Genomic DNA, 131,931 nt, shown 5'->3' on the forward strand with positions numbered 1-131,931 from the left:
ACGCTTGGGTTCCAAAAAACAGTTAAAGAAGGCTAAATGAACAGCCCGTCTAAAGTGAAATTCCGAAGAGAATAAATGGGTAAGGACTCATCCATCGAGTCGGCTGGGCAATGGTTTTCTTAGAAATTGAAACGGTCCACAAATAAACAACGTGGTAAACAACATCAACAAAATGGTAAAACAAATCTATTGAGCTGGTCTCTCAAATCTCACCCCGCAAAATATTTTTAAACGTAAACAAGTCAACAACATAGTAAATACCATCAATAGAATAGGATAATAACATCGGCTAGAAGGGGAAAAACCTGTCAGAGAAGCAAAAACACAAAAGAGTGGAAGAAAATACGTTAACATACCTTCACAGAAGCTTTTTCCAGGAGAGATAGAAGCGTGTATCCAAGTTGAGTGCCCCGCACAGACTGATTGGAAGCTGAAACACGAGTGGTTTAAATAGCTAAGTGAGAGTTCTTTCTAGAAACAATTTGGAAGTCTTATTTTGATCATCGAGTGGACTGGGAAAAAATTCTCAGAGGTAAGAAAAAAAAAATTCTGAGATGTAAAAAAAAAAAAAAAAAAAAAAACTTTTTGTTAATTTTTATCATGTCTTCTAGACATGATAAACTCCCTTCTCTTTTTGTCTGGGAATGTTGTCTCCCACTTTCTAAAAATAGACCATGACTCATCCTTTCTTAAGATTACAATTCCAAGAAAAGAATGGGTTGGGATCTATTTTTTGAAACGGTGAGACAACATTCCCAGACAAAAAGAGAAGGGATTTAATTTTTATCATGTCTAGAAGACATGATAAAAATTAACAAAATTTTTTTTTTTTTTTTTTACATCTCAGAATTTTTTTTTCTCAGCTCTGAGAATTTTTTCCCAGTCCACTCGATGATCAAAATAAGAATTCCAAATTGTTTGTAGAAAGAACTCTCACTTAGGTATTTAAACCACTCCAGTTTCAGTTTCAGATCAGTCTGTGCTGGGCAGTTCACCTGGATATAGGCTTTTGGATTACAAGAATGGTTTTTCTCAACTCGCAGAAATTTGTTTCCAGCCGACTCGTTTTCACTTTCCCATTCAACTCGTCTCTGATCTATAAAAACATTCCGAGTTTCAGTTCAGTTCGGAACGGGCTGTTGGACACGCAATACAACAAGATGCTTCTCCTCCAGACCTGGAAAATACTTCCCTATTGGGAAGATAGAGATACGTAAAAGAATAAGCTGTTACGTTATTATTGATTCCATCTCCTTTTTAGCTTCTTCTCGTATGTGTTTACGATACTTTGTAATTTTCATAGAACGTTTAATGATGGTATAGGAAGGATTAAAAGATCGATACGGGAAATACTTTCGAAAGAATCGTTTTAACCTTCTCGAGCAACTATCTAATCTTTGAGGGAAAAGGGGGCCGGCAATAACCCAAGCAAGAAATTCATACAAAAATCGATTACGTTGATCCCATATATTAGACGAAGCCAATTTCTTTTCTGCATAATGTCGTCGAAGATCTGTTTCGTTCAGAAGTTTTAAAATTTCAGTTGCTTTTAAGTCAGTTTCAAGAATGATAAGAATAAATAAAGCCATCTCTTCATATTCATAGCGATCTATAACTATTTTTCTAAGTTTTTTGAGGTCATCTAATTTAAGCAGAGGACCTTGACATCTTTTAATATTGGTTTGTTTTGGATATTCCCATTTCTCACTTAACAAGCGATACAAAAACCAGAGTTTATTCTTCACTTGATTGCGCGATTTCTTCTTTACTTCAGTCAGATACTTTTCATATTCCTCTAATGCTCTCTTATAATGATATTTAATGCCATCACCATGTTTTCGATACCAGTCATAGAATTCATTAAAATAAAATTCATAGTTAGTTCTTGTTGCTTCCGAAATATTCATACGTTTAATAATAATTTGACATTCCTCCATTGTCGGATTTGGTATGAATACTGTACTGTCATGCTTGTGTCTATGTTTAGGAAGAGAGTTTTCCAAACATTTCCACCGTCTCATTCGTTGGTATTCCCTCTCTTTGAATCGAACATTTGGATCTCTTCTCCTTTCTCGTAATCTCCATCGATTTGCTTCTTTTACTCTTTCCAATGACCAATAATGTTTCATGTAGGCCTTCTTTTTCCTTTTCCTTTCAGATAAAATTGTGGATTCCTCATTATTCATCTTGATTCGAACCCTTCATTATTTATTATTATCTATGTTATTTTTGATTCCGTCTTATATTTTTTTTAATCTAGTCCTTTTTTGGTACCTAAAAATTAAATTGATTAAAAAAATATAGGGTTTCTATAAACCTTTTGAATATCCTTTAACCGTAAAATAGAAAAGAGAATAAAAACCTAACCCCTTTCATATTACCCCATTTCTCGCTCAAGGCACCTTGATCAAGTAATGGGATAATGATAGAAGGGTTAGGACTTTAGGATCCTTTTTATTTCACTATAAATTGATAAAAAAGATTTATACTAAAGGATTTCAAAATTTTATTAATAATATTAAATTATTATTAATGATTTTTTGAATGGGTGTCAGGATCTGACGATATTGAAAAAGAAATAACTTTATCAATAATATATATGTTTGAAAAATGAATATCATGAAGGGAGGAAAAAAAACATAATTTTTCCTAATATCTAGCTTGTTGTGTTTGATAAATCATGTAAATGGTCAAACAAATCACTAATGTAATGACAAATAAACAGTAAAGCTGGACAGTATGAATGAAAGACATAAACTTACCCCTTTTCAATTTGAAGATTTGAAAAGGATAGAATATGTTATCTTCTTTAAGTGGAAGAGATTCCGGCTATTATATTTCACCTTGAACTGTAGCTTGGAAATCTCACTGTTTTTTTTTGAAAAAAAGAACTAGTAGTGACACACGTCGGCTGGAAACATTTAACCTTCTCCATATAAACTCCTTACATGTTTAGAAGTGATTTTTCTTTCTCCCATTTCAATAGCAAAACAAAATTGTTGATGATAACGTTCTCCTTTTTCCAATATCACTTTAAAGAATATTTTTGAGATCTTTTATGTATCTCTATCTTCCTAATAGGGAAGTATTTTCCAGGTCTGGAGGAGAAGCATCTTGTTGTATTGCGTGTCCAACAGCCCGTTCCGAACTGAACTGAAACTCGGAATGTTTTTATAGATCAGAGACGAGTTGAATGGGAAAGTGAAAACGAGTCGGCTGGAAACAAATTTCTGCGAGTTGAGAAAAACCATTCTTGTAATCCAAAAGCCTATATCCAGGTGAACTGCCCAGCACAGACTGATCTGAAACTGAAACTGGAGTGGTTTAAATAGCTAAGTGAGAGTTCTTTCTACAAACAATTTGGAATTCTTATTTTGATCATCGAGTGGACTGGGAAAAAATTCTCAGAGCTGAGAAAAAAAAATTCTAAGATGTAAAAAAAAAAAAAAAAAAAAAAAAAAAACTATTATCATGTCTTCTAGACATGATAAAAATTAACTCCTTTCTCTTTTTGTCTGGGAATGTTGCCTCACCGTTTCTAAAAATAGATCCCAACCCATTCTTTTCTTGGAATTGTATTCTTAAGAAAGGATGAGTCATGGTCTATTTTTAGAAAGTGGGAGACAACATTCCCAGACAAAAAGAGAAGGGAGTTTATCATGTCTAGAAGACATGATAAAAATTAACAAAAAGTTTTTTTTTTTTTTTTTTTTACATCTCAGAATTTTTTTTTTCTTAGCTCTGAGAATTTTTTCCCAGTCCACTCGATGATCAAAATAAGACTTCCAAATTGTTTCTAGAAAGAACTCTCACTTAGCTATTTAAACCACTCGTGTTTCAGCTTCCAATCAGTCTGTGCGGGGCACTCAACGTGGATACACGCTTCTATCTCTCCTGGAAAAAGCTTCTGTGAAGGTATGTTAACGTTTTTTCTTCCACTCTTTTGTGTTTTTGCTTCTCTGACAGGTTTTTCCCCTTCTAGCCGATGTTATTATCCTATTCTATTGATGGTATTTACTATGTTGTTGACTTGTTTACGTTTAAAAATATTTTGCGGGGTGAGATTTGAGAGACCAGCTCAATAGATTTGCTTTACCATTTTGTTGATATTGTTTACCACGTTGTTTATTTTTGGACCGTTTCAATTTCTAAGAAAACCATTGCCCAGCCGACTCGATGGATGAGTCCTTACCCATTTATTCTCTTCGGAATTTCACTTTAGACGGGCTGTTCATTTAGCCTTCTTTAACTGTTTTTTGGAACCCAAGCGTATGTTGTTGTTTTCCCGAATTTTGAAGAAGAAAATAGTTTCCAACCTATTTTAAAATCCTTTCTAACTTTTTGAAAGAAGATGCGTTTGTAGGTTGTGAGACTAGATACCCTTTTCCATGTTGGAAGAAAAGCGGAACGGCTCTTCTTTTTAACCCGAAACCGAACCTAGTCGAATCTGTCTGCCTTATCAACCTCTCTAGGGTCCGCTCGACAGGTTGTGGGATTGGATGCCCCTTTCCCTCTTGAAAGAAAAGCAGTACAAATATTGTTTCCATCCCGAAAGAAGAATAATCTCCCTCCCATCGAATCCATCTTCTTTTCCAATCTCTCTAGGGTCAGCTCGATTGGTTTCGGGACTCGATGTCAATTGTAAATCCTATCATTTTTGAGATTGTGGGGTTGTAATAGTATCTTCAGAATTCCTAGGAGGAGCTAGGGATGACAGGTCTCCCTGCGTCTTACCGTAGTCAACTGTAAAACCCATCTATTTCGAGATTTCGTGGTTGTAACAGTATAATCAGACAGTCGGTCACAAAAGTATTCGAACACCGGTACCCATTCAGAAAATTTACTTTTCCGTTGAGAAACAAAATTGTCTCCAGAGTCCATCTTGGTTCGATAGAAAAAAAAACGAAAGGATGGCTCATGTCCAAAATTGGCTAGGTGCATGAAACAAAATAACGTGACCTATCTGGGTGAGATGGGAAACAAAATGGCTGCTCACGTGATCCATTATTGCGCTCAGAGAAAACGCAAAGTGTCGCTGCGGCTCGTCTCGGTTCGCGAAGAGTGAAAACCCAAAACGGTCTGCAGTGTCTATCTTTGTTGGATGAGAAAACAAAAGGATGGCTCATGTCCAATTTATTTAGGTGTAGGAAAAAATATAACGTGACCTATCTGGATGAGATGTCTCCAGCGATCCAGTATAGACTTTTTCCCCATCTGCAATAGGTGACATCTATAAACAATTTCATTGAAATCTCCTCGAAATATAAGAAACAGCTAGCTCGTGAAATTGTAAGGTATTCCCAAAAAATTCCACTTCTTGAAGAAGGAAAAACATCCTAGATGCAGATGAGGTAGAGAGAGAGAAAAAGCATGTTGCACTATGGAAAGCCCGCACGGTTCTCAACAGAAAACGTGGAATGCTTTTATAGAAAAGAGTTGAAAGTGAAAGTAAAAGCCGATTGGAAATTTTTCACTTGGTTGCCGACTGGGAAAAAATTTTCAGAGCTTAGAAAAAAAATTCTGAGATTAAAAAAAAAAAAAAAAAACTTTTTGTTAATTTTTATCATGTCTTCTAGACATGATAAAAATTAACCCTACCCCCCTTTTGTGTGGGTGTGTGGGAATGTTGTCTCACTGTTTCTAAAAATAGACCATGACTCATTCTAGGAATTATATGTTTTAGAAAGAATGAGTCATAGTCTTTGGGTTTCTCCATTCCAAAGTAAACAAAGTGAAGACATCAAATTAATAGAAAAAAAAGGATTTTTTTTTTTTTTTTTTAGCTCTGGAAATATTTTTCCCATTCAACAGCCAAGAAATATTTCCAGCCAATACAATTTCATTTTTACTTTCACTTTCAATTCATTTCTTATATCTATAAGAACATTTCATTTTTCTGTTCAGATCAGTGTGGGTTGTTCAAGATGCAGCAACTCTACTCCATCCCACAACCAGGAAAAAAAGATGTTCTTTCATGAGATGTTCTTTTGGCTTTCGAAAACAATGATGACATGATGATTGTAATACATTTCGGTTCTCATGTCCCATGCTTGAACTCAGAATTATTTCCAGAACTCTGAGAATTTTTCCTAGTCAGCTCGATAACCCAACTTTCGTATATTTATTTTTTAAGCCACTCGAGTTTCGACTTCCCATCCGTGTGTGCTGTGCATTCAACCTGGAGACACATTCCCTGAGCTCTAAGAAAATGTTTCCCAGTAGACTCAATCCCTGAAATGGATTAAAAAAATTCTTTCATACATTTTTAAAGCTCAAGAGTGTTAGGTGTCATGGAAAGAACCTTTTTTTTCCCTGAGCTCTAAGAAAATGTTTCCCAGCAGACTCAATCGCTGAAATGGATTAAAAATAAATTTGTTCCTATATTTTTAAAGCTCAAGAGTGTTAGCTGTCATGGAAAGAGCCTTTTTTTTCCCTGAGCTCTAAGAAAATGTTTCCCAATAGACTCAATCGCTGAAATGGATTAAAAATAAATTCTTTCATACATTTTTAAAGCTCAAGAGTGTTAGCTGTCATGGAAAGAGCCTTTTTTTTACCTGAGCTCTAAGAAAATGTTTCCCAGTAGACTCAATCGCTGAAATGGATTAAAAATAAATTCTTTCATACATTTTTAAACCTCAAGAGTGTTAGCTGTCATGGAAAGAGCCTTTTTTTTCCCTGAGTTCTGAGAAAATATTTCCCAGTAGACTCAATCGCTGAAATGGATTAAAAACAAATTTTTTCATACATTTTTAAAGCTCAAGCGTGTTAGGCGTCATGGAAAGGGCCTTTTTTCCCCCAGCAGACTCAATCGCTGAAATGGATTAAAAATAACTTCTTTTATACATTTTTAAAGCTCAAGCGTGTTAGCTGTCATAGAAAGGGCCTTTTTTTTCCCAGCCCACTCAGTCGCTGAAATGGATTAAAAATAACTTCTTTCATACATTTTTAAAGCTCAAGCGTGTTAGCTGTCGTGGAAAGAACCTTTTTTTCCCCAGCCCACTCAATCGCTGAAATGGATTTAAAATAAATTGTTTCATACATTTTTAAAGCTCAAGCGTGTTAGCTGTCATGGATGAAATGGATTTAAAATAAATTGTTTCATACATTTTTAAAGCTCAAGCGTGTTAGCTGTCATGGAAAGAACCTTTTTTTCCCCAGCCCACTCAATCGCTGAAATGGATTAAAAATAAATTCTTTCATACATGTTTAAAGCTCAAGCGTGTTAGCTGTCATGGAAAGAGCCTTTTTTTCCCAGCCCACTCAATCGCTGAAACGGATCAAAAATAAATTCTTTCATACATTTGTTTAAACCTCAAGACTGTTAGCTGTCATGAAAACTGAAATTTATGTCACGGTTTGTGTGTCACACGTCGTGAACGGTATGATTTGAGGTGAAAATTGAAAACCCGGTATGAAAAATCTCTTTAACTTCACTTTAGAAGAAGGTGTGGGATAGAGAGATTTCGTCATGGGAAAATGTTTTTCAATGTCTTTCAATGTCCGTCATGGGAAAATGTCATCTCCTTTCAAATAGGATTGAAGGATTTTTCTTAAACTATGTTGAAATCTTGATGCATAAAAACCACGGATGGGAAATTGGATGATCCATGGATGGATCATCCAATTTCGCTAGACCCTGATAAACGGTTGCTGATGAAATCCAAACGAGGGGTCCTAGCTTTTCAAATGGGAAACATTTTCCCCTAAACGGAGGAATGATTTCTATTCTCTGAGAAGTCAAAAATTGGAAAAAAGCTTGTGTTCACAGAAGCTCTTTCTAGAAGAGTGGTCCTGGGTCCAGATGAGGTAGAGAGAGAAAAAGCATGCTGCACCTTGGACAGCCCGCACAGTTCTGAACAGAAAACGTAGAATACTTTTATAGAAAAGTGTTGAAAGTGAAAGTAAAAGGCCAATCGTCTTGGCTGGAGAATTTTCACTTGGTTGCCGACTGGGAAAAATTTTTCAAAGCTCAGAAAAAAAAATTTGAGATGTAAAAAAAAAAAAAAAAAAAATTGTTAATTTTTATCATGTCTTCTAGACATGATAAAAATTAACCCTACCCCCCCTTTTGTGTGGGAATGTTGTCCCACTGTTTCTAAAAATAGACCATGTATACCAATATACTACAAACGGACTTGAACGCCTGTTCTCAGTATGTAGCTATATAAATTTGAAGGTAAAATTAAAAAAAAAACATCTTTTTGGGGAAAAGGGAGTAAATTTGTATAGGAATATACTACAAACGGAATTTAAGGCCTCTTTTCAGTATATAGCTATACAAATTTGAAGGTAAAAAAAATAAAAAAGACATCTTTTTTTTCGGGGGGAAGGCAGTGAATTTGTATAGGAATATACTACAAACGGACTTTAAAGCCTGTTTTCAACATATAGCTGTACAAATTGGAAGGTAAAAAAAAATAAAAAAAAACACATCTTTTTTTTTAGGGAAATTAAGTGAATTTGTATAGGAATATACTACAAACTGACTTTAATGCCTGTTTTCAGTATATAGCTATACAAATTGGAAGGTAAAAAAAAATAAAAAAAAGATATCTTTTTTGGGGAAAAGGAGTGAATTTGTATAAAAATATACTACAAGAACATCAAGAAAAGAACATCATGGGTCCAAGAATTGAAAGTGAAAGTCCAAAAACGAAATATTAACGACTGGGAAGAAAATTTTCAAAGCTGAAAAAAGATTTAAAAAAAAAAAAAAAATACTTCCTTTTTCTTTCTTAATTTGATGTCTTCATTCTTTTGACCTTGTAGAAATCAAAAAAAGTGAAGACATCAAATTAAGAAAGAAAAAAGGAAGGTTTTTTTTTTTTTTTTTTTTTTTTTTAATGTGTTAAAATTTTTCCACAGCTCTAAGAATTTTTCCCAGTGGTTTCTAGAAGCAACTCGTTAATGTATTTAAGCCACTCGCGTTTCAGTTTCAGATCAGTCTGTGCTGTGCACTCAACGTGGATACACGCTTCTCACTCTCCTGGAAAGAGCTTCTGTGAAGGTATGTGAACACTTTTTTCTTACTCTTTTGTATTTCATAGACTACAAATATTTATTCAGTCACCCATTTTATTGAAATGTATTCTTATTTCCTTTCAATACTTTGAGGTAGGGTAATATTTTCCCCCCTGCTACTGTTTTTGTTTTTCAAGGCTAGAAATGTTTTACTCAATAGCTGTTTTTATAGAAAACATGCTATTATTTCCTATACTGATATATTTTGTGAAACTTTCAAGAAGCCAAGATCTCGTGATCCACAGCTGGCTAGACCCGTCAGTGTAATCGGATCACGATTGTTCCATCATATACTGATATATTTTGTGAAACTTTAACAAATTCCTTTCAAGAAGCCAAGATCTCGTGATCCACAGCTGGCTAGACCCGTCAGTGTAATCGGATCACGATTGTTCCATCATATACTGATATATTTTGTGAAACTTTAACAAATTTCTTTCAAGAAGCCAAGATCTCGTGATCCACAGCTGGCTAGACCCGTCAGTGTAATCGGATCACGATTGTTCCATCATATACTGATATATTTTGTTAAACTTTAACAAATTTCTTTCAAGAAGCCAAGATCTCGTGATCCACAGCTGGCTAGACCCGTCAGTGTAATCGGATCACGATTGTTCCATCATATACTGATATATTTTGTGAAACTTTAACAAATTTCTTTCAAAAAGCCAAGATCTCGTGATCCACAGCTGGCTAGACCCGTCAGTATAATCGGATCACGACTGTTCCCTCGTATACTGATATATTTTGTGAAATTTTTAACAAATGACTTTCAAGAAGGCAAGATCTCGTGATCCAGAACTGACTCAATCAGTCAGGATTAACGGATCACGATTATTCCATTGTATACTGATATATTTTGTGAAACTTCTTTAACAAATGACTTTCAAGAAGGCAAGATCTCGTGATCCACAGCTGACTAGACTTGTCAGAATTAACGGATCACGATAGTTCCATTGTATACTGATATATTTTGTGGAACTTTAACAAATTGTTTTCAACAAGGCAAGATCTCGTGATCCACAGCTGACTCCATCAGTCAGGATAACGGATCATGATTTTTTTCAATCGTATACTGATATATATTTTGTATATTTTGTGAAACTTTAACAAATCCTTTTCAAAAAAGGCAAGGTCTTGTGATCCACAGCTGACTCCATCAGTCAGAATAACGGATCATGATGGTTCCATCGTATACTGATATATATTTTGTGAAACGTTAACAAATGACTTTCAAGATGGCAAGATCATGTGATTCAATAGAATTGTTCAATCGTATACCTGGCATATTCTGATAAAACAACAGAATGATCCAATTTTGAATACGATCCCAATATGTTTTTATAAAATCCATTTCATATTTTGTTAAACGTGAACGACTGACTTTCAAGCTGGCTGCATGGGTGTTTTTTTTTCGTGGTTTTTCCCCATGTGTAACGTAAATACGAGCCAGTTTCCCTTCCAAAGTCCTCCACGAAGGCATTTCTTAAGGCAAATAGCCCTCAAATGCTTTACCGTCCTCCAAATCGACTTGACCTCTCTCCAACTTCCACGGTGTCATTTGAACGATCGAGTCGGCTGTTGGAAAAAAATGTCTGACAGCTGAAAACAATATCTCCACACACCTTCACAAAACCTCTTTTCAGGAGGTAGAAGCGTGTATTCAGCTCCAGTGCACAGCACAGACTGATTTAAAGCTGAAACGCGACTGGTTTAAATAGATGAGAACCCTCTATAGAAATAATTTGAATATATCTTGTTTTGTGAATTAAGCCGACTGGGAAAAGAAATTCTCAGAGCTCAGAAAAAAATTCTGATATGAAAAAAAAAAAAAAAATCTTTTTGTTAATTTTTATCATGTCTTCTAGACATGATAAAATTAACTCCATTCTCTTTTTGTCTGGGAATGTTGTCTCACTCTTTCTAAAAATAGACAATGACTCATTCTTTCTAAAGAATAGAATTCCAAGAAAAGATTGGATGAGTCATGGTCTATTTTTAGAAAATGGGAGACAACATTCCCATACAAAAGGAGGGGTGAGTTAATTTTTATCATGTCTAGAAGACATGATAAAAAATAACAAAAAGGCTTTTTTTTTTTTTTTTTTTTTTTTTTTTTTACATCTCAGAATTTTTTTCTGAGCTCTGAAAATATTTTCCCAGCCGATCTCATTTCGTTTTTCGACTTTCACTTTCAAATCTTCTCTTTTCTATAAAAGTATTGCGCGTTTTTGTTCAGAACAGTGTGGGCTCTTGAAAAGGTAACACGTCTCCCTCTCTCTTTACCCAAATCTGGAACCCATGATGATCTTAAGAAGAATTCTTTAAGAATCTCTTACAATTCCTGAACCTTAGACAAGCTGAATGTTTCTTTTTCTTATTTCGAAGCTATTGATGGATCAAAGAAGAAGATTTCAATGGAATGACTTCATCGTTCTAGGATAGAATATTTTTTCGAAATCTCTTCCTACTTTCGTCTACACAGAAATGCTTTTCACGAAAGTTTGGTCCTCTTTTACATTTACTTTTTAAATAGTTGTTCAAAGGGATTTTCGTTCTGCTGATTCAGGTTTCCCGCGCTTCACGCTACCCATTCTCACCCATTTCTAAAGGATCTCAGAGAAAATTAAAAGGGAAAGAAATAGCCTCCAGTGAACACAACTCCAACAACGACAGTGGATAGTTTTTTTCTGTCCTTCCAGAGATATCACCGGTGACCGATAGGTTGTTCAGCCACACGGGTGTCGTGAAAAGGCACACCATGCCTGTTTCCCTCCCAAAAATGTTTCTTCGGAAAAGGGAAAGTTTTTTTCCCACCCTTTTGGAGATTCCTTTTCCGCATCGATACCCAAACCCATCGGCCAGAAAAATAAATTTTTTTAAGAACATTTCCATTCTTGAAACTCAATATAAGATACGTATTCAGTCTAATATTTTAATAAATCACGCATACATGTATTTTACGAGCTTATATATTATTTCTTACAATGCTTCGTCAATCTTACGTAAAGTAGCTTGGAAGAACCGTATTATTATTTCTTTCTTCTAACCTCATACAACTATATTGTTTAAAGTTTCTAAGGAATTTCTAATACATTGTATATACAATTTAGCTAAAACCTGTAACAAGATGAATTTAATTCCCCCCCTCAAAACAATTTATATACAGTCAGTTTGAGTTAGCTGGATCCGTGTAAATAGTTAGATAATATTTATGTCACGTAAATTATTTGCTAACATAACATATTTTTCCTTCTTATCACACTATTTCAACCATTTTGTTTAGCAATCATCCATCTCAAATAAAAAGGATTTGACGAGACATAATATACTTAAAAGATTGATGAAATAACACTAAAATCTCATGTTGTTGGAATCATTTAAGGAATTTAGAGTTTACAGACTATTTCATCCAATGAAGGTAAAATATTAAAATGAATACGTATGTTTGTAATATATTTCAGAAACCTAATGTTCTTAAAAAAAATTTATTTTTCTGGCCGATGGGTTTGGGTATCGATGCGGAAAAGGAATCTCCAAAAGGGTGGGAAAAAAACTTTCCCTTTTCCGAAGAAATATTTTTGGGAGGGAAACAGGCATGGTGTGCCCTTTCACGACACCCGTGTGGCTGAACAACCTATCGGTCACCGGTGATATCTCTGGAAGGACAGAAAAAACTATCCACTGTCGTTGTTGGAGTTGGGTTCACTGGAGGCTATTTCTTTCCCTTTTAATTTTCTCTGAGATCCTTTAGAAATGGGTGAGAATGGGTAGCGTGAAGCGCGGGAAACCTGAATCAGCAGAACGAAAATCCCTTTGAACAACTATTTAAAAAGTAAATGTAAAAGAGGACCAAACTTTCGTAAAAAGCATTTCTGTGTAGACGAAAGTAGGAAGAGATTTCGAAAAAATATTCTATCCTAGAACGATGAAGTCATTCCATTGAAATCTTCTTCTTTGATCCATCAATAGCTTCGAAATACGAAAAAGAAACATTCAGCTTGTCTAAGGTTCAGGAATTGTAAGAGATTCTTAAAGAATTCTTCTTAAGATCATCATGGGTTCCAGATTTGGGTAAAGAGAGAGGGAGACGTGTTACCTTTTCAAGAGCCCACACTGTTCTGAACAAAAACGCGCAATACTTTTATAGAAAAGAGAAGAATTGAAAGTGAAAGTCAAAAAACGAAATGGGATCGGCTGGGAAAAAATTTTTCAGAGCTCAGGAAAAATTCTGAGATAAAAAAACCTCTTCCTTTTTCTTTATTAATTTGATGTCTTCACTCTTTTGACCTTGTAGAATGTCAAAAAGTGAAGACATCAAATTAATAAAGAAAAAGGAAGAGGTTTTTTTTTCTTTTTTTTTCTTTTCTTTTTTTTTTTTTTTTTTTTGATTCAGAATTTTTTCTCGGCTCAGAAATTTTCCCAGCCGATGCGATTTCGTTTTTTTACTTTCACTTTCAATTCTTCTTTCATCTATAAAAGCATTCTACGTTTCTGTTCAGAACAGTGTGGAAAGGCAACACGTCAATGTTTTCCCCCTCGACTCGATGAGTCAAACGAGACCTATCTAAAGGGTTATTAGAACGAATTCATACTTGTGTATTGAAATCACTCCAGTTTCGACTTAACATCAGTCTGTGCTGTGTATTCTGCTTGGATACATACTTTTCCCTCCTAGAAAGAGCTTTTGTGAAGGTAGGCCATCCATTCTTCACAGCTCTTAGACATTTATTTACAGCTGATTTGATCGACGAGACATCACCTTATTTTTAAGCATCCACTCTCTGGGATGTATGAAAATTTTTATCGTTTTGTTTCTGTTGATTCTGTGCTGTAGAGCCCCCAAATGTCTACAAGGGTTCTTATTCTAGAACGTGTGCACTGTTTTGACGTTTCATTTCATAGCTGGGGTGATGGGTGGGTCACCTTCCTTTCAAACTGCACCGTGGAGGTAGAGATGTTTCGAGCCTACGTGTTTAATTCATGGGTGAACCACGGGTCGTGAACAAAAGAGGACCCTTTCGTGGATCGTCCCTAGGAAAAAGCATAGAACTGAAATGGTTAATCGTGTTTTGTCTATTCGACATTATTCAAAAGGATCTCTACCCTCTTTTTGGTTCGAAGTATGTCTCTACCTGTTGTCTTAGGTGTCTAAAGAAATTAACTTTTCAGGAAAAGAGTTGTCTTAGGTTTCTAAAGAAATTAGCTTTTCAGGAAAATAATGTTACTTGAGAAACAGGACGAGATAGGTTGAAAGAGGTTTCAAAGAAAAAAAGAGAGATGTCGTTCATTTTTATCATGTCTGAAGACATGATAAAAATGAACAAAAAGTATTTATAATATATATATTATATAATATATATATTTTTTATTTTTAAAATTTTTTTTTCAAATCTCTCAGAATATATTTTCCAGCTCATCTCAAAATGACCCTCCTACTCAGTTTCGAAAAAAGAGACTGTGTCTTACTACTCTCCATTTTTTCAACTTTCTAAGAAAAAAACTATTTTACCATCTCATCTCTCACCATGAACCACCTTCATGCTTTCTCAAAAACGATACGTTGGTATCGTCTTCACGGGTGTTTCTCTGAGGTCCTTTAAAAATGGTTTCATAATCCACTCGACAGGATTTGTCAAAGTATTCCTAGCTTCACTTCAGAGGGCGTGCACTGCTAAACATACCTGATTTCAGGGAAAAGAGTTCCACGAGTCGTTGGAGGAGATATCCAAAAAAATATAACGTGGTTGTGAGTCAAAATAAACGAACCCTTTTCACTTGAGCTATCACGAGATTTCAGCGACCACGGGAGGGTGGAGATGACTATCTCGTAAGAGAAGAAATCTAACCGTCCCACCACACCTATACAATCACACATGTTCTTTTAAAAGAATCATGCGTTTAGAAACTCATTTCAACTTTGAATAGGAAAATCATGTTTTTAAGAGAGGGTCTCATCTAAAACGTAGAGTAAAACATATGAATCATGTTGGGTATAGGTAGCCGTAAAACTAGGCATTGAAATTTTTTTAATAGATTCATGATCAACAGAAAATGATACAACGTCTTACTTGCAACTATTTAAAAGAATCCTTTGAACCCATACTTGAAAAAGAAATGAAGAAATATCCAGCTAGCTCTTCTAAAGTTCAGAAAGGTTAAGAGATTCTCAAATAATTCTTCTTTAGAACATCTTGGATTCCCCATTAATGTAGAGAGGGAGACGTGTTACCTTTTCAACAGCCCACAGTGTTTTGAACAGAAACTCGAAATACTTTTATAGAAAAGAGAAGATTTGAAAGTGAAATTCGAAAAACGAAATGAGATCGGTTGGGAAAATATTTTCAGACCTCAGAAAAAAATTCTGAGATGTAAAAAAAAAAAAAAAAAAATCTTTTTGTTAATTTTTATTATGTCTTCTAGACATGATAAAAATTAACTCACCCCCCCTTTTGTATGGGAATGTTGTCTCCCACTTTCTAAAAATAGACCATGACTCATCCAATCTTTTCTTGGAATTCTATTCTTTAGAAAGAATGAGTCATTGTCTATTTTTAGAAAGAGTGAGACAACATTCCCAGACAAAAAGAGAAGGGAGTGAATTTTATCATGTCTAGAAGACATGATAAAAATTAACAAAAAGATTTTTTTTTTCATCTCAGAATTTTTTTTTCTGAGCTCTGAGAAATTTTTCCTAGCCGATCCCATTTCATTTTTCGACTTTCACTATCAACTCTTCACTTTTCTATAAAAGCATTCCACGTTTCTGTTCAGAACAGTGCGGGCTGTTGATGAGGCAACATGTCTCTCTCTACCCAAATCTGGAACCCTAGTCACGAGAGAATATGAGACTAGAAAAATAGTTTAACTTATTGATTTAAAAATGTCCCATGCTAGAACTCAGAATTATAATCAGAGCGGGGCTTTCCAGTATCCACTTCCAAGATTTTAGATTTGCCATGGGTGACATGTTCCCAAATTCATAAATTCTTCAGTTATAGTCCCCTTCTTTGACAAATGGCTAAGAAATTCTTAAAGAATATCATGAGATTGGGTAAAGAGAGAGACTGGAGAAGATATCCAAAACACATCTCGTGGAGATGACTATCTCGTAAGAAAGAAAGCTAACCGTCCCACCACACCTACACAAACACACATGTTTTTTTTTTTAAAAAAAAGGATCAAGCTTTTGGAAACTCATTTCAACTTTGAATAGGAAAATCATGTTTTTAAGAGAGGGTCTCATCTAAAACGTAGAGTAAAACATATGAATCATGCCGGGTATAGGTAGCCCTAAAATTAGGCATTGAAATTTTTTAATAGATTCATGATCAACAGAAAATAATACAACGTCTTACTTGCAACTATTTAAAAGAATCCTTTGAACCCATACTTGAAAAAGAAATGAAGAAATATCCAGCTAGCTCGTCTAAAGTTCAGAAAGGTTAAGAGATTCTCAAAGAATTCTTTTTTACAACATCTTGGATTCCCCATTAATGTAGAGAGGGAGATGTGTTACCTTTTCAACAGCCCACAGTGTTTTGAACAGAAACTCGAAATACTTTTATAGAAATAAGAAGATTTGAAAGTGAAAGTCGAAAAACGAAATGAGATCGGCTGGGAAAATGTTTTCTAGACATGATAAAAATTAACTCACCCCTCCTTTTGTATGGGAATGTTGTCTCCCATTTTCTAAAAATAGACCATGACTCATCCAATCTTTTCTTGGAATTCTATTCTTTAGAAAGAATGAGTCATTGTCTATTTTTAGAAAGAGTGAGACAACATTCCCAGACAAAAAGAGAATGGAGTTAATTTTATCATGTCTAGAAGACATGATAAAAATTAACAAAAAGATTTTTTTTTTCATATCAGAATTTTTTTCTGAGCTCTGAGAATTTCTTTTCCCAGTCGGCTTAATTCACAAAACCAGATATATTCAAATTATTTCTATATAGGGTTCTCATCTATTTAAACCAGTCGCGTTTCAGCTTTAAATCAGTCTGTGCTGTGCACTGGAGCTGAATACACGCTTCTTCCTCCTGAAAAGAGGTTTTGTGAAGGTGTGTGGAGATATTGTTTTCAGCTGTCAGACATTTTTTTCCAACAAATCGTTCAAATGATCGTTCGATCGTTCAAATGACACCGTGGAAGTTGGAGAGAGGTCAAGTCGATTTGGAGGACGGTAAAGCATTTGAGGGCTATTTGCCTTAAGAAATGCCTTCGTGGAGGACTTTGGAAGGGAAACTGGCTCGTATTTACGTTACACATGGGGAAAAACCACGAAAAAAAAAACACCCATGCAGCCAGCTTGAAAGTCAGTCGTTCACGTTTAACAAAATATGAAATGGATTTTATAAAAACATATTGGGATCGTATTCAAAATTGGATCATTCTGTTGTTTTATCAGAATATGCCAGGTATACGATTGAACAATTCTATTGAATCACATGATCTTGCCATCTTGAAAGTCATTTGTTAACGTTTCACAAAATATATATCAGTATACGATGGAACCATCATGATCCGTTATTCTGACTGATGGAGTCAGCTGTGGATCACAAGACCTTGCCTTTTTTGAAAAGGATTTGTTAAAGTTTCACAAAATATACAAAATATATATCAGTATACGATTGAAAAAAATCATCATCCGTTATCCTGACTGATGGAGTCAGCTGTGGATCACAGGATCTTGCCTTGTTGAAAACAATTTGTTAAAGTTTCACAAAATATATCAGTATACAATGGAACTATCGTGATCCGTTAATTCTGACAAGTCTAGTCAGCTGTGGATCACGAGATCTTGCCTTCTTGAAAGTCATTTGTTAAAGAAGTTTCACAAAATATATCAGTATACAATGGAATAATCGTGATCCGTTAATCCTGACTGATTGAGTCAGCTCTGGATCACGAGATCTTGCCTTGTTGAAATCAATTTGTTAAAGTTCCACAAAATATATCAGTATACAATGGAACTATCGTGATCCGTTAATTCTGACAAGTCTAGTCAGCTGTGGATCACGAGATCTTGCCTTCTTGAAAGTCATTTGTTAAAGAAGTTTCACAAAATATATCAGTATACAATGGAACAATCGTGATCCGTTAATCCTGACTGATTGAGTCAGTTCTGGATCACGAGATCTTGCCTTCTTGAAAGTCATTTGTTAAAAATTTCACAAAATATATCAGTATACGAGGGAACAGTCGTGATCCGATTATACTGACGGGTCTAGCCAGCTGTGGATCACGAGATCTTGGCTTCTTGAAAGAAATTTGTTAAAGTTTCACAAAATATATCAGTATATGATGGAACAATCGTGATCCGATTACACTGACGGGTCTAGCCAGCTGTGGATCACGAGATCTTGGCTTCTTGAAAGAAATTTGTTAAAGTTTCACAAAATGTATCAGTATATGATGGAACAATCGTGATCCGATTACACTGACGTGTCTAGCCAGCTGTGGATCACGAGATCTTGGCTTCTTGAAAGAAATTTGTTAAAGTTTCACAAAATATATCAGTATATGATGGAACAATCGTGATCCGATTACACTGACGGGTCTAGCCAGCTGTGGATCACGAGATCTTGGCTTCTTGAAAGGAATTTGTTAAAGTTTCACAAAATATATCAGTATATGATTGAACAATCGTGATCCGATTACACTGACGTATCTAGCCAGCTGTGGATCACGAGATCTTGGCTTCTTGAAAGGAATTTGTTAAAGTTTCACAAAATATATCAGTATATGAAATAATAGCATGTTTTCTATAAAAACAGCTATTGAGTAAAACATTTCTAACCTTGAAAAACAAAAACAGTAGCAGGGGGGAAAATATTACCCTACCTCAAAGTATTGAAAGGAAATAAGAATACATTTCAATAAAATGGGTGACTCAATAAATATTTGTAGTCTATGAAATACAAAAGAGTAAGAAAAAAGTGTTCACATACCTTCACAGAAGCTCTTTCCAGGAGAGTGAGAAGCGTGTATCCACGTTGAGTGCAAAGCACAGACTGATCTGAAACTGAAACGCGAGTGGTTTAAATACATTAACGAGTTGCTTCTAGAAACCACTGGGAAAAATTCTCAGAGCTGTGGAAAAATTTTAACACATTAAAAAAAAAAAAAAAAAAAAAAAAAAAAAACCTTCCTTTTTTCTTTCTTAATTTGATGTCTTCACTTTTTTTATTTCTACAAGGTCAAAAGAATGAAGACATCAAATTAAGAAAGAAAAAGGAAGTATTTTTTTTTTTAAATCTTTTTTCAGCTTTGAAAATTTTCTTCCCAGTCGTTAACATTTCGTTTTTGGACTTTCACTTTCAATTCTTGGACCCATGATGTTCTTTTCTTGATGTTCTTGTAGTATATTTTTATACAAATTCACTCCTTTTCCCCAAAAAAGATATCTTTTTTTTATTTTTTTTACCTTCCAATTTGTATAGCTATATACTGAAAAGAGGCATTAAAGTCAGTTTGTAGTATATTCCTATACAAATTCACTTAATGTCCCGAAAAAAAAAAGATGTGTTTTTTTTTTATTTTATTTTTTTACCTTCCAATTTGTATAGCTATATGCTGAAAACAGGCTTTAAAGTCCGTTTGTAGTATATTCCTATACAAATTCACTGCCTCCCCCCCCCCCGAAAAAAATAGATGTCTTTTTTTTTATTTCTTTTACCTTCCAATTTGCATAGCTATATGCTGAAAACAGGCTTTAAAGTCCGTTTGTAGTATATTCCTATACAAATTCACTGCCTTCCCCCCCCGAAAAAAAAAGATGTCTTTTTTTTTATTTTTTTTTTACCTTCCAATTTGTATAGCTATATACTGAAAACAGGCCTTAAATTCCGTTTGTAGTATATTCCTATACAAATTTACTCCCTTTTCCCCAAAAAGATGTCTTTTTTTTAATTTTACCTTCAAATTTGTATAGTTACATACTGAGAAAAGGCGTTCAAGTCCGTTTGTAGTATATTGGTATACATGGTCTATTTTTAGAAACAGTGGGACAACATTCCCACACAAAAGGGGGGGTAGGGTTAATTTTTATCATGTCTAGAAGACATGATAAAAATTAACAATTTTTTTTTTTTTTTTTTACATCTCAAATTTTTTTTTCTGAGCTTTGAAAAATTTTTCCCAGTCGGCAACCAAGTGAAAATTCTCCAGCCAAGACGATTGGCCTTTTACTTTCACTTTCAACACTTTTCTATAAAAGTATTCTACGTTTTCTGTTCAGAACTGTGCGGGCTGTCCAAGGTGCAGCATGCTTTTTCTCTCTCTACCTCATCTGGACCCAGGACCACTCTTCTAGAAAGAGCTTCTGTGAACACAAGCTTTTTTCCAATTTTTGACTACTCAGAGAATAGAAATCATTCCTCCGTTTAGGGGAAAATGTTTCCCATTTGAAAAGCTAGGACCCCTCGTTTGGATTTCATCAGCAACCGTTTATCAGGGTCTAGCGAAATTGGATGATCCATCCATGGATCATCCAATTTCCCATCCGTGGTTTTTATGCATCAAGATTTCAACATAGTTTAAGAAAAATCCTTCAATCGTATTTGAAAGGAGATGACATTTTCCCATGACGGACATTGAAAGACATTGAAAGACATTTTCCCATGACGAAATCTCTCTATCCCACACCTTCTTCTAAAGTGAAGTTAAAGAGATTTTTTATACCGGGTTTTCAATTTTCACCTCAAATCATACCGTTGACGACGTGTGACACACAAACCGTGACATAAATTTCAGTTTTCATGACAGCTAACAGTCTTGAGGTTTAAACAAATGTATGAAAGAATTTATTTTTGATCCGTTTCAGCGATTGAGTGGGCTGGGAAAAAAAGGCTCTTTCCATGACAGCTAACACGCTTGAGCTTTAATCATGTATGAAAGAATTTATTTTTAATCCATTTCAGCGATTGAGTGGGCTGGAAAAAAAGGCCCTTTCCATGACAGCTAACACGCTTGAGCTTTAAAAATGTATGAAACAATTTATTTTAAATCCATTTCAGCGATTGAGTCTACTGGGAAACATTTTCTTAGAGCTCAGGGAAAAAAAAGGCTCTTTCCATGACAGCTAACACTCTTGAGCTTTAAAAATATAGGAACAAATTTATTTTTAATCCATTTCAGCGATTGAGTCTGCTGGGAAACATTTTCTTAGAGCTCAGGAAAAAAAAGGTTCTTTCCATGACACCTAACACTCTTGAGCTTTAAAAATGTATGAAAGAATTTTTTTAATCCATTTCAGGGATTGAGTCTACTGGGAAACATTTTCTTAGAGCTCAGGGAATGTGTCTCCAGGTTGAATGCACAGCACACACGGATGGGAAGTCGAAACTCGAGTGGCTTAAAAAATAAATATACGAAAGTTGGGTTATCGAGCTGACTAGGAAAAATTCTCAGAGTTCTGGATATAATTCTGAGTTAAAGCATGGGACATGAGAACCGAAATGTATTACAATCATCATGTCATCATTGTTTTCGAAAGCCAAAAGAACATCTCATGAAAGAACATCTTTTTTTCCTGGTTGTGGGATGGAGTAGAGTTGCTGCATCTTGAACAACCCACACTGATCTGAACAGAAAAATGAAATGTTCTTATAGATATAAGAAATGAATTGAAAGTGAAAGTAAAAATGAAATTGTATTGGCTGGAAATATTTCTTGGCTGTTGAATGGGAAAAATATTTCCAGAGCTAAAAAAAAAAAAAAAAAAAAAAAAAAAAAAAAAAAAAAAAAAATCTTCCTCTTTTTCTATTAATTTGATGTCTTCACTTTGTTTACTTTGGAATCGAGAAACCCAAAGACTATGACTCATTCTTTCTAAAACATATAATTCCTAGAATGAGTCATGGTCTATTTTTAGAAACAGTGAGACAACATTCCCACACAAAAGGGGGGTAGGGTTAATTTTTATCATGTCTAGAAAACATGATAAAAATTAACAAAAAGTTTTTTTTTTTTTAACATCTCAGAATTTTTTTTCTAAGCTCTGAAAATTTTTTCCCAGTCGGCAACCAAGTGAAAAATTTCCAATCGGCTTTTACTTTCACTTTCAACTCTTTTCTATAAAAGCATTCCACGTTTTCTGTTCAGAACCGTGCGGGCTTTCCATATTGCAACATGCTTTTTCTCTCTCTCTACCTCATCTGCATCTAGGATTTTTTTCCTTCTTCAAGAAGTGGAATTTTTTGGGAATACCTTACAATTTCACGAGCTAGCTGTTTCTTATATTTCGAGGAGATTTCAATGAAATTGTTTATAGATGTCACCTATTGCAGATGGGGAAAAAGTCTATACTGGATCGCTGGAGACATCTCATCCAGATAGGTCACGTTATATTTTTTCCTACACCTAAATAAATTGGACATGAGCCATCCTTTTGTTTTCTCATCCAACAAAGATAGACACTGCAGACCGTTTTGGGTTTTCACTCTTCGCGAACCGAGACGAGCCGCAGCGACACTTTGCGTTTTCTCTGAGCGGAATAATGGATCACGTGAGCAGCCATTTTGTTTCCCATCTCACCCAGATAGGTCATGTTGTATTTTGTTTCATGCACCTAGCCAATTTTGGACATGAGCCATCCTTTTGTTTTTTTTTTTCTATCGAACCAAGATGGACTCTGGAGACAATTTTGTTTCTCAACGGAAAAGTAAATTTTCTGAATGGGTACCGGTGTTCGAATACTTTTGTGACGGACTGTAGTATATCTGCTGAGGTCCAGAATAATCCTAACAGGATTTTGATCACTTGAAAGTTCGTCCAGTACGGAAATATCCAGTGGAGAACTGGTGTTCCGCAACAGGAAAAAATCAATAATTGCGGTGGACCCAGCAGCATACCGTGTTGGGGTACTTGGAACTGCCAATTTAAACCGTGCCGACGCGGCCAAGGAATAAATCAGTCTGCCTGTTGCATTAGAAGTGTAGCAGTTCGATGCGCGGTGTCTTGCGTTCAAGTCTCCACATAATAACATGTGTACCAAGTGTGAGTAGAATTTCAAGGTCTGCCTGAACGACAGCCACTGGTGTCATGGGAGGAATGTAGGTGGAGACAAAAGTTGGGACATCTGAAAAAAAGCGGCTACCTAATTTTCAAGGGCTATGGCGCCCAGGCACCCTGGTGGTTAAGCACCGCAGTTCAACTTTAAACTTAAACAGAGTTGAGCTGTAGCTGGTCTTACTGAAACACTATGTAACTTATTAATAATCTTTGGGAGGGGTGAATGTGGTATAATATTTAAAATTGTTGGCAGCCCTAAAATTAGATTACATTGAATGGCAACAATCATTCTTAGTTTAAATATTATTCTTACAATGTAACAATTGTTTTATGTGCAATTTTAGTTGATTAAAGCTTCATTTGAGCTTCTCTAGGAAAGGGATTTATTTAAGGCTCCTATAAACTTTAGATTACAGGAGCCTTAGATTTATTATATTATAACAATTGCATTCTAACCACCTTGCCTACAACGAAACACTCAAATTAAAATGACGTTGTTTCAATCTGGCAGCATTCCGCTAGTTCTTTTTCTCCACGTTATTTAATTTCTCTTTGACAGTTAGTAAATAAAGTTGTCGGTCGCTTAGTAGCATGTTACTTCGTAGTAGTATATTTACCAAATTCATTTAAGGAAATACTGATGTCAGGGGCTATCAATCAATGCCTGTTGCGTAGTAGAAACTATAAATTCCGTGATGTAATACTGCTGGATCAAGTTCCAGTATTAATTGGCCGCGGACCGCAAACAAAAATAAGGGAAAGGAAATGTTCAAAAACACAAGGTAAATTTTAATGAGTTCTCAAGCTGTGCTGTAATTTTGTTTAAAATAATTTAAATCCATAGATTTCTGGCGGATTTTTGTGCATTAAATGCCGTATTTTTTAAAATAAAATAATCATTTGCATTTTATCATAAATATCGTGCAATGATTGTCAGCGGGATATAATGATATCGTTATTGTATTTGTTCGTAAAATATATGTGATCTTATCGTTCAAAATATTATATTTTGTGCATAAATTATCATGAAGTTATATATTTGATATTGATGTTGTAAATTTTAGTAAGTGGGAACTATCGACCTTCACCGGACATTTTATATCGGTCATATTTTATTACTGTAACCATTTTATTGGTTAAACCGTTTTAAATCAGCATTCAGTATTATAGTCTTAATTTCGTAAATCTATGGCCAAATTTTAATTCATTTCTTGTTTTATATATATATATATATATATATATATATATGATTTGATTGTTGTAAATTTCTGCATTGAAAAATTAAATTTTACCTGTCATATTTGGAACTCTGTTTTAATGTCATTTAAATGATTTATCATTTTGTTATATTTAATACTTGAGTTACCAAAAAAAAAAAAAAGTAGGTGGTAATCAAAACAGCAAGATACAGTCACCAAAATTAAACGCAATTAAGGATTTTGTCCTTTTAGGGTAATACGTCTCCAGCAGGTTTTTGAAAAAAGATAGACCATTTTCAGAGCCATAAAAATCTAAAAAAAGAAATGAAGTATCATTAGACATAAGTAAACATTTTTTTAAAAACTCTTTTATAGTAATAGAATTGGATAAAATTTACTCTACAGTTCCCCTTGATGAATTGTCTCTTTTTATATCAAGATCAGTGCCAGTTTCAAGATGGTGCTGATCCTTCCGCACCACTACACAAAACCAAAAGAAGTCAAAGACTTAACACAAACTCGGTGTCCATGTGCACCTCGACCTATTTTAACTTAAAAAACATCAGAGAATTGTACAAACTAGGCATTGCACACTGCCTTAACTTTGTCTATGTATACATCAACCTATTTTAACTTAAACAAAATCAGGAAGCTAAAACAAAGTTAAAACTATCATGTTAACCAGAAAAACTTTGCCACTGTGTTAACACACAGAGATGAACGAATAACCAAAAATACATATTTCCTAACATAAAAACATTAAACAACAAATCTTTTAACAAAAATTAACACGCAGAGACAAATAAATAAATGAAACATCAATTTTTTAATATACCTTTTTTTTATGTTTATGTATTCATATTTCCCATCACCATCTCCTCCATCCTCCACGTAAGCAATTCAATTAAATTTTTGGTCACTGTCTGCTGTTAATCAACATTCATCCTCTTACCCACCTCAGACATATTCAAATGATGGTACCTACAGCAAAATAATAGCACGTTCAAAATCCAAGACCATGCCATGCATGTGCAAGCAAACACAGCAACCGAAAACCAAACCTGGGTCCATATGGAAGGGTTACTATTACAAAAAATTGCCAAAAATCTAAATTTATCACAACACGTTTGGTGGTATTTGCAGAAATAATCCCTTTTTAATGACAAAAAGCTAATCTTTGGAATATGGTAACAGGTAGTTTGGCAACATTTTGGTAGGCGATAAAGGTTACTACCTAGGACTTTGGGAATAATGTGAGAAGTACTCAGTTCCGATTACGCATTATTTTGTGTGAGGGAAATGAGAGATCATGAGATATGTCATGTGACATTAATGGACGAATTACAGTTCTTTAATCGGAAAAGGGGGGAAATCTGGAAATTTTGTATTTAGCTTCATTCTGTGTTGTGTGAAACAGTGTTGGTTAATTTTTGGATCCCATGGCCCTATCTAAAGTGAATTCGAAATGGGTATTCAGTGGGATTGAAAGGGGTAGTAATAAGTGTTTTTTTAAGGTTGTGCGAGATAGAAGTAAAGATTGCTTATTGAGTTTTATTAAGCAGTATATTCTACCTGGTATAATAATATCTGATTGCTGGAAGTCATATGTCTGTTTGGAGGATGAAGGTTTTGAACATCTTGCTGTGAGCCATAAGTATGATTTTAAAGATCCTGAAACAGGCGCACATACGATTGCTTTTTATTTAGCGGAGGAAATAAGAAAAGTTTATCCGCCACGCAATCAAGATTCGGCTGATCTTTGGAATATGGTAACTGGTAGTTTGGCGACATTTTGGAGGCGATAAAGGTTACTACCTAGGACTTTGGTAATAATGTGAGAAGTACTCAGTTCCGATTACACATTATTTTGTGTGAGGGAAATGAGAGATCATGAGATATGTCATGTGACATTAATGGACGAATTACAGTTCTTTAATCGGAAAAGGGGGGGGGGGTTTGGAAAACTGTAGTACTATATTATTTTGTATTAAGCTTCATTGTGTGTTGTGTGAAATAGTGGAAGTGTGCGTGCCACATAATGAAGATTAGGTAAGTTAGTATTTTTAATCATTTGAGGATATTATTTTTATGCATTGTTCTAAATGTAAGGAGTAAATAAATTAATATGATGTTATTGGAAAATTGTTATTAGCAATGATTTAGTTTAAAGTAATTAGGATTGTAATCTAATTTTTATTAATTTAATGTATGTGCTTATTTATATTTTAAGTAGTGTTTTTTAATTTAATTATATTTTAATTTAATGATCGTGATTTTGTGAGTTATATGTTTGTAGTATTTTGGAATACGTTGAGTATTTTCATGCATTTTTGTGAAATTTTTCTAATTTATGAGAAAAAAGCAGTGTACATGGATATAGTGAAGAGTGTGCGCAATGCCATTTTTGTGCAATTCTGGGATTTTTTTTTTAAGTAAAAATAAGTCGACGTGTACATGGTTTAGTGATATTTTAATTAAATGATAGTTATTTTGTGAATTTTATGTTTGTAGGAATTTGGTATACGTTTCAGTTAAAGTAAACGTACATAGAAGTAATTTAAATATTTGACACTAAGTATTTGTAACCATTTGTAATATTTGCGGTATGAATTCGTTGGTGATGTTTATAATATAATAGATAATTTAGAGGTAAAAGTTTTCGGATATTTTATTTATTTTATACGTGCAAATGTTCATCCTTGGAAAAGGTATATACTTTTCGTGATCAGGTAATTTCATATATGTCCTTTTTACTGAATTTAAAGATTCACAAAATTTTCATGCATTTTCGTGAAATTTTTCTAATTTATGAGAAAAAAGCAGTGTACATGGATATAGTGAAGAGTGTGAGCAATGCCATTTTTGTGCAATTCTGGGATTTTTTTTAAGTAAAAATAAGTCGACGTGTAAATGGTTTAATTACATTTTAATTAAAGGATAGTTATTTTGTGAATTATATGTTTGTAGCAATTTGGTATATGTTTCAGTGGAAGTAAACGTGCATGGAAATAATTTAAATATTTGACACTAAGTATTTGTAACCATTTTTAATGTTTGCGTAATAAATTCGTTGGTGACGTTTATAATAGATAATTTAGAAGTAAAAGTTTTCGGATATTTTATTTATGTTATACGTGGAAATGTTCATCCTTAGAAAGGGTATATACTTTTTCGCGATCAGGTAATTTCATATATGTCCTTTTTACCGAATTTAAAGATTCACAAAATTTTCATGCATTTTCGTGAAATTTTTCTAATTTATGAGAAAAAAGCAGTGTAGATGGATAAAGTAAAGAGTGTGTGCAATGGCATTTTTGTGCAATTCTGGGATTTTTTTTAAGTAAAAATAAGTCGACATGTACATGGTTATTGTGTATGTGCGATTCTGAAAAACACGGCAAGAAGTTTGCGATTCTGCACTTTTTCCCAATTTTGCAGTTGATATTTGTCCTGATTAATTCCATAAAACGAATTGTTCCATAAAACGTCTAGCATAAGTGTAATTCGGCTAGCAGATTGTTGGAAAAAGTGTTGAGTAAATAAAAAGAAAAGAAACATGTCTTTACTTCGTGAAGACAAAATGGCGGCGAAAAAAAAAATAGAGGTTTGCTGTAGCAGAGTTTGTCACCAAATTTTCGCCAAAAAATCGCCAAGTTACCATAATCCAAAGATTAATGGACAAAAATATGGAAACACCTTTAAAAAAAACATGTTTCTTTGCTTAATATGGTGTAGGAAACCCGTTGGCATCCAAAACAGCTTGCAGTCTTCTCGGAATGGATAAATACAGTTCCTGTATGTTTGCCAAGGGAATATTATACCATTCTTCCTGCAAAACGGTGGCAAGTTCAGATAATTATGTTGGCGGTGGATAACGAGAATGCACTTTCCATTCCAATGTAGACCACAAAGGTTCGATAATATTCAGGTCTGGTGACTGTGGTGGTCAGGGGAGATGGGACAACTCATCCTCGTGCTCAGAAAACCAGTCCTGGACAATGTGAGCTGTGTGAACAGGGGCTTTGTCGTCTTGGAAGACACCATCACCATCGGGGAACAAAGTTTGTACCATGGGATGAACTTGATCGGCCAAAATGTTCACATAAGTCTTGGCAGTCATGTGCCCTGACACAGTTATCATGGGGCTAGCAGAGAACCATGATATGGCTGCCCAAACCATAACAGAACGCCCGCCATGTTTCACTCTTGGCAACAAGCAGTCTGTATTATAGGCTTGAGATGGCGTTCTCCAGACGTAAACTCGCCCAGAAGTGGGAAACAATCTGAAAGAAGACTCGTCAGACCATATTACTCGCTTCCACTGCTCTATAGTCCAGGCTTTATGACTTAAACACCACCTTTTCCTGTTACGGGCTTTAGCATCACTGATGAGTGGCTTCTCAATTACAGCACGGCCAGCAATTCCCCGTTTCTGAAGCTCCCTTCTAATTGTTTTGGTACTCACAGGGTTCGGTAACACAACATTCATTTCCACAGTAACTTTTGCAGCTGTGGTCTTCTTATTTTTCGTCACAATTGCCCTTAATGATCGTCTGTCACGATCACTCAGGACACACTTTCGTCCGCGCTGTGATTTAGCAGATGATGTTTTTCCGCTTTTCAAATACGCGGAATAAATCTTTGATACAGTACCTCTTGAAACACTAAACACCTCGGCTACCTTGCTTACGGAAGCACCTACCATACGTGCTCCAACAATATGCCCACGTTCGAAGTCTGTTAACTCTGACATAATGCAATGACAACCTCACATAACAGTACTCCGACAACAACTGAACTGTTTAGCACATTTACGAAGTTGTATAGGTGGCGTTAGTAGTCAAAAACGCCAGCGCCACCTACATATTTCATTAAAATCAATCTTTCTTTTCAAACATGCATTTCACAAGGTGTTTCCATATTTTTGTCCATCCACTGTATATATATATAAAAAAAAATCAATTTTCCCCAAGGCTAGTTTCACCAACATTATCAATATTAGGGTTACCGAAAAATCTATTTCATGTATCAGGCTTCCAGATTTCATGATCAACTAATACCACTTGGTTATTTTTTTCAGACAGAAACGAAGGGGTACCGTACAGTAAAGATCAGCCGTAGAATTAATTAGAAACATATTTCAATATTAATAGCAACATTTTACTTTTTTATGCTAATCTTGACTTGCATATGCTTAACATCATGCTTTTCAACTAACCTGAATTTAATTGCATTAAATAGTATTTTTAATCACTATTTTTTTATTGTATATGCTTAATATCATGCTTTTCAAGTAAATGAATTTAATTGTACTAATTATTATGCAATTGACTTACATGGGATTCATATGTTTTTTTTTTTTTTTTTTTCCCGAATGGCGGGCAATTGCCCATAATGGCATTGGCCACTACTAAGGCCAGAAGTGGTGGCCATTTTATTATGGAGGCATCCAACAGGCAGTCACTGTTACCTTCTATGAAGGGACGGACAATTTTACATCCATGCCTTACCCCGGATTCGAACCCCGTCCCTTTGGTATCGCAATCAGGCTCCCCTAACCACTATACTGTCTGGGCAGCTGTACTTCATATGTTTAATCAGCTCATTTTTAGCTAATTTTTTTAATGTATATATCCTTAATCAGTGGCGTAGCTAGGGTGGGGCAAGGGGGGACATCTGTCCCCGGGCGCAGCATATAAGGGGCGCCAAACTGATGCTACGAAATTTTTTAATGAAACGTTTTCCATTCTTGTCACACAGAAAGGGGCGCAAATTCTTCCGTTGTGCCCTGGCGCTGGAAACTCTAGCTACGCCCCTGTCCTTAATAAAAGCAGTGCACTAAATATCATGTTCAAAATGATAAATTTGACTTTTACATGCTTTATATCAGGGTTTCTTAAAATGAATCATTAGACATAAGTCGCGACCCAGTCGACATAAATTGCGTTTTTCCAGTCGCAACCCCTTTTTATCACTGAGATTTTTTTCACAACCCCAGGACCCCATAATATTTACGAAAATTTTGGGGGACCCCATAAGCAATGCACAAATCTGATACACGCCTGAGTGAAACTGTCAATTTTTTCACTTGTACTGTAATATACTATGGCTGTTTCAGGTCATTAACATTATTTTCTAATTTTAAGACATAGAAGAATGTGAAAATTTTAAATAAGTAACAAATGAAATCGCAGCATCTCGGGCAAAGCAAGTAAAATGAACATTTGTATTATAAAAAGAATGCGTTGAAACATTTTTGTTTTTTTCTTTGTCCGTATTGTCTTATCTTTATCTATTTTCAGATACATTGTGTAAAAATATTTGATAATTTTAAAATTATTATAATAAGTTAAAGATATATCAAAACTCCTAAAATTTTTGTCGAACCCCAGCTGCAGTTCCCACTATGCCCATGGGGCTCATGACACACATTTTAAGAAACTCTGCTTTATATCATGTTTTATTTCGAAACTTAACCTTATAGAGTTAAAACCAGTGCCGGTGGCAAACTTGGCGACAAAAAAAGCACTGTCAATGGGTTCTTTCTGGAAGAAAACCCAATGAAAATGCTGCGTAGGTACAATTTTTCTGTTTAACTGCATTAAATGTAACATTAATCAGTGACCACTAACAAGTAACTTTTGCTCAAAATGATTAACAATAGTAAAAAGAATAATAAATGATATTAATGATTCATAATGCTAGAAATATTATTATGAATATAGAAGAGTGTAGAAATGCATTATGACTAGAATGTAGAAATATTATTTTGAATAAAAGCATGTAAAATTAGTACATAGTGTGTAAGTATTCTTAAATTGGAAGCCTGGGTAAAAATAAACAAAATCTTTCATTTTTACTTTAAGCAGATCTTTTTATTCTCTAAAAAAAAATTGCTTTTTTCTTAAAATAAGTGTAAGGTATGTAGCAGATATGAAACATTTAGTTTTAAGTTTCCTTAATCATAATGAAATCGACAACTGTAAAATTGGGTGTTCAAAATACTGCCATAATAGTAAAGTTTTTTTAATCACGCTATAAAAATATAATTAGAATTATTAAATGTAAGAGAAAAAATTAAACTGATGGCTGTCACATTTGGAATGACATTAAGGAATGTAATACTGTCAAAAGTCGTTAATCTGGACAGCACTATCCTTATCTTCAGGGCACTATCCTTATTTCAGGGCAGATGTTTTTATTTTATTTGGCTTATAATTCCTTACTAAATGTAGTATTTCATCTTGATGTACTCCGTCTTTGATATGATTTAAATCATATTCCTCGTCATTATAATTCGCTTCCGATAGTGAAGAAAGTGACACAGAGGTTATTGAAAACGAAAAAATTTCGATTGACAAATTAGTCGGTATTCTCGACACAACAATTATAGGACTTGAACAGCGGAACTTTGTAACTGAACAAGAAATTATGTCTGTTTATAGATTAAAGAGAAAGTATTATCACATAAAACGAAGCAACTTAAACAACTTACATTGAAAGAAATATTTAATAAAGTAAGCAAATAAATATTAAGTTTTTTTTTTTTTTTTTTTTTTTTTTTTTTTTGTAAATTTTGATACCTTTAGATCATAATTGCTCTTTATTTCATAAATTACGGTTTCATATTTTGAATTTTATAATTTCTGCATGCCATCTTACCAAATTTAAACTGATGATCTATAATCCGGAAAAATCGATAATCCAGAATCGCCAAAGTCCCCACGAATCTGGATTAACGACTTTTGACTGTATAATGTTACAGATTTAGTATTTAAATAGCTAATACAGTACAAAGTCCGAAATCCGGACATCCATTATCCGGAATGATCTAAAACCCGGACCTCAAAACCACCAACAGCGTTTCCTCGTAGGTTTTACGCATGTGCATTTTATTATCCCCTCTGCGCATAATAAAACATCTGGAGAGTCCTGATTCTTAATTTCACTTCATCGCAGACACTAAATAAAATACCTCGTTATTGAAGAAACAATCATTTTAGCATAAATTTGTACGATCAGTAATTTCGCTCCGCTGCTGCGTATCTGCTTGCCACACATCTCAAACCGAAATATTCCACATAGATAAAATGTTGATCTGACACCAACTTGACACATCATTATTTATTAGACTTTCCTTTCATCACTGCATGTTTATCAAAACATGACAACTTGAGTAATGAATCTTGTAGCGATGCCTAAACAATTTTGTTTTTGTGTTAGTAATTGAATAATAAAGGAGTATGGTAACCTTTTATGTTGCCATTACGCTTGACGATGATTACAAATTTAAGTTGAATGCTCTAAAAAATGTTGACGAGGAAAAATTTATCAAAAATTTCTGTTCGTATGCTAAAAATAGATTTTGTTGATGATACTCATAGACCTAAAGATTACATTTAGGGCTATTTGCATTAAGAATAACTGATTTGTTAGTCATATAAACCTAGAACCAGTGCCAGGGCTCGTACGGTCGCACCAAGTTGCAGAATTTAGGACCCACACAGACTGCATCATGCAATAAGCTATCTAGTGCCGTCCCTCAATAAGGCTCGTAAGTATATGTGGGAATTTACTTATTTAGAACTCTGATAAGCCTTAAGCTTGAGAAACAAATAGGCATAAGTGTTGCAAATATGGCTTATTGTAACCCCTTTTACATCATCTCTGCTCCATGAAATAATTCTAACTTTTACATGAGGTTTAATTTCTTATTTTGAGGGATATAGCATTTTTTTTTTTACTTTGATTTTTCTGCCACTGTTTGTATTACGGACAGACTGTTCCGGACTTATTAATTATGCAAAAGCAAAACTCGGGGTTACGTCATCTGGAAAGCAGGGTCTTGCTGACAGCAGATTGGCTGCCGTGCTATGACATCATATCTACTACATGTATAAATATCTCGCATCGCTCTGGCTTAGTCCTTAAGCTTTTGACCACGTCTGGCATGAGGGGCTCATGTAAAAGTTCATCAGTGTCGACTTTGACAGGGACGTGATTCTTTTCATTTATGCTTTCATAAAAAACAGGAAATTCTTCGTCAACATTGGAAATGACAACTGTGAGTCTAGACGCCTAAATGCAGGAGTTTCACAGGAATAGATTTTAGATACGTTACCTATTTTACGTGTTGGACCACCCCAGGTTTGAACTGATCATAATACACATCATGGATGCTATGCTGACGATACGGCTCTGGCCATTAAATCCATCAACCGAGAATTTACGATTAAACAGTTACAAGAGATGATACCTGCTATAAAACAGTGGTGTACCCAATGGTGGATTTCCATTAACGGACAGAAGTCCCAACTTATAGTAATGAAAAAGAAACAGTCAAGAACCCCACTCAATATCACTATAAAAATCTTCAACGATGACATTCCAATTGTCAGAAAGACTACCTATTTGGGGGTCACACTCAACACAAGATTCACCTGTAACGATCATATTAATAATACAAGAAGAAAAGCTTTTGCGGCAATTAACTGTCTTGTTCCTTTAATAGGCAGAACATCAAAGCTGAATCTCACTTGGAAAAGGCACATCTACATGGCAATAGTACGGCCAATATTCACGTACGCCTCCCCAGCTTGTGCAACTTGGACAAAAAAGGATTTAAAGCAACTGCAGGTCATCCAGAACAAGTTCTTGCGACTTATTGCCAACGTGCACTATTATGTTTCAAATGACACCCTGCATAGGGATTTAAAGATTGAAAATGTGGAGGAGTCACAAGACAAACAGTAGCTTCTATGATAAGGCTCTCAACTGCCCACACCTCCAAATATTCAAGGTATTTGATTATTTAATACTTCCTGAGGATTATAAATTCCGACCACTGGCGCCCCACCTCGTCCATGACTCAAATTTCTGTATGTAACTTTGCACTTTTCCTAGGCAACATCGCTGTACATATGTAAATAGTTTGCTTACTTCTGTATTTATCTCATATTAGTTTGTATTTAGTTCATGTTTTGTGTTGTAATGAATTGTATTTTAATATTTTTTATTCCTATGTACCGTATCCTGATCAAATAAATTTGTCATGTGTGTATTGTGATTTTTCCACCCACTCAGCATGATCATGCACATTCACATGCACCTCTCTCGTAACGCCTCTCCTGGTCTTTGAGGTAATATGAGTTCATGGCTGCCTGTGATGTCTTGAATCACACCCTTTTTTCTAAGTCTGAAACTTCTCCTACCACATTTTGTACATGCACTTTTATGCGCCCCTGCGGCATAACTATCATTGAGCTGGCTACGTCGCGTACCCACTGTGACACTCTGGCATAAAATGCATTAAATGATTGGCTTAGTCATTCTTGTTCCTGTTTCCATTGCTCTTTGGATGCTGTTCTGGCTTGCATTCGGAGAATTTCTTGTGATGCATGTCATTCAGTGTTAAGTGGCTCTTCAGTGCTGTGGTTCCGAGCCATGTTTGTTTTCCAGGATTCTGACATGTCTGCAGGAATCTCCCGTATAGTCCGTGATATGTTATCCTTCAACGTAGCCAGGTCCTGGACTACTCCTTGATAGACCTTGGACTTAAGGTAACCCCATAGCCAGAAGTCGCATAGGGTAAGATTAGACGACCGAGGTGGCCATGCAGTTGGAAAGTAGCGGCTAATGACTCTTCCTGTTGTGAATTTCTGTCGTAGCATCTGTTGCACCCGTACAGCAACGTGTGGAAGGGCTCCATCTTGCATGAAAATGATTTCCCCCAGGCATTCATTTTCTTTGCTGAAGTGCCGGAATACCAAAGCTGTTCAACATGTGGCGATATTTCTCTCTGGTAACAGAACAGGTTTCCGGTCCTGTCAGGGTAATGTTCTCATAGAAGAATGGACCTTCGATAAATTCCGCTATGAACCCACACTAAACAGTTACCTTTGGTGAATGTAAGAGAATTGCTGTGACTGCATGTGGTGATTTGTCATCCCAAGTTCGGCAGTTCTGGGTATTCACAGTTCCATTCAGGTAAAAGTAGGCTGTCTCCCCATAAGATCATCCATCACGGCCAAGCATCATCCACCTCTATTCTGGCAAGAAAGGTGAGAGCAAAAGTCAATCGCTTATCATGGGCAGGGTACAGTAACTCCTGTACACGGCTGATCTTGTACAGATAGAAGTTGATAATCTTTCATAAGATTTTTCATACCATACTGTAAGGCATATGGTACAACTCTAATATACGCCCTAATTTCACCAAATGTGGCGATATGTGTTCTGCGCTGGTTTTTGGCACGATTGCGTGTTCTATGGCAATCCTGTTGACGTTGAAAAATCTTTCGCTGGAGCTCATTGATTCGCCTCTGTGTCTGAGAAGATGGGAGGGAAAAATAAAATGGTAGTTGTTGAATTGAAGTTCAGCAAAAGGAAATATCATTGTGGATATCCTGTTGAGGGGTAGTGGGTATTTGGAAGTGTGGAAAGAGGGTCTGGGAGATTATTTTTAATGGCAGTGCATGATAGAAGTAGGGATTTGTGATTTTATTTATTTGTGAACCATAGTATAAATTTTCTGGATAGTGTGTCTGGCTGTCATGTAAATACGATAGTGATTACGTGGCAGTATGAAATTTATATTTCTGCTATTCGAAAACGCATTCATTCATGGTAAGTGCATTTTATTTTATCCTTGTTCTTATTTTGTAGAATGTTATGGTCATTGGTTCTTTAGTATGAATTTCTGTCGTTATTGTTGTTTTTTTAAATTGTTTGAAATTTATTTTGTTGTTTAGTGTCTAGACTGTGCAATTCGTAGATGTTTTTTAAAGTTGAAACAGAATGCTGTGTACATGGTATTATTTGAAATTTATTGTTGTTATGTTATTTTATTAAAGCCAGGAGTGCGTAGATCGTAGATTCCTTCCTTGCCTAAATTGTGCAATTCGTAGAATTTTTTTTAAAGTTTAAACAGGATGCTGTGTACATGGTATTCTTTGAAATTTATTGTTGTTATGCTAATTTATTAAAGTGAGGTGTGCGTAGTTTGTAGATTCGTTCGTTGCCTACATTGTGCCATTCGTAGATGTTTTATTAAGTTAAAACATGTTGCCGTGTACATGGATTCTTGTCAAATATTTTTGGTTAGAAACTTTACGTTTTTCCTATCTAAATTTTTTGTTTTTGTTTTGGATTTTTAGCTAAATTGTATGTTGAAAACGTAGTTTTTGCATGTGCGAAAACCGCGTTTTTGGAGACATTTTAGGCTAAAAGTTCGAAATGTAGACAAAAAATTTAGATAGTAATATGGCAGCATGAAGTTTCTTGCCAAAAATATTTGGTGACTTGAGGGCGCATATCAGAGTAGTTCCAGGCATATACATATTCCATAAGGCATATCCATAATAAAAGGTAATTTTATTCCATATTAATTTGCATTTGTTAACACTCTATTTTCTATTACACAGTGCCAAATATTGCCCTAGCGGTGACTTTTAAAACTTTTTTTTTCGCGGAATTCTTCGTCCCTCGTCTTGTTTAATCTTCCTGCAAGATGTGGCGTCATTCTCGCAAATAGATCACACTGCAGAACAGTGTAAGCACTGTCAGTTTAATTATGGCCACCCGGTATATTCAAGGTTTAATTTTTCAGGTGCCTTCTTAGCCAAAAGCATAGACCTATTTAGTCAAGTGAAATTCAATTGAATCATGTAGTTTTTGTTCTGTGTTATGTTTTTCACGAGTTTTTGAATGCCAGTATTCTAGAACAGGTAATATGTAATATGTTTGTTGTATCATTAATAGTGTAATATTCTTAAAAGGAAAACCCTTGATGATTAATGAATAGTTAACTAAGTGCAATTTTTGGCAATGATTATATTACAAACTTAAGTTTCTGGTATTCATCAAATTTATTTATTGTATTTTTATTTCTATATATATTGTTTAATAAATTGGTTAAGTTTAAAACTTTTGTCATCCATGTCTGCATAATACATAAACTTGGGGTGTTTCTACTGTGATATTTATTTCTGCTAAATGCCTTCTATAACTTTAAACTTTGTTTTTTGCATCAATAAGTATAATAAATAACTAAACTATTACAATTCAGGCTTAATTCTCAGTGCGGAATAGAAGCAAGAGAAAATTTTATTGTCTTTAGCTGCCAAGCTTATGATGCATAGCCAAATATGTATAGTGAAGGATAGCTAAATTTGCTGATGATAGCAGGTAATTTTAAATGTTTTCAGGTATCTCAAAACAAAGGTGAAATTTTCCAATTACCGGATTTTGAAAAGAAATGTGGGAGAATCGGTAATAAATGAAGATGATATAAAAGAAGTTTTTCTTTTTGATGACAATGCTTTTCAGTCATCAATCAATTAATGAATTGTGAAGTCTGTGGTATGGTCCAGAAAATACCGCTACTGATAGTGAAGAAAGTGACAGAGAAGTTTCTGAAAATGAAAAAAATTTCGATTGACAAGTTAGTCGGAATTCTCGAAACAGCAGTTACAGGACGTCAACAATGTTACAAGAGATTATGTCTGTCTACAGAATTAAAGAGAAAGTATTAGCACACAAAAAACGAAGCACCTTAAACAACTTACATTGAAAGAAATGTTTAATAAGGTAAACAAATAAATATTAAAATTTTTTTTTTTTGTAAATTTTGATACCCTTTAGATCATAAATACTTCATTATTTCATAAGTCACGATTTCATATTTTTAATTTTATAATTTCTACATGCCATCTTACTAGATTTAAACTGATGATCTAATATTTGAAAAAATTCCAAATCTGGAACCGCCAAAGTCCTGACAAGTCTGGATTTCGGACTTTGTTCTGTATTAGTAGAATTATAAATTAAACTGTTTTATTCCCCTGCAGTGCAGCGCATGATGAATATTAAGAGAAATTAAAAATACAAGAGCATGTGCATTTAACATTTAATATATGGTAAATATCTTTTTTTGATTTTGAGGAATTGCAAGAACAATCTCATGTGTGGTTTAAAAACCTCACAATTCAGTAGTTGTTTTATGAGTTTTGTTTAGAAAACTGCTGTTGATTACTGTAGCGAATTCAAGATGAAATCAGATTATCTTTTTCTACGTTTCTGTATTTTGAATTAGTTCTGTTGAACGTTTTTAGTAGTTTAAAAGATAACTACTGTGAGATATTAGGATATTGTACGAATATCTGAGGAAATTTAAGCATTTTGTTTTATTCACTGTGATAATAATAAATTTTATTATTTTTCATCGAACTTGTGCATTCAATTCATAACGAACATGTACGCATGCAACAATTTTTGGTGTCAGAAGTGGGATTTGAATGGCAATAACAAGAGCGATAGAAGAACAACTAAGGCAGTTGATATCAGCCTTTGCCTCTGTTAAAGAAGAAATGAAAAAAGAGATGAAAGTGGACCAGGAGTCTGTTAAAGAAGAGATCAAAGCAGTCAAATTAAAGATGGATGCTGGTCAAGAAGACATAAAATTGGGCCAAGAATCCATTAAGGAACAGATGAAAGCAGTTCAAGAAAGATTGAAGCAGGTCAAAAGGAAATGAAAAGAGAAATTACCTGCGTAATAGAAAATAAATTCGAGGCTATGGAAGACGGAATAGACACTGTCGAAAATAAAGTCGGACAAATTGAAGAAAAAGTTTCTTCTGTAAAATATCAAATTGCAGAAAGAGTTTCTTCGGTAAAAAAGTAATAGAAGAAAGTGTTTCTTCCATAAAAGGACATATAGAAGAGAGAGTTTCTGCTATGGATAACAAATTGATGACTGGGTTTTTGCGGTTGCCAAAGAAGTTGATACTTTAAAGAAATTTAAAGCAATTTGGATAGTTTTAAATTTTTATCAATGCCTGCTCGTCCATCTCTGAAGCTATCCACATGTAATGGGAAGACATCCTGGCAAGTGTTAAGACGAAATTTTCAATAGTTACAGAAGCAGATGGATGGGATTTCCAAGCTAAGATTACAGTAAAATTCATTTAAAATCCCACCAACAGAAGCCCACGGAAACACTTCAGGAACCCGCCACAGATGTTGAAAGGCTGTCCCATATTGCCTTTTTGAAGTGCTTGACAGAAACAAGGGAAATCCTGTCCCTGCAATATTTCATTGACAGTATGTGGGATCCTGAAATACAGAAAGCTCTGCAAATGGCAGATCTGAAGGATATAAAAAGCACTGTATTGTATGCCGTGAAATTCGAGGCAGCCCAGCAAACAACTCATAGAGATCACTACCCAGTCAGAGCTGTGTGAGTCCACGAACCAGTGGATCAATTGATGGCTCATTTAGATGATTTATCCAGACAAGTCAATTTTGATAGGGAGTAGGAGTGAGAACAAAGTAGCTCTAAGGTGTTGGAAATATGGTACTGAAGGGCACATTTGAGGGCATTGCAAAAAACCCCAGGGCACGGATAACAAAATGGATGATTTAACAAGACAAATGAATGCCTTGAGATGGAATATTGGTGAGAAGAAACCAACCCTAAAGTGCTGAAACTGCGGTGTTGAAGTCCAAATGAACTGCAGAACGCTCCAGAGCATGGAAAATAAGACAGAGGCGTTAAACATACTATTAAATGCCATGGGACAGAAAAGGAGTGGCAAGAAACCAAAGTGCTGGAACTGCGGAGCTAAAGGCCACATGCAAAGGAACTGCAAAATCCCCAGGGTACAGAAATTAAGACCATTGAATAGTACAAAACAGGAAACAAATTAATGATCATATTGTGGAGTGGAGTTTGAAGGATAGTGGAAAACCCTGTTTTAAAGCGCTCAAAATTTCTGCAGTAAGTAACAGACTGTCCATCAATGGGTATATCAATGGGGTTGCTTGCAATATGATGATTGACGCAGGAGCTAATGTCACCATCATTCGGAAAGATTTAACTCAACAGTTTAAAGATAAGCACGTTAGGACGCCATCCTGTGTTACCCTCCAGACTGTGTCTGGCGATGAAATCTCCATACCTGGGAAGTTAAACGTGAATATCGCGCTTGGAAGTGCTGCCTACCCTCACACGGCATATGGGGCAGATATTACAGATCCTTGTATACTCGGATTAAACTTTTTAAGGAAATACAATTTTTTCTTGGACTTCAAAATTCAATTTGCTATGAAATCGGATTAGCTTTCTCTACGTTTCTCTACCTTGAATTGGTTCTGTTGAACGTTTTTAGTAGTTTAAAAGATAACTACTGTAAGATATTGGGATACTGTACGAATATCTGAGGAAATTTAAGCATTTTGTTTTATTTGCTGTGATAATAATAAATTTTATTCATTTTTCATCGGACTTGTGCATTCAATTCTTAACGAACACGTAGGCTCGGAACAATAATGTAATTTATAGTCTGGGGAATACAATAGCCAAGGGTTTTGATTATAGCTATCATGAAGTATTGTAACTTTTGCCATGTAGTGTCCAGCATTATTCTATCTTAGAAATTTTGCATTCATTCTAGAGTATTTCTTGCAAAACTGTGAGAATTTTAAAAGAAATTTTGGGGTAAAAATATGTTTCAGGGTCCCCCTTGGTGAAAATTGGCAATTTTTTGGCGTCATTCCTGTTTATGTCCAACCTCCCTTCCCTGTAAAATGGTGTCCAAAACATAATGCATTAACACATAATTAAAACAAAGGCAAAAATATATTTATGGGTGCTCCCTAGCGATACACTGACACCGAATTTGTGCAATTCTTTGACTTATTGTTTAGGCTTTGTGAAGCAGCAAATTGCTGCTACACATAATAATAATCGCTGCATCCAAAAAATTAATTTACCAAATGATATGCTTAAAAATTTGACTGTTTCTTTAAATTGCAATTTGACTTAAAGTGGTGCTGCTTGACAAATTTCATCAGCTGAAAATGAAATGCAATGAAACAGTAGTGCAGTACATTGCAAAAATTGAAAATCTTGCTTAGCAAATAAAGGAGTCTGGTGAAAGTGATGCAACATTAATTACAAAAATTTTGTTTCATTCTTTTTATAATATAAATGTTAATTAACATTCTTTTTATAATATGAATGTTAATTAACATTCTTTTTATAATATAAACGTTAATTTTCCTTGCTTTTCATGTCACGCTGTCATTTCATCTGTTACTTATTTAAAATTTTCTTGTTGTTCTGTGTCTTAAAATTAGAAATTAAAGTTAATAACCTAAAACTGCAATAGTATATACAAGTGAAAAAATTGACAGTTTCACTCACGTGTGTGTCAGATTTGCACAATATTTATGAAGGGCCCCCAAAAAAATCTCAATGATAAAAAGAGGTCACGACTGAAAAAAGTTTAAGAAACCCTGAACTAGATAATCAACAAGTACCTATATATATATATATAGCATTTAAAGTTGACTTTCATCTAATTTTATACTTAATATTGTCATATATATGTATATAAATGTTTTTGTGTGTATACTGAGTACACAAAAGTGTGATCACTTTCACAGAATACCACAGTCACCTAGATGCGTTTGTCGGGAAGGTTTTACTATACGTTATTTAAAATGCACTTAAATCTTTCTCTCACTTCTGTTACTTGACTGAATTTGCATCTTATATTTTTTGTTTCTTTCTTTTATGTAATTACTTTTCCCCCCCTACATTTAGTTCAAGTAACTGCTGATTATAAACTTAAAAAGGCTGTAATATTACAACTGGGAGCAAATCCATCAGAAGTAGATAGTAAAATACTTGTTGCTGGAGAGCAAATTGAAGTGTCAAATGGCTGTAGTGTCAACCTAATTGAAAATGATCTGAAATATACATTAGAATTTTTAAACTCAGAACATGCTACAAGACCCAGACATCGTTCAAGATCTAATCCAAAGTCAATACATAAAAAACTAAAAGTTGAATCTCCTTCATCAAAGAATGAAAATGAAGAACAGGTTAATGGTTCAATTTCTTCTGAAGATAATGAAGAAGGATGCCTCAGTGAAGAAGCTACAGCAAGTAAGGAAGAGCAAGAAGGTAAATGCTTATTTCGTATTTACTATCAATAATGCTGTATCAATTGTAAGTACTTAATAAAATGTGAAATAAATTAAATCCCTAATAAATGCCAAACACTATTTTTATTTTATAGCACTATATTAATAAGCATAACTGCACTAAAATTTAATTGATAATTATAGGGTATTATGCATATCATAAAGTAATAATAAATCAAAAAGAAACTGGCACCAACCTAATTTTGGAAACTTGAATGAATTAAACCTGTTCTCGTGCCTTTCATATCTAGCTCCCTGTATAATGTCATACGTGAATTCAGAGTCTTAAATCATAGCAATGAGTTTGATACAAAACAAAGTAAAGGGATCAACTTGAAATATTTCAAATTTTTTAGACCAGAGAAGATAAGATAGCAATAAATGCAGTGCTGATAATTACATAAAGTATATTTTGCATTAAGCTTTCAGTCAGCATAGAATATCTGGGTGTGGATCTGCATTAAATTCACATTAAACACGAATTATGATAATTTTTCTTTGTAAAATTCACTTTTTGCTTCCCCTTCTTTGAAATTTGTTCAAAAATCTGATTTTTACTGTTATGAAATTGGCAGGTTGTGTTCATGTCATAAATATTAGATCATCTAAAGATAACGCAGCTAATCTGTAAGTCAGTGAAATAATTGATATTGATTGAGAGACATTTTCAACGTTCACAAAAGTCTCTTCTTTCACTTCATGTCTTAAAAATTCTTACCTTCTAATGGCAATATATATAATAGAATCTAGAAAAGTAAATATAACTTAATAGAAACATTAAACGTTTTGAAGCAAGAAAAATGGAAAGTTGACTATGACCTTGCTAGGATTCAAACCAGGGATTTGCATGCTGGAACCAGTGGCAAGCTGGATGAGCTCAACTATCACTTAACCTCAAGAGCATACCATATGGAAATGGGATAATCCCTCATACTCTCACTATTTTCACTATTTTACTCTGTATAAATGTTGATAAAGCAGAAAAGATGGTACTTCTAGTTTAAAAAAAAAAATTCCAGAAACAAAAATGATTCAGATATGTTAAAATTAACTCTCCACGTATGGCGCAATTTGGACACATTCTGGTTTTAAAATACGAAACTTTTTTTTTTAATTCTCTATCTTCGTATATTACTATTCACATCTTTATGAAAAAAATTAGTATAATGCAGAAGTCTTAATAGTTTTTCTTAATTTTAAAAAACATACTTGCGCACTCATGTTTTCACACGACCCGTATTACAAGAAGGATTTTGGATCCTGTGGAAATTGCGGAGCTGTACTCAGGGGGTTAATATGGTATTATTATGATTTGAATAAAAATGCATGGATAGTATAAATAAAAATATTTTTAAAATGCAGGGATGGCCTCTGATGTATTTGCAGAATATCTGGAAAAAATGGAGAAAACAATGGGATGGCAAGACTCCCACTCCCCAGTGTACTCTGCTCTTCCCCAACTGACTGACTGTTTAAAAAATGCAAAAGTTCAAATTGTATGAGGACGTTGCAATTTTTATACCTGGGCATAACCGAAAATTTCAGAAAGCCCTTTAGGAAGGTATTAATTCAAATCTGTTTTTAGAATATTAGTACAGGAAATTCCAGAGTAAAATAAACGTACTTGAGAGTAAGAGTATGATCTCTGTAGCTTGAATTCAAGTAAGATCAGAAATAGTTAAAATTGTTTCATCAAAGAAAGGTTTTCAAATCCAGAATCAGAAGAAACATTGACAGAAAAGTGTCTTGATAAAACTGCAATTATGTTGAAGAAATTGGAATCTCCTTCAAGAAGACATTACTTTCAAGAAGTATGGGAATTGTGATGCCAATCTAATAACTTCAGAAAAGATACACAGTTTAAGAACTGATTGAAATTAGATTGCCAGATGAACTTTAATGACAGGGGTAAAGCAAAAAGTGAACAAATAATGCTTCTTCACTCCTCCCAATATTTAACTCATTGTTTTGAAATATTAAAATTTCATTTACTAGTAACAAAGCTTAATTTGATTCATAGACTTGAACATTACATCAGATGACACTTGTAGACTTTAATAAAAATCTGCATCTGTTTTAAATTCTTGATGGTTAAAAGTTTTTTAAGATGGTCAAAGAATTAAAGTTATAGCCATTTTAATTTTTTTTACAAATGTTATGAATTTTGAATTCTTAGGATTTAAAAAAAAGTTTTTAAAAATGAAATTTTTATTTTAAGAGTTTAGATTGTATTTTAAATAAACTGTAAAATTAAGTGTATATAATAGCATTAGTATATCACTAGCATTAAAATTCTACAGTTAAAAATATTTGTATTAGATTAAAAATTAAGATTTTGATTTTATATTTGTGTGCTTCTCTTTGAATGCTTTCTTATTAAAGTCTTATTAACGGTGCTTTATTCTGGCAAGTTTGGAAGGAAATTCATTTTATTGCATAACAGTTTTATTCAATGGAAAAACAAGAGAGAACTTTTTTTGTTTGGTGATAATGCTTTATATTTCTGCCATTTTTAGTTAACTTCAGCATACTTCTCAGAGCCCTTTTTGCATGTATTTTATAAATAATTTTTTTTTCTCTTTCATTGTGTTATTTGTATATAGTATAGTGTTTGGACTTTCTGTACTGTGTAATTTTTTTAATGTGTATTCTTCTACAAAAGAAGTTAATAGAACTAAAGAAAAATAAAATTCTGTATTTTGAGTGAATTGATGTATTTTCATAACCAAGACTAAATTGTGTTAGATTTACTTCATGAAATGTAGCTAATGACCTTATTACAGTATACAATCTGAGATATGGAATTGTTGGGACTTTGGTGATTCTGGATTTTGGATCATAATTTTAAATATAGTAAAATGACATGTAGATATGGTAACATTTGGGCTTCATTTGTTGTTTAGGGCAGATGGAAGAATGGTAGCCTGCAATCTGGCTGGGGTCAGAGTTGGTGTGGCTGCACTGTTCAGCAATTTTTTTTTTTTTTTTTTTTTTAATTTAAAGGAGCGCAAGAAGCAGCAAAAATTAGGGATGACAGAGTTTTTAGAATTTAGGTGAAACACTGGGTTGCAATTTTTTTTTTTTTTTTTTATTTAGGACCCACAGAGGTTGCAACAGCGCCCCCCCCCCACCATACACACATTCTCTCAAGGGCCAACAAGGTCAATCAATATATTAACTATAATGTGACTTCTTAACCAACAGGTGTTTGAAAGTGGCATGCAGGTGTCTCAGATAATGGGGAGAAAAATTATATTTACTGTGCATCTGCTACTTTTTGTTTAGTACAGTCAAAAGTCGTTAATCCGGACTCGTCGGGACTTCGGCGATTCCGAATTATCGATTTTTCCGGATTATAGATCATCAGTTTAAATCGCGTAAGATGGCATGCAGAAATTCTAAAATTAAAAATATGAAACCGTAATTTATGAAATAAAGAACAATTATGATCTAAAGGGTATCAAAATTTACAAAAAAAAAAAAAAAAAAAGCTTAATATTTATTTGTTTACTTTATTAAACATTTCTTTCAATGTAAGTTGTTTAAGTTGCTTCGTTTTATGTGATAATAAATTCTCTTTAATTCTATAAACAGACATAATTTTTTGTTCACTTACAAAGTTCCGCTGTTCAAGTCCCGTTAATTGCTGTGCCGAGAATACCGACTAACTTGTCAATCGAAATTTTTTTGTTTTCACTAACCTCTCTGTCACATTCTTCATGTCTTTATCCATTTTTTGCAGAAATTCCACTTATTGTTTGATGGACATCGAAACATACTTTCGTTTTGTACGATCCTTTGGGAGCTCCAGAATCAAAAATTCTATTTGACATAATCGAAAGTTCAAGTTTACTTTTATAGTATTGCTCTTACAGGCTGCAAAAAATAATAAGCCGGATACAATTCGAAAATTAAGGAACAACGCAATCATCAACATTAACTGAAATAGATAATTAGATAATTTTAGCTTACACCGTCCGTTATACATAAAATGCGCACGCGAAAACGTATTCTCCGCTTGCGCACACGCAAATGCGCAGTCGTAAGAAGTCTTACGCGCACGCGTAAACGCCTATGCGCATGTGTCAACGCGGCGCATGCGCAGAACGTTTTTAGCTTTGAGGTCCGGATTATAGATCATTCCGAATTATGGGTGTCCGAATTAACGACTTTGACTGTATTTATTGTATTCTAGATTTCATGCAGTGCCAGTGCTATGCAATCACTTCGATTCCTAGAATCTCCCACCTAGTTATTCCCTAAATTTTACTGCCTTTAAATTCTGCTGCCCCGTGCATCTGCACCTGTTGCATATGCTCTGGCACTGGCTTTGATTTTATATGGTGGGGGGAATTTTATTATATTGATCTAATTATTTATTTTTTGACTGATGGTCTGAATGTTCCGATATTAGATCATTCCAAGTATTGGAATGTATCAGAGGTATTGGAATGTCTCACATTCCAGTATCTTGAATTTCAAAACCAGGAGTACCTTTGCACTGTATCACATTCAGTTCTCTATACGAATCTTTATATTTCGTCCTAAAATAAGTTTACCATCCATCGATACATTATTGTTGAATCTGATAATCCGACACCTGCTGAATATAAATTTCATGTACTCTTTTATTGTGTAGATGCAAAGTCATATTTTGTGACCGTCTAAAAATTATGTGGGAGGTGCTGAACTACTTTTGGTAAAACTTTAAAAAAATATTAAAATTTGTGAAAAAAAAATAAGAAAAAAATTTATTCTATCTTTCTCTTTTCTCCAGTGGAAGTTGTTTCAGATGATGAATTGAGAAGAAGGGAGATTGAATGTAAACTTGAAACTATGCGTAAAGCTGTTGTTGATGATTTCAATTCATTGACTACTGTGGATCGTTGGGAAGAATATGATCATAGCAAGATATTCATATTTACTCCTGCAGGGCTAAGAGGACAAACTAAAGTATGTATTTATATACAAGAAAAATTATTGATAGGATCAGTCAACCTAAAAATGAGATATTTTTTTTTTAAGTTTTACTGTATTTTAGGTAGGGACATTACAGTATGTGCCATCTGATAACAGAATTATCATATAATAAATATAGAATTATTATAGTAATACATGAATTATTATAGTAAAAATCAGTTGTACAATATCACAGTGTAATAAAAAGAATTATATTTAGAGAAAAATTCCCTAAATTTCAGGACCTCATATCCGTAAAAATGAGACGTTGCATTTGCATATTTTTTAATTCCTAAGAAATCATACATGAAGAAATCTGAATTAAATCATAAGAAATTATGAGAAATAATTGAGACTTGTTACCTTTTCGATACTTTTTTTTTTAAATTTTATTTTATTTTAGTGTGACTCCTTTTTTAGTCTAAATAGATCAACTGAAAAGTATGGTCTATCAAAATTGCAACAATGTGCTGCTTTTTTATTTCAATGCATGTTTCCTTATCATAAAAGTCATAAACTGGAAAGAGATTTTTGATTGTATACCTCTATTTTGGTTCCAAAATTTCAAATTTCATCAGACAGATTTAGTTATAAAATTAGTAACACAACAACCTTGAGTTTAGCATAGATTTATGTCAAGATCTCAATCAATTTTGAGGCGAAACATGTACAGGTCCATCTTTGTCAAAAGCAAAAAAATCTGAAAGACTGGAATGTATAGATTTAATTACGTAAAACAGTGATGCCTTATGTAACAAGCATTTGCATGGAATGGAAGTTTGCACGTAACAATTTGAGTCTCTTATTACAAACCGCTTGAATTTCATCGTACATTAAACAGTTAATTCATTTTTAATTTCTTTTCTGTTTTTGTAGTATTTAAGTACATGGATACATTTATACATAAACAAAGCAATGAGTAGAGGACCTTGCAAGCAACTCATTTCTTGATGTTAGTCATAAAAGGACTGCTAGCTTTCCTTAAGCAGGAGCACAGCAAAGACCAGGTAGGAAAATGTTTCATCAGGGGATGAGGAAAAGAATGTAAAAGATCCATGCCATTGCAACCATCAAGGATCTTCTGATCTACTTTCTGATGTAGAAAGAGGTCCAAGCTACAGCTGTGCAGCAATATTTCATTTGAATTGCAATGAACAGATTGGCTCATGATATCTTCAATGATGATGCCACATACTACTTCAGAACAATCTTGAAGAACATGGAGAAGCAAACCACTGACATCTGAACCTACCAGAAAGCAAAAAGATCAATGACATCTCAGTCTTCCACCTCCATGGAAAATTTCGAAGACTCTGGCTAACTGAACAATGATTGTTAAAATGCATTCATACTTTTAGTGTATGCAAACTTTTAGTGTCACTATATTGGAACAGATAGAAAATACATTAAAATTATTTCCATGTCAACATGTGAGAAGTATTAGAAAATGGTGCATGACATAGACTGCATTCATTATAAAAAGGGTCTCTATACAGAAGTTGTTGAATCAATAATGATTAGATATAGATGTATTTGTCTTGAACCAGCTAATATTTCCATTCATATCACCAAAGAAGACAATAACTTCCAGTATTTCCTTTCAGAGCTTAACTGCATTATGGGCTGCTGGGCGAATCAGTGTGCTGGGGCCCTATGACAATCATTCATAGACACAGACATGAAATGTGACTGATAGTATTAATGCATATTTATTGAGCTAGCGATACCTTATATTTTTACTACCTTTTAACATACCTTTTAACATACACAGAGTAATTTATTGTATATTACACAGAATTAATTTAAATCTCAAATACAGTACAAAGTCTAATCCGGACTCGTTGGGACTTCGGCGATTCCGGATTAGGGGTTTTTCCGGAATATAGATCATCAATTTAAATCTGGTAAGATGGCATGCAGAAATTATAAAATTAAAAATATGAAATTGTGATTTACGAAATAATGAAGTATTCATGATCTAAAGGGTATTAAAATTTACAAAAAAAAAAAGGTTTAATATTTATTTGTTTACCTTATTAAACATTTCTTTCAATGTAAGTTGTTGAAGTTGCTTCATTTTTTGTGCTAATACTTTCTCTTTAATTCTATAAACAGACATAATTTCTTGTTCAGTTACAAAGTTCCACTGTTCAAGTCTGTAATTGCTGTGTCGAGAATACCGACTAACTTGTCAATCGAAATTTTTTCGTTTTCAATAACCTCTCTGTCACTTTCTTCACTAACAGAAGCGGTATTTTCTGGATCTAGAACCATACTACAGATTTTTCCATCTCTTAATTGATTGATGATTGGGGCATTGTCATCGTAATGAAAAACTTCTGTTATATCAACTTCATTTATTACCGCTTCTCCACATTTCTTTACAAAATCTAATAACTGGAAAATTTCACCTTGAGTTTGCAATGTCCGAAAACCTTCAAATTTGTGGCTGTCATCTTCATCATCCTCACCATGAAATATCGTAGCTGGCTATAAATTATGCCAAGCATTTTTTAACTTATCTGGAGACACATCCTCCCATGATCTTGTGATGCTCCACGCAGCAGATTTTATGCTAAAAAATTTCAAAATGTCTTGAATAGTCTTTTCATTGTTCAAGAAATTTAACATAGATTTTTAAAATACTACTTTATATTTGCATTTCAGCACATGCACTATTCCCATATCCATAGGCTAAATGATAGACGCACAATTTGGAGGGAAGAATAATATGGAAACATTATCTTTCACTAAAACTAAGTGAAGTATGCGCTGAACAGTTGTCAACAATCAGGACTATTTTTGAGTCATCAGGTAAACCAACCGAATTCAAATGTCGCCGAGCCTTGGGTATAAAAGCCTAGCTTATACCGTCCGTTATACATTAAACGCGCATGCGTAAAGCATACAAAAAAAAAAAAGGTTGTGGCTTTGAGGTCTGGATTATAGATCATTCCATATTATGGACTTTATACTGTATATTTATATTAATGACAAGTGAATTGACATACACAAATTAACATGGAGGCTGCATGCTCATGAGGTCCCCAGGCAAGTGGCTGCTGGGCCCATATACTGAGATGGCCCTGCTTTCTTCTTTTTGAGTAGAAACATCCCTTAGCCATAATTTTCTAATTTGAATATGTACTTGAATGGGAATAAGATCCCTTTTATGTTTCTGGACTCCACTGAAGTTTCGCCATCATCGATTTTACATGACAAAATCTGTTGCCAAATTATATTTCTTAGCCATCTTTAAAATTGTATGTTCAGTGTTGCTTCTGTAACTGTAGGAAAAATATACTTCTGATGTGTGGATTTTCCTTTCTTTGTCTAGAGTTTTGCATTTCCCTTAGTCATTGGTTATGCTGTGTTTCAATGCATTGTTAGACAAGAGGATTTCTTACTGCATTACTGAGTCAAGCCATAACTGCACAGCTGATGGCTTGATTTAGTAAAAGCACAGCTGATTTAAGCAAAGCTGATGTTTTTGTGTGTGTGTTTAAGGAAACTTGCATTACAATGATTCTGATATAGTGAAAGCCTAATTGTACATCTAAAACTAGCTTTCTAGAAATTGGATTTAATTGTAAAATAATTAAGGTGAATTTCAAATAATTAAGTGGCTAGAATACCTGACTTAAAATTAAGTAGTGCAGTTTTGCAGGTTAGTAATTTTTGATGATATATGGTTGATATTTCCATTAATTGAGATGCAAACAAAGGAATGTTAGTAGCTGCATTCCTTTGGTTTACCGTTACAAAGATATCTCTTTTTTATGAAAGATTTTGACATATAATTTTTAGGTTAACTGATCCTATGTGTTTTGAAACTTTTCTTAAAATATTATTTTTATGTTGCTATTATATATATATAAACATAAATTATTAAAGTTTGTTTTATTTCAGCATGAATCGTTTCTAGAAAAATTAAAAATGTACTTATTTATCTTTTTCATGATAGTATTTAAATTGTGACAGTAAAGTAAGTAAATTTTAAAATCTAAAATATGGTATCATGCTTAGCTGTTCCTTTGTTTAGTGACTGTCATACTTCCCTCTTTTGTTTGTTTGTTTTCTGTTATTTAACCCTTGGAACTCCATAACTGTTTTTAACCTGGTCATGAGATTTGTTATCACTTAGCATGTAGTACATGTTACATAATTATTTAAAACATTCTGTTTTCTTATTTTCTTTAACAATCTAAATATCATCCTAAAAAAAAGGAAGGTTATGAAAACAAAGAGTAAAATAAATAATTATGGCAAATCTAGCTAATGAATATTTTTAAATATAGCTTTTGGTAAGCAGATCCAAGAAGCTGTGGTGCTCAGATGATTAGGAATATGCAGTTTTATTCTTACCATAATAAATAATTAATTTATTAAAATAAACTGTACTTTCTGATTATCTATGCCCCCATTCCAAAAAGTTGCCAACTGTCAGCAGCTAATTTTTCACTAAGCTGAGATGCAAAAAAAAAAAAAAAAAAAAATAACAGCTATTTTTAGAACTGGCACTGCATTAAGAATGACATAAAACAACAACTAGTTAACAAAATTAAAAATTCAAGAAACATCTTTAGTAAAACAATTAAGTTTTTTCGGAGAGCACTGTTCTCCACGTGTGCACATTGATCTGTATAGCTTCAAAAAACATCACAGAATTGCAGAAACTTAGCGTCACGTAAAACTTGAAAATGTGCACAACTGGCAGTTCTCCCCATGTACACAGCATTTTGTTTTTCTTAAAAAACATCATAGAGTTGGAAAAATTTTGATTCATAAAATTTGATTGCTTATAAAATACAATTTCATGGAATGTGAATTTTCCATCCTCTACTGTTAGGTAAAATGCAGTATTTTTGAAGAAATTCAAAGCTTTTTTTTTTTTTTTTTTCCATCAGCCAGTAAACACAGTCCCATTATAATTTTATGCTTCAAAAAAGTGTATTCAATGCAACAAAGACAAGCACTAATGATCATCAAATCTGAAGGTGGAAATGTGGTTGTTGATGGAAATTAGTGCTCATCTAATACATGTTCACATAACTAGAGAGCAAAGAAATACTTTGAAATGCATACTTTGCTGGTAGCACAAATAAAAACATAAGAACGTGTGTAAAAACAACAACTGATTTTTATTTCCACTCTTCTAAAACTAACTTTGAGTAAAACTAAAGCAAAAACAAAAGTGTATACAGACTTGACTGACTCAGTAATTTATGCGTTCTCAACATGTCATCAGCCAATCAACAGAACCCACTTCAATGTTTGGCTAATTAGCCTCTGAAAATTTGCATGAGGAAAAACCGTGGAGCCTTTAAAATGGTCGATGAGACCAGGAATAGATCCCTTTTTCTCATGCTAAGTCAAAATTTAACTTACTAGCATACACTTACAAAATTACGCATTTCATTTCTGTAACACAAACACAATACTTATTCTTCTTGAATATTGTAAACACTTGTCCAAAACTTCTTCAGATCCGTAGCATTTTGTTAAAATTTTGATTTTCTGAAGTATTTTCAACTTCACAAAAGCATTCATAGTGGCTTTGATGTAAACATGCTTTACTGGCCCTCTGTAGTAAGCACGCTTTACTTTTCTCTTCGATAGAGCTTTCCAAGGGTCATGTGTAATCTCTTATTCAGCTAGACATTTTTCACACATAATTGACAGTTAGTCCATCCATATAATTATAAAAAATATTTTTATGATTAAAAAATTAACTACAGGACTGTAAACATCATCAAAATCTTCTCCTCTTTTCTGTCTAAATCCCTGTATGACAAGATGTACTTTATATCTGACCACTTTATTCTTTTAATTTCTTTTTAGTGTATAGACCAATTTGTTTCTTAGTTACTTTTTTCTTAGTTACACGCTTTACTTTTCTCTTCGATAGAGCTTTCCAACTGGGTCATGTGTAATCTCTTATTCAGCTAGACATTTTTCACACATAATTGACAGTTAGTCCATCCATATAATTATAAAAAAATATTTTTATGATTAAAAAATTAACTACAGGACTGTAAACATCATCAAAATCTTCTCCTCTTTTCTGTCTAAATCCCTGTATGACAAGATGTACTTTATATCTGACCACTTTATTCTTTTAATTTCTTTTTAGTGTATAGACCAATTTGTTTCTTAGTTTTTTTTTTTTTTTTTTTTTTTTCTGGATTTTCAACTGATTCCCAAACTTTCTGTTTCTTTATTATGTCAGTTTCTTCTGTCATTGCCTTATCTCATTCTGCAGTATTTGCAATTTATGTGCTGCTTCAAAATTTTTGAGGATAAAAATTTCTACAAAATTTGCCTCCTCAAGTGTGGAACTATCCTCTTCTTCTACAGAATTATCTTTCCCAGAGTATTCATTTTTTCCACTAAAGTAAAACATCTCTTTCTCAAATTTAATGTTTCTATCCTCACAATGTTTTTCAGTGTCGTTATGGGATCCAAAATGGAGGTTCATTCCTTCTGAATAGTACTACATATATATCAATGTCTCATCTCACCTCTTAACTTCTTTTCTTTGCCAGTTTTTAGTCTGAAACTTCTTCGGGTATGGATTTGTCTTTTAATGACTCTATTCATTCTCTAGGAATTTTGTACTCTTTATCTGACTCTAATATTTCTGATTCTTTTCTTCATCGAACTTCACATTACAGGGATCTTTTGATAGCCATATCCTGTCTTCCCTAGTTTCTTTGTCATATCTTACCATGATTCCTTCGTTCATCTATCTCATTTGCAATTTATCTCTAGTCTGTTTTGTTATACTAACATATGGTTTATATCCAGATACTTTAAAATAAATAACAATGGGTTTTCTATTGAAGAACGTTTAAGGGTTCAGTTATTCTTATGATGCACTTTGTTTCCAAGTATGTATGAAACATCCAAGAGCTTCTACCCACCATTTCTTTACCCATTTTACTTTCATTAAGTATAGCTTTAACTGCAACTAATGCCTTTTGGTTAAAACATTTCATGTGCTCCATTCTCTTCTGGGGTATTAGTAGTTATATGTTTAACACAAACTCCATTTTCAACTAAGTACCTTTCAAATTACCTGTTACAGAATTTGCCACCATTATTGGTTAATTATGTTTGTATTTTTTAGATTTTCCATTTGTCAATGATAGTTTTTAGTTACTGAGTGAAACATTTTTGTTTTTAATATAGTTACTAATCTACTATAGTCATCAATGATAGCAAGGAAATTTATACTCCTACCATTAGATAGAACTGGCAGCAATCCACAAATGACTAAATAAACGAACTGCAGTGGTTTATTAGATCTCTTCAGAAGTGGTTTAAAAGATATTGTACTAAATTTTATAAAAGGACAAGGTACATGCTTCTCCTTTGGTTTTCAGATTCAGTTAATACTTTAATGCTTTGATTTTTGCTAGTGCTCTGAATGTAGTATGATGAAATCTTTGGCAAAACTTCACACTGTCTACTTTATTTAACTTTCTGGTTTCCATACTGTAAACAGCTTCCTCTTTTTTTCCTCCTGTTACATACTCAAGGGATTTTACATGATAGAGTCCAACATAATCTAACCCAATTATAGAAATATACTCTCATTTCACCATTTGAAGCTACAAAATGGACACCTACCTTTTCTGACCTACTCGCAATAGTAAATTTCTTCTCAGGTTTGCATTATACAACTCATTTTCTAATTCATTCTAATTTATTCTATTGTCTTATTTTACTGTAAATTTGTCAGTACCCTTTCCTAATACTCTACTTTCAAACTTGCCTGCAGCTAGAAAGATACATATATCATTTATTTCTTCAAAATTTATCATTAAATTTCTATCATTGGAGAAGTGAGTTGTAACAGCTGTATCTATAACCCAAATAAATTTATCTGCATTACTTCCTTTATTTATTTTTAACCCATAGTTTTCTACTAACATTAATTTTTTATCTTTAAACTGTCACTTTTGATCTTCTGTTTTAAACTTCTAGATTTTATTAATATTTCTTTACATAGTGCAATTAAGTGTCCAAATTTATGACATCTATCATAAGGTCCGATCTTCATATTTCTGCTCTTTTTTCTTTAGTTTTACTTTCAATTTTATTTTTCTCTGCATTTGTACTAATAGTATTAAATACACTTACCTTGCTGTCTTCTAAACTGCCATGTACGTGATAAAGTCGACGTTCTCCCTTCATGAATACCCCAGCATTTTTTTTTTTTTTTTTTTTTTTTTTTTTTTTTTTTTTTAAATGTGTAATTCTTTCTTTGCCACCTGTAAATCAGCTATGCTATTCCATAATAAAGGAACCACTGGATTACCTGAAATCCTTTTTAAAAAAAATCTGATGTGTACACCATAGGACTTCCTTGTACAGAATATTAAATTAGACTCATTTTTTCCTGCATTTCATTTAAACTTATTGAATTGAATTAAATCTACTTTGATAGCACATAAACTACAATAGAATAAGTTCACTTTTTAAAATTCACTATAATTATTTACCATAAGGATACTCTGGCGCTAGGTTCACTTAACAGTGTTACATCTCATTCATTTTATAACTCGGAATGAAAAAAAAAAAAAAATTATCATCTGAAGAATTATCTAATCAATGCCACATATTCTATTCAAAGACTTTAAAAAATCTAAAATGATGTATAAAAGAAATTAAATAAAAAATTAAGTTTTTCACAGACGATTGAGCGCTGTTTACCTAATGTGCATGCACTACTTGTGAACATTCTGCTCTGCCCAAAACAGACTGGCGACAGTATTTTCGGCTAATATGAAACACTTATTTCCTCGAATTTCATTAGAGATGTATTTCTCATTCAATTAAATCAGTTCTCACTTTGCGGTAAGGCAAAAATAATAAAAACATGAAAATATCTTCATTAAAAATTTAAAGATATAGAAAAACATAAAATGCCAAATACAGTTAAAAATTTTTTACAGTTGAAATTACAGTTTCTACGCAAAAACAAGCAATTCGGCCAGTGAGCTAGAAGACAGATTTTTCAGTGCACAAAACTAAAAGTTTACTTTTGGCCTTACTTGAAAAAAAGGCACTGAAGACATAGAAGCTGATTTAATTTGTTGTGGACGCTATGCTGAGTCAATATATGGGATAATTTAACACGCAGTAATAAAAGAAGACATTGCTTTGTTGTTGTGAAGCTTAGTTTATCTAGATCGGCAACAAATTGACTATTTTTCTAAGTTTCAAATGTAAACAAACGTGGCTGCTATGGTAAAAGAAGTTAGGCTTAGCTACACGTAAACAACTTTTAAACTGTTGATAATTATACAACTATAACATCCAGGTTAACTAAAAGTATAAAAACCTTAACCGGAAGATAAGAACAACATAATTAAATCATTTTTAAAGCAAAAAATGCACAATTTACAAACATATAAGAAGAAAGAAACTGAGCTCACTAAACCAAATAATAGAGTGAATATACATATTTATACACTTTTGGTGCGGTCGATTACAACCAAAAATTCACGTCAATGATACATGTTATAGCAGGTCCACATACAAAATTTCAATGTTCTGAGTTTTTTTTTTTTTTTTTTTTTTTTCTGAGTTATACGAGCTACGTACATACATATGTACAGATGCCACGAAAAAAGTTTCTTCTGAATCCATTTTAAATCAGTTTTATAATTCGTTTGGGGGGAAAGAGTCCTTTATTCTATCCTTACATACAGATGTCACCAGGGTTCGTACGGTCCTTAAGAGTCCTTAAAAGTCCTTAGATTTTTTGGAATCGATTTTTGGTCCTTAAAAGTCCTTAATTTTGGCCAAAATCAGCAGAAGGTCCTTAATTTTAATCTCTGAAATTTCTGCCTATTTTTACGACTGTCATTTTGAGTGTGAATTAGCATTTTGAGAAATATTTTTGGCGATTCACTGCCGTATATATGGTTATCTTTTGAATGGGTTCATGAGTTATAATTTGTTTCTATTTCTAATATAAATGATGGGATACTCGAGTTTCTAAGCAAGAAGTGAAACATAATCACTTTGAAATTCATTTTTTCTAGTAAAGAGCTCTTAAACAACTTTTCATTTTTGGGGATGTGAATTCTTTTATTCAAAGGTTCTAAATTTGGCGACTTTTTGACATTTTGGCGATTTTAAGATTAGTTTCTATAGAAACTTTTTAATTCCGAGATCTGAGAATTTTTCGACGATTTTTTTTTTTATAAAACATCGTAACATTAATAAATTTCATTAAAATAATAGTAATATATTGAAATTATATTTAAAAAATAACATTAAAATGAAACATTTTTATTTTTTGCTGTAATATTATAAAGTTTTATTTTGACAACTTATTATACAATATTTTTAATCTGAAAAATAAACAAGTTATAATGCTATAATGCACAATTTATGAAAAAGAGCTCTTAGCAAAAGCAAAATTAGCTATGTAATTAATTAAAAATGTCTTGTTTTTAATTTTTTCATAGTAAGAGTTTTCCCATGTAATTGTCTCAGAATATTCAAAATTCTCAGAATGTGCATCAGTTTTCTCTATAAAATTATTTTATACTTTTTCCCTCCTATTGTTTTCCAAAATATTTCTGGCTTTTTGCTGTTACAGAATTTGTAGGGATAATTTTCTTTAGGATTTTAGACATTGCAGCTTGGAAAGTTTAGAAGGATTTGAAGGCAAGATTTATAGACCCACGATTCTAGAAGATTCGAGAAATATATGACAAAGTGAAAAATGTCTCCATGGTATCAACATGTAATGGATGTATTTTATAGAAAGTTTACAATGAATTTCTTAATTTTTGGAGAACGTCTGGAAGAACAATGAAAACATATTTGAATTTATTACTTCTGATACTAGAATCTTAACATGTTTATCTTCTCTTTATTTTCTCTACTTTTCACTACACAGAAGCATGGAAAATATCAAAAATGCTTCTGATCTTATCACTTGGGCAGGCATTATAGAAAAGGATTTTTTTACTAATAAAGAAATTAAAAACAATTTAAAAGATTCATCTAATATTTCTTAATGCATCATACACATAGCTGGCACTAGGCATTTTCCCACCTGATGCAATCTCTGTGGATCCCAAATTCTACTGCCTAGTGCCTTTCTAAATTCTGCTTCCAATGCTTGCTCTAAATTCTAAAAGTTTTGCCATTTCTAGATTTTGTTGTTCGGTGTGTCACTAAATTCTAGAACTTCTGCCACATCAGCTCTAACTGAACTTTACTATATATATTTCATATTGCTTCTGAATGTTCCTATTACTAAAGAAATAAAATTAGCCACTTTTTCTGTACATTCTAATTGCATTTAGTGCTTTTTAGAATAACAGAAATCCTTAATTAAATCCAAAAATTCTAAAATGAAAAGAAAATGTGTTGAAGAAAGAAACTGAATACATAAAGGAAATTATTCTTCAAAGATATGTGCAGTTATTATTATGTAAATTACCCAATTGTTTATGATTTCAACCTTTACTATAATTCCCCATTTCTATTTCCTCATATGATAGAGTTATTGAGACAGAATAAATTAAAATTAAATAGTATAACCTTTGATCACTAGTCCACATTATTAGTTTGAATTTGACTGTTCTTGTTTAATTACGTCACCATGAGCTGTAATTGATTTTGTTAGCATCAGAACATGCCTTTATGTTCTAAGCTCTTTTTAAATAAGAGGCTTATTTAAACCTTTATCTGGTATTAGTTAATTTTTTTCAGACAGAGCGATAATATGCTTCACGCCTGTCGGGAGTTTGGGAATATTTAACTTTTACCAGATCAATTAAACCCTCATAGGTACATTGTGAAGAGGTTGACAAGTTAGGAGATAAGGACGCAGAAACTAGCGAGAGCATTGATTTGCATATTGAGACAAATCTCGAATTGTTAGAAAAGATGCTTAAAGAGAAGGAAATTGATATAAACTAGCCAAAATGTCTGGGAAGGTTCAAATTAAAATGACGGATAAATATTTGTTGATTGTTGTTGTTACAAAACATAAATGTTTCTGTAGCTTTTAATGCATAATTATCGTAATATCGTTTACAAATCTGTGTCATAAATTACATATACTTTAAACTGAAATTTTATTAGATTTTGATTTTAATAGGGCTTTTTTAACAAATATTGTTAAAAAATGAAATTTAATAGTGGTCATGTAAATCCATAACGACTAAGGTTATCAAACTACCTAATTCAGTTATTTATAACTAGTTGCGTACCCTTAAAAATTATCTCTACATATTAAAGCGAGTTATTGCCTTTCATTAACACTCACTGTGGTCACAAGATAAAATATAAAAATGTAAAAATTCAAGTAAAACATATTCTATGCATCTACTTAGACTTAAAATAATACAAAACACATTATTACCTCTGGTGCTTTAATGGCTTATTGGAAGCTTAAAGTATATTAACTGGGTTACAACCCCCGGAACTGTACACGAAGCTACAACAATAACTGCATCAAACAGAACCTGACTAACTTTCAACACTTGCCAACCTTGCCTACATCAGGCCTTTCAGGTTTGTTCTAATCAGCAGGTCTCTCTCTAGACAAGCAGCAGCGGTGACAACATTCAGTCTTTTGTTATGAATCATACTGATTATGATATTATTTCTCATTTTAACCTATGTAGTTTGACATAAAATCTACCTGCTTATTTACTAAACCTCCAGGCTGACCAAGTATGTGACAAAATGAGACAAAAAAAATCAACATAAAGCTAACTTTTAGTAAAACATAAATGTCACTTATCTACTTTCAAATATGACCAACAATTACAAGTGTAAAATATTTAACGCTACTTGATAAATTGCAGAGTTTATTTTATTCTCGAACTTATTAACAATTATGTTAATTAATTCTTGTTTATTAATAATGTGTACTACTTAGGGATCTATTTTAGTTTTAGGATGTATTACAAAAGGGAAATTCTGGCACAGATAATATCGTCAATTGAATTTATTCAATTCCCATTTGCTCATAGGTCCTTAATTTTTTTCATTAATGGTCCTTAAAAGTCCTTAAAAGTACTTAATTTCCTTGTGCAAAAATGTGTACGAACCCTGGTCACGCAAAAGCATCGTTAAATTGCGTTCGATAGCAGTCAAAATGATATTTTTGTTGAAATATGATACCCGAAATTTTTCACGATTACAATACTTCCTGTGTACAAGGAAGTAAAAACTGCTATTTAAAAAGATCCACTAAGTTTAGTCTAGTTTCAGCCAGCTTGTTTGTAGTCATCTTTATCCTCATGATAAATAACCTAATTTCTTCGTTTAGTGAATACCTAATACTGAAAAATTCATCCAATAGCTGAATTATTCTTACTTTTGTTTTCAATTCAAATTGCTTCTGCAAAACCTCTAGTGCTTCTTCTCTGCTCAAAAATTCTCATACAGTACAAAGTCTTTAATCCGGACTCATCAGGAATTTGGCGATTCCGAATTAGGTTTTTTTCCAGATTATAGATCATCAATTTAAATCTGGTAAGATGGCATGCAGAAATTATAAAATTAAAAATATGAAATCATGATTTATGAAATAAAGAACAACTATGATCTAAAGGTATCAAAATTTACAAAAAAAAAAAAGAGCTTAATATTTATTTGTTTACTTTATTAAACGTTTCTTTCAACGCGTGCATGCGTAAAGCATACATTACGCATAGTCGAAATTAGAAAATTGCAACCAGAAAATTATTTGATGTGTATTCGTGATATTTATAATGACGAGGAATTTGATTTAAATCATATCAGAGACAGAGTACATCGAGATGAAATACAACTTTTAGTAAGGAATTATAAGCCGAATAAAATAAAAACATCTGCCCTAAGATGAGGATAGTGCTGACAGATCAACTTCCAGCTTGTTGTGCGCCGCACCATGCCCTCGCCCACAGAGCAGCATGAAATAGATAAACAGATTTTGGAATTGTTAGAGAAACAAACGATATGCCTTTATCCATTTTTTGCAGCAATTCCACTTTCTGTTTGATGGACATCGAAACATGCTTTCGCTTTGTAGATCCTTTGGCAGCTGCAGAATCGGAAACTCTTTTTCACATAATCGAAAGTTCAGGCTGGCTTTTTATAAAATTGCTCTAACAGTCAGCAAAAAGTAATAAGTCTGCTCCAATTAGAAGATTAAGGAACAACACAATCTACAACATTAACTGAAATAGATAATTAGGTAATTTTAGCCTAGCTTATATCCATTATACATTAAATGTGCATGCGTAAATGTATTATGCACATGCGTAAACGTATTATGCGCATGCGTAAACACATTATGCGTTTACGCATAAGCAGAAAGTTTGTAGCTTTGAGGTCCAAATTATAGATCATTCCGGATTATGGACATCTGGATTAAGGACTTTGTACTGTATCAGTGACCTGAACTCTTAATTTAATTCCATAACATAATGAAGGCTGTATTTTCTTTCAAATTGGAATCCGGCTTTCCACATCTTGTTACACCTTGATCCAATAATTCTTATTTGCATTATGTGAAGCACCAGCAATTTCTTTCCAGTAGCACTGTCTTTATGTCAGCTTTTCATTGATCTCATTTGTCACGGTTTTAATAGTTCAAACCCTTCTGGTAGCAATGACATCTTCAGTTCACAACATGTAACCACAGCACTTTGAACTAGCATCTAAAGCATGTCAATACTCCTGTTTTCTTGCTTGCCATAAATAGTAGCTCACTGCATTCCTTTTATAATACTAATAGTCTAACTGGGCTGCCTGGGCCAATAACCTTTCAGTGGAGGAACTAAGAAGTACTTTGAAATGCATACTTAGTTAACAGAAATAAAAACACAGGAACATGACTAAAATCAATAATTAGAGTTTATTTTCAGTACTTATGTATTATCACAACCACATTAGTAGAAGTTCCCAGAGTTTCAGAATATGCCAAACTTTGTTAATCCCCACATAACAATTATTGAGGCAACCATACACTTGACAAATACTTAGTTTCCAACACTGCCATTTTCGTATGCATTCTTTTTGTTGTATGACAAGTTCTAGTGGCTTTTATAAAAAATTAGGATTATTTTTGCTACAAAATTTTCACCTCAACAAAAGCCTATTTGTAATTAGGTTTAATGACTGTTTTGGGGATAAATATATAGTTGAAACATAAAATATGTATATGAAAAACTTCTGTTATATCATTTTCATTTATTACCGCTTCTCCACATTTCTTTACAAAATCCATCAAGTAGAAAATTCCACCTTTGGTTTGTGATATCTGAAAACCTTCAAGTTCACGGCTATCATCTTTATCACCCCCCCTCATTAAACATGGTAGTTGGCCATAAATTACACCAAGCATTTTTTAAAGTATCTGGAGGCACATCTCCCACGATCCACACAGCAGATTTTATGCTAAAATGTTTAACAAATTCTTGAATAGTCATGCCATTACTCAAGAAATTTAATGTGGATTTAAAAAATTCTGCTTTATATTTCATTTCACCATGCATACTATTCCGATATGCACCAGCTGAATGATGGACTTACAATATTTAGGTGTGGTGTGGTGTATTTAATTATGGCAAAGCTCACTAGGGCTATCTGCCTAGGGGGAGGGATGCCTTCATAAAGGACTTTCTAAGGGAAACTGGCTCGTATACACGTTACACATGGGGAAAACCACGAAAACACCCATGCAGCCAGCCCGTTCGCGGGATTCGAACCTCGGACCGAACTACCAGTGTTCAGCGACTTTACCGCTCGGCCACTGGTGGGCCTTACAATATTTAGGAAAGAACGATGTGGATACATTATCTTTCATTAAAACTTCAATTGAAGTATGAGCCGAACAATTGTCTATAGTCAGGAAAATGTTTACTTTAGCAGGTAAACCAGCTGAATTCAAATGTTGCCGAGCCTCAGGTATGAAATGATTTTCAAACCAATCATTCATTAACGCTTGTGTCATCTATGCTATTTTATTTGCACATTATATAATGGGAAAATTTTTTACTCCTTTAAATGCACGAGGTTGCATATTTTCTCCGATTGAAAAAAGTTTACATTTGGGCGGTCTGCAGCAGTTGCTCAAGCTAAATTTGTTAGTCTCAATTTGGAATCTTTGACACCAGTTGGAGCCTTTTCTGTAGAAGTTGCCAAGGTATTTCGTGGTACACATTGCCATAAAAGACCAATTTCATCAGCATTGTAAACTTGTTCTGGAGATACCTTTTCACTATTAATGATTCCTGCCATTATCATCATAAAAAAGAAGTACTTTATCAGTGGTACAATTAAACAAGCTGGCATAACATTCAATAACCTCTTTTTCAGTTGCAGTTATCCATCATGATGCCATTGCCTAATACATGTAACTCAGTACATCTATGATGCTGCCTTGTACCTTCATTCTAATGCCGTCATTATGGTATTTTTTGTACTTTGTATGTGTTGGTATACCTTAACCCTTTCGTGCTAGATGAACTAACATCTGAAAGCTGAGTATGGACTGAGTTGAATCTCATTGGGAAACAAGACAGTGGTTAATTGCTTCATCACCCACTTTCAGTGATCTGACACTACTTCAAATGTCTTTTATGATGCACTGTTATAGTATTGTGCAGATGATCAATCTGTGAATAAAAATTCTTATAATTCAAAAATCAAGCCGCACTTTAGCAGGATGTTCTCATTTTTGAGATCCAATTATTGCCTGTCCATGGAGCCTAAACTATGTTTAGCTGTTACCTATTTCTTGTACAGTTGTTGAGAAAACTTCTGCAGAGCATATACATATTCCAATCTGGAGAAATGCTATCCAAAGTTTAGAGATAAAATTTTACACGATTCTACATTTTGTTGCAGCTTTAATGAGATCTTCTACCAAATTTCCTGTAATTCTTCAGTGAATAAAATCATTAAGATGTTTTGATGTAAGAAATTCCATGCTTATAGGTTTGTTCTTTCATATTTTCAATTTCTGATTAATATAGCTCATTGACTATACCAGTGGTTGGCAAACCATGTCTCACGAGCCAAATCTTGAAAATAGGAACACAAAGGCCATAAAATTTTACAGAAGCATAGAAACAACTGAAGACATATCCGCCACTGTTATTCCTAGAAAAAAATTTTTGTATAGATTTCGGCATTTTGATTGTACTGATTATACATCAAATTGTGCTATTGTAGTAATTGTTATATGCCAAATTTTAACTAATGAAATGCCTTGAATTAATATACCATTCAATGGCAGTTTTAGCTTGAATGAGAAACCAAATAACATAAAAATGTAGTTTAGTTTCAAAATATCAGGATGTTTAGCTTCTTAGACCTTTCAAATGTGAAGTTTTTCCGGTCTCTGTAACAAAACTTTCCTAACTGAATTTAGGCAGCCTAAAATACATAGACAATGTTTGGGATGCGTATAATATGAAAATAACTTCAAATTAGAAATGTCTAAAAACTAAAAACCCAGATATATTGATACGAAATTTCATTTTTACGTTATTTGGTGCATCAAGTTAAAATTCCCATTTATCAATCACAAGATACTTACTTACTCTTGTATCATTCATCGAGAAGCGTTTTATGCACAGACATTTCCAGAAGAAATTTGTAAAGTTATGGAATTGGTGATTAAGATTATCAACTCCATTATAGCTAAAGTTCTTAATCATCACCAGTTTAAAGAATTTTTAGTTGTAATGGAGAGTGAGTACGCAGATCTTCTGCTGCATAACAAAGTACATTGGTTATTAAGAGTAAACGTTTTGAAGCGCTTCATGTCCTTATTAACAGAAATTAAAGCATTTCTCCTTGGAAGGGGTGTTTTTTATCCAGAACTAGCCAACGATCAGTGGATCCAAAAATTTTATTTCATGGTAGATAGATATTACATCTAATCTAAATCAGCTTAATCAAAAACTACAGGGAAAAGGAAACATAATTTTTTCGTTGTTAGAAGAAGTCATTTCATTTGAAAACAAATTATCTCTTTTTCCTCAAGATTTTGAAAGAGAAACTTTCCGAGCCCATTGAAACATCACCAGGAAAATAATTCTGATATTGATATTTGCTATTTCAAAAACACAGTTTTAAATTTGAGAGAAGTTTTTCTCAGCAGGTTTCAGGAATTCAGAAACAACGAAGCGACATTAGCCTTTGTTGAAAAATCTCTTAATACATCTGTAACAGAATTAAATTTTACTCCCTTTAATATTGGCATTGGCAACTTTGAAATCCAATTGCTGGATTTAAAAAACAAACAATTATGCTACTCGAAATTTGAACATCTTAGGTCTGGTGTAGAAACACTGGAGAAAACCAGATATGAGTTTAGTTCACAGCACAAATGGTCTGCTTTGAAAAATCTGCAGAAGGAAGACATGTTGATTTTTAACACATGGAACAGTATACCTAACTCATAAAGTCAGCTGAAAAAACTAGCGTTTGTTGTTCTTTACTTATTCAGGTTACATATTCATGTGAATAATCATTTTCAAGCATGAACCATATCAAGACTAAATGGAGAAGTCGTGTTATTGATGAGAACTTGAAATCCCACATAAAATTAAAAACAACAACGTACAAACCTGAGTTAACAAACTGTGCAAGGAGATGCAAGGCCATTGTTCACATTACTGTTTGTTCATCGTTATCATGATTTAAGTTTTTAGATATTGTACAATTTTATTTTATCAATAAATAGTACAGTTGTTTAGTGTAATATTAAGTTTTATTCGACATACCTATATAGTTTAACTAAGACTTAAAAACTGAAGTAATTAATTTTAGAGAGAGGAATGAAAAAAGATGTCATGTTGAGAATTGAGAAAGGTATGTTAAGATGGTTTGGACGTATATAGAGAATCGACAGAAGCTACATGAAACGAGTATATAAGGTAAGTGTGGATGAAAGAGTTGGGATAGGATCGACCTCAGAGAACGAACGTTGATCAGATTGAGGATGTTCTTTCTAAAAGCCAGCATAAGAGTACTCTAATTAAGTGAATAACAGTATACTTATATAATTTAAGTTAAAAAAAATGTGTCTCTCAAAAGAGATTTCAATCGTTGAAGTGTTGATAATTGACTCTGTTGACTAATGAGTTTGCCTACCACTGGACTTTAGTAATTTTATAGTTATTTACTCTATATCTTTATTATTACTCTATATCTCTGTTGTTGTTGCTTGTTTGATTCAAACTAACAAATTATAATTTTAATAAGTGATAATATCTTTATATGCTATAGTTTTTATGTGCACCATCTTTCGTATTAAAGATAATTAATATATCATTTTCTTCTATCATATATCAAAAACTTCGTTATTTTATTTTGTACTAGATTGCTGCATTTGATATGGACCATACTATTATAACCACAAAATCTGGAAAAGTATTTCCTACTGATATGAGTGACTGGAAGTAAGTTAGTACTTACTTTTACAGTATGTTTATGAGAGCTATTATATTTTAAATTACAATTTCTCTGTATGTTGGTTGATCTCTGTTTATTAATTATATGCATGTATTATTATTTACTGTGACTGCTGTATAATGTAACTATTGAATAATATATAAAATTTCTCAAAAAACTTAAACTTCTGCAAAATTATTACAATTATAATTTTTCCATATTATTTGTATTTTTATTTCATTTATTAATGCTGTGTCTTTTAATTTTGTTTAATGTTATCTATTTAATTCAAAATTTAATAGATTTTTATAAATCTAGTATTCACTAACTTAGTTTTTCAGTTTATCATTGAAACTTGTATGCAAATTGGGTACTTACATATTATCTTGTCAGTCGCTGGTGGAAATTTCAACAACGATCGCCAGTTGCCACTGTGGAATTCTAAAGGACATGATGTCCATTTTTCTAATAAACAATCTTCATTCGCTTGTATTATCAACAGATATAAATTGAGCATACAAAAAAACATGTATTAATATTCATTCGAGATTTTAAATAAACTGATCAATCAATTTTTGAAAACCTATCGCAGTTATTCTGACAGGGGAAAATCCCTAATGGCCTTAAAAATAGCAACAAAATAGTCATATTCTTTATAAATATTATGCCATGTAAAATTACTTAAATAGGGATCTAAGTGCTGATGAACGGTACCACAGTGCTTTTTTGTTGTACCATTTTGCTGAACCCCAGAGTCTTTTGATATTTAAGTACGTGCACTATTTTCAGAATCTACAAAATTTTACTGAAGATTTACTTTCACATGTGAAAATGCTGCAGCTTCTAGTTCACTAGTTTTATATCCTTTCAAACAGTTGGAAATAACAGAGTTGTCAGCTATATTTTCTTTTATTGCCTTTTTTGTCAAAGTAGCAGCACTTCTATTACTGTTACAATTAATCAGTCTCTCTGCAAAATCCACCTAATAGCCACTGCTGCAAAAATATTCGACCCACTTTGTTTTTATTCTTCATAAAAAGGCTTTCGTAAATTTCTAATATTTTGCTAGGCCTTCGGATTTTACCAAAAGCACTGTTCAAAACTTTACAAGTATAAACTTCCTACATATAGTTATTCTAGTATATTACTCTTTTGTCAGCCATGTCAAACTGTTTTCTCCCCCGTTCAGCAGATATTAATTATCTCAAATCACATTGCTTCTTGAATGGATATTCTGTTGCCGCAATTTTTAATATTGCATCATCTCTGTTTATCCATTTTCAAGCAAAGCGCAATATCATGTCCATTAATACTCACTTTTTTAATGTTAAGATTCCATAAATTTGAAAATATTGACTTCTTGTTCTTCTGTAGAAGGCAGATCCCAAATTTTTATAATTTTTTTTTTTTTTTTTTTAACTTTAAGAAAAACTGAAGCAATAACACTTAAGTTCAGTCCTTGTTTATAAAAACCAAAAGTGGCTTATCAAGAATTGAGCTAAGTTACATGAAATAAAAATGCAAATGTGCAGTGACATCACACTCATCTGTAATTAGACTTGTAACTAAATTTCTGGATTTTGGGTGAATTTTTGAAAAATCATTCGATTTTTTTCAACAATTTGATGTTTATGATTTTAAAATTTTAACATCTAAAAATGTATTGGATGTGAAGTTTTGAAATTTTCACAGGTTACAAAACAAACTTTTTTCTCTCTTTTAAAATAAGAATGATTTAAAAAGAAAAAGATATTAATTGTGCAATTTTCTGTATTTGTATTTTAAAATGTGTTTGCTTCTGAAGCAGCCAGAGAAAAAAATGCATTTCTCATGGAAAAATTGCTTTCGAGTTTGCTGTTTGCTGTCTGGGTGTGCTTCATAATGAAGTTCGCCATTTTGGTTTGTTGAATGACGAATTTACAATATTCATTTTCTCATTTTAGCTTCAAGTAAAATGCTCATTGTAACATTGTTATTACATCCAGTTTCCAAAACTGAGTATTCAAAGTAATTTATGCATTCAGTAATTGATGTGCACTTATTTTTCTGTTTTTCATAAATGTCTTAGAATTTATTGCTGTGTTTTAATAATGACTAAAAATGTCATCATTGATAATGTGTAACTGAGACAAAAACAGAAAGTAAAACACAATTTAGAAAAAAATGTTTATACAATAAACTTTTTTTAAAAATAGGTCTGATAATTAATGCACTAAAAGAAGAAGCTTTATCATATATAGTTTAATGTAAATAATAGTTTAAATAATTATATTTACAGAATTTATCCACAATTTTGTATCATGAATAATAAAAGCCTGGGGTACCTAAATAACAAAATCTGTTAATTTAAGTACATTGTTGAACATATACCCATTAACTTTTTAATTTATCATGGGCACCCCATGCTTTTATTATACATGATATGAAACTAGATTAATTCTGTAAATAGAATTATTTAATATATTATTTCCATTAATTATATGATAAATTATTTTTTCTCTTTTTTTTCTCTCTCTCTTTTTTTTTTTTTTTTTTTTTTTTTTAGATGCATTAAATATTGTATCCATTTTAAATGAAAACTTTAAAAAAAAACTTTTTTTTATTAATAATTTATTTAACTACCATTTTAATTAGCTAGGCATATTTGGCATTGATAATGCTTTGCTCTTTGTATAATTATTATAAAATTTATGGCTTTAATTTTAGGTTTTGCATAAGTTGAAGAAATTATTTTTGCCTGAAGATTTCTGGCAAGTGCAATCAAAAATTTTCTTGGGGCAACTAATTGACAGAGATCAATGAAATCTGTTTTAATTAAAAAAATAAAACTGAACACTATTTTCAGCGTTTTTTTTTTTTTTTTTTTTTTTTTTTTTATGTCTTTACATTTGTATTACTTTATCATTTTTAACAAGATTTTATTAATAATGTTATTTTTACGAACTTTGTTTTTAAAATATTGTATCTCTACTTTGTTAAGGTTTCAGTGTTTTGGCCTTATATTTAAATAATAAAAAGATTAAACAAAAACTGGGATGCACTTCTGCTTTTTAAAATGTTAACTTTTTTTTTTTTTTTTTTTTTTTTCAGAATTTTATATGCTGAGGTACCTGGAAAGATGAAAAAATTATATGAAGAAGGTTATAAAATTGTTGTATTTACAAATCAGGTATTAGCAGTTAACCTTTCCAAAATTAAAAATAAATATATAATTTATGATCATTTGTCAGCAGTTATTTTACTTTTAATTTATTTTCAGTGTAAAAATTGCTTCTTGTGTAAAATGTTTAGATGTTACATTTATATTAGGCTTCATAATCATTTAGATATCATGTTATATGAAGAGATTAGCTACAGTGTACTTTGTGTAGAGCTTTATTACTCTGCACCCCCGCCTCCAAAGAAATGGCTGAAAATATTTAATTTTTAATTAACCAATTAAATAATAAAAATGTTATTCAAATTCAAAGATTTCATTAATGCATCTAAATGAAACTCTATACGTTCTCTAGTCTATGTTTATTTCTTATCATCTGAACTATGCTTTTCTTTATGCAGAGGCATTTGGAGAATATTTGTAACTTCAAGTGATAATAATGCAATAAAACTAATATGTACAGTACAAAATCTGTAATCCGGATGTCCATAATCCGGGCCTCAAAGCTACAAACTTTATGTGCATGCATAAACGCATAATGCGTTTACGCATGCGTGTTTAACGTATAACGGATGGTATAAGTTTGGCTAAAATTATCTAAGGCATTTAATTTAATGTTGCAGATTCCGCTGTTCCTTAATCTTCTTATTGGATCCAACTTATTATGTTTTGCAGACTGTTAGAACAATTTTATAAAAATTAAGCTTGAACTTTCGATTATGTCAAAAAGAGTTTCCAATTCTGGAGCTGCCAAAGGATCTACAAAGCAAAAGCATATTTCGATGTCCATTAAACAAAAAGTGGAATTGCTGCAAAAAAATGGATAAAGGCCTATCCATCTCAAAATTATGCGAGAAGTATGGCATTGGAAAGTCCATTATATATGACACAAGAAAAAGGAACTTTTTGAATTTTTTGTGGAAGCATCTTAAACAACTTACATTGAAAGAAATGTTTAATAAAGTAAACAAATAAATATTAAGCTATTTTCGTAAATTTTGATACCCTTTAGATCATAGTTGTTCTTTATTTCATAAATTATGATTTCATATTTTTAATTGTATAATTTCTGCATGCCATCTTACCAGATTTAAATTGATGATCTATAATCCGTGAAAAAACCTAATCCAGAATCGCCGAAGTCCCGACGAGTCCGGATTACGGACTTTGTACTGTATTACAGTTTTGAATTACACTCACAAAGTGAAAAAGATTTAATTATAAAGTAAAAATTTTATTTGTAAAATATCCCCCCCCTGAAAAAAATTCAGTGTACAAGAAAAAATTGTGATTTATTTATTCTCTGTCACTTTTTTTAATGTGTCCTATTCACTGGAAACATCTGTTTGCTATTTGATTTTACATTCCACAGTATACTATGGTACATTACACCTCCAAACCGCAATCAAGCAATCAGTCTAACTGATGCCAATTCAACAAGTTGTCATTTCTTGTTACATTTGCCCCATGCATGTTTCTATGCTGTAAGTGATTAGCAATTCAGTTAACGTTTGAAAGATCTGATGTTCAAATTTCTATAATTTTTTTTTTTTTTTTTTTCTTCCTAAAAGTAGTAGGTAGTGTTTTGGTAGTGTGTACAAAGTAAGCTATTTCATTAATGAGAGGAGTCATTGCCAATTACAATAAAAATGAGAGATGCACAACTAGATGTCAGCAGTTCCATATGCAAAATTTAAATGTTCTATAACTAGTCATTTTTGAGTTATGTAAAATGCACACATACTTACCTTTATACAGGCATCATGAAAAAAAAAGTCCCTTTTGAATCCTTTTACAATTTGTTTTGGAAGGGGGGGAACGCATTCCTTCATTGCAAAAAAATCATCTAAATGGATTCGTGATTGGTCAGTATGGATATTTCTTTTTAATTGTGATACTTGAAATCTTTTGCGATTGTAATACTTTCTTTACTTCATATGAGGAAGTAAAAAATGCTGTGCTTTTTAATATTATTTTAAAAACATTAAAGTTAATATAAGCATATATAAAATGTATATAAATATATCAACTACAAATATAATTTTGCTTGATGTAGAAGAAAGAGAAAACAATCGGGATAGTTGTAATTCCACTGTGCTTATGTAAATTGTAAGTCTTTTTTACTTGCATTATTATTCATTGATTCAGAAAGCTAAAAACTTATTTCCATCAAATCTTGACATAGAAAACTTCAAAATATCAATTTTAGTCACATATAAGTATCATATTCTCTTATGTAATAATTGTTGTAAAATGTATGTTTTATATTTCTTAGAAAGGCATATCAAGGGGTAGAACTTCTGCTCCAGAATTTAAGAAAAAAGTGGAAAGGATTGTTCAGAAACTTGGATTGCCAATTCAGGTTCTGGTATCTACAGGATCTGGAAGATACAGGAAGCCAAATACAGGAATGTGGGATTATTTTGTTCAAAAATGTAATCAGGGAATAACTGTGGATGTTCCTTCATGCTTATATGTTGGTGGTTAGTATATATAGTATATAAAGTATATATAGTATGTATATTATATATATATATATATATATATCATTAACATAATTCTTCATATTTTACTGTATATAATTAGCCATTTGTTGACTAAAAATGAAATTAATGTACAGTGTTATTTGAAATAAGTATGGTCTCAATTTTCTGTAGAAAGAGTGCTCAGTAATCTTTATTTTTCATAAAATTAATGCTTTATTACATCATGTTAATCAGATCTGTTTGTCTGTTTTCACTAATAAGTTGCAAAATATTTAAGTGATTTTATTTTACTTAATTTGTTGTTTTAGATCAATGCAGATTTTAATAAATTCTTAGATTTTAATTTTGCAACTTCTATCCAGGGCTTCATGTGAAAATCTTAAATACATTTAAGTAAAATATACCTTTGGTTTGAGCCAGTTTCCCTTAGAAAGTCCTCCACGAAGGCATCCCTCCCTTTAGGCAGATAGCCCTCGTGTGCTTTGCCATAATTAAATAATCCAAGCCAATCCAATCCAATCCTTAATTAAATATAATTGATTTGTAAATTCTACTAGAACTGACGTTAAGAATTGAAGTTCAAATAAATAATATCGTGTGCAATCTTGATTAATATAAAATTAAAAGTATTTGCACAGAAAAATATTTGCATTCAGACAGAAAGTTTTTTGGGTACTTTTCCGTTTTGCCAGCGCAAGCGATAAAGTCGCCAATAATGGTACAACCGATGCCAAACGGAATATTCTCGCTGGTAACCTTTTACGCCTCATTTTCAAAACAAGTCGCAGCTTTTTCTTATCAGGTTGATTGTTTCTTTCAATAGTGGCATATAATTACATAGAATTTTTATTAGATAGTTCAGTGTCTAAGGCCATTTTCGGTAATTAAGTCAATCAGGATGCAATCACAGCGCTTACCCGAAGCCGAAAATATAGAAAATGTAAGTCAAGGGTTAAATTCATCAATTTTAATGAGAATGCATTAGCGAAGTAAAGCACTGCAGCTTTACATAATTTCTGAGTAAGCTATTCGTACGAATTGAAATATTTCTTGCATTTAAACTTGTGTTCCAAATTAAGATTTAACTTGAAGTTAATGTAGATAATTACTGCGAGCATTAGATTTTTGTAGAGTAGTTTACGTGAGATGAGATCGCTTGGAGTCACGTGATATGAACCGGCGAATCAAGATGTTGAACCATGAAAGCATAGTAAATTTTTAAATTAATGTCTTTTTACAAATTTACTGTCTTTATTTATTGGCTTTTTATAAAATTTTAAGCGATATTAAAATGTTTATGCTTTCAAAAAAAAAAAAAAAAAAGAATTCTTAGAACTAACATTTTTTTTAATATTTTTTATGTGTATACTGTATGTTGTCGCCAATAAAGTCTGCTTGGCGAGATTTGCGCCGGCCAAACGGAAAAGTACCGTTTTTTGAAATATTTGCAATTACTTTATAAGAAGGATTTATTAATAACCGTGATAATTACTTATTATATTACTGATGATTAGGATTCAGTTCTTGACAATTACATTTTAAATTAGAATTTTAAGGATGTAATGAAAATACGCTACGCACAAAAATACATTTTAGGATAAAAAATGAGTTAATTTTTTATGTTTTAAAATTTCTTGAATTCATTTAATAAACATCGTATCCTCGTTGTTAATTGAATCCAGAATGTTGGGTGTCGTTTATATAATTATTCTTACTTGTCCACAGAATCTTCTGACTTATCCAGCCATTAAGTAGCTGCAGATCATTTCTACATAACCATTGAACTTCCATTAATTCAGTCTCTAGAGGGTTGTATGTTTATATCATAATTTGACTTTTATAAAAATGATTATTCTAAATCTGATGTTTCTATAAAAATATATTGTGCTCTAAAAATGTGGATGATAGTATCAGCCGCTCTTTGAGCCACTTCAAAAGCAACAGTTTGTTTAGAAATAAATTATGCAGTTAATGTCATAAAATTCAAATTAACATCAAACGAAAATTTTCAGTTTTAGGCAATTCGATTTAAACGAAGTAATGTAGCAGACGATAAAACGCCGAAGGTAAAAATTTACTCTTTTTTATTTATTTATTTATTTATTTTTGTTAAAAAAGATAGAGAGAAATAAAAAAAAATAGTTAAAAATTTGAATAAAATCATTGATAATTTAAAAAAAAATAGCTTTTCATTTAGTATTAATAAATATTTATTACGCATCATTGAGGGAAAAAAATGTCATATAATTAATTCTCCATAAAATTTTACTTGAAATTTAAGGTTAAAAATAGCTGTGGCAATTCAGTGTAACAAAAATCCATAGACCACATTTGGCATTATTATCGCTCAAAAAAAAGATGCCAAATTTCAAAACGCGAAAATATGTAAATTCGTGTATATCTCAGAAAATTTTGAATAAAAAAGTCTAATTTTTTGCAGATATGCTTAAAAATACACCTACTTTAAGATGATGGTAAAAGTTTTATAGGTTATAATTCAAAATTTTTTTCGAAAAATTTATAAAAATTATTTAAAAATAGAAATTTAAAAAATAAAACACAAAAAATGGGTAAATTTTATTTGGAATAAACCTAAATTTCGAAATGTGAGAGAAAAAATTAAAAAAGTTTAATAAAAAAAAGAGATATTAATGAATATTTGCCAAATTCAATTAACATTGAGGAGCTAAAATTTTGAGAGCTAATATTTTAAAAACTACTCGTACGATTTTTACAAAACTTGGTATTCTGGCATAATTTTAGACGTAGAATCGAAATATGGAAAAAAATTGGTATGTTATTTCAGAAAAAGTTCGATTTTGTGTCAAAATACCTATGTTAGAATAGTGCTATATATAGATCTAATATATATCCTAAGTCGCGCTTTCGAGACATGAAGAACGCAGTTTGAATTTTGCCAATCGCCCCAGTAGAACGGGAGATATAGCACTGCCCCTTTTTTTTTTTTTTTTTTTTTTTTTTTTTGAGCAGTGTACATTTTACAGCTGATATGCAAAATATGAAATCTTACTAAATGTAATGTATAGCAGCATACAGTTAAGGCAGTAGCGTCCAAGTTTGCATGAAATTATTTTCTGGACATTGCTAAGTTTATAAGCACTTTAATATGCAAGTAACTGAATAAAATGGGCATTTACAATCAGTGAAAGATCTTTTTAAAAATAAAAATTTTATTTACTATCGAACATTTCCAGAATGCAAGTACTATTAGTAACACTGAAAAGGTCAAAGGTAAATGAAATTGTTCCAAAAACTATTTCAGACTTTAAATTAATTATGTTTACTTAAATATAAGAAAGTAAAATATTTTTCTCTAATAAGATTTCAGTATAATTTATCTTTTTGTATCAGAAACTATATTATAAGCTTGGACAGTAATAGTTTATAGTTCCAGCTGAAAGTCAACACTCTGTAAGTAGTATATATTTCATCAATTGCATAAATACATATATTGTAATGTGATTTTCTTTTTCTCTTTAGGATGCAATACATTAAAAATAAATGAGATTTTTTTTTACCTTCTCAAATATTATAACAGTAGTGCAATTAATTTTTAAACGTTATTCAAAATTAAAGTTTCCATCTCAATTTTTTATTATTTATTTTAGATTTTCTTCCTAAAATTATTTAATCTAAACATCTTAAACAATGGTGCAAATATTTTAAAGTGATTATTAAAAATATAGATAAAATATTCAGGAAAAAAGGGGTTAAGTTATATCTAAAAATAATTGTAAAAAATTGAATAACCTAATTTGAGGTCGTTGTCTGCCGACTCCCAGCAGACGGAAATAAAACCTACCTGCCGTATCAAAAGCACGCCAAACTGGCAATGAACAGCCTAAGTTCTCACTCCCCAAGAGCGCCAAGACGTGGTATATGTTGGAGACAGCCTAGCAGACAAATTCTCTATGGGTGAGCCGTTTACCTGTTATATGAAGTCGTTGAGTCATACAGATTTAAATCTGAAAAAATCAATAAATTGGGTGCTCAGTGTTTTTGTCTTCAATTCAAATTTTTACTGTTACTCATATTGATTATTATTTGATTATTATCATATTGATTTACTCATATTGATCATTTTACTCATATTGATTAGCACATGCATTCTCACTGAAGAGCCAGATGATATGTTTTTGACTGTCATGACAATCAATCAATGTTAGCTCCTTTCATAATTTACCATTTCTCTGACATTTAAAAAATCTAAATTGTAAGTTCCATTATAAGCAGTTAGTCTACTGTAACTATAATAGTTACAATACTTAGCATGGAGTTAATCCACGAATGCCTGTAATGTGGGCTAATTTTTATATATAGTGTTTTAACTTAGCAGAAATTGTAGAATCACCATTCCCTGGATTGTGTGTTAATGCAAGAATAAAGATGATATGTCAGTTATTTCGTCCTTTATTTTAATTAGATTTGAAAAAAATACTGATTAGTATATATACAAAGTTAACAAAAATAAACATCAGATGTAAGTCGCTCGATACAGTCAAAGAAGAATCACTGGTGAGAATCCATGTTAGTGTAGTAGCAAGCATGCTAGTTGCAGGAAAGCTAGCCAGTATTGCATGAGATCAGTTTATTGCTTCACTAATGAACTATTGAGATTCTGTCATAAATTTTCTTTCCTACTGGAGGAGAGAGAAAAAGTTGGTAGCACTATCTTTTGGATCTAAATGCTACTTAAAAGTTCTGTACCGTATTTCCCCTCCTCCTCGAGTGCCTAATTTAAAAAAAAATGTCACTAATATCTGGTGTGTATGTGCACATGTCTTCCTGAGCATGTGGCGAGTGATGGAGTATTCGAGCAGAGGAGGAGGGTCTGTAGAAATAGGAGGATTTGAAGAAGCAAGGAGATCCAGAGAAGCAGGAGAATATTGATTGCAGGGATCAGAGAATTCGAAGCTTTGAAGAATGCAGGCTTCAGCCAATAAATTCCTAAAACAATTTTTTGGTCATGCATGTGAATGGTGAAATGTTGATTGCTGCATGCAGAGACTTAATGCAGGATGCACAAGCAATTTGTCATGGCATGATGTAGCAGTCAGAGAAAGCATTTTCATTGCTTCTTGGAAAATTAGGAAGAAGGATGATGGTTCAACTGAAGCAGAGAACTCGGATGTTGGTCGAAGCATCATACCATAAACAAGTTTGGCGGGTGTACCTTGGAGGTTGAAGGAAGAATGTAGACCAAGAAGAAGTGATGTAATCCAAGAAGAATTGTATGACATTTGAGGGCTGTTTTTAGCTCACATTGAAAATGTTCCACCCGGCCATTTGTGGAAGGATGGTATGGAAAAATGTTAATTCAATGTATTCCTAGCATATAGATGTCAGAGGAGAGAAAAGGTGTGACTGGAATTGTCATCTTGGATTAGTGATTATGATTGATGGCACACCAAATCGTGCAATCAAACTGGAGATGAATTATCAAGATACAAATTAAGCAGAGATGTGTAGGAAAGCTTCGGGCCATTGAGTAGATCTAGCAGTGAAGATGAGCAGATATTGCTATGCTTCAGATGAAGGTAGAGGACTGATGATGTCTATATGAATATGCTCGAATTGATCGGATGGCATATTGATTTTTTTAAAGGACTGTGAATGTGCCAGCTGTTTTTGAAATGTTGTGACATGAGTGGGAATGAATTCATTTGACAATGTGCTTTATTATGGACAGCCAGACAAATCTTTCTTGTATGAGCTTTTCAGAAACCCAAATCCTTGGGTGCAATAGATTATGGAAAGAGTCAAAAAATTTTCTAAAGTTATAGAGTCTTTGGGTTGACTCTACGTCGAAGATGAAGTAGCTAATTCTTGCTATGTCTTTAAGAATAAATACTGCAGAAGAAAGGTTTGAATAACCTTTTTATTTAAACTAAATTAAAACAGATGCTTACAAATCACCACCACTTGTGGCTACGTAAATTAACAGAAAATAAGAATGTAACAAATCGCTAGTAAATTAAAATACCTAATGGCTGGCTCCTTAGCTTAAACTAAGGCTAAATCAACTGCACATAGCAAAGCCGAACCAAGAAATATCAGTATAAACTTGCAGGTGTCGAACACTGAACTAGAGAGCCAATTTTAAACTCGCAGCATAAATATCAGAACTAAGTCTGCTACTACTCTTTTTGAACTCTTGAAACACAACCTAAATAATGCTTCTGAAACAGATTTAAATTTGAATACTACGTCATAACAAAATTTACATTCCGGAAGGAAACTGAAATCAGGAGGGAAAGGAAAGAAAATTAAAAATAATTGGTTAGAATAAAATAAATCCTTACAAAGTCAAGATGAATGTAAGATTGAAGTTTGTTATTGGAAGTGTAACACATTATTTGGAGGTCTGGACTAGGTTGTAATGATTGAAATTCCAGTTAGCAGTTTGAGTCTTCACTGCGATGTTCCAACCCTTCAACTATGTAGCTTGGGAGTGGCCAATTAAGATTGAAATCCAGTTGTGCATTCACATTGATGTTTTGAATGCGTGAGAGAGTACCTGCCTCAACATTAATGGAATATATGACAGATGTTGATGCTAAGCTGAGCTGTGTAATTAAAATGGCTAATTTGTTGTGAGGAAGCTGAATTTGAAGTTTGATGTGAATGCACCAGTTAGAGGTCAATAGTAATATAATAAGATATTGATCTTCAAGATGGATTCTCGGGCTGGGCAAGGTCGACTCAGCCTTTCATCCCTTAATTTCCATAACTTGGGTCAATAAAATGAGTACCAAGTTCGCTTGGGGACTAAATACTGGGTGTCCTGCGACAAGCTGGCCACTTGTTCAGGACATGTGCTTACACACCCTGGGGCCTATGGCCTGCCTTGGCCAATTAGGGCTGCTACACCGCTGAGTTTAGTTTAGTTTAGTTTAGTTTTTTTTTAAGTCTATTGATCTTCAAGATAATATCTGAAATATTTTCTAGCTGTGTAAATGGCGAGTAACTCTCCATCATATGAGCTGTATTTTTTGTTGAGAGAGAGAAAGAGCTTTTATGGAAAAAATTGCTACAGGCTGGTAGTTGTTAGTGTGTTGAACATGTAAAACATCTGCAATGGAGGTGTTAAAAGCACTGACCATAACACTGAGCTTTTAACTAGCAGAACGATGACTAATTCAACGTTAATAAGGTTGTGCTTACATTTTTTTAAATGCCTTTTTAAGTTGGTCATTTTAAACAGTGGAGCATTTATCATTTTTCTTTATAAATGGGTCAGCCAGAAAAATTCAATCAATGCAGTAGTTGTAGTGTTGGCTAGCGGGCATTTGCCAGTCTAGATTTTTCAACTTCAGGAAACTGCATGTAAAAACACATCATCGTGGAACCTATTTTTCATAGCGATCAAAGGACATGAAACAGCATTTTTTTCTTTTTCTTTTCAATAGGTCATTTTTTGGATATTTATTTTGTCTTTTTTAATAAAGTTTGAGTTAATGTGATTAAAATATGTAAACTATCTATTCATCTACCTCTTTTCAGACATTGGTTCCAGCATAGCATGTCTCAGCTAAGTTGTGTACGTTCCACACATTGAGCATGTTTAATTTCATCATTATAAGTGGAGATAGGTGTATGAAAATAGCATTTTTAGAGGTTTTTCTAGTATTAGAATTTGAATGCATATGCTTATGGAGAAACTGAATGCATAGACTTACAAGTTGAATACATAAAGGCTTACAAAACAATGAATTATTTTAATAAATCTACAATTTCAATTCTGTCACTTTTTATTAATCTGCTTGTAGTGTTAATGATTTTTTAGCATATCTGCAGAATGTAATGGCATTATTAGCATAAGGATTCGATTTAAGAGAAGCCATATGCACCCTTTGGGTTTTTTTAAACAGTTAACTTATTTATTTTAAATTTTGAGAGTGTAAAATTTACTTTAAAAGTAATTTTGTTAATGATCATCCACATTTATTTTACACTGCTCGACATTGAAAATGCAACACCAAGAAGGAGTGGTCAGAAAGTGATGAAATTTGGGAAAAAGACAGAGACAGCAAGCAGTAATAAGTGGTCTTTATTTCAGAATGATAGTCAGAATGCAGAGCAAGAACGGCATCGGCTCAGTAGGATGTGGGACCACTGCGGACAGCGATGCACGAAAAACACACCTAGGCATAGAGTCAGTAAGAGTGCGGATGGTGTCCTGAGCAATAGCTCTCTATTCCCTTTCAACCATTTGCCCTAGTTCGTCTTCTGAATGAGACAGGGGCAGAGTCTGCAAACAGCGTCCAATCACATCCCACACATGTTCGATTAGTGACAGGTAAGGAGAGTATGGTGGCCAGGGAAGCATCTGCATACCTTGCAGAGTGTGTTGGAAGATGCGAGCACTATGTGGTCGGGCATTATCCTGCTGAAAAATTGCATTAGGCAGGCCCTGAAGGTAGGGGATTGCCACCGGCCGCAGTACATTATCCAAGTATTGTTGGGCCGTCATAGTGCCCTGAATACGAACTAGAAGTGACCTGGAATCTTAGGCAGTAGCGCCCCAAACCATTATGCCCCGTTGTCCCGCAGTGAGGCATTCCACAGTTACTACCGGATTAGATCTGTCTCCACTTCGATGCCACACAGGTATGCGGAGAACATGACGTTTCGTCATTCTGTCATCCACATTTCTCAAGTCCGGCACCATTCTAAATGTTGGTATTTATGCTGTGGGGTCAGTGGCAGTCTCCTTAATGGACGCCGTAAGTGCAGGCCACGTTCAACCAATTGATGGGAAATGGTTCTGGTCGACATGGGAACATCCAGGGTATCTTGCACGTGCTGCAGAATCACAGTACAAGTGACTTGTGGGACCGTCACAGCTCATCGGCGAATGCGTCGATATACGCGTTCTGACGTCACTCTGGCTGCACCCCTCCTTCTTCCCACATTTCCTTGTTCGTTATAGCCGATGCACCATGCTTGCATCCATATGGATATCAGCTGTGATTTGACGTAAGGACCAACTCGCCCTTCTCAGTTCAATCACCATACCCCTCGTAAAATCGTCTATCTGCTGGAAGTGCCTTCATTGACGCCAGCCTGGCATTCTCTCCTATTACACGTATCTTCCAGGACAAAAACCAACTTTGTTCAATAATTCGTCTGGGAGAAAAAACAACACGAATATTGCCCATTCTGCATGTTCTTTCCTTTATATCTTATCTTACTTCACGTTCGTCGGAGAGCTGCGCATTTCACATCATTTGCATAACTCAGTGACGCGCGTCTACTCTAAAATTTGCATAAATTTCTGACCATTCCTTGGTGTTGCATTTTCAATGTCGAGCAGTGTATATAAAATATTTTAATCAGTTTTTATAAAAAAGTTCTTTATTTCAAAAAATTTCCATCATTTATTTCTTTTTCTCCACACTTCATATTCCCTTTCTAGTGTTATTATTTTCTTTGTATATAAATGATTTTTAAGACATATTGTAATTTAAGATATATTGTAATCAAAAATAAGACTGTCCCTTATTTTGCTATTTTTTGTTCTAAAATTTAGTGAAGTCCTATAATTGGGTATTTTGATAATGGAATTGCAGAATGAGAAGTTTAATTATTATAATATGGAGAATATTATAATAATTAAACTTCATGCCTTTTTAGGAAAGACACAGAAACACAAAAATTAAGTTTTCCTAACCTAGAACTCGCATTGCGTTGTGTTTTTTTTTTTTAACCGTAAATACCCTAATCTGTAGACTGGTGAATGTATGGAGAAAGATAAAATAAAAACATACACTTAAATAATTCAAAGAAACATGGTAATTTATTTAATAAATTGCATAGTTAGACTCAATAATGAACATAAGATATGAATTTAAATAAAATCAAAATAAAAATATGAATTTAAATATATTTTTTTTATAAATAAGCAGTATTGCATCCAATATGTCAAATATTTTACATTATGGTAAGGCTATTAATCAGTTAAAATAAAAGAAAGACATACCCTTTCCGAGGGGGGGGGAATTATAAAAACCAATTAACAATTTCCTAGACAAACAGTGTAACAATTTCTTTTTTTTTTAAAAAAAAAAAAAGCACTAGTTATTAAAAATTAGTATTAAAGAACACTTTCAGATTTCAAAACAAAATACTTAACTATTGCACATTTTTCAATTACCATAATAATGCTAGAATGACCACGTATAAGTTAGAGTACAGATTTTTTTTTTCCCTTACCTTAAGCAGAAATCATTCTAATGAAAATTAACGGAACAATTAATTGCACACAACCGGATTGGATGTAAGGTAATTAACTTTGTATTGCACAGCTTTAAATTATTCAATTTTTTTCCTTAACTATTATCTTCTCAACAAATTACTTAGTAAAACGCATTTAACTCAGCCTAACCCAACAGTGACCAAAATGCCAGAAAGCAGAGGTTGAACTAACATAAAAAAGATTAAATTAATGATTAATCAGCATAAGTAAAGAACACTGGATTTAACAGTTAAATGAAGACAGGAATTAAATATTGGATGTTAACTGAGCTTTAACTTATCTGAAAAGTATCCGGACTCCAACTGACGATTCTAAGGATGCCGGGGTAAACAGTTCTGGTAACAGATTGTAGACCGAAGTATACTCTTCTCCATATTACTTAGCTGGAACTTAATCGGAAGAATTGGACAACAGCAAGAGGCATTAACATTTAACAAGAAACAGGATGCAGGCGAGAACAGTTCTGGAAGGCGATGGTGACTGGAGGAAGCACATCCCTCAAAAGTGTAGAAGTAAAAGCAAGATCAGTTGAGTAGAACAATACTTCCATTAGGATGACTCTCAGATGATCCCTGAGGATATATTAGTGAAAATCGAAGCTGAAGTGAGTCTTAACCAACGTTTAAGATGAAAGTTCCTTCCAGAAGCAACGTTTAAGATGAAAAGTTCTTTGAACTCCGAGGAGCATGAAATTTATGGCACTACATGAGGATCTTCACATTATGCTGGGAACGGTATATTAGCCATTTTCTTGAAGGTGGTTAGACCAATGTTTGGAAGCACTTTGATGACATATTGAAAAATTAGTTGGATGGAAATTAAGCTAGTATCAAGGTTTAAGCAATTAAAAAAAAATCTCTTAATCTCATCACAAGGCTTCACCTGCGAACAGACGCAGAAAAAAAATCTCGGGCCAAAGGCAATGAGAATCCGCTACTTTGACAATCATTAGGTGAGCCTCAGGGAGCAGAGGCCAAGCAAAAAAAGCTCTTCCAAAAGTGGAAGTCACACAAAGGAGCAAGAGGCAAGAAGAACAAATTCCCTTAAAAACAACCCCTTTTAGATATGACAGGACAGCCACCTTGGCTAAACCCCCACTCGAAAAGGTGAAAAAATCAGTTGCCGAAAACTCCCGCCTTAAACCATGCAAAAATTTCTACTTCTTCTGAAGCGTTGAACTAAAGACAGAATTCGATTCTCGCCAAACACATGCCAAGCAAAGGCCACGCCTAAACACCTGCACTTCTAAAAATATGGCAACCATACCCACTCCCTCAAGAAGACTTGTTTCAAGTGCAAAAGAATGCATATTTTTACTTCCTTGTACGAAGTAAAAAGGAAGTATTGTAATCACGAAAAGCTTCAGGCAGCATATTTCAACGAAAATATCCACTTTGATCGCTTTCGAATGCAATTTAACGATGTTTCTGCGTGATATCTGTATGTAAGGACAGAATAAAAGACTCTTTTCCTCCAAAAAAACTAAAAAACTGCTTTAAAATGAATTCTTAAGAGAATTTTTCGTGGCATCTGTACGAACGTACGTATCTCGCATAACTCAAAAACAAGTAGCCTCAGAATGTTGAAATTTTGTATATAAGACTACTATAACATGTAGATGTGCACCTGGTATTTTGGTTCCAATCAGCCGCGCCAAACGTATATAAATATATTTATAAATATATCCACTTTGTTACCCGGCTCATTGATCTCAATTTCTTTACTCTTATATGTTTGTAAATTGTACATTTTTTGCTTTAAAAATGATTGAATTATGTTGTTTTTATCTTCTGGTTAAGGGTCTTATGCCTTTAGTAAATCTGTATGCAATATTTTTAGAATTGTCAGCAATTTTAAAATTGTTTAAGTGCCACATTTGATGGCGGCCATTGATGTTTACAGTTGAAACAGGAGACTAGTGGATTTGTTGCCAATCTAGAGAAACTTAGCTTCGCAAAAACAAAGATAACACATTCATTTATTATTGCCAATTAAATCATGCATAATCCTTTCTTGAATTTTTTTGAGTAAATAAGCGTTTAAGATTTACTTCGTAATTTTTAATACAGATATTTTGAGTTTTTATGTATTTTTGCCTTCTCGCAAAGTGAGAACTGAATTAATTAAATGAGAAATACTCAATCGTCTGTAAAAAACTGTTTCTTTTTTGTTTTGTTTGCTGAATTTCTTTTATACATAGTTCTAGCTTTATTATAGTATTTGAATAGCACATGTGGCAATGATTAGATAATTCTTTAAATGATATAAATTTTGTGCATTCAGAGTTTTAACATGAACGAAATATGATACTGTTAAGTAAACCTAGCGCCAGAGTGTCGCTATGGTAAACAAAGTGAATTTTAAAGAATGCATTTATTCTATTGTGGTTTATGTGCTCTCGGAGAAGTAGGTTTAAATCAATCTAATAAGTTTAAATAAAATGCAAGAAAAAATGTGTATAATTTAATATTCTGTACAAGGAAGTCATGTGGTGTACACATCAGATTTTTTTTCTTAAAAGTGAATTCCTCCCCCTCTTAAGCCAAACAATGGGTTTTGCAAGTTTTACATTAATTAAATGGCTATAACTTCAATTCTGTTGAAGGTAGAATTATAAAAGTAGTCTCAAATTAAAGTGCTAACTTTTCTGCATCTATTGATATTAAATTTTAAGGATTTAACTTAATTTAAGTCATGAAAATCCTAGTTTATTACGTGAAAATTTACCAAGATCCATTGTGTGAGTAATCGCGAATACAAGCAAGAATGAATGACACTAGCTAAAAATTTTTGTGCAAGTTCAGATAAATAATTGACCAAACAATACCAATAATTAATTGAACAAATACATGTTGTGTAGCATAAAATTTAGAATAATTAATACATTAAATTTTGATAGCTGAAATTAGATTAATTCCGTTACTTTGCTACACAACATTATATTGTTTAAATACTAAATAAACTATTCAGGTAATTAATTATAAATATAGTATATATATATATAAACTGCATATAACTACTTTTAATTATAACAACCGCATCTAGCCATGCAATTTTGATCTACGCGTATCTCCTCTATATTGGTTACTGTAGTGCCTGAAAACAAATAAATAACTATACACTGATTACACATATAATTAAATTAGGGAAAGCTGGTTTTATGGAAATTTCGAGCTGTGTGCAAGCCTGGGTGTGACTTGCAAATGACATAAGCAGCTATTTGATAAAATAAGGCATTTACTCACAGTATCAGTAATAGTTAAAAGCAAAACAGGTAAGAATACAGATTTGCATGCATTTGATCATGGCTGAATCGTCAAGGCTCGATGAATGGGTCTCTCTATTTCAGAATTAGTGCAGACACTAATATTTTCATGCATCACTGTGTCAAGGGTACACTGTGATTATGTTGATTCTGGTAAAACCATCCCTGCCAGAGTCAACTGCCATGGACAACACAGTGTGGATGACCGCGGTCGTTGCAGCTAGCCCGCATTGTAACAGTGAATAGACGGCCCACAGTTCAACAGATCACCCGTCAATTTAATGCAACATGTAAGCTGGTGCATAGCAACTTATAAGCTGCCACACTGTACAACATCATCTTCCCTAATTGGGGTACAGGAGTAATCGCCCTATGATAGTCCGTCTGCTGACTGTGGAGCTGGAACATCTCAATGAACTGTTAAGATATGGAAAATGTTGCCTGGAGTGATTAGTTGAGATTCACTATGGTACATGCTGATGGCAAAATACATGTATGGTCATGGGCGTAGCCAGCTCAAATTATGAGGGGGGGTGCCCGTTACGACTCCTATGGATATATTGTTTTACCTATTACAGCAGATATATATATGATTATTACGGGACAAATATATTATGTTAATGGCAGTTATCTTAATATAAGTAATAATTATATTATAAATTTTATTAATGATAAAATTATGTAACATAATTATGGATATATTGCATTTCATTATCGTATTATAATTATTACGTGCATTAATGCCAAAGAATTTCAGGACTCTTCCATTATAGTAGCTCTATTATAATTGCCTAACCTTTTCTTATTATAATTCTTTATTGCTTTTCAAAGCTCTTGCGGAACGTTCACATTTACAAGATGTTATTGACAGTGTAGCTGCTATGTGCAAAAGCACATCAATATTTGTAAAAAGATTTTATTTGATGCTTTTAAAGCCAAAATTGGTGTGTCTGGCAGCTTTGCTTAGGGAATAGACATTTGTGTAAATTAATCCATGTTTGGAAGATGTAATAAACCCAGGCGATTTATCATCTTCCATGCAAGTAATATGGCAACAGATTTGAAGATTGTAACATTAGCTGGCAACAGTACATTGAACCAAACTCTCAAGTAATTTTTTCTTCTTTTAGCTTGTTTTTAGTTTTGGGTAGTGATTTTTTTTATCATCTTTTTGAAGTTAAATGACATCTCTTTTTCCCCATTTGAAATGATAGAATCCTTTTGAGGTCACTGCTAAAGAACCTTTTGAGGTATGAACCTGATACCAATAGTGATTGCTGAAAGTCTGTAAAGAAAAATTGAGATAAATTGAACTTTTTAATAGTTAATATTTTCTATATCTTGAGCAATCGTAAAAAGAAAAGCATCAAAGGAACTGATGCTTAACACTACTTCTATTGTATAAACGCAGGCCATCATTAACTTTAATTAGTTAATATAATAATAATTTATTTCTATTAGTGTTTAATATTTTACATTTTATATTTAATATTAATACCTAGTTAATGTTTTAAAGCCTTAACTCCTATAATTCTGAAGTTTTTATTGTTATCAAAAATTGTATTTCATATTTTCATTTTTATTAATTTTTAAATTGCTTGAGTTACTTTTAATGCATTCTTTTTTAAGGAATAAATTTTCTCATTTTAAGCACTAAAATAATGAAATTATTACGATAACTTTTAACAGATGCTGCAGGAAGACCCCAGAATTGGGCACCAAAAAAGAAAAAAGATTTTTCTTGTGCTGATAGACTTGTGAGTGAAAGCTTGAATTTCTTATCTGGCTGAAGTAAATCGTCTTTTTCTTAACTGATATTAAAATTACTGTGTGTTATATTTTAAATGGCATTTACTTTTCTCTGAGTTGATTATCTATTTGAATAGTTTGTCTGTAAAACATTTTCAAATTTTCATATTAAAGATATTAGTGTTGTTCAAGCTACTCAAAAAATATTTTGTTTATAAGCAATAATTTTCCCTAAAAAAGTTATCATAAAGTAGTTATCATTTTTTAAAGTTTATAATTTTTTTTAACTTTTTGCTTTTTAAATTTATATTTGTATGGCAATTATTGAAATTATATCTGATTTAAATGTTTTAAATATTATTGTAGATTTGCAGTAGAGAAGTCTAATAATTCTTTATTGTAGTAGAATAACATTTGGATCTTTTCTATTGTAGAACAATACTTGTGGGACAATTTTCTCTTGAAAAATATGTACACCAACATTAACTATTGACCTGGACACTGTTAAATTATATATATTGTTCTTTTCTCTTATAATAGTGTTCTTATTTTAAAAGTAAGTATTGTCATTAAAATATTCACTATATTCAATACAAATGAAAATTTTTAAAGTGTCGTTCTTTGTTTATTGAAATAACTAACCTAAGAGTTTTATTTCTTATGTTTAAAAACATTTTACCATATCGAAAATAACAGTATGATGACAATGTATTTACTCACTGAAAATACTATCTTGGTGCATATATTTTCATAGAGAAAATTGTTTAACGTGTATTGTTGAATAACAGAAAAGGTCCTAATATTTTAATTGTAAGTGTGTTTCTCCTTCTCAGTAACATTCTTTATTTGTAGTTTGCATTAAATATTGGAATAAAATTTTATACTCCTGAGGAGTTTTTTCTGGGTCAACAGCCTGCTCCATACAACATGCCAGTATTTGATCCTGTAAGTATATAAATATACATTATAATGTTATTTTTAAAACTATATTTTATTTGCAATGCTTAGACGTATTTTTCAGCAGATTTTGATATCTAAAATATAGCTTCTCATTCAAACTAACTTTATTACTCTTACATAAATTCTGTTATTTTAATATAAATTAGTTATTAAACAGACTGCAGGAACTAAATAATGGTTCCGAAAAGATTGTTCTATCATAATTTCCTTATTCAAATAGCACATCCCTAAATTCAATAAATTTTGCATCCCAGTGCCTTCCCTAAATTCAAAAGATTTAGTTATCCCTTAGTTTTGTTGCTCAGCACCTCTCAAAATTCTAAAAATTTTGCCTCCTCTAAATTCTGCCACCCGGTGCAAACACTCCAGCTATGCCACAGGTCATCGCCCTATCTGAATAACAAATCAGTTATTCTCAATTCAAAGAACACTAAATATAATTTTTTGGCCTATGTATATCATTTATAAAAACTTTTTTTTTTTTTTCCTATGGGGAAAAATTTCTGTTAAATTTCTACTTTGATAATTATGTGGGGATTAAAGCGGTGGAAAAATATCCAATGCACAGTGGTAAAACATAAATAAATAAAATAAAAATAAAAAATGAAAAATTTCAGATTTTGATGATTGTCCAAAAGGGTTTGTTAAGATTTTTTATGCTTTCGCTGAGCTCGCATTCTACCTGTCTGCTCCACTCACAAACCTTTTTTTTCCCCTCTCTTTAGCCCTATTATTAAGCATTGTTTTATTCACTGTTATGGCGCATGTAGTTCAACAGAAAAATGACAAAATTTTTAACTGCATAGTAGCATATGTTTAGAATTCCTGATGCAGTGTTAAGGGTTGGCATGCATTTTTATTTTTGTTTTTTGTCTTCACTTTGTCATATCAGTGTCTTAACTTAGTTTATTTAATGCCATGTACCAATCAATTCAACAGCAAAGTCACAAAATATCTAAAAACTGCATATGGTAGTGTGTTAGAGGTTGCCATACATATTTTTTATATCCACTATATTATTTCTTTAAAAACTTGCTGCTGGTGTGACCAACCACCTAAAATAGTTATCATTAAAAAGCAAAAGTGTATAATGATTTTAATGAGTCCATCTAGTGTAATTTTATAAAAATATTGAGTATTTCTAATTAGACATCTCATGATTTTAATAAATGTGTATTTAAATCAATCACATTAAAAGGTAGAAAAAATAGTCTTAAGAACTATATTTATTGCTTAATTTATTACTCAGTAACCTTCCAGATTAAATTTGATAGTATCTTAAGCTTTAAACTGAATGGCAACATGCTGGCCCAGAGAAGATAAAAATATTTTATTTCTGGCCATGGTAACACATTGCTTTCATGGAGCTGAGTTTGTTAATTAAAATTGAAACATGTTACATTTCTCTTACGCTGGAGATAAAAACTTACTGCTTGCCTTCAAATAGTTGAGTATGTTAAATCAAAAATTCAGTAAACTTTTGCAAAAAATAAAATTCAAATTTAGGCTTCGGAGTACACATATTTCAGTTGAGGATACAGTATTCAAAATTTTATGGCTCTGGGTAATGTTGTTTTTTCACAATCAAGGAACATACATATATACATGCAGTTTCTTCATTATTTAATTTCTTCAAAAATAATAATGCAAGGCAATAATATTTGGTGGCAACAATTTGAAAAGTAATAGACTGTTTATAATGAACCATACAAAATCCTATTTCGAGATTAATAGCCCCTTTTGAGCTTTAAAAAAAATATCGGAGGAGAGGATAGTGACTAGAAGTCTGGTTTTAGATCATTTCAGATATTGGATGTCTGGATTTTAACTTTTTATTTTATGATATTTGTTTAATATTGCACAATGTCAGATTTCATGTGTATACATGTCTTAAGAACTATATTTATTGCTTAATTTATTACTCAGTAACCTTCCAGATTAAATTTGATAGTATCTTAAGCTTTAAACTGAATGGCAACATGCTGGCCCAGAGAAGATAAAAATATTTTATTTCTGGCCATGGTAACACATTGCTTTCATGGAGCTGAGTTTGTTAATTAAAATTGAAACATGTTACATTTCTCTTACGCTGGAGATAAAAACTTACTGCTTGCCTTCAAATAGTTGAGTATGTTAAATCAAAAATTCAATAAACTTTTGCAAAAAAATAAAATTCAAATTTAGGCTTCGGAGTACACATATTTCAGTTGAGGATACAGTATTCAAAATTTTATGGCTCTGGGTAATGTTGTTTTTTCACAATCAAGGAACATACATATATACATGCAGTTTCTTCATTATTTAATTTCTTCAAAAATAATAATGCAAGGCAATAATATTTGATGGCAACAATTTGAAAAGTAATAGACTGTTTATAATGAACCATACAAAATCCTATTTCGAGATTAATAGCCCCTTTTGAGCTTTAAAAAAAATATCGGAGGAGAGGATAGTGACTAGAAGTCTGGTTTTAGATCATTTCAGATATTGGATGTCTGGATTTTAACTTTTTATTTTATGATATTTGTTTAATATTGCACAATGTCAGATTTCACATGTATACAGTGATCAGTTTTCGCTTTAAAAAAAATCCGAAAATTGCACAAATTTGGCATTGTGCGCATTTGTGACATTTTGCACATTAAACACTGGGTAGCTATTCATGACCAATACAAGCAGGCAACTGGCAGCTCATTAACATAGTATCAAAGAAACTCTAAATCTAATATCTGTCTAAATTTCGTAAACTTTTTTTTTTTTTTTTTTTAATTCAATGTTTGTTTATTATCACAAATATTTTTGGTTCTGTGGTTCTTTAATCATTTTTTACCTTCTCAAATTCAGCTATCTTGAGAAATAAGAAAATGATGAAGTGATTTTTTTTTTTTTTTTTTTTTTTTTTTTTTCCCAGTTTGAGAGTTCTTTAAGTAAATTCTTCATTTTTCCTTCAAATCTGGTCAAGTGTTGCATTAGTAACTTTTTAAATTGCTGAGTAAATTAATTTTGCAAGTATTCAATGCATATATTGTTATTCCAGAGGAAATTAGCAGCTTCACCCTTAGCAGTAAAGTATCAGCCTCCACCACGGAAAGAATTAACAGCTGATACAATTGTATCATCTACTTCTGAGGTATTTATTGCTTGTATTTAATTTTCAATAATAATAATAATAATAATTTAGGTAAAACTTTTGCTTTTTTTATGTTAAGTTGTAGAACTGTGGTACCCAGCAAATTAAGGGCTACTTTCAGATGTCTACCATGCCTCATGGACATCTGGTGTTTCATGTTTGGAAAATAATGAGTTCATGAAAATATGTGATTTTACTGAATGATTTTGTGTTTCCAAATAATAAGGAAAATTAATATGAATCTAAAAAAAATTGAAGAAAATCCACTAACAAAATGCAAATTTAGTGCAAGTTCAAGCTATTTTATTGCAAATTAATTAATTGAGATTTGATTAATAATATTCACTGACAACTTATTACAATTTGGTATAAATTCTGATGCACAGCATGTGAGCACCATATTGTTTTTCACATATTGTGGAGTCAGCATATCTTTGTACTTGCTATTTATTGTTTTAAGTTTTGAAGAAGCCTGTTCACAGAACTATGTTTTTGTGTTTAATAAGGTCCATTAGTTTAAAAACTTCACCATTTTCATTTTCAGTGCTTTTGACAGTTATATCCGTAAGAAGAGTAGTAATCTCTCTAATTCAGTCTTTGTTTTGTTAATAAAACAATTTTTTTCCATTGACAAAGTTACTACTGGTATGTCTAATTCCAAGAAAGGATTTTTCATGATCTATAAAATGGGCTCTGTAGAAAACATGTCTTGGAATCTTCTTTTAAATTCTAAGTAAAAGAAAAATTTTCAGGATGCTTAGATGGATCATATTTCAGAATAAATTCTGGGTCTAGAAGGAGGGTAAATGATAGGAAATGTTGATAGTCTTTCTCCAATAAGTTGTTCTTTCACAAATCAATTTAAGCTACAAAAGAAGATATTGAGAGCACATCATTTCTGCTATCTAGCTCATCAAGCAAAGCTTGAAAAAAGTTGTGGACTCAAGAGTTATCCTTGGATAAATAAGCAGTAACTGTTATTAGGTGATTCAGTAGAGCTTTTTAGAGGATAGATTTTTCCTGACTAGTAACAAAGAGATATGAATTGAATTTGGAAAACATGACATCCTGTTAACAAAGCCCAATAAATGCACTATCCATCTCTTTCATACCTAACACACCATCAGTAGGGATTGCAATGAGGTTTTTTTTTTTTTTTTTTTTCCGTTTTCATTAATATAGTTTTAACTGTGCCATAATGCGTGTATTGCCCTTGAATGTGTTTTGCCAAAGTCAGCATAGACAGTAATGCTTCTTTGACAGAGAAATCAGGCAACACAATTAACATGAACATCAAATTTATTGTGAGTCAGTAACATCAGTGGATTCAACAAACTGCAAGGGAAAATATGTATATTTTTCCAAATAAGATCTCATTTTTATGTAGATTCATTCCCCATATCATCCACTCGTCACATCACTGTGTTTCATAACAGAGGCACATCTTTTATATCTGATGTTGTTTCACTTTTGTTTTTAAATTCATGAAATAAAGAATCTGACATTGCCAATATAATTTCCTTCACCATGACACCATCTGAATAAGCATTCTTTAATGTGATGCAAGAATGTAACTTTGAAGGATGTTTCTGTGTGTTTCTTTGCTTCATTTTTTAGGGTAAAAAGACTGCTTTGTTGAGGTCTTAGAGAAGATGTCAATGAATCAACTACATAAAGCAAGTCTTGAATGGGTATTTACAGTTGAAATCCTTATAAATGATTTTCTGATGATGTTCAATATTCGATCTCTTTGATACTGCAACTGAAGCATTGAGCAGTAAACAAACTGATCATTTGCCAATGTTTATAATGACAGCTCTTCCTTCCATTCATTTTTTTTAAAGTGGTAGGTTTTCTATCTCTTCAATGACCCTAGCATGTTATTGATGTCAACAAGCACACCACAAAATAATTAAAGTATTATTTTAAAATTTGTCAGAAACAGTGCATTTTAGTAGCTGCTGTTGCAAATTTTCATCAACTTATTTTGATTCAACTGATGACCACTGACCTGTGGCCAGATGGATGATTCATCATTTGTTCAGACATGCAGCAACACCAGAAGCAAACAGGGCTTGTGTAAAGCAGGAATTCTCATCTTAATCTGTCACGTAGATAAAAGTGCAGAAATGAGACAGTGATGAAGGGCATCACAAATGCAACACTGCTGCAGCGTGATTATAATTTTTTTTTACATTAGGAATAGAGAAAAAAATTTTTATCGTGGTAAAATTGTGATTATGGTCGGTAGTTGCCTAAAGATAGGTTTGCAGCCTCCAGGGGCCTGCAAACCACTGGTGTAGAATATAGAGAAAAATAACTTATTTATTAATTTGCCTTTAGAAAAAGAATTTTTTTATATGTTATGCAGTTATTATAAAATAATATATATAACAGATATTTTTCTTCTCAGTACAATTAAAATATCTTGGGGCTAAAAATTAAGGCAAAAAAGTTTGACGAACACCAATTTATTAGTGAAGTAACTCACACACAAGAATAAACGTGAAAGATTTTGTAAGCTACATTGCTTGCATGCATAGTTCAAGTCCTAATTAAAGTTTGTTTGGTCATATGATCTATCTGCAAAAAGGAAAACAATGTTTATCTTTTGGTGAATCATGGGACCTAGAGCAGGTGCTCCCTTTCAAGAATGACTCATGCCATCTATTGCAATATAAAAACAAAATTTAAATCTTGCATCTCAAGATATTAATTAGTGAATAGTTCAAAATTTTTTTTATGTTGTGGAAATAAAAAAATTGGGAAAACTTAATTGCTATTTATGTGCATTATCATATTAAAAGTAATTATTAATGTTAAAGATTTAAAGAATTTCTAAAATTCTTCTGACAGATTGTGATTTTAGACTAAAGTTGTGTGTATTTTGTAAGCAAATCTAACTCAGATTTTTCTACTGTAAGGGGAAAAGTATTCTATGCCGCAAAAACTTAATATTTTTGCTCTTTGAATATGCTGAATGTATATTTGATAAACTCACAAAATGCATAACATTTTTCCCCTTCTAAAATTAGTTTTATTATGTGGTTGAGATTTGCTTAAATGTCTAGTAAATGCATTTTTATTTCATCAAAAATCTGTGAAATTCATCTTTAGATTGACAGTAATTTTAGAGAAAAGTTGTGGACATTTTGAAATCAAATCTGTCTCAGGTTTTTCTTCTTTAAGGAGGAGAAATAATCTATGTAACAACAACTGATTATTTCTGCTCTTTGGAGAAGCAAACCCATATCTGACATGCTCACCAAAAAATAAGCCTCCCATTAAAATCAGCACTGTTCTAATATTTAATTTTGCTTAATTTTTAAGTTCCAACTGGTGCAATTTTATTGTACCTATTATATAATATTAAGGGTTTCACTTAATCTTTATGTAAAAATTGAAATCTGTTATTAATTTTGTTTTTTCTTCACACAGGTTGTAATTTTTGTTGGATATCCAGCTGGTTGGTATTTTTTATCCTTCTGAACTGATTTTTACAAAATAATTTATATAATTTAAAATTCAATTAAAAATATTCATTGTAGCAAGCACTTAATAAAATTGCACCTATGACTGTCAGGGGGAAAAAAGGCAGGGAATAATTATTACCAAGAAAAAGGATAATGAATGAATATATTTATTTAACAGGAAAACTGTTATGTGCAAATCTGAAAAGTAATTAGGTAGTAAATCAAATACAAAATAAAATACTAAAACCCCCACATGCCAAATTTACATTCTGAATCATCTCCGAAGGAAATATTCCTGTGTAGTGGAAGTGAGTATAAATAGAAAATTTATAAAAATGGGACATATATAAATTTTCGTATCTCTGTGTGCAGACATTCTATGTTTTTGTTTTTGTTTTTTTAAATCTGATAACAAATGCTAAAATATAATAATTTTAAATTGACATCTGAAGAATTATTTATTGCATTTAGTTTCATTACAAGGCATAGCAATACAGACGAGATTTTTTCTTTCATTTTACTTTTCTTTTAAGGAGTTGTAAAGCATTCAATGTTTTTAGAATAGAAAAGTGAAGTAACCGAATTCAAAAAGAGACTTAAGGAACTGTTACAAATTTAATTTAAAATTTTATCTTATATATATATGTGTGTGTACATGTGTGTTTGTAAATAAACCATAACTGTTAGTAGATTACTATTTTGTTTTATTTGTTCTGATTCAACATCATATTTACAAAAATGTATTTAGTAATTTAAATGTCATGTTTTATTAGAAAAGTTGATATTTCAAGGAAATTTTATTTGAAGATTTCTAATCATATTAACTTATTAAAATATTATTTAAATCTGCTCTGAGATTCTTTACAGGTATATTTTTTGAGTTTCAAATCTGTCAAATGTTTGCATGTTAATAGATTCTATACAAGTTTATTTTAAGTTTTATATTACGCAAATATTTTACATGCTAAATTCGTGTTACCTTGGCAGATATTACTAAATGAGGTAACTGTGACATTAATGCAAGATCTGTAAATTAAAGCATGGGAATATTAAATTCGGGAAACTGTCATATTAGTGTTCTTCGACTGCCAGCTTCAGATGTGAAACCAGTTGTTCCACTACTAAAGCTGGAGGAATACATTTTGGTGACAATACTTTTCCTTCATAGTTTTTTTTCCTTCATTTTTTGTGTTTGTATTAACATATAATATTCTAATACAGCAAATATTCAAGCATTAAACCTCACACTGGTATGGAGGAAAATAGCTGATTCTGTGCATTTAAACTGAATGATTCAGTTAAAATTAACTGCTAAATTCCTACTGATAGATTAAACATGAAGTTTTCAGTAACTAAGCACAAACTTTCTGACAATATATGACAGCATTTTGAAGTTTTGGAAAATCATAAAGTGTTGCTTTATAGTCAAATGCTTTCATTTTTTTAACTGCCTGGTTATACGGATTTGGCAGTTAAATTTTTAACATTATATACTTCTAAATAAACTGATTGGTTTACAGTGTGGAAAGAATATATGCCTTCTTTTCATAATGCAAACTAATGTGATCGTTAATATCAGTCTGATCACAAATTATTGGTAAAGTATGAGTAAAGTACTGACTAAAAACAAATGTATTGCTGTAACCACAAACAATAAATTAATATTAATAAATGAATAAATAATTATAATATGAAGCATATATGCCTGCATGATAGTATGATAAAAAATTAGTGTCTGTGATGTAAAGTATGTATTTTGTATTTACTGCCTTTTAATTAAGCTGAAAAATTTGAACATAAATGAAACTTGTATGTAGGAAAAAAAATTTTTTTGGAATAGAATTCATAAGTTTAGCTTCAGTCATTTTAATTTTTGTTTTATACGTATATAGAGTGATTATAATTAAAGTTTCAAAATGCTGTAAAAGAAAGAACTGATCAGAATGACATCAAATTTGAACAGAATATTATCGAAAAAGGGGGAACTATTTTTTTTTTAGGAGACAGGTGCTTTCGGTCCTGTTCACTGTACCATCTCTGGTAAGTGCTATGAGGATCTTTGGCACAACCACACCAACAACCAGCTCTTCAACAGCGAGGATGTGTTGATGGGATAATTTTTTTACAAGATGTTGCTTCTCCGTACATTACAAATCCAGTGAAGCAGCATTTCAGAAATGCTAGAATTATCAGCCGTAATTTCCCTACAGCTTGGTTGTCCCGATGACCTATCTTAATCCGTGGGATGTTGTGTTCATTGCTCTGATTGTAAACTGATCTAAATTGAAACACACTGTGCAACACATTCTGAACGTGATTCGGGAGATCAGTTGTGGAACTTGCTGTTTCTCGATTTCAACTTGTTGTGGAAAAGGGTGGACAGGATATATAATATGTTTTGTGCAAGTCTCACGAAAATTAACAACCTATTTGATTGATGCTTTTTACACGTTTTTTTTTTTTTTTTCCTCAAGACTTTTAAAAAACGATTTTTCCCATCCCGTGTGATACGACCTTGCCATGGTGGATGGGCTTATATAACTAATAGTATCACACCTGTACAGTAATGCACACTGAACAGTACAGTTGGTTTAACGTGTAACTTACTCGTTAGCCATTGTTTTACAATTCATTTGTCATATGCAGTTAAACACTTTTAAGTTATGATGCTTACAGCACCATCTATTGCTAAAATTTTAAACTATATCTTTTTTTCCCTGTCATACATTTTCTCTTTCTTTGATAATATTGCCTTCAGACTTGACATCATTCTGATCAGTGTTTTTTTTTTTTTTTTTTTTTTTTTTTTTTCAGTGTTTTGAAACTTTAATTATAATCACCCTGTGTGTGTGTATATATATATATATCAAAAACTTAAATTAATAATTTAGTAGATTAAATCATCCCAGGAAGATGGTAAAATTGTATAAAGAAACCTATTACATTTTAAAATTATATATGTATATTGTGTGTGTTTCTTACATATTGAAGCACTCCTAATTACCCACCCCTTCAAAGTGTTATGAAAATATAGTGATGAGTACTATGTCACCTAAAAATATTTATGTGGCAAACTACTGTAGCAAAAATTATTTATGTGCAAACCAGGGTATGTACATAGTACATGTGTTTGAGTGTATATGGGCTTGCACTTTTGAAATTAAATGGTAATTTTTCTGATTAATATTTCTTTTTGCTGAGTACAGTTATTTTGTCATAATGAATTGGAATGGTAATGATGCCATCCGATGAATAAGAAAAAACTACATTTCTTCATATATATGGCATTTAACCCAACGATAGAGGATGCTGCCTCTTCTTTAGCCAATGCCCATCTTTGGAAGGTCAACCGTTTGACATGGTGCAATCCAGTACCGTGCCCAGTCCAGTAGCGTGCCATTGTGTTTTCTTGGGTTTCTACCTCCGGAGCATTTGAAAGATGCATAGAGAATATAATGAGATGATAGAGACTGCAGATATTTGCGTTTTATGAAGTACTTCTTAAATGATTAAATTTTATGGAAATGCAGTGTGAGCAGTTGCAGGCAAAATGTTAGAATGGGGATCGGGACCTGGTTTGATGATAGCCATATCTCATTTACAACAGCTGTTCCCCTTATCTATTGTTCGAGTAAAGAATGTATGTCAGTGAAATTCAGTGGAAAACTGGGTTTATCCCCAAACATAAATATCAATTGGCATAATTACCTTCATGTTTGCTCTGGAAAAAAAATAATGTAAAAAAAATAGTGGCAGTGGAGGCATTGTTAAATAGATATCACCATATTCAAACAAATGTTTCTCTCCAAAATCACCAATAAGTTGCCAAATTGTCCCCAAATCATCAGCAAATTTGAAATTTTTCAGTGGAGGAGTAGATAATCAGACAGAACCCATATTCAGTTATTTAATACTGTTTTTATTTTATGTACTCTTTTACTCATTATTTTTCAACATTCTGTACTATATTTATATATATATATATATATATATATATATATATGTCTGGTTGTAACTAAAGTTTTCTGCCAAAAAACGTTTTTAATAAAGATAGAAAAAACATGAAAGCAGTACCTTTAGTGTGGGTGGTAATCACTACCCAAATCTATAATTTCCTGCCAACACTATGATAGTTTTTAAAAGCCTTCGGCCGAGAAACTTGGTGAACATGAGTCCAAAAAAAGATCAACCTCATTTCGGACGTCCTGTGCAGAATGGAAGATAGAACCTGCAGGTGTGAAAAAAGGTAGAAGTCCAAAGGAGTGGTATCAGGGCTATATTTGTTATGTGTGGCAAAAGATACAATTCGAGTCCATCCAGTGAATGCAGACACATGTAATCTTGCATTATCTTGATGGAGCATTACCTTTTTATGCCAGAACTCAGTTCAATGTTTTTCCTTAATAGCAGTATCAGCACATACTAGCATCTCACTGTACACCTTACTATCGAGGGTTTTACCTTTTTCGAGATGCTCTTTGTAGATGCATGCCAATCTCACCAGGTACAAAGCATGATCTTTTTCTTAGTCAAAGTGCACTTTGCAAACGCAGCCGACAAACTCACTGTGTGCAGACCAACCCCCTTTCTGGCTTGTGAAATAGATTCACTTTTCATTACAAGTGATGATCCAGTCCAGAATTATGTCCTTTCATTGATATTCGAGCAGTTTAGTGCAGGCCCGAATATGTCTGTCCTTATCTGCTTGCATCAGCTTATGCGGCACCCAGTGATTGAATTTTTACTTCAATTTTAAGCTGTGCATAGCGTGATTAATGTACACTGCTCAAAAAAAAAAAAATGGGACAGTGCTATATCTCCCGCTCTACTGGGCCGATTGACAAAATTCAAATTGCGTTCTTCATGTCTCGAAAGCGCGACTTAGGATATATATTAGATTTATATATAGCACTATTCTAACATAGGTATTTTGACACAAAATCGGACTTTTTCTGAAATAACATACCAATTTTTTTACATATTTCGATTCTACGACTCAAATTACGCCTAAATATGAAAATTTGGAAAATTTGGAGCGAAATTTACGGAGAAATTCACAAATTTATATTGGCACATTTTTTCCAGTTTGCGCCGAGAATAGTTCACTTGGCGAACTTCTTAATATATGGCAACCTAGTTTCCTTTCCCGTGAGAGGAAAAAAAGACACCATCATTCCTTTTTTCCAAATAATATTCTTTATATTATATTTTTAATTATAACTTATTATTTTAAGTAATTTTTTCTTTTTCAAATTTCATTTTAATTGTTTAAGTTGCTTCCCCCCCCCCGAATAACTGTTTTAAAAATTTCTATTTACCTATTCGAACTGCGTAAATAAAGGTGCAGAGTTTATTTTTTATCAAATAGTTTTCTTTATATATATTTTTTCATAGTTATTATTTTAGCTAATTTTATACTTTTATTTTAATTGTTTGTGTTGCATTGTTTCTTCAGATAATTGTTTTAAAATTTTCTATTTATTCCTTCGAGCTGAGCATTTTAAATATATTTATTAATATAAATTTTCCAGAATTTTATTTTATTTATTTGAATTGCGTTTCTTTCGGAAGAATACTTTGTAACCCAGACTACGATGCATTTAAAAATTAGCATATATTAAAAGAGAAAATACAGTAAAGCACAGTTAACACGCCTTTCAATGTTCTGTTCAGAAAAGATATATATAAATAAGAGAGATGTATAATCGACATTTTAACTTAGGATGACTTGCATACACTGCTTTAAACAGTTTTATCATTGTGCCCATTGCTTTACACAATGTTATCCTACATTTGGTTTCTTAAAATGTTATTCATATTTGAGACAAATATTTTATTTCTGAAGTCGCAAGAATCAAATATCATAAGATTAAAAGGTTTTAAATTTAAAAAAAAAAAAATACCAATACTAAATTTTGCGCAAAAATTTATTTTTTCTTCTCTTTTTCTTCAGGCATTCTACTTTATTCTTGGTCTTTTTGTTTAGGCATTCTGCAAGTATATTAAAAAGCATACAACTTTTAGAAATATTTTGATATTTCTGACAATCATTTTGAATAAAGTTATCGCCTTCCCTTTCATAAAGGCCCACAAACGGCCAAGCGGTAAAGTCGCTGAACACTGGTAGTTCACTCCGGGGTTTGAATCCCGGTAAACGGGCTGGTTGCATGGGCATTTTCGTGGTTTTCCCTATGTGTAATGTGTATGAGCCAGTTTCCCTTAGAAAGTCCTCCACAAAGGCATCCCTCCCTTTAGGCAGATAGCTCTCGTGTGCTTTGCCATAATTAAATAATCCACTCCAATCCAATCCTTAATTAAATATAATTGATTTATAACTTCTACTACAGCTGACGGTAAGAATTGAAGTGTAAATAAATAATATCGTGTGCAATCTTGATTAATATAAGATTAAAAATATTTGCATAGAAAAATATTTGCATTCAGATAGAAAGTTTTTTGAAATATTTGCAATTACTTTATAAGAAGGATTTATTAATAACCGTAATAATTACTTATTATATTACTGATGATTAGGATTCAGTTCTTGACAATTACATTCTAAATTAGAATTTTAAGGATGTAATGAAAATACGCTACGCACAAAATTACATTTTAGTAGAAAAAATGAGTTGATTTTTTATGTTTTAAAACTTCTTAAATTCATTTAATAAACATCGTATCCTCGTTGTTAATTGAATCCAGAATGTTGGGTGTCGTTTATATAATTATTCTTAACTTGTTCACAGAACCTGCTGACTTATCCTGCCATTAAGTAGCTGCAGATCATTTCTACATAACCATTGAACTTCCATTAATTCAGTCTCTAGAGGGTTGTATGTTTATATCATAATTTGACTTTTATAGAAATGATTATTCTAAATCTTATGTTTCTATAAAAATACACTGTGCTTTAAAAATGTGAATGATAGTATCAGCCACTCTTTCAGCCACTTCAAAAGCAAAAGTTTGTTTAGAAATAAATTATGAAGTTAATGTCATAAAATTCAAATAAATATCAAACGAAAATTCTCAGTTTTAGACAATTCGATTTAAACGAAGTAAAGTAGCAGACGATAAAATGCCGAAGGTAAAAATTTACTCTTATTTTTTTAAAAAGGAAAATAGAGAGAAATTTTAAAAAAATTGTTAAAAATTTGAATAATATCATCTATAATTTAAAAAAAAATAGCTTTTCATATAGTATTAATAAATATTTATTACACATCATTGAGGGAAAAAATGTCATATAATTAATTCTCCCTAAAATTTTACTTAAAATTTAAGGTTAAAAATAGCTCTGGCAATTCACTGTAACAAAATCCATAGACCACGTTTGGCGTTATTATCGCTCAAAAAAAAAAAAAAGATGCCAAATTTCAAAATGCGAAAATATGTAAATTTGTGTATATCTTAGAAAATTTTGAATAAAAAAGTCTTAATTTTTTGCAGATATGCTTAAAAACACACCTACTTTAAAATGATGTTAAAAATGTTATTTATAATTCAAAATTTTTTCGAAAAATTTATAAAAATTATTTGAAAATAGAAATTTAAAAAATAAAACACAAAAAATGGGTAAATTTTATTTGGAATGAACCTAAATTTCGAAATGTGAGAGAAAAAATCAAAAAAGTTTAATGAAAAAAGAGATATTAATAAATATTTGCCAAATTCAATTAACATTAAAGAGCTTAAATTTTGAGAGCTAATATTTTAAAATCTACTCAAACGATTTTTACAAAACTTGGTATTCTGGCATAATTTGAGTCGTAGAATCGAAATATAGAAAAAAATTGGTATGTTATTTCAGAAAAAGTCCGATTTCGTGTCAAAATATTTATGTTAGAATAGTGCTATATATAAATCTAATATATATCCTAAGTCGCGCTTTCGAGACATGAAAAACGCAGTTTGAATTTTGTCAATCGGCCCAGTAGAACGGGAGATATAGCACTGTCCCTTTTTTTTTTTTTTTTTTTTTTTTTTTGAGCAGTGTACATGGCACCAACATCTAACTCCTTAGCAAGCTCTCAAATGGTTGCATACTGATCTTCTTGCAGGCGGGCCTCTTCAGCATCAGTAGGCCGGCCAGAGTGCTCTGCTTCTTGAATGTCATAGTCCTTGTTTTTGAACTTTCAGTACCAAACCTTCACAGTGTCATATAATAAAACATTAGTACCTAAAGCTGCACACATGATTTGGTGACATTCTGTAGCTGACTTTTTGCAACAGAACTGGAAATAAATGATGATCCTAATCTGGTAGCATGATAGTTCCATTTTAGACATCTTGTACTTAATAATAACGGCATTTTTTTTACAAATTTCACAACACAATGTTCTAAAGCAAATCTTTTTTTCAAATGCCAAAAATCATTTGAAAAAATCTGATTAAACCCGCCAATACAAACTATTTGCACAGAGAATATTTGAAGTGGCAGGAAACTTCTATTAAACCTGATATATATATGTGTGTGATATATATAGAGAGAGAGAATTCTTATTCATTTCACTCTCATTACAGCGGGAAAAACTCATTTTGCTCTTACATATTTGGTACCTAAAGGATATATTCACATAAACAGGGTAAGATATATTATTGTTTCCATCCATAATTCATTTCATATATTGCAAAAATATTTGACATTACATGCTAATATACTTATACAAGTAAACTCTGTCTATGACAAAGACTTGTAAATTATATATCTGGGGTAAATCTAACTTTAGAATGCCAGATGTTCTGGAAAATGTAGCATCTTCCAAAGAATATAATTCCATCATTACTTCTGGTGGTATTTTGGAAATGATAAAATGAAATATGAATATTGTCAAGAAAAAGCAATTAAATTGAAAAAGAAACTTGAGAACAAAATTTGATTTCTGAATTTTTATTTAAAACTGTAAGAGTGTACATGTTAATCTTTTGGAAGCAACTGAGATGGATTCCATTTTCTGTATATTTCAAGACCCTAAAAATTGCAGTAACCGGTGGTACAACAGAAAAAGAAAATTTTGGTTGTTTGGTACACTATCATTTACAACACTCAAAGAAAGAAAATAGAAAGCGAAAAGGATTTTTTGAATAATGATAACTTTTTTCAGGGCTGGATTTATTATTAAACAATATAAACTCATGTTAAAAAGGCTCCTGGGTGAAAAATGAAAACAGAATTTTTTTTTGGCGAGAAAAATTCAGTAGTGAAAATTTAACCTTGCCCCCCCCCTTTGTTTGTTCACTTTAATAAAGTCAACAAAGTTTAAGGTGAGTGAAAAATGGGACCTTGGTTCAGGTCTGGAATAAAGCATCATAAGGTCTCAATGAAGCTTAGCTTTTTTGGAATAGACAAATAAAGGCACTTTTTTTTACAACAAAATCTGAAACTGATTACATTAGATGCATCCAAACAAACCTGCAATGGGCACGGGCAGCTACACCACATGCAGTTGCCTATGCAATAACAAGTGATAGTTTGGACTTACTACCAGTTATGCCAGAAGAGTAAGAACAGAATAATGGAACAATTCGTCATCACACTAGCCATTGTATTGGTGATAATATAGACATAAAATATGCCATATAAAATATAGGATTAAGAAAAAATATTTGACATATAGAACTAAGAAAAGAAGTTCTAGATTGGCGGAAAATTTACAAAAATTGTATTTAATGTTTTATTTTTTGCTAGCAATCAGGTAGCACAGTAGATAAACATACAAAAAGAAATTATGTTTGTTCAATACTTTGATGGTACATTGTTTTTACATGGCACAACAAAATATGTTTAGAAAATATGTCCTAACATGCATATGTCTATGGCAGAGAGTAAATGCTCATTCTGAGGTTCAAAAAGATATTTAATCTTCTGCATGAATATAATGAGATGCTCTGCAATACTTCCTGTGCATTGCATGCTGCATCATTACTTCCCTGCTACACTTTATAGTTACATGATTGTGAAAATGCTTGAAACTATTAATTATTTAATTACTTCCATTATCATTAAATGTAAACACATACATTAAAGTTTTGTGTGTTAAAATAGCTTTAATACTATGTAAATTATTCACAGTTTTGGTTAGACAATCCTATATTTATTTGCTAGTTTAAATTAAATTTCTGTATGTAGAAAGAAAATTAAATATGAAAAATTAATATCTTTAATATCTTTTTTATAGCTGTATTCATCAGTGAATAAAGTATTTATTTGCTTTCGCAGTTAATTTTTAAAATGATGCCCCACCAAAAAAAGTCTGTTGTGAGACATAAAAATTTAACTTCATCTTTTGATCAAATTTGATTCAAAGAAATAGGGCATTATTTTATTCCACAGGAAATAATGCCTTTTGTGTATAATTCTCTGATTTCTTTTGTAATCAATTAACATTACAGTTTTACTCAATTTAATAAGTCATCAACGATTTCTTTAACTGTAAATATTTTGTCTTTTTCCAAAAGAAGTATCTGATGCCACCATTATTTAGTTTTTTCTAAGCTGCACTGGAGTAATCACTAGGTCTGAATATGGAGTACAAGATAAATTTAATAATTTTCTTTATGTATCGAAAATCTAAATATAAGTAGAAAAGGCAACATGAATAAAATAAAATTAATAATTTTTATGAATAGTAAAAAAAATTTCAATTTGTATATTAAAAGCACATAAAATTATATTCAGGATATCTTAGGATCATGGCAAAACTGTGTATCTGAATGCTCTAAATCCCTGTCTAAACATCAGAAGGTTGTCATTGATAATACAAATCCTGATCCAGAGAGCAGAAGCAGGTACTTGTTTTGTTTTTTTAAAGTTCTGTTATTTCTTTTTACTTCATTTTTTTTTTTCTTTTTCATGTTGCTTTAATGGAATTAATAATTAAATTGATTGTATTTGACCAGTTCTGTGAATCAAAAGAACTTTTTTTTTTTTTCCCCTTTCCTTCAAGGTATATGGAGATTGCAAAAAAATTTGGAGTTCCTTGTAGATGTTTCTTTTTTGTATGTTCTTTGGAGCAAGCTAGACATAACAATGTGGTATGCTCATTTTTCATATTGGTCACTTGCAATTAGAAAAGTTCAGTTTGTTTTCTAATATGTGTTAGTTCCTAACCATTTGCTGTTCCTTGAAACTTTTTGTTGATAATTTTAGAACTACTGTGTTATTTTATCATTTTGCTGAAGTTGGATTTTGTATGTACATGTACTTTTAAACAAACTGGATTTTTTATCACTGAGTAATGTATTAAGTTAATAATAATGCTATATGCTTTTAAAATTAAAATTCAGGTGTTCAGACATTTAGCATGGGCATTTTATTTTCATGAATCACAGACTATATGTACTTGAAGGATTTCAACGTTCAAAATCCTCAACATTTTCTTGATCAAAAGCTTCATCGTATTCTTTTGATTTGTACATGATTATAGTTACACTAGCAATTTGAAATGAAAATATCATCAACCAACAGAAATCTTCCATACTAATTTGAAAATTCAACTGCAGAAGTCCACATAAGTTTCAGAGATTCTCTAAATATTGTTGTGAGCTATGGGATCATTGATATTCCTTTAAATAATGAATTCAGATAAGAGGAAGAAATTAGCAATTTATTGTCAGTATATATAAGTGCAACAAATAGTACACATAACACATAATGGCTGGAAAGAACTCAAGGATAATGTTAATATTTAGCGATTCCTCCTTAACACATGAAATATATCATCATATGTCAAATTACCAACAGATAAACATTAACTCATAATTCATCTAACTGCTAAATCTCACAGCTGATTTGCAACTGAACTTCCTAGCTATCTGACCCATATTTATACTTTGCAGTATGGACTGTGAAAACTTCTTGAAGAATTGGTTATAGGACTTTGAAAATATGTTTTCATTTTAATCTTCCAAAAACTTGTGAGGTTGGCAAGAAATCTCCAAATATCACTAAGTCCCATTAAGAACAAAGCTGCTTATATCTTAGTCTTCTAACTGAGCTATTTTTACAAGTACAAAGCTGTTGCACTCAAAATTAAAGGATCTATAATTCTATACAAGAAATAAACACTTAAGTACAAGGCATGTGGCCACAGATTAAACAAAAAATAAACCATAAAACTACTCTTCTAAAAACAACAGATAAATAAATAAATGAAGTAATGCAAACATACAGAAAAACCAAAATTTAATCCAAAAGGATTAAAATATTTACAAATATTCACAACAGTATCATCCAGGAGAAGACCATAACTGAATAATGAGTTTGGGGGGGGGGAATCCAAAATTATACTTTTTTTTTTTTTTTTTTTTTTTAGGAAAAAAAAAACTTATTTCTTTGAGATTTATCTTTTCCCTTCATGAAAGCTGTTTAAATCTTGAAGGAATTTTTCTGTAGCTGTGCTTTCCATAGCAAAAAAATATGTACAAAATCAAATATCCATTTATTAGTTTTTGACGTTTTTTCAGTCTTTAAACTGTGATTCAACTGAATGGGTTACTAAAGTAATTAACATTTTGATAGTTTCATCATCAGACTTTAAATTTAGTTAAATAATCTTAAAAACTGCATCCTTTAACACTATTTATGTTAAAAATTACCAAAATAGACTTGTTGTATAGAGACATCTTAGTTTTGCTTATAATCACTTCATTTTTGCATAAATAATAATTTTGTATATGATGTTTATTATGATGTCATAAAAGAACCAAAGTAAACAGATTTTGTACTAGAATGTGTATGTGTGTGAAAATTCCATATTGAGGTGGTGCAAGGCATTATTGAGCAGTAAATAAAAGCATACTGCTATATAAATCATTATTTCTCATGTAGATTTTGAGTGTTATACACCAATACATCAATGTGGAGCTAAGTAGCTTTCATTTTATCTGTGGACTTATGACCAAAAACTGGAGCATCTGCTCTAAAGAAGTCTTCTGGAATCATTCTATCTTCCTCTTTTAAATAGCTGTTCAGTTTTAGCCTCAGCCGCATACGTAAAGTTTACTGTCTGTCTACAGCAAGAAGAGCTCCCGCCACGATGTCTGGCAGGTGGCAGTCACTATAGCAAGAGTGCTAGTATATTTCAAATAGGGACAAACCAAGGGTTGCTTCATTGTTATTTTGTTTTTGGCGACTGTTGGCTGAATGGAAAAAGAGTTTGTCATTCGTCTTCTCAGTTTCATTCCAGCTGTACGCATCTTTTCTTAAGCCTTATATTATTACTATTAGCTATTTTTATTCTCGTGTTTATATCTTTTGTACTGGTATTTGTTCAACTTTGCTTCTATTTAGCTGGATTTTCGTAGTGCTTTGTTAATCGCAGTCTTTTAAAATGCCCTTCCAGTTTAAGAAAGATTAACCTTTAAAGTTTCAGGCACGTCAAATCGTGTACAATGTCGCACATTTTTTCAATTCTGAAGCTTCGGGGAACTCTTTAGTAGTTTCTCTTCCTCAAGTTTTGAAGAGCACATCGCAAGCTACTGGAGTATCGGAATATAGAATTAAAATAATTAAGCGCAAAGCATCAACAATGGGTGAAAATAAACTTCTAAATACACCTGGAAAGAAATGTAAAAGCCGTGCTAAACAAAAGTGCGAAATTGACGATTTTGACAAATGCGTTATACGACAGACAATACAAGACTTTTACATCAAAGAAAAGTGCCATCCATGCGGAAATTACTGCCTGTCTTGAGGCGAAAACTAGACTTTCCGTGACAAAAAGGCTTGTTGTGCAAAGTTTTGCTTTCAATGAATTTTCGCTGGAAGACATGCATTAATAAAAGAAAAAATCTTATCGAAAGACCTCACATTGTATTTCGGAGGAACAATTATTTACGCGAAATTAACTTGGACAAGTGAACGCCACATCGTTTACATCGAGGAAACATGGATTGACAACAATTTAACTTTTAAGAAATGTTGGCAGCATGATACGGTTTTGGGCGCACAGAGTTAAAAAAATTGATTATTGTCCATGCTGGCTCCCTCCTCTTAGGCATCTAACCCTGGAGGCTTTCCATAATCACATAAACTAACCTAAACCACTGGTAATTAAGGTAAAAGCAGTTTTGATTTTAATTCCCCTTCTCTTCCTTTCGCCATTAAATTGACCAGCTTTTAGTTTAGTTCGAAGGTATGGGAAAAGAAGAAATGTTTGCGAAAAGTATTTATTGAAAGCATGGGTATGTAAATAAACACTTTTACTTTTAGGTGATTCCATATACATTTAATGAAGAAATTTTTAGTCATTATTAAAGCACAAGCAATAAATTAACAGAAATTTTTTTAATAAAAACATAGCAGAACGTCATTTAAAGACTGAAGAAATTGCTTTGAATGTTCACAGTAGATTAGCTAGAGGGGAGAACTGTAAAAATTTAATTTATTTTATATTTATGAAGTGCCTCTATACTATATTACAGAGAATGGAGCAATCAAGTAGATTTCTAAGATGTCATCTATGATTTTGCAAGCAAACAAATAAACAAAAAAGAAGCAAAATAATAGCATGCTTTTTTTAAATGTAAAAATTACAATTTTTCTTCAAAAAAAAGCACGGATTTTTAAATTTATTTACCTACAAGTTATTTTGATATATTTTTACTCATTGTAAGTCTAGAGGGATGGAAAATTCAGTGACTTGTACCTCACACGGTAAAATCAAAGACCGTTTCTTGACTGCAAAATCTTTATCTATACCATCGAATTTTCATTTTCGGAAATTGGATGTTGGGGTCGATGCAAAGGGTCTATGAGCATTCTACTTGAAACAAAATGTGAATATTGCCAAATTACCTTTAAATGCACCAAGGTGGCAGACTGAGAAGTAAATCTTCAAGACACCCCTACGAAAAATGGGTCAGGGCTCATTTCTATGGCAACAGACAGCTGAAGACAAACTGGCGAGAGCTGTTCTTACCATAGACAAACAGTATGTTGATGCGTTCCGCATTCATATAGCAATGCATGGTGATCAAAATTCACCGCATGAGAAATGACATTTTAGCCAGTAGTGGGCTTTTAATTAACCCTTTCAAGACAGAACACCTTTAAGATGTTCCCTCGGGTTGGGTGGGAGTTCAAAGTAATCATCCCACATGATTGGGGGGTTTTGTTTTACTAAGTTTAACTTAAGGAAACATAAACCGCAAAAAAAAAGTTTGAGTCCTAATGTCATAATTTTTTTTTCCACTTTAGATTGTTATATAAGCTATCAACATTAAAATTAGCATGTTATATAAGCTATCAACATTAAAATTATAATTTATTAATCTTTGTCCTGTACTTTACATGGTTTAAAAAAAAATATCTTACTTTGAGAAATAATTTTTGGAAGACTATTCAAATTATTCTAAAGTTTGTTGACCACATACATCAATGAACTTTAATAAAAAATACAAGAAAGACTATTTACAAGAAGAAGTAACAAAATCTTTCGTGGAAAGTCAAAGGCAAGCATGCAGTGAACTCCAGTCTCTGACAAAATTTTTATATCAGAATCAATAGAAATATCACTGTTTAACTCTTTAAAAAATGAATTATCGTTGTCATTCATGTCACTAATTGGCTCATTTACCATGTATATCCTTCCTCTGATAAGTAACGCTTGCTCTCCATACTAAACTTTGGTCAAGGCTTTCCAAAATAAAAGGGAAGTAATGAAATATAAGCCATAAAAGTAACATGAAGCATAACAGAACCCCCACATAGTAACCCTAAAAGACCATACATAGTAGCGGAAAAAAAAATTTTTGTAAAGGTTTGGAAGATTATCAGACACATGAATGTTTATATCACTCTGTTTGCTTACATTATGCTTTCCTTCCTCCTACACCACTGCTTACACCAAAGTTAGGCAGAATATGATCAAACTGAAAGTCGGGATCCTAAAACTGTGTTCATTTCAAAAGTAATGGACATAAGCCACCATCTAGTCATCATTAAAAAATGGTTGAGCTTAAAATACACAAATTCATCACCCGTCCCTTAGGCTCGCTCTCCAGGAATGCTTGGGTGAGACCCCCAGCTGTGAGAGACTTTTGAGCAGATGCTCCAGTAGAGAATTCATATATGGGACACCTCTTAAGAAAGGGTTAAGGCTTAATACTGCCCTGTCATTCAGTGGATGTTTCTGTATACACATACCATTTCAAAATCTGCTTATGTAGGCCGCTCTTCCTACTTTTACATTTATGCCAGATATTTTTCCATATTTATTATTTTGGTAAGTATATATACATACATGCATGAAAAACAGAAAATTCTATTTGTGTCTAAACAGCTGTGGTGAACAGAATCAGCTACAGCTATGAAGGTTATGTCTAGCTGTAGTAACAGATCATGCCATACAAAATAAGACTAGTTGCATTAATCTCCTACCAGTGATATTCAGACATTAGCAATCCTATCTCAAAAACTATGAAAGATAGAGGGTAAAAAATCGGAGTCGTATGACATCATTAATTTAGTTTGGAAAAACTTATTGTGTATACAGATAAAATAAACTGTTATTTACATGCTCTAAAATGTCCATGTGGACAGCCTGAAAAATGTTCTGAATTTCACTTTCAGCGGGCAATACAGTTGCTTTTATTTTGAAGGTATGACTATCACCTATAGTTGGCCATAGCTGTAGCTGACTGAGAAAGGTTTTAGTAAGCATCAAGAACAAAAACGACTGCGATAGAATTTGCTATTGCAAATTATGTTTAGTTGGTTAAAATCAGGAAAATACTCATGTACAATATACTTTGTTTTTCTGTAGCATATTCCCCAGGATTTGCTACAGAATAATCTTTACAGTATAGAGGGGTGTGGGCATGATGGTGGGGCAAAACATTTTTCAAGTGCAGTGCCTAATCATTTCCATGCTATTTATCACAGAGATTGAACTGGAACAGTTGAACCCATTGCTTGGTCTCCATCCTCAATAGACTTCAGATCATTGAACTTTTTCTGGGAAACAATAAATCACTCATTTATCAAATATCAATTGAGACAACGGAGTATCTCAGGACAGCAGGGCTGGTGCCAGAGCTAATGCAACTGGCCCAGCTGCACTGGGCAATATAATTTAGGATGGCAAAAATTTTAGAATTTAGTTAAGCATCAAGGAGCACAATTTAGGGTTGACAAAATTTTTTAGAATTTAAGGAAAAGCAATGGGTAGTAGAATTTAGTTACTGCAAAATCTGCAATTTTAGGGACTGCAAAATCTTTAGAATTTAGGAGGGAACCTGGCAGCAGCATTTAAGAACAAGAGAGATTGCCCTGAGTGCCAAAATGCCTAGTACTGGCACTGTATAGCGCTAATAATTGTTGCTATGGCATGGATCCATAGCACACTCAGTGTCCGTAAATGTTCAACAATTGGTTTTTCGTCATTTTGGACTTTTTAGGTTATGTCTGCAACCATTAGAACAATTCCTGTGTTTGTTGTATACATATTGTCATATTGTCTTTTTTTTTTTTTTTTTTTTACTTAATTGTACTTTTTCTGTTCTCGCTAGAATGTCACGCCTTGCATTAGTACTTTCATGATTTTTGCCAATTAAGTGTACTTTATGATAACATGTTTCATGGGATTTTTCATTCCTTTGTCTACTGTCTTTGAGTTTATTGCTGTTTGAACAGAACATCTGTACACAAGTAGCAGCAATTTAATTTGCCTAATGGCTGCATGCTGTCATCTGTCATGCTATAGTACTAAAATGTTTGGACATATCTGAACTAATATGTCCATAAATTTCAAGCTAGTATAAATTATTAGAAAAGTAATGGATATCAAGATATGTACTTCATAATAAAAATGAGTAATCAAAGTTTAGAACAATATATTAACATCAAATTTTATGTGAAAATTATAAAAAGCATTGCTGATGTATTAGAACTGTTGAGAGTAATATATTATGAATAAGTACTTGGAAAAGTAAAATATGTTTGGCTAGCATAAGAGATTCAAAGATATGTGACAGTGGATTCAAAGGAAATGTGACAGATGACCTAAAATGTGATTAACCCAAACTAGAAGTGATAGGCATTAAAATTAATAGAATGCAAAATACATGACGATTTAACCCTTTGACGTGCACAATATTATTTTTATAATTTTTTTAACTAGAAACTCTAGAAAGTGAATATTACGATCCTAGAGACAAATAATATATGAATTAAATAAATCTACTCTTGCCCATTGTTCTGTGGGTGGTGGTCGCAGTGCGAAACCACCGCACCATTGTGACACAATGCTCTAGTGGCGCAGTAGTCGCACCCTGAAACCACAAAGCAAATGCCATACATATAGAGGGCTTTTTTATATATACAGTTTAATTATTTCTATTTTTTATTGTTTATGATCGAAATCATGATGTGCGATGATTAACTTTTGAAACTTACTGAGGTAGTAGGGGGAAAAACTTACCTTTCTCCATGCGCGTTACCAATAAATGACGAAATTTACGAATTTAAAAAAAATTTATGTAAGAATTGCTTTATATATATTTTTTTACATTATTTTATAAAGTAAATCGTCAGAAAAATTTTAAAAAATTAACATTTATGTAATTTTTCTATAGCAGTAAAAATATAAGTACCTACATAATAAGAATGTTTGGCTAAATGGATTAAAAAAAACTCAGTAAAATAAGGATTAAAAAAAAAGACTGTAGTGTTTTTTTTTTTTTTTTTTTTTAAATTTCAAAGAATAAATTTTTTTGTGACACTGTTCAAAGCATGTTTTGTCTTTTTGGTACATGCATAGACCCACATTGTACGTTTCACACATGTATCTTCTTCTATGAGGTTTCTTCCTTGTACTACAAAATGTACACTGCCTGGATCTAAATTTCACTGGTATATATATCCAGCGTTATTTAGTTTCTTTTCATCTGGCACATGAAATTTGTGATTTTTTATGTTAATGGGGGGGGGGCTTGGTCTTTTTGGCTTTGGTATGAATCATTCGTTTCCCATTCATACTTATTTTATTCGTATTTCGTCCCAAAATATTCAGAAAATATTTTTAATTTAAATAAAACTTTACCCGATTTCTATTTTTAATTATAGCAAAGTATATTTACATTAAATTTAAACCGCAGGAAATAATATATAAAATCACAATACTAGCTTGAGGAGCAAGTATTTTGAGGTTAGAGAAAAGTCTCTGGAAAAGAAGACCTTTTTACTGGGCAGGTGCATGTATTGTTTAGTAATAAAATACTGTGGTTTCAAAACCCCTTATCTATATCCGGGTAAAAATAAACATTCTTATTTGATAATTAAGCAAACGCCATTGTGAAGAGCAGTGGTTTCAAGGCGCGACCACCAAGTCTCTAGGTCGCGCCCTGAAACCACAAAGCAAATTTCATACATATAGATAGGTTTTTTTATATATGCAGTTTAATTATTGCTATCTCTTATTGTTTATGATAGAAATCATGATGTGTGATGAATAACTTTTGAAATTTAAAGTTGTTTATATTAATAAAAGGAAGTTGTCTCATTGAAAAAAAATTTTAAAAGGCATCCAATTTAAAATACCAAGACCTAAAACATGTATGATTCTGCAGTCATTTTGTGTTATTTAGAGGTAAAAGATAAGTAATCAATTGATTTTCACTCAAAAATTTCGGAAAAAAGAGGAGAAAAAAATTCGAAAATTGGTGGTTTCAAGCGCGACCACCGCGTGTCAGAGGGTTAACAAATAATTTATTGTTTATTGTGAGATTAATAATTATTAAATTAGAACATCCTGTTACTTTATATGAGTTGTGATTTTTATCTAGTTTAGTTTTGGTTTTCTTTATATGAGTTCTGGTTTTAAGTTAAAAGCTGTGCTGGTGGAATAAAGATTTTCTAATGAAACTGAATGTTTAACAGAATTGTGAGACAAGTTCTGAATAACATTTCAATAAATGACTCCAGGCCTATCTCCAGATGTCAAAACAGCATCTAAGTCTTACACTACAGGAGTATTTTTGAAATAGCGATATCATTTAATTACAGTTGCACATGTGTATTTTTAAATATATGTTATGGAAGTTACATTATTGCACTTTGTATGTGTGTAAGTGTGTGTATATGTATGTATAATTTAGAGTTACAAATTGCAACCATTATAGTTGCTTATATTATAATAGCTATTAACTGTTGTTATTAATATCTGTATGTATTATTATAAATTCTTTAAAATTTTTATAGTACAGAGAACTTCAGGGACCTGATGAAAAGCATGCAGGAGTTAATGATATGGTTTTGAACAGTTACAAGTATGTTTTAGTGATAGAATTTCCTTTTATAAATATCCATTAATTTTGAATCTATAAATTAAAATTAGGTCTTCTTTTAGAAAGTACATTGATGTGTGAGAGTAATCAGAAATAAAATATTTATTATTTCATTTAATGCTTAGTTAGTTTACAAATATTGAACAATTAACTTAACAAATAACATGCTGATCTTCATTAAATAAAAATGAAAAAACAAATTGCTAGTTAGCAATAGAAAAGTGAGCTCTCTTACTGCTAACCTGCAATTTATTTTTTCATTTAAAAATTTTCATTGCTAAAAATCGTAATATTTTCAGTTATAAAAACCATTTTTATATAGCATTAGAATTACATAGAAGCCTCAGATCACCATAATTTCCTCCAGCATGGAGAAAATTATGGCTAGATTTGGGTGCGGTGCAGGCACAGACTTTCAACACTTTGAAACTTTTTTTTTAATCTGCAATATTGTTTCTCTAGTACAGAACTGTGCATTAGGATGTTAACAGCAAAGGCATATAGAAGCTACTAGAGGATCGTAAAAATAAGCTTTACTTGTAAGAACACAGCCTCAATAGCAAAGAAATGTCATCAAACGAATAGGAAAGAAGAAAAATTACCCATATTTTTTTATCCACGAAATTTATGCAGAATGGAGTAATAAGATGCAAAGTTTTGCATAAATATTTCATCCTGATAAATTAATAAAACTACAGTGTTAGTATTAACATTGGCAACGCCATGTTTTACTTTAGTAACATTTTAAAACATAAGCAACAACAAATCACATTGAACAAATTTTGAGAAAAACAGAGTGAATCTCATGTAGAGTAGTGCTTAGAGGGGAAAAAGGAAATAGAAAAGACAAACCTGATGTTTATATGAAAGGGAATTTTGCAACTTAACAATCTCTTTAATACTGTATTATTGTAATATTTTAATATTGTATTTTATTTCTATTTAATATTGTATTATATTTAACTTTTTTGCTTTATACTTAATCATTTCCATTGATCTGAGGTTACAGACTTTCATAAAGTAGTGTTGTAAAATTTAAATAAACGATCATCTCTGATCCATGAGCAAATTAATCCATTTTACATTAATTCCTATGAGAAAAATTATTTTGATATACAAGCATTTCAGGTGACAAATGGCCTTCCCGAACAAATTTAATTTGTGAATCGAGGTTTCACTATACACAATTTTAGCGTGTTTCTTCTTTAGTGACTTGCTGATATTATATGCAGTTCCGACTGGAATTAATATTAGAATAATGTATTATGAAAAACTGGTACTTTTCCGTTTGGCACCTGCCATTTTAGCATGTGTGTGCATAATGGGAAAGTATTGTGTGTGTGTGTGTGCTGAACAGAAAAGTACCATGTGTGTGTTGTCTATAAACTATTCTTATAAGGAGAAATTATTTACAGTTAAAAAACTTTAAAAAAATGTGTGGCAGGTGCATAACAGAAAAGCGTTGAACAATTATTGTATTAACTTATGTTTCAGTACAGTTGCCCATATCATAGTATATAATCAGTAAATTTGCCAAGAAAATGGTAATCAAAAAGCAAAGTAAAGCTTTGTCTATCACTTCCTATTCATTTTTAACTATGCAATAAATGTTTAGCATTGTGTTTAAATAAAGCGTAAATTCTTTTGAGTCAGTGGCTCTTACTTTTAGTATCCTGTGTCATTTGTGTATTGCTCTGCTAGTACTCTGCTTAACCACTATAATCATGGAAGTTTTGTACAATTAATCCTCCTACAATCATCCTTCAATTTAATTAGAAAATAAAATATAGGCTTTTCTGAAAAAGCTGAATATCTGTAGTTGTTGCTGTTGCTAATCTCATTTGTCTGATACATCAGAAGAAGCCCATGAGTTATAATTGTGGTGAGACCTCGAGAGGTCTTTTGGCTCGCCACATATTTTTAGTTCTTCCATGCCGCAAAGACACTATACATTTACAAACATTGTCCCATCTGGACAGCATGCTGAATATTTAAAAAACCAAATTTAATTTATTAATGCATTTTAGCTAAAAGGGGATTTTAATGGATTTGTAATTTTTATGCAGAAATGTGTGTTTTAAATCAATTTTGAGTATGAATACAAGTATAGTATAGGATATGATAGATGAACATAGTCAGTATTACATTACACATTGGATAGTCAGTATGTTACTTGCTGCATAAGATTTCTATTTCTGCACTACCCTTTGAAAAGTGGAAGAAAATATATAATTACTATAAATATACTAGTGTTAAAATGGACACCTGAAAAATATTTTAAAGATAAGAAATGTTCTGAAATATATAATTTTGGCAATTAAGATATTACTGCTAACTATTTGAGATGGAACAGGAAAAGACAAGAGGGAAATAAATATTGATTTAAATAATGCTTTCTGAGCATATGACAATTAAATATTCATTCTACTGATTGTAAATGTAGGATCAATTATTATGTTTTTACAAATTTATTTCATATAACTGTCAGCACTTTTGGGGGAGGATAGTTGTAGATAATATCATTATCTGTTTCATAATGTTGTTACAGTGATGCCTTTTTTCATTTTGATATTTCTTTATATATATTTTTTAAACTTTTCTTTTTTTAATCTTGATGAATAAACCTTCAGTGCTAAATACTTAACTAATATTCTCCAATGGCTGAACTAGGTTTATAATCTAATATTTAGATAGTGTGTTAAAAAATTAATTAAAATTTATGAATTTCCACAAGTAGATTTTGAATTTAAGCTATTACAGGTAGGCTCGTGACAATCAGCATACGTTATTTCATGTGTATACCATATATTTCTGTGTAAAAGCCTGTATTTTTTTAACTTTCCCTAAATTACTGGGGTCGGCTTATATGCGGATCTACTAAACTTGCAAAAAAATATAAGTAAGTTTTCATTAGCTGGGTGTAAAGTATAAATCAGCAAATATCTCCAAATGTAGAACTTTTTTATTTTTTTAGTTTATATTTCCTAAGTTTTTGAAAAAAAACAAATTAATGAAATCATCTGTTTTATTTTCAAAGTTTTTTATATTGCTGGTTTTGAGAATCATCGTTAAATTAAAAATCTGATGTCAGCAAAATTTGTGCTCAGCTAAAGAAAAAGTGCCAAAATCTACAGTACAATAATAATGGAATACCTTAAATAATTAGCACATAATAATTGCAATGGAAAAGGAAAATTAATCTTTTAACTTACTTTTTGGGTGTTCTGAATGGAGGGGGTGGAACTTATATATATATGCACACCTTTCAAATTCCATGTCAGAATCTGAGTTTCTGAACAGTTCATAAAATGCACTTTTACATTGGGATGTCTGAATGTATATTGTCATCATTCTAGTACTCTCCACACTAGAATTTATGACCTCTTTATGTATAAAATCATCCTCTCTATCATCCATATAGTAGCTGATGGAGCACTTTTTAAAAGCTCAAACTGTCACTTCAGAAGTAAATCATGTATCTTTTATCCATTGTGCAACTATTACTAAATGTACTTTTTTTGTAATTTCCCCTTTTTATTATGGCTCTGTTTTGAAAATAATTATAGGAGGTTAAGGGGTTATATCTGCTATGCAGTGCACAATTGCCATAATCCCCCCCCCATTTACCTTCATGGAAATCATCTTAGAACCTTTAGTGTCAACAATATAATTTGATGACAAATCAAATGACATGGAGTTTGATCCATATCACCAATCTGACATAAATCAAACCCATATTATTTTCATAATTTTGTTATATGTCATTGATAGGCTTTAACTTTTGCTTCTAGCTCTGAAGGGAAAAATTTTTTTTGCAAGCTGTTATGCATAAAATGTACCTGTTCACTAAACAATTACATCATCCTAGGTAAGGCAACAAAATCCACTGGCTTGCTTTTTGCTTTGAGAGAGTTTAGATTGCTTCATCATGTTCAGTGTCGTGATTTAGATAGCAGCATGAGTTACAAAGAATTATATTATACTATAAAGTTTATTAAAATAATTGATTAAGGATATAAAGATAAATGGTCTGTAATATTTCATTTGTTTGCGATTCTTGAAGCCATGCAAGATGTTCTTCCTCTAAGACATAAAACATAGGCTGATAACCGTATGCTGCTTTTTTGATTTTGACATCTCTGCTAATTCAAGATATTTCTTTTTTTCACTCTTAAACTTTTCATTTGCAAAGAAATGCAGAGCAGCCAAACTGTTAGAATTTTCAGCAAATGCAATCACTTGTAGTTTTAAATTTTCTGTATAAGAATTTCTCTTCCTTCTCTTTTCTTTCATGTTTCAGACAAAAAAATAGAATGGCACAGAAAATAAGGAAAATAAGGCTACAGAAGTATCTCAGATCATGTATACAAAACAACAAATGAATGAAAAAAAAAATGCTAGCTTCAATTAGGGTTACCAGAGTTAAAACTCATCATTAACGTTTTGTGTTTTATTTTACAGTGATTTGATATTGGAAAATATTCCACCCATTTTATCGCCTTGGCAACAGTTTCACTCTCATATCCAACATATTTGAACGTTACAAGAAATTTTTAGTTTCATTTCAACTTACATACAAATTCTGAATTTTGAGGTGTTTTTTTTTTTTTTTTTTTTTTTTTTTTTTTTTTTTTTTTTAATTGCACTTTCGGCTTATATTCAGAAATACACAGAAATTTTAATCTTTGCTTATTTGAGATGTTGATCTCTTCTTGATTACATTTTGTTTTCTCTTATACATATATTGATAGTGAATAAGAATATGTTCTATGCTCTTTTTATTTATGAGATCCAAATGACTATCCAATGATGATCAAGTTCCCATATGATTGTTGTATTATTTTAAAGCAAATTTTCTTAAAGCTGATAATAGCATTTTCATAAATTAACTAGAATGCATTTGTAATCAGTTGAATTTTTATTTTGATGTGTAACTTTGTATATCTGGAAAAGAGAAATGCAAAACCCTTGCTTTTTATTTGCATGGTAGTTGTAGTTTAAAATTCAAAAAGATTTTAAGACTTTTATTGATTTTATTGATAAAACAAAATATAGTTCTATACTTGTATGCCAAGATTTGTTCGGAGAGGTGTTTCTCAAAGCAGAAACAACTTCCATTCTTTTTTTAGGGAAAAATAGAATTTTTTATAACAAACTTTTAATCTGAGATCTATTTGTAGAGATTTTGAAAGTCTTATAAAGTATTGTTTTTTATTTTAATCTATATAAGTGCATTTGTATTTTTCTTTTTTCTTATAGATCAAAGTTCAAAGAACCAACACTCAAAGAAGGTTTCACTGAAGTGATAAATATCAACTTTATTCCAAAATTTAAAAGTATTCATGAAGAAAAATTGTTTAAAAGATTTTTATTGGAAAAATAATGCTCTGTATAAATACAGAGCATGCATGTAAAACATGCTGTATATAAATAATAAAAATTTTATACCTTTTTTAGCCTTTGAAAATTTTTGTCCTTAATTAAGCATTTATTTAAATTGACTTTCTCAATATTTTATTTGATCACACTTCTGTAAAAGAATATTTAAATAATAAAGCTATTTAAATTTTATTGTCATTTAAGGTTATTAGAAACCTGTAATTTAGGAATCAGCATTTGTCCATGCCAAATGTTTCTGTACAGGAATTTAAATTAAAGAAAAAAAGCTGTTTTTGTTGTAATTTGTAGTATTGGTGGGCTGTTAAAAACTTCTAGAGTTCTGACTTAAATAACCATATGAATTCTGATTTTTATGTTTCAGTTAATGATAATCACCATGTCAATTTTCGACAGCATTTTGTTATTTATTAGTTGCTAGTATAGAGTAAAAGTTCTTAGCTTGATACATGTAAAATGGATGAATTAGCATGAAATGTTGAAAATTAAAAGGCCTTATCTTTAGAGAAATAATTATTGGAAGTTTTTTATGCATAACTGAAAAATATTGTAAATAAGTAGGGAACAGAAATGATGTTATTTATGTCAATTTAATTTTTCAATGAATGTTGGAGAAAATTCCGTATTTTATTCAGTATTTCAATGTATGAATAAGATTATATCATTGCTAAACATATATAATTGTTCATGTAACATCAGTTTCCAAGTTTCAAATTAATCTTAACATATAGATGGATTTACTTTTAAAACTTCAGAAAATTTTTTAAATGCTCAAAAACAGTTACTTTGGAATCAAACAGTGATGAAAATTTTCTGTTGTTAATGTTCCTTGCTGTATTAGGAATGGAAAAATTCACACCGTCAACTCTAATTTTTCTCTTAAAATTATAATATCCTTATAAAATTATTGTAAATACCCCCTTCCAAATTTCACAAAATCAAGTTTGCGGCCTTAACTTATTAGAGCTTAGTACATCCTATTATGTCTCTAAATATTTTAATTTTTGCCTAATTAGTTTTCTTGCATAGTTTTAGTTTAAAAAAATCTGATGTGCACACCACATGATGTACTTGTACTTCCTAATAAACTATACATACTTTTTGCTACACTTCGTTTAAACTTATTTCCTTGAATTATTGTAACTTAATTAACCAATCCCTCACAAATGTTGAAAATGACCTCAAAACTGCAAATTTTGAAATTAAATATCCCAATTAATTTTTACCTTAGTCAAATTTCTTACAATTTTAATTCTTCATAACAAGTGTAAAACTTTCCCAAATGTAAGTATAGAAATAAGGAAACTATTAAAAGTTAGATTTCATTATTTGTTGGCTTTTTTTAAATTTATTTGACATTGCCAAAACGTGTAAAACACTTTTGTAACTGGGAGTATGACTACTATCAGCAGTTGTGAAAAGACCAGGTAAGGACTTTTAAGCTGCTTGATAGGGTGGTTTTATATATATCAATAAAATATGAAAGCAAATTTCTAATTTTAATTGGCTATAACTGCTTTTATTTCTTATTTAATTTGGAGACTTCCTCTCTCTATCTTAAAAATAGCACTATAAGTCTGAACTGCGTCATTCATATTAATCATGCCCAACTGTACGTAACACTTGATGCAGATACCTCTTGCCCAATCAAATAATTGTAAACCAAAACTTTTTACTCCTTCATCTGAATTGCTATGTCCTTTTTCACTTACGCTTTCCCCTGGCAAGACGCTCCTCATCCACGCTGCTGCTTACTTGCCTAAGTATGAAAACCCGTGTCCATGGAAATTATTGTATTCAATATTTAATGAAATGAAAGTAATGAAAAATATCTTACTACAGAAAGATGATCCAATGTGAATTATCCTGCAATAAAATATTTCGAAACGGCCATATCTGGAAATTTTTGGTTTATACGTTCATCCTTCCAGCTATGCAATAAAGTGTCTTCGGAGGCCAGAAATTAAAGTACCAGATTCCTTCATCTGTGCATGACATATATCTATAAATATATATATGTAAAATATAAAAAAAATACTATGGCTTTGCTTATCATGAACACGCAACCTTTAATTAACTTTCTGCAATTCAGGATCTTCCCCCTAGACCAGTACCTTCTAGAATTTGCTAGCCTATTATGTAAATAATACCATAAATAACAAATGCACGCCATTTTGCATCAGAAGCTTTCCTCTCTCTTTGCCTTTAGGGTCTACGTTGCTGCGCTTGCTCTCTTTGTTAGAATAAGTTATGATGCATTAAAGTTTAAATACTCTTATTTAGTAACGAATAAATGATCTACAGTGATAATTGAATAAAAGCTATGGAATAAAGATGTACCATTAAAAACTAAATCAATTGCCTCTTCATTTAAATTAGCCTTACCGCTCTGCAAAAACCATGCCTGAACTTTGATGCCGAAATATCACATATATATAATTAAAGACATAAAGTAAGGAATTTAGAACTAATATTTCACAAAGACCAAAAATTGAAATTCATAATTAATAAATTTCAAATAAATGCAACAAAGAATTTTAAAATGTTAAAACCAAAACACTTTAAACGAGCAAAGCCCCATTTCACTAGGAATCCAGGTATATGTTATATGGATAGAATATTTGGTTTTCAAAAGAATTGTTTTGTAATTATATATATGTGTGTGTGTTTGGTACAGCTGATTACAATAAAAAAAAGAGGTGCACAGTTTGATGTCATAGCAGTCCCATTTACAAAATTCAGGCATTCTACAGCTAATCATTTTTTAGTTATGTGAGATATATACATACGTACAGACGCCACAAAAAAATTCATTTGAAAAAAGAGTTCTTTATTCTGTTCGCACATATAGGCATCGCACAAGAAAATAATCCAGGTGGATTGGGAATGGTCAAAATGAGTATTTCCCATTGAAACAAGATACCTGAAATTTTTTTGAGATTACAATACTTCCTGCACTTCGTACAAGGAAGTAAAAAATTAATCAAAACTTGCACGGTCAAACATTGATCTAAACTCTCAGCAACCAAACAAAAAAAGAAAAATTAGTAACATTATTACAATAAAAAAATTATTTTTTATCCACTTCAAATCTGGATGTGTTTGTATTGGGCCATCCAGAAAGTTTTGCAGTTTTTAAAAATAAAGCACTTTTTCCTTCATTACTTTGTTGCTGATGGCAAGGAGTGACTTTGATTGAAGCAGAATTGCAAATATGGTCTTTTCTATTCAGATTGCATAACTGTAGCATGTGTTGTGGCATTTTGTTTCAGTGCTTAGAATGAAGAACTCAAATGTTTATTTTCATCATACTGTTATGCTCTTTATTTTAAAAAATGGGAGAAAATCTAGTCGGTCTACTTGTAAAATTTGTGTTGTTTTTGATGGCACAGTTCAAAGGTGGTTTGAGAAGTTTAAGCATTTAAATTTCAGCCTTCAAGATAATACCCACTCTAGGTGACCATCCTCTGTAAATAAGGACCTAGTTAAAGAAGCTATCTCTGAAAATCCATGTTATACAGTTCAGGAACTCTCTGATAGAATAAGTATTCCGAAAGTACTGTATATGATCATTTGAAGAAGAGTGAATATGTGAGTTGCTATGACATATAGATACCCTATACTTTCATAGCAAAATAAGATTGCTCAAATTTTGGAATTTTCTTAAGTGGTGATTCTTTGCTGAGATGAAATAAAAAAGTTTCTTTTTTTAAGTGGCTCATTACTGATGATGAGAAGTGAATACTATATAGTAAGCTTACTAGGAAAAGATCATGGGGTAATAAAAATGAGCTTTCTTCAGTAGCATTGAGAGAGACGACTGCATACTCGAAAAGTAAAACTTTGTGCATGGTAGGTCTGCAGAGGAATTGCATATTATAAATTTTTGCCACCAAATAAGGCAATAAATTTAGAAAAATACTGTTTCCAGATGGTGGTTTTAAAAGCAAAAAATTAGAGCAAAGCACTAACTGACCGGTGGTTGAAGTGTTGTCTCCTGTTATGACATTGCTTGGCCTCACATTTCAGTGAATGTCAGACTTGTATTTCTAGGTGTTTTTTGTCATCCCCGATATTCACCAGACCTTGCCTCCTGAGATTTTTATTCCTTCAGGTCTTTTCAAAATCCTCTGAATAGCCTAGACTTCTTGACTATGGAGACTATTAAACAACACCTTGATAACATCCTTACAAATAAACCTGATTACTTTTTTTTTTTTTTTTAAGGTGAATTTTCCACCTTCTAAGGAGGTGGTAAAATGTCATAGAATAAAATGGTGCCTACATTATTCAATTAATTTTTCTTGTTTTTGTACTGCTTCATTTGTATTTATCATCAAAAACTTGAGAACTCTCTGGATGACTCAATAATTTCCCCTTTCACATGTGAAGTGAAAAGGGAAATGTATCTGTTAAATTTTATATGAAAGCAAAATAAAATTACTTGCTATGTAAGATTTTTATGGTATTTGTAGTTTGGCGCATTATATACTGCATGAAAAATAAATCTGATATATCATCAAGTTTTTAAAAAACATAATTAAATTTTAAAATACTGCAATATTATGTACTCCATACTTCATGAAACATTTTATTAATGTTCATTATTACTGAAAGTTTTGGGAGTAGAATTAAAATGTAAAATAGAGTTTTAAAAAAGAAATTATTAGCTACAAATATATAATGTGTCCATAAAAGTCCTTACTTAGCCTTTATTTTCACCATCTTTCGCTGTGGTGTGGCTGTGCTTTTAGTTCCAAAAATGTTTTAAATGATGCAAATATTCATGTTTCGGCATTTTAACTTTTTATATATTTTTCTGGTCCCTGTATTTTATTTTTAGGAGTCTTTTTTACTCATTATAAAAAAATTGAAACACAAAAAGTGCAACTCCTAAAAGTAATTTGCTGTGAGTACTTACAGAAATGTTTGATATTAAAATCAGAGATAATTTACAGGGATTGTACCCAACTGAAGAGTAAAATGTCTGCATTTGTATGAATATAAAAATAAAACATCAGTTTAAAAAAAAGTTTCTGATGTTAATAGATTAAGTGATATGCATTTCTATGTAAATTATTATGAAACATATTGATCAATATAATTTTTAATGGAGGTATTATTCACAGAATCTTGTTTTAGAAAACACTGGCAGGTAAATATTACCACACAGTTAACTCATAATATTATTTGCATTAATTTAAAATAATAAAATATTTGTAGTTTTGATTTTTTGGTGCAATTACTAGATTATGATTGTAAAGTAATAAAATTTCATGAGAATATTAATAATGTATTTTTAAATTTTGCAAATTTATAAATTACTTGTGTGAAAATTCTGATTGCTTATCAAGTATAACAAAATTATATAAATTAAAAATATTACTAAATCTTGGAAGAATAACCATTGAATGGCATTTAAGGAGGAAAAAATATCAACCTTGAATTATTCTAATCTATTAACCAACTCCTCAATATAAATCGAAAATTATGTCAAACTTTAAATCATAAATTAAATCAAACTTTTTGTATTTTATTTATTTTTTTTAATGAGGGCAGAATTTTTCTAAATGTAAATATAGAAACTAGAGGGATACATTAAAAGTTAAATTTCATAATTTTTACAAAATTAATTAAATTTAAAAATTTCCAAACTTCAATATTTACATCATTTAAAATAATCTTGTATCTAGAAATATATGTCTATGACCAGTGGTTGCAGAAATAAAGGCCCGGTAAGGACTTTTATGGATTTAGTGAATATATAAGTTTAAAAATTGCTGAGTTATACTTTTTAAAAATAATGCTTTGAGAAAATATTTTTGGGAGTATAACTTTAATATTTCATTCCTTTTATAAATTAATTGTGTAATTTTTTATGCATGCCACATGTGAAAGTCTGATATTAAAATTCATAATTTATTTTTTATTGTCGTGATTTTATTTGACTCCAAACTAAGGGTGGTCAAGAACTCAAGCACTGAATAGATTTACAAGAGCTGCAACCAGATATTTATATTATTTTAAAAATAATATAGCAGTTTTGAGTAGAGAGAAATATTTCAAATAATTTAATGATCTTATTGCATTTTATTATTAATGTGATTATTTAATATAAATCTAAATATAAAAGGTAATTCTTTTTGTTCTTGTACTGTATTAAAGGATATATGTTTTTACAACACACACAAAAAATTACACTTTTTTGCAGTGTGCTGAATATTTATTTTTATTTTTCAGACGAAAAACTTAGGGTTTTTTTTTTTTTTTTCGCTGTATAAATTTATTTTGTTAATAATAATTATCAATTTATTTTAATAGGAATACAAATAAAGCAAAAAATGCGTAGTAGACTTTATAGTAATGTATTTTTCCTCCTATTTTAATGAAAAATAGCTCATTGAATTGAAAAACAGACCTAGCAGTTTCTCTTTACTTGTAGTTCTGAAACAAATGAGACGGGAAAAAAGTGGAAAAAATAGCATTTAATATATAATTATTATTTAGAATAAGCTATCAACTTAGCAGGATTTTTGCATAAATAATAGTTCAGTTTTCCAACTTAATTAATGTGAGAGCCGGTTAAGCTGATCCCAGAGCCCGGCTCTGGTATTTCTCAGTTTTTGAGATAAATCATAATTCTAGCCAAAGCTCTAAATAAGAGGGCTCTGGCACTTCTTTAATTAATTAAACCACAATTTCAGCAAATTCTTTTGAATTCGAAAATTTTATTTAGTAGTAAAATTAAATTAAAAATTAATTCTGACTTCTGAATAAATGCCTGTCTTTCCCTGGGCAACAAATCCTTAGACAAAGGTTGAGATATATAAGGAAAGAAAAGCTCCCACTCACATGTTGAAGGCTTATTTCCGAGGACATACAATGAATTTACGACAGCAAAGAAATTTTTCATTCCAACATTAGTGTCATCCCACGGAAAAGAACATCTGCAGACTTCAGGAATGACATAACCAAATGTGGAAGATGAAATTGTCACATGTTACATTGTTCTTAACTAATCCTTGGATTCGGGAGAAATTTCTTTATTTTCACATTCTGCTTACAGTTAGAATTATATTGGCAGGAGTCTTGGTCAGAAAGTGCTAAACATTTTTCTCTGTATTTTCATACCTAAACATGCTTTGATACAATTTCCTCTATATTCATTAATTGGGTCTAATACTCTCTTTAGTCTCATTAATGTTTTACGTTTTATTGTTTAATTTTTTACGTTTTATTGTTGGTGGGCTGGAAAAAATATGGTCTGTATTTCTTAAGGGGGGGACCCTTGAGATATTACATTATAAAATATAGTCAGGGTTTTAATTTCAACTACAGCCCGATTGAGTTATTTCTTAGTTTTTGAGCGAAACTGTAATTCCAGCTAGAGCCCTAAATATGATGAGGTTTGTTATTTTACATAAGTTATTTATTTACCCTTAATTTAATTATGTATTAAATTTTTATTTTTCTTTTTGTATTTTTATTGACAATTTATAGTAAAAATTTAATTATCTTAATTATTAATGATTATATTATTTTAATTTTGTATCGGTCATTTTTTCATCTCTTTCCTGACAGTCTTCTATAGGGCTCTGGCTAACCCAGAATCATTTGTTTTATTAAATACAAAGGAAGTCTTCATATACATTTTGTTTCTTTCAATGCAAATTACAGGTAAGCATTTTCAAGGTTTTATTCATTAGTATTTGAATTTATCAACAGTGCATTATGTTGCTAATATATTTTTCTTTCTTTCTGTGTTGGTAACTTTTACCTTGAAGTAAGTCCCAAAAAGGAAAGCCTGAAATTTCTTAGAATTACCACTCATATGATATAATATATGAAATTAAATTACTGATTGTTAAAAAAGCATTCTATAGAACAATTTTTGTTTCAAGTTACTGAGATGATATTTTAAAAATAAATTATGTGTTACGATACAAGCCTTAGTTAAAAGGGTAAAACAGCTGGAAGTGGATTGCAAACTACAGTTTGGCCATGCCTACTATAAACAATAATGCACATTATTTGGTTCTCGTAATTTGTTTCTCCCTTTTCAATTAAAGAACTTCTAGTGTAAGCTACATTACACAGTCATGCATTTTGTAATTTATGTAATGTAGCTATGAATGTCCTTACATTTATGCAATATTTTGTAACAAAATTTGCATGAAAGAATATTTTCTCCTTAGTCATAGTATATTTAAATATTTGTAAACATGTGTAGACATATCTTACAGATTTTCCCTTCCTTTTATGTACTTACTGGAAATTTATGCAGTTTGAATATATATTTTATTTGTAAATATGTGCATGTAAATACACCTGCATTGCTTTAAAATTTAATCACATTCAATAACTATCATATATTTTGTTCATACTTTTTGGCATATGAATAAATCTCATCGTTATTTATATTCATAATTAATAGACTTGCAGTACCTATATTGAGCACAAATTGTCATCAAACCAAAGGGTACAGTATATGGCCAAATGTATTTTGATATATTCCTTTATTAATAAATAATATACCCAGTCTAATTTCTTATTACTTTTTAAATTATTTAATTACATTTAAAAGATAACCACAGGTACAGGTTTGCTTTCAAATTAGATGCTGCTGTATGCTTTATATATTAGCTTGCCAAATGCTAAAGTTTAAATAAGTATAGTACAATAAGTTTATACTATGCAAAAGTTATAATACTCTGTTCGACTCTAAATGGTATGATTAAATAGAAGTCTTTATTAATATTTTATTCTTGATTTAATGGATCACATAAATTTAGTTGCAATTTGCAAATGGTCTGTATGAAAACATCATTTCTTCTGTGTAACATATAGACACAGCTTAATAAAGCAGCTTATGTGTGACAGTTGTATCAAGGACTTGGGCTTGCGCATAAGTCGAGTTGGTATTTTAAAAAATTGATTGACAAACCAGAATTTTTGTCTTAAATCTGACTCGGGAATAAGACACTGCATTAGGTCCGATGGTATGTTGAGGTATGTTATTGAGAAAATAATTATGTTTTATTTTCAAAATTAAATTTGGTCAAAATTTAAGAAAATTATTACATATCAATATTTAATAGTCTTAATAAATAGAATGAAATAATTGAGTTAATAGCAACTTTAAAATTTGGGCAGCAAAGAGTATTCCAGGAATATTCTGTTTCCATTTCATATCATCCCAGAACATTCACAAGTTGTTTGCAATATTCCAGGCATATCACAAAATACTTTATGATTTTTCAAGAAATGTTACAAACATATTCATATTTAGAATATTCTTCTAATGTACTGAAAGGAATATGCCTGAAACATTCTTAATATATTTCATGGGAATATTCTTCTACACTGTAAAATATCTTTTGTCTGCTCTTAAAAAGTGGGCCAAGCCATGAAAAAGAGACCTTTGAGATGTTTTTATTGTATACAAATGTAGAGGAAATCTAGATGTTAAAAAATAATAAATGTGCTTTCGAATTACAGCCTAAATTTTTGGAACATTGTTAGAATATGTAGAAAATATACATTGGGAAAACAGGTAGACATGGGTATATTTTAGTATATGATTTGAAGATTATGGGATATCTCAAGAACATTCTTGTGACATTATCACATATAATCTTCAGAGGGCTTATTGAAATTAATGTACATATATTCAAGGACTAACAAAAAAAATCATATGCGAGTTCATCAGATATGTGATATTAATATACTTGAAGAAAACAAGAGACTTTATCCAAATTCTTTCCCAAAAAGGTGACAAGTAGTCATAAAACTATCAAAAGAGTTTTACCTTTTGATAGCATACCTTGAGAAGTAACAGATGGGCACAGTGCACAAGGAAGTCAACATTTTGAAAGAAAAAGACAGGTATACACTTCGAGAAAGTAATTCTAAACTAAGGCAAACTTTGGGAAGAAAGCAGTTTTTTCCAACTAAAAGTCAGGACTAAAGAATCTATCTCCTTTCCTTTTCCATCTTACGAATTTTGTCTGGAGATAAGAAAACCAGGACAAACTGATGACCTAAAAACATTACTTTGATTGCAGAAAGTGTAAAAAATGTAGAATTATGTAGAATTAAACATTGTTGATTTACAAAAGAAGAGACTTAAAAATTGAATTTACAATTTATTATTCTGTTTAATTAATTTAGTTCCAGTGAAATTATTTCTTTTCCTTCTAGTGTATAATAGAAATTAAAGTACAATATTTGTGCATAATTTTATGCTTCCTCATTTGAAATATTAATTTTTTTTAAAAAAAGCTGTTTTATATTTCTATAACAGAGTGTCTTCTGCTTTTAGAGAAATATTTGGAAGAAAAGTTTTTAATGAAATGAATATGAAAAAAGCACTTAGTCTATTTTTGCAAAGCCTAGATCTCAATTTGATGAAATAAATTATGCAATGAAAGGCAGACAGTTCACCAGTTTCAGAGCCTGAGTAAATTTGATAAAATATAAAATCAGTAAAACTTAGTAATGAATCAAAGTAGCAAATTTATATTTACAAAAGGGAAAATCAGCTAACACAATGTAAACACTGATATAATCATGACAAGCACAGACATCAGTGATTTTCCTATTAAAACCAATAAATAAAAAATTACATTCTTGTTTAATCTGAAAGTAATCTACGTCAGTTTCTTGATTTAAGATCAAAACTAATTTTATCTACTGAGTGTCTAGATTTTTTTTCCCCCTAAATTTATTTGAACTTAAGTATGTTAAGTAAACAACTCAAGTTTATTGTAACTGGTAGGAATTTAATAGATATTTATGTACTTGGTGCTACTGGAAAGGTTGGAAGAGATGATTGAAGCTAATACTCATATATTCAAGTAGATAATGGCAATAGATAATCTTCATTACTTTTACAAAAAATTACTGTATATTTTATCATAACATAATGAAAACATTAGAGAACATCATGCAATGTAAAATTTAATTGTTTTCTTTGTGCTTCTAAATGAAAGTAAAATTGTTTTTCTTTCTATTTCATAATCCTTTCATGTTTCACTTTTAAAATGGGGGGGAGGTGGCTTTTTATTTAATGAATTCTTAAAAGGCTAGCATTCAGTTTAAAACTGTGTTCCAATCTAAGAGTGAATTTTCTT

The 131,931-nt window shown here is 31.8% G+C and overlaps 1 protein-coding gene across 2 annotated transcripts; it reads left to right on the forward strand.

The window, feature by feature from the left end:
• Positions 1–23,558: 23,558 nt before the first annotated feature.
• PNKP (Polynucleotide kinase 3'-phosphatase) lies at positions 23,559–120,854 on the forward strand. Of its 2 annotated transcripts, none has more exons than XM_085826873.1 (15): positions 23,559–23,819; positions 41,842–42,204; positions 47,002–47,177; positions 66,546–66,625; positions 69,708–69,786; positions 72,050–72,257; positions 87,494–87,561; positions 88,406–88,498; positions 91,551–91,643; positions 95,082–95,109; positions 103,640–103,701; positions 105,805–105,904; positions 106,063–106,150; positions 115,317–115,384; positions 120,662–120,854. In XM_085826873.1, the coding sequence occupies exons 1-14, from the start codon at positions 23,678–23,680 to the stop codon at positions 115,372–115,374; spliced, it is 1,638 nt and encodes a 545-aa protein (XP_085682999.1). In that variant the 5' UTR covers positions 23,559–23,677; the 3' UTR covers positions 115,375–115,384; positions 120,662–120,854. The 2 variants fall into 2 exon arrangements, with proteins under 2 accessions (XP_085682999.1, XP_085682995.1); XM_085826869.1 differs by having other exon boundaries at positions 23,560–23,819; positions 105,795–105,904.
• The last annotated feature ends 11,077 nt before the right edge of the window (positions 120,855–131,931 follow it).

This window comes from Stegodyphus dumicola, chromosome 1, assembly GCF_044657685.1.
Source record: "Stegodyphus dumicola isolate Sdum_Otavi_A_Nest chromosome 1, ASM4465768v1".
In the NCBI taxonomy this organism is placed as follows: domain Eukaryota; kingdom Metazoa; phylum Arthropoda; class Arachnida; order Araneae; family Eresidae; genus Stegodyphus; species Stegodyphus dumicola.

Excerpts from the sequence above, each read along its gene's own strand:
- PNKP (XM_085826869.1), top strand. The coding sequence starts at position 23,678 with ATGTCAGGGGCTATCAATCAATGCCTGTTGCGTAGTAGAAACTATAAA. Across the intron at positions 47,178-66,545 it reads GGCTAAGAGGACAAACTAAA|ATTGCTGCATTTGATATGGA; the intron begins GTATGTATTTAT and ends ATTTTGTACTAG. Across the intron at positions 105,905-106,062 it reads GATCCAGAGAGCAGAAGCAG|GTATATGGAGATTGCAAAAA; the intron begins GTACTTGTTTTG and ends CTTTCCTTCAAG.